This window comes from Python bivittatus, unplaced genomic scaffold (genome assembly GCF_059951505.1).
Source record: "Python bivittatus isolate LINGU-HERP-01145 unplaced genomic scaffold, Pbiv_v1 ctg000080_np1212, whole genome shotgun sequence".
Classification (NCBI taxonomy): Eukaryota; Metazoa; Chordata; class Lepidosauria; order Squamata; family Pythonidae; genus Python; species Python bivittatus.
In genome coordinates, this window is record NW_028277035.1 from 32,091,821 (window position 1) to 32,235,999 (window position 144,179).

The 144,179-nt window shown below is 38.6% G+C and overlaps 2 protein-coding genes and 2 long non-coding RNA genes across 4 annotated transcripts; 2 read left to right on the forward strand and 2 right to left on the reverse strand.

Annotated features, from left to right (window-relative positions):
- Window positions 1-14,984: 14,984 nt before the first annotated feature.
- LOC148216657 (uncharacterized) lies at window positions 14,985-79,421 on the forward strand. The gene is made up of 5 exons (XR_015794777.1): window positions 14,985-15,215; window positions 43,385-43,570; window positions 44,148-44,299; window positions 61,631-61,788; window positions 79,034-79,421. It is a non-coding gene; the product is annotated as an uncharacterized LOC148216657 (long non-coding RNA).
- Window positions 17,860-19,425, reverse strand: NEUROG1 (neurogenin 1). The gene has a single exon (XM_007423588.3). The coding sequence runs from the start codon at window positions 19,423-19,425 to the stop codon at window positions 18,742-18,744; it is 684 nt and encodes a 227-aa protein (XP_007423650.1). The 3' UTR covers window positions 17,860-18,741.
- On the reverse strand, window positions 67,052-83,851 carry CXCL14 (C-X-C motif chemokine ligand 14). Its single transcript, XM_007423585.4, has 4 exons — window positions 83,406-83,851; window positions 82,399-82,504; window positions 75,539-75,649; window positions 67,052-68,131 (listed from the first exon to the last, which is right to left on the reverse strand). The coding sequence occupies exons 1-4, from the start codon at window positions 83,467-83,469 to the stop codon at window positions 68,116-68,118; spliced, it is 297 nt and encodes a 98-aa protein (XP_007423647.1). The 5' UTR covers window positions 83,470-83,851; the 3' UTR covers window positions 67,052-68,115.
- Window positions 83,852-84,444: 593 nt separating this feature from the next.
- Window positions 84,445-97,798, forward strand: LOC148216658 (uncharacterized). Its single transcript, XR_015794778.1, has 4 exons — window positions 84,445-85,400; window positions 86,625-86,707; window positions 90,724-90,976; window positions 96,261-97,798. It is a non-coding gene; the product is annotated as an uncharacterized LOC148216658 (long non-coding RNA).
- The last annotated feature ends 46,381 nt before the right edge of the window (window positions 97,799-144,179 follow it).

Here is a 144,179-nt window from a genome sequence, read left to right on the forward strand (position 1 = left end):
GCAGGGTTGGCGCGTTCTGGGTTCCATTGATTAAACAATGCCACTTATTGGGACCCAGAAGTACGCCTTCTCTGTAGCAATCAATGCCTGCTATCTGGAATGAGGGTCCCTCCGAAATTTGAATGGCTCCCAACCTACTGGTATTTTGAAGGGCCCTGAAGATGTGGCTCTTCTCCCAGGCCTTTGACGAGGAGAGCCGATGCCCTTTTCTTCCTTTTCTTTGTTCCCCTCCAGGTTTGTTTTCTTTGCTATCGTTATTCTTTTGTCTTGTGCTGTTTTTGTGTTTTTGTATTGTTCTTTGTTTTTAAATGTTTTTAAATTTTTTAAATTTTTAGTTTTTTAAAATGTTTTAATTAACAATTATAAACTGCCCAGAGTCACTGGGAGTTGGGTAGCATATAAGTTGTAGTTGTTGGTATTAAAAAAGAATATATTTTGAATTGCTCAGAAACTAGTAGAAAAATAAGTACTGAACATAAATAAATAGGAACACCAGAAATAAGCAACTCACTGTGGAGATGGGTAAACTTTAAAAAGGAATAGAAAAAGAGAATGGAACTGCAGAGAAAGCAAATAAATTCTGTGTCCATCTTCTCTTTAGAAGGGAATCTGAGAGATTCAGATAGATCATGGTGGCAACTTCTAGTTATTAATATTTTTTAAAAATGCTCACGGAAAGCATGGAATTTTACAACTTATTGTATTATTGTGTGAAGTAGTGGAAGTACTCTCACGCACTCCCCGTGTCAAGGCTTGGAATTTTTTAAATTAACTGATGTTTCCAATTTGCTTTTTATACTTAAGCTAAAGTTGGATGTCATGGCAGAAGAGTCAACATCACAAACTCTTGGGAAGGTCTGAGAGCCTTGCAGAGAGTCTCAAGTGGATGAGCTTGGAGAAGACTGTTATCACAGCTTACATTAGCAGCTGAAGGGACTTTGTCTCTTGCCAGTGCCCTGGGCTGACCTTTCACCTCTGCATCTTCCCTCTGTAAAGATCTGAAGGCTGTGTGACCAGAGTCCTAAGAAATGGAGAGAGCTTTTGTGTGGGAAAGAAAGAAGAACACAAACATGGTGTGTTCTCAAAAGAATAAAAAAAGCAGGGAAAAAAAAAACAGGATCAGGGGTTGGAAATTGTGAAAACACATACACACACACACACACAATGTATTTATGTTTGTGCATGTGTGTGTACATGGTACATGCATAAAATATACACACACACTTATACCAGAAGGAAACCACATTCAGTGCAGAACTGCAGATCTGCCTTTGAGTTCAATTATAACATGAAATAACAAAAAGATCTAGTGTTATCCCTACCTTACTAAAGGCCACTGGGCCTTTTAGGCTAGGCCGTGTTTCTAAGCGAGGTAAAGAGAACATGCTTACAATCTATCACAAAATTAACTACTTGTTTAAACCCACGAGTTGAAACTGAAACCCAGTCACAGGCTTGTGTATAAATCTCAAGCTGGCAATACTTCATACAGTTGACATTTAGCAAATCTGGATATGATGGTGTTTTACTAGTGTTCGCTAATGAACTGACACTGCAGCAAAATTCGTTTAGAAGCCAATATGGATCCAGTGTGGTTGAATGGTTAAGATATTGGACTAGGACTGCAGAGTCCCAAGTCCAGGTTTACCCTCAATGGGTGATTCTGGGTCAGTCTGTCACAGATCTCCATTGTGGTTGTTGCACTGCTAGGTAAGCTGTCCTGATCAACCTGAAATAAAACAAGATATTAATCTAAAAAAAAACAACAACTTTTCGAAGACCTGGCTATCACAAAAAGTGTATGCATATTTTGGGTACATGGCTTAAAAATGTTTTTTGAATTATTATCAGAAATGTCAGAATAGTTAAAATCTCTGATGATTTCCCGTTAATATTTTGAGAATTCTCCCATGCAGCCAGAACTCATTTCTGAAAATGTAAAATATGAATTTCTTGTTTATTTTCCTCCCTTTGATCTGTAAAGTTCAACAATGATTTTATATTTTGCATTCCATTTGGTGATGGCTTGGACATCTGTATCTCAAAACATGAATTGCAGAGGCGTCTAGAGTTTTGTTTTTTTTTAATGAGTGCAGGACACTGTTTGACATAACTTTCTACCCCATCTCCAAATGAATGATTAATTCTTCTGAAGTAATCCATCTAAAGTTGTACGGTTATGAGCTCCTTTGATGGCCACACCACTTCAGCTGACTTTAAAACTATCTACCACCCATAGAAATGTATGAAAATAAAAATAAATTTACTAGTTTCTCATGAAAATGATGAAATAAATAAATAAATACATAAATAAATAAATAAATAAATAAATAAATAATCCCACCTACTTTCTTCCTCCCTCTTTCTGTTCCTCTTCTCCTCTTCTATTGTGACCTCTCTTTGTTTCAGTCACTACCTTTGAGCAAGGAGTTCTTGTAGGTCATTTTAGCAATTGTCTGAGATTATGCAGACAATCATTAGGATGCTTCAATACTACAAAGTCTGCTAAAACATAAAGTCTACTTTGATTTAAGATTAACATCTGGTGACTTCATGGATGCATCCATGCAGGTTTCTTTAGGAGTATGGAAGTGATTTGCTGTTGCCTTCTTTGGGATGTTTTGTCAACTTTCTATAGTCCTTGAATTTCCTGGCCATCCCCCATCCACACATAACCAGATGCATTCTGTTTGTCTTTTCAGATCAGATTCAGTCAGCACTGAATCTAGGAATGAAGAGTATACAAATCCAGTTCTTGGTTGCTACTTTAACTGAACTTGACTTATCTGCCCCTTTGGTAGGAGGTATTCCATGCAATACGAAATGTTTTGTGGACACACATGGCCTGGTTTCTCTTCGTTCTCTGCTGATCACCTCATTGAATCGAGAGTCAAATGGTAAAGCCATAAGCCTGTGAATAGAGAATTGGTGGTTTTAGCTCTTTGCTCTCCTTCTGCATGGATTTCACACTTTCTATCCTATAAGAGTTCCTACCCTTCACTCCAACACCGAGGAGGGCTCTTTTCATTTGGCCTTTTTGTGTCATCTGGATTTAATCTGGTTAGGAGATTTGATGCCCAAAACTGCCCCGTTAACTGTGATTATTGAATATTTTGACCAGTAAAGAATGCTTTAGAATTGTCGAGGGTCCCCCTTGCCCTTCCTTCTTCCCCCCACCCCCAAATGTGACTGCTGCTTCAGCTTCACATACCTAAACTCTGCTCCAGCTGCATAATTTTGGTTTAGGACCCAGGGCTTTTTTTTTAGGAGGGGGAGAGAGAGAGTTGAAGAGGGCGGGGGTGCCTTGAAAGCCTCCACGGTTGTCTTCAGAAGCACAAACAGATGCAAATGTCTCTGAAAACTGCAAACATCCCTCAATGAGATTGAGGGAGACGCGAGCCTTTCAGACGGTCTGAATAGGTCTTCAAAGCCAGCCTAATTAGAGATACGTAGAAGTAATAGGGCTCACTCGGTGTTTCCCATTCTGATCCCTCCACCCTCCCCTGAAAAGGCTGCAAGGACGAATGGGAGCTGCGGGTCCCAGGGGAGGAGGGAGTCAGAGCCAGGGGTGTGCTAGACTTGGTTCTTGTGAAGTCATTTGTACTTAGAGGAACTACTCTGGGGGGCGGGCTGGGGAGACGCGGAGAGGCTGTCTGTCTTCGCCCCGTCCCTCGTTATGGGAAGGCAGGTCCTGCCCGGGCGGGCGGGCGGCGGGGGGGGCAACTCGGAGTGCAGAGGGGAAAAGGGGAACGCTGGGCTCGTGTCACTTGGATCTTTGGAAAGTAAAAGAAAGAAAAGCAGAAGGTACGGGCTGAATACTTGGGGTAAATCAGTAATAGAGCTAAAGGGCATGTGCCCGTAGGGAATATGTTGGCATAAAGGAGCTTTGAGAGGGGCCATTCATTCTGACAAAGGGAGATTTGAATTGCTGGCTGCACAATAGCATGAAAGGATGAGCTCAGGGTGTTCTGAAACAAAGTGGAAATCATACTGCCCTGAACGGCTCTAATAAGCTTTTAACTATTTTACATTATGGCATTACCTCTCTCTCTCATTCTCTCTCTCTCTCTCAATCTCTCTCTCTCTGCCCCCCCACCCCCATTTAAAAAAAGTGGTGAACCAAGTGCCAGGCTCTCTTTAAAAATGTGATTTATATATTTTTTTTCTTCATGGTCACTTTGAAGAAAAATAGACATGAACTCAAAGGCAGTAATTCAGCTTTTTCAGAAGTGAGACAAATGGGTGGGTGAGTAAGGGGAGAGGGAATGCAGGCCTCGGTCCCTGAAAAGCAGACTTATGTGTGCTGCAATATCTTGATTTATAAGGCACTAACCACGTTACTGACATCATCCATGGCTCACTGTGCAAGCTGCATGGTGTCCGCTTGCCCAACTTGAGTTGAGTGGACTTGTTTATAATAGATTTTAAAAGGAAAAGTTGGGTCAACGGAGTGCATGAACTTGCATTTTTGCTCTTATTTTGGAGCTTATGTTCACACTGCCATGTTCAGGATCTTGGATGTTGTGCACAACGTCTCCTGTGAACGGTGTTGCAGGTTACAGAGTTCTGAGCTGTCCAAAACTTTGATGTTGAGACGTTTGGATTCTTCTTCTGTGAGCAACCTTACAGAAGTCTTAATCTTTGATGGAAATTGACTGAGATGGGGTCATAGTGCAGATGCCCAGAAGAATAACAAGGGGAATTTGGATTGTGTCATTTTTACTAGCAAGTGGATTGATCTGAGCTCAGAGGGTTCGAATTAGGGCATGAATAAGAGTCAAGCTAGTTTTCAAGTGGCAGCTTGTTTCTTCCAAGTGCTACAATGAAAATAAATTGTCCAGTTGTGTATATATTGCCCATGCCATTTTACCCTTTGCGCACAATTCCATTGTGAGAAATATATAAAATAAAAATATATTTTATTTTACAATAAATCTGATAAAATCGATCTAAAACATTAGATATGGTAAATCAATGGGGCTGGATATGGTAATTGAACTGTATCAATATGCAACGCTCTTGTTCCTATTATGAAGGCATTTGGTTTAAAAAACAAGAATAAGTTGTAGGGAAAATCATTCTTCAGTTACATTGTTTATACACAAGACAGTAAATGAATATATTAACTTAGACAATCTAATACATGAAAAGCCACTTGCATTCTGAACTAACAAAAACTTGGGCAAAAACCCAAAGTTCTGAAGTATGCACTTTGTTTTTTACATGCACAGATTGACTTGTTGTTGAATTTAGCAATATCACAGCTGATATCTCACCCCGTCAAGCCTTCTTTTCATCCTTAACAACATTAATGTGCTGTTCAAAGAAGGAAGAAAAATAATTTTAGAAAGAGAATTTTTCTTGAGATCCAAAAAGATATGTGCAGTCAGTGGACATGCCTTTTTCTCCTCTGTTTTCAGAGCTACTCTCTTCATTCCAAATGTGTTTTTAAACAACACCACCACCACCACAAGCCTTTAACATATTTAATATGAAGGATCTGGTACACTTAAATGCAAGTGTTCCTAGAAGTGATCTATTAATGCTGATAAAAGGTTATGTCCATCTGTTTCTAGTTTCTGGCAGGTATAGAGTTTCTTAAATATATACTTCACTCTTTCTCAAAATTCTTAAAACCCACTCTGCACATGTGTGTGCGTGCGCGCACATACGGACACAGACACACAGAATGTCTCTGTCGGCTCAGGCTGAATGAGAGCAGCTGCCACTGCCTAATTTTGATTGACAATTCTCTTTGCCAGGCTGATGCATCCGATACGCCACGGTGAGTCTCTAAGGGCCTGAACAATTGCTCCCCATTTAGTATGTGACACAGAGAGTGCCGCAGGTGACGATGTGCAGCCATTCAGGTAACATGGATCCTCCTTTGCTGCAGCCTCTCAGGGCTAATTAGCTGCCACTTGACTTATCAAGGGGCCATTGTAGCTCTGTGAGTAACATGATGTTTTTTGGGGAATGACCATCCAAGCCGAGTACAAACAAGAGGAAAGGAAATTATACTGTGCTACTAAAACGGAGCAAAAGATTTGTGAGTGTTTCCCTTCCACCTGCCAAAAGCTTCAGTGATCTGGATGAATGAATAGGCATCTTAGAAAGTGACAGGTAAATTAGAAAGTCAAATCATTCAGTGGAGATGTTGGGAGAACCCTATAGGCAGAAACACTGCACAGAGGATAATAGAATAAGCTGTCGGTTCATATAAACAAATACTATTTTCTAATTCCAATTGAACGGAAACTATTATTTAGGAAACGTATTACATTGTTCATTAAGATCCTAAGATTGCCATTAGCTAGTATGAAATACTTTTTTTTTAAAGGGGAAAATGTTATGTAACCTTCTCCTGGCATGCTAAGTATGTGATAAGCCAAGGGGAAAACAAAAGCAAAACACAACGAAGTGTTTGACAAGCTACCAAATCCTGCTTACAGAATATACCCAGCACTAGACCTGAGCACTCGTCAGATTAAGTGCATAACCATCTATGACAGCCTTGCAAGAACAGGGCTTTGAAAAACGTATCATCCCTTCCTTTCTCTTCCCACTGCCACCCAAATAAAGATTAAAATGCATTTTAAAACACTGGCTTTCTAAATACCCTGATGAATCCTAAAGAAATGGAAAGGATCGGAAAGCTCTCCTAAGTAACACTGAAAGGGATGGGGGAACTTGATGGGAGTTTTGGCCTCCTCTTTGAGCCAATCGTCTTCCCCATTGTAGAACTGTCTCCAATGAGATTTTGTGGGATGGGATAGAAATAACTACAGCTGGGAGAACACGGCATTATTCAGATACCTTGCATTATGTCTTGCATTGCAAGCTGCACGCCCTATATGCAACATTGTCATGCACATAGCAAAGGGCAGGGCAACGTTGCCACCACATTGCTCTCATAAGTCTGACCCCCATCCTGTGTCCCCACCCGCCCACGGCAAGCCAAAGGGTTGTAAAGATTTGTGCTGCCAACTGAACAGAAGCATTTTGAGCCTGCTGCACATTAAACATTTGCATAACTTTTAAAATTCAGCTTTGGCTGAGTCATACCAACTTGTTCCCAGAAACCAGTAGCAGGAAAGGGTTTTGACTGTGGCGTGCCAATCGCTGCGTAACAGCCTTTTGTGAAATTCTCTCTAGAGTATCTCTGTAATTAGTTACTCAAATTTTCAGGGGCCTTTGGAGAATATCTCACATAGATAGCATCATAAAAAAGGCACAACAATGTGAAAGAACAATCAACAATGCAGAAAAGTATTTTATAAGGGGAGAAAGGCCTAGTGCATAATCCAGGCCTGTGTCTCTGCTGTGGAAGAAGCTCCATTCCAGACAAGATTGTGATAATTCAGAGCAAATATTTTGTCACTCAAGGTGGAGTCAGTGGTCTACTTCTACCTGTTTCAGTCCAAGACCCCCCAAAAAGGGCTCTGTCAAAAAGAAATAAGAAAGTGTTACACACCACAGTGGGGTGGGAAGAACAAGTCTGTTTTTAAATTAAAGTAATCTTTGCCATCAGAACCTCACTGACCTCTTCAGTCAAACCTCTGCTGAAGTTGGAATGATCTGGGCAGATATAACCTTCATTTTATCATTAAATCCCTCTTGCTGCTACCCAGTCTTCTTTAGCAGTTGTGCTGTGACCTTTTAAAAACTTTTTAAACTAGCTGACTGGGAGAGTTAATGAGAAATGAGTTAATTTCTCATCCTTCTCCTCATCATCAGGCACTAATCATCAGCTTTACTATGGTTTGAAAGAGCCTGCACTATTCTTTCCCACTGCTCATTCCCTGTGAGCAACAACAGCAACCATCAGTTTGAAATTTGCCACAGGTATTTCTCAACATAGAAATGCCTTTTGCTGCAAATTTTATGACTGACTTTCCACAAAACAAAAAAGTTACGGAGCTTTTTTTTTAAAAGGAATGTAGCTCAAAATACTGTACTTGCTCCAATTTAATATGCTTCATCTCATAACACTCTGCTTTCCTGCAAAATTCAACCTGTTGCAATAAATCCCCAAAAGTTACAGACATTGTTAAAAAATCAAATTCTTAGAGGAAGTAGCCAAAAAACCTATGCAGTGATCTGGGAAGGCTACAGAACTACCTTTCCTGTGTTTCCATTCTAGTGAAAAGCAAAAAAATTATAGCTAGACAATGGAAGGACAAAGGGTTTTTTTTTTTTTTTTGGGTGACTGGGTAACAGGTCAGTTCAGACTAATCCTAGAATGCCCAGAGTGGATTCACTCCTCCGAGTGGATCTGGTCGGCTTCGCAAACCCTCAGATTACTGTAAATCTAACAGGTTGATGACACTATTGCTATATTTTTATTTGTTTATTTTATTTATTAAACTTGTCCCCACCTATCTCCCCCCCAGTGCGGGACTCTGGGAGGCTCACAACATATTAAAACAATAAATAAATATACTGTACAATTAAAATTTATAACATTATCTGTGTCATTCTACTCAACAGTGAAGAGATAAACTCCTGGCATTGTAAAGTTCAGTTCTCTTCACTAATCCCTTTCTTCAGATTTAGGCAATCAATTTAGCAGATTTAGCAGAGGTCTATCAGTCACTTAATGTAAGTGGGCTAAATTTGTTGTTATTATTGTTCAGTTGTTCCATTGCTTCTGACACTTCACGACCTGATGGACATATCACACCAAGATTTTATTTATGTATTATTTCAGTTTGTATGGCCACTCAGTTGCCATGTGACTCTGGGCAAGGACAGAGGGTTAAAATGTATTGACACTCAGTAACTGTTTCTTTGAATTCTTATAAATTCCTGCTTGTGTCCCTAGCGATAGTATCTAATCACTTTGCCTTCAGTTGGTCTCTTTTTTGAGTGCCTTCTATTTTTCCAAGCACTGGGGCTTCTGCAATGATTCTTGCCTTCTGATTATGTCTCCTAAATATTTAATCTTTGGCTTCATTATTAATGCTTCCAATAAGCAGTCTGGTTTTCCTTCATCTAGTGTTAAATTGTTCTTCTTGCAGACTATGGTATTCTCAGCCATTTTCGTCAGCATCACAATTCAAATACCCCCATTTTTCTTCATCCAGCTTTCACAGCCATATGTTACAAATGGAAGAATGATGACCTTGACACTAAGTTTCTGTACTTTTCTTAAATAAATTCCTTAACTGTTATTCTCAGTTACTTTGCAGTGCTCATTCAGAAATAACCTATTGATGCTTCTTGCTCTTCTCTGGAGCTCAGTTGGGCAATTTCCCCTCCTGTCTCTGTTGCCTTTTGTTTCCCACCTTTCTTCAGCTACTTTCAAAAGAGAGATGTTTCCCTTCTTTTGCTTTTTGCATTTCAGGATATTTTTAAAGATGCCATGAATTTCAGTCCGGAATTCTCCAAACACTCTTATGTATCACATCTAATTCATGAACTCTATGGATATTACTGAGGTTGTATCTTGCTGCTTTGATTATTTGATTTGTTTTCTTTAGCCTAATTTGTAATTCTGGAAAAAAAAAAGATTCATGATTTGAGCTTGATTTGCTGACTGAATTGAGGTTTTATATCTTTGCTTGCCAAGTATATAGTCCATTTGATTCCAGTATTGTCCATTAGCTGATGTCCATATATAGAGGCATCTTTTTTTAGATTGCTGCAAGAATGTATGTACTATAAACTTGACTTGGTAGAACTCCTGCTATCCTCTGTTCCTTTTTGTATACTAAGGCCACATGATCCTGTTGTTCCAAATGCTATTTGACCTCCATCTGTAGTGTTCCAGTATATAATAATCAGTATTATATCTTTTTTTTTGGTGCTAAAGGCGTTGCAAGTCATCATACAACTATTCAGGTTCCACTTCCTCTGCATGTGTGTTTGGAACATAGGCTTGTATCACTGAATACTGACTGAATTGCTTTGGACTGAGATTACGCTGTCATTTTCAGGGTTGTATCTGAGTATTCATTTTGACAGCGTTTGTTAATAATAATGGCTACTCCTTTTTTCTTTTATGATGTCCTTGTCCACAGTTGAAAATCCGAAGTGAACTGACCCATTTCAGTTGAATTCAGTTCATTGATTCCCAGAATGTCAATGCTGACAGTTTTGCTCTGACAACATCAAATTTGCCTCATTTCACAGTTCTGACATCCCATGTATCAATGGTTTACATTCCTTTCCAGCATCAAATGTTCTTTTGATCACATCAGCAGCTGGACATCTTTTCGGCTTTAATACAGCTATAACTATTTTATATTTATGGTTTAAATATATAGCTATAACTGTATTATATTTATAGTTTATATTATATATAATATTACAGTTAATAATATAGTTATTGCTGTATAATAACGAGAACAACATAAACACCATGACTTGCCCTCTTCTTTCCCCTCAGTAGCTCACTTGATACCTTCCAACTTCAGGGGAGGGGGGCTTCCAGTATCACACTGACGTCTTGGTTGTGAATGTTCATTTAGTTATCTTGGCAGAATACTGGAATGGGTTGCCAGTTCCTTCTCCAATGAATCATATTCAGTATCCCTCTTCTGTGACTAGCCCAGTGATATCAGCATGGAGACAAGGGGAGCAGACTAACACAAGCAGCACCCCAGCATCATCATACAAAACCTACCCCTTCTGAACATACCTTGTGATGTTGTGCACTTGTTCCAAGGGGTGGATCTTCTGTCCAATGCCACAATGCTGCTTTGGTCATTCTAATGAGAGCAGCGTGACCGTCTGGATACTGATGACCCTGCCCATCCTAGGTAACCCTTCTTTGAGTCTGTATTTCTGACAGTATATTTCCTGGGATGATTGGGATGGTCAGTTCTTTCATCACTTCAAGGTAAATTAAGTCATCCTTTTGTTGCATTTACCAATTACCATCCTTTCAGCCAGCCAGCCAACCATTCTCAGTATTGTACTAAACTGTATGATTCTAAAAAAGTCACCTCATTTTCAAGACCATTCATACAACATATATATCCTCCTTATTTTCTTTTGGTAGGTATTGGAAAGAGCCAAAAAAGATTAAGAAATAATAAGTAGAAGAAGTGAAAGGCAGGTGTTAAGAGAAAAGGAAATCTAATGCTAGTTTATACCAACACAATTCAGTATACTTTTCCATATCTTTCTATCTTTGCACATCATTCTTGGTCCAATTCTTACATTGCCTTTTCTTCTTTAATATTCCCAACTTAATGCTCTTTCTTAAAGAAAAAAATATGTTATTTTCTTAAAAAAAAATAACTGCCAAGCTGCCAGTTTCTAAAGAAGAATGGCAGTGTACAACAGTATTTTCACTTTCAAGAATGCCTCTATGCCCATATGCCCCCCACAGGAATTTTAGAAAATAGAAATTATGGATGCTCCTGTTGTTGTTTGTTGTTGTTGTTTTTGTACTGGGAAAAATGAAAGGAGTATTTTAGGAAGCTAGAAAGAGCATCATGAAGAATCTTTCTCAGTTTTCTTTCTAGTAAATGAATGCATCCCCACAGTAGCCATTTTGTGACAGACAATCCACAACATACTCTCAAAAATTCCAGATGTAGGTACTGGTCCAAAAATGTCAGGGACATCTGCTTTCAAGTTAGCTGGGAAGGACAAAGGGACAAAGGGCTTCCTTGACTTACCACTTCCCATCAGAAGCCATAGGTTTAAATGTAGGCTACTCAGCTTTGTCATTGCCTACCTTGGCAGAGGATTTGCTTCTCCTAACCAAAAGGGGAGAAGATTTTCCAATACATCTCTTGGCCAATCCTGTTTGGTCCAACTTACCTGCCCCTGCTCTAGGCTCATGGCAGCACTTGATTTGGCAGTCTGGAGAAAGCACTGCAGATTTTCTAAAGAAACATTTAACATGTTTGGTCTTATTTTCTTGCAGAGAGTTTGGGGGATTAGGGACTTGACTTTCCTTGGATTTTGGAGGTCTGTGTGAATCATCCCCCCTCCCCCATACTCCCCATTTCACACCAGGGGATTCTTGTCCTTTAATGCTGAATTTCAGTAGCCCAGTCTGGGGGAAGAGAGCCATCAGAAACCAGGGAAGTTGAACTGCAGGACTATGCGTGGGTGGTAGGCTGTGGATTTCCTACTCTACATTCACATATGCAAACTGAAAATACATCTGACATTTGGTTCATAGATATCCTTGAGAGACCTGTTAAAATGGAGCAACTTTATTTTGTGTCTTTACAGTTATTAACATATTGTTGTCTTTGGTTGCTTTTTTAATCCCCCAAATGATTTCTTTTGCATTTCGTATGCCACCAGTGAGAAAAGACTTCATACCAAACTTTGGATTCTCACCTGCTTCTACCTTTATAATCCCTAACCACTATACAAATCAATCTTAATGGGTCATTAGAGTGACTGAGATCTGTAATTATAGTATTACCTTTCATGTGCTCACAGGTACTAAGGGAGGCATTCAGAGAAAGTTGACAGTAAATCAAGTTTACAGCAGATTACGAGTCAAGAAGATCCCTCACAGAGATGGTCCTGCTAATTGTTGAAATTCAAGCATTGTTCAAGGTTTACACCAGCAATAAAGATGCTTTAGTTCTTCAACAAATAGCCTAGTTGGCAGCAGGGAAACTGCAAGCGATAGGAAGTATTGAATTTGGTGGCTAATAATGGGATCTAGTTGTAGGCTGGGGTCTGTCACAGATGTTCCTTTATACTGCAGTGCAGTATATGAACTATTCAATATGTGCATTGCTGCAGCATTGTAAATCTTACTTTCAACTACCTGTGGAAATGTTGATTTTGCATCTGATTTTCACCAGGTAGAAATAGTAATTATTAAGGGTGTGATCATATACCATTTCCCAGGAAAAATCCCAATATGATTAAGGGCTGCAAAGGATTATGCTGCCAGTTATTCTTCTCTTGTTGAAATTTCTCATTATTAAAATCCAAGATTAAATATTCAGATGAATGAAGTCAAGCAGCAAGCTTTAGCTGCCGAAAATCTGACCTCAAGTTTTACTTTTTTATTATTAAAGTAACGGCTGCAGCTGAATGCATTAGTTTATTCTAATAATAAGAGAGCCAATATGGTCAGTGGTGAAAGTGTTAGTCTAGGAGTGGGGAGACCCAGGTTCAAGCCCATCCTCAGTCACAGAAGCTCACTGGGTGACTGAGCCAGTCACTCTTTCTCAGCCCAGCCAACCTCACGGGGTTGTTCTTGTGAGGAAAAATAGAAAGAGAGAGCACTGTGTACATTTATGTATTAATTTATTTAGATTTTTACAGCTGCCCCTCTTCCCAAGCCACTCTGAGCAGCAAACAAAAGCACACCCTGAAAACATTAAAACATACAATTCATGACATATCATTCAAAAAAGAAATGGCAGTTGAGAGTTAAAAATATATATATATATATAATATCAACCCACCCAACCCTCATGCCTGGGCAAACCTCCAGATCCTCAGTCTTTCTGGAAGGCCAACAGGGTTGGGGCCAATCTGATCTCAGGTGATAAAGTGTTCCAGAGGACAGGTGCCGTAGCAGAAAAGGCACACTTCCTGGGCCCTGTAAGATTGCGTTCTTTAATTGATGGGATTGGATGCTCCTTCTGCCAGATCTAATAAGGCAGGTAGAAACCACTGGGGAGAGGTAATCCTTCAGCTATCCTGACCCATGCTAAGAAGGGGATTATAGGTAACAACAGTATCTTGAATTGTACCCAGAGGCCTACTGGGAGCCAGTACAACTCGCATAGCAAAGGTTTAATATGGCCATATCAAGAAATGCCCATAATTGCTTTCACCACTGTGTTGTGGACAATTGGACTTCTGAATGCTCTTCAAGGGCAGCCCCATGTACAGCACATTGCAGTGGTCTGTTCAGGAGGGTGCTGAAGCAAGAACACTCCTCATTGAAAGGCAAGATATAAATCAAATAAATAGATAAATATTTCAAGGCCTCTGCTTTTAAAGAAGCCTCACTTCTTGGCCACTGAACAAGGAATGAATTAGAACTACACAATGTTGGGCGGGTCACTGCATGGCTTTTTTTTAGAGTCATAGAGTTGGGAGGGGCCTTTAGACTGAGGGTCCATGTTCAAGGCAGGAATACAAATTAAAGCATCCAGACAGTGTCTGGCAGTCTGACACCCAGTTGAACATATCTAACGAAGAGAACCCCACCGTCTCTTTGGGTCATAGGTTTACTGTCAGACTCAGAGAAGGATAGTAGGATTTTTTTCCCCCACTAACATTTTATCAAAGTTTGTGTTTAGTCTTCCCAGCCAAAGGAGGGGGGAGGTTGTTATTTTTCTTCCCATTTCCTGCCCCTTTTCTCCCTCCAGAGCACTTTATCTTTTTTTAAATCACAGTGGCATGATTGGGGCTGGTGTCAGCATAGACGGGACACTTCTCTGCCCTGTTTCCGATCTTTTCCTCACTTTTGATGTGACCTTGGGAGGGCTGTGGGTGTGGACATTAGAATTAGCACACTTTGCAAAGCCTTTATTAGCCGACTGTGCCCACATGCCTAAAAATTACTTAGTTATTGCAGTAGTGGACTGAAAGTAGGCTTTCAGTCTTAGTGATAATCAAGATCTCTCTCTAGTTGAAAAGTATCACGGTAGTGTTTTTACCCTAGTTGTAAATTTTCTAAATTGTATGGATCACATCACTTTCTTTTCTGCATAAAATGGAATTATAGTTGATCAAGTCCATTTTGGGGTGGAGGGAGATGCTTATGTCAATGTTTGTATGTGGGGGGAGAGAAGGTTGCAGGTTTGGTGTCCTCATTGTTTTGAGCCAGATCATGGTACTTGAGTATCACATTCTTAGGCAAAGCTATCTCGGCATGCTTCCTTTCAGCGTTCCGTTATGTCCTCAGTGTTGCGGCCAGCTGCATGCTTAGAAAGCAACCGCGCTGTGCACTCTTCTTGAAACAGGATGTGAGTACGGCTTTGGGATGGGTTTCCTGGTGCGTCTCTTGAGGGCTTAAGGAAAAGAAAACCAGTGTTCTATCCGAGACACGTGCACCTACAGCAGGATTGGAGGGACCTCTTGCTGGAGTCCCAAATAGAGGATTTATCCTCCCCTATAGAAATGGAATAAGCTCTAAAGCAAAAGGCTGGACTGATTCACTTCTAGGAACCCTTCTGCATAATGGGAGCTGCAAATCCTGTCTTGCACACCCTATGCCAGCTATTAAAGAGAGAGAGTAGAACAATTCCAGTGGAGAAAACATGGAAGAGGTAAAGTAAAGATAATTTTCAAGTCCATAAGTTTATTTCTCCAGGTTTCAGAATAGGGGTTAATCCATCTTTATATCTTTTCCGAAAGACTAGCCATTCTTTTCTTTGTCTGATTGCTTCAGATCACAACCTGACAGTCTTTTCACCCACAATGTGACATACATACAAAGGCAAAGCAATTGAGCTTCTGCTCAGTGGGTGAACAATCTCCCAACCAAAACCAATCGTTCACAGCAGAAAGTATGTGCTGAGCAAGTGTGTTAACAGTGCTCACTGACACTGTTTTTCTTGGCTTTATTTATTTATTGGGCTTATCTGTCACTGCAATCCAGTGGGACTCTAACTGGCTGACATTCCTTTCCTACAGTAAAAGCATTAAAATACAACACACAAACGAGCACCCTAAAAAAAAACCCTGTTGTTGTAGTAATAACAAAAATGTATTCAGAGACAAACGAAGGCCACCCAGAATGAAGACATCTAAACACAACCCAGGCTAGAGCTTCTAATTTACATTAGATCCCCTCCCAAGCCTTTTTTTTAAAGGGTTTGACAGCACTCCTAAAACACAACGGGGGGGGGGGGGGGGAGAGAGGGCGAGCTAACCTGATCTCAAGTGGCAAACTATCCCAAAGAAGAGAGTGTGTGTCTGGGCACAACAGAGAAGGTTCACCTCCTTGGCTTGTTCATGATAATTCTTAAGGGAGGGACCTTTCCTTACTTTTTAGTAAATACAGTAAATACATATGGATGGCCAAAAATAGCACTTTCTCACACTCTCTTCTGAAATATGAATTTTTAACATAATCTTTGCACATTGATTGATTTGTTAATAGTCCCCTTCCCTGGGTAATCCAATGTACATGATGCACATTACGTACATCAGAAAACAGAGAAATCCCAGCAGTGGTATCTAGTGAAGGATTAGATCTGCTTCACATAGCAACCTGATCCCAACAGGTTTGAAACTTTATAAAATGAACTTTATAAAATGTCCATGTTGAAATACAGAAGGGATTATTTCCTTGAAAATAAGGTCTCAGTCCTGACTACAATACTTAGAATCCTACTGAATTTAAGAGTTCAGGCCAAGTACCTGCTAATTTTTTACATCACTCAACTTTTCAGCTTGATCCACAGATTAGTTTAATGTTAATTATTAATTATATTAAAAGTAATAATTTAATTTTAGATTAATCCAGTTTTAGGTTGCTTCTAACTATTGACATCACTAGGGCAAGCTAAGTAAATTCTGACTCAGGATTTAATGGTCTCCCAAGAGTTCCTTATTTTTTATAACTTGTACTGCTATGTCTACATCAAAATGCATTGTCAGATCTCTTCAACATTTGGGGCCCTCCGATTCAGTCTGCTAATTGGTCCCTGGACTTTACTCCAAAGATCTACTCTGGAGATGCCATCCCTTGGTGCTCATGAATTCACCTATTCCTACAGCTGGGTATATGTTCCAGCTCTGCCAGTTGGTATGCATGAAGGAATACAAGGACAGGACAAACATATTCTGCCCTGAGGAACTTAGCTACAAGCTGATTTTTGACAAAAAGAAGGTACAAAAGGAGACAAGGGAAAGGGCCTAAAGAGTGAGACATGACTAATAAAAGATCACAGTGAACGATCCCCCCCCACCACCCTCCCAGCTAATATGGCCCAGAAGGAACAGGTTTGGCTTAAGAAGACTTAGATTTATATTCCAGTTCATTCATAAATGTGGATGGCTGCTATTTCTGAGTTTAATGTTCCCTAAAGGGCTGTAATAAGGTTTTGATGCTTTTGGTGTACATTGCAAAATTATACAATGTCAACTGTTAAAATGTAAGAGTGTATGCACTAAAACTAGAAATATCTCTTTTAACACTTTTTATCAAGACCTTATAATAATAATAAAGAGGAAACGACAGGCTGAGAGCCATGTGAAATGGAAGGATATTTGGGGATGTTTGTTGTTTAACTATTCAAACTCAAGCCATTTTTTTTTAAATGTAGAAAGGATTAAAAGCTTGAAATCTTTAAGAAAGCTTTAGTGTCGCTTCCAAAAGGGCAAAAATATAAAGCCTTCAAACCCCAATGCTCTAGGCATCCACCTGTCACTTTCCTCTTTCTATATAATTGTCAGTTTTTATTGATCCTTTTAATCCCTTTTTCTTTGAAAATCTGTTGCCAGCTGATGTTTCGTTGCACCAAAGAACTCTCTCTTTCTCTTTTTAAAGTGTGCATCCCCACAGGTACTCTCATGCTGAGAGCTAAACTGTGGCTAACAATTTTAATTTGCTTTATTGTGAGCATTAATGGCTTCTACTTGGGTTTAAAGTTTAGGTGATGCAGGAGAATTCTGTGAAGTTAAAACTGATTCACAGGTAACTGCTTTTAAATTTATATTATGCCTTTAGGCCACTGCGCAATTTCCCAGTTCTTCAACAGAATGCATCTCCTCTTTTTCCAAACACAAACACATTTTAAGAAATTAGGACCCTGAGGGAGGGAGGAGAGAAAAAATAATAAAAAGCCACAGAAGTTACAAATGTTAAAGATGTTTATTTACATCCAACTTTTTTTTTAAAAAAAGTACAGCATCTGATTTTAAGATAATGTGTATCATAAGAATAAAGCTCTTTATTTACAAAAATACAATTTTCATATGAATGAAAGTTTTTGAATAAATTAAACTAGCATGGGAGCCCGTCAGTGAAAGCCCCATGTCTGGTCTTACTCAAGAACCAGACAGCAGTGGAAGTCAAGAGCCATAATACACGATCCTAGTTTCTAGTCTGCCCTCTTTTGGGACTATCATGGTCAGGGTTCAGAGCCCTGCCTGGGAGAAGCAAAGCTGCATCCTGAGCCTTATTGGGCATTTGGCACGCTAAATCCCTAGCAGGAGGCCCTTGCGCCCAGCTGAATCCGCCTTCTCGAGGCTCTTTCATTGCATTGTCAGGGCGTTCAAACCAAATTTTCATGCTCATTTTTCTTCATTAGAGTCCTACAAATTGTAAAATTGACTTTTCACCTTGCCTGTAGCAGCAAATCTGTCCTTTTTCCCCCTCCTTTTCTAAATCATATTGATGCCCCAAGAGCTCAGGCCTGGAAAGGAAAGAAACAAAGTGGGATTTGTGAAATGTAGAAAAGTGCAAAAAGGGGTAGAGTGGTAGAAGAAAATCCTTAAAAAGTGAGGGGAGTAAAATAAAGCTATTCTGTGGGCTAAATCCTGCTTCCATAGCAGCCAATGGAGGTTTGTTCAAAAGACTAGGTTACAGGCCAGCCTAAACACTGCTTTATCACAGCCTCCCTATCTTGATGTACAATATATGCACACACTTCCAGTGTTGTTCAGCTTTGACTTTTGGGATGGGAAAATACAAGACTTGGATATTTATCAAGGTACAGTTTTCCAGCCTGCTTTTTGTACCTAGAGAAAACCCAGCCAGACCAAGCCCCCAGGATAAGCACTGGCTATCTGGGGACTTTTGCCTGGGTGAGGTCAATACCCTTGGTCACTGTTGCCTTTAGCCTTCTAATGGTACTGCACAAAACAAGACGTATTCTGCAGCAGATCTTTGGGGAGGCTGTGGAAGGAGAAGAGACTGTCACCGGGCCCATAACAATAGTCTTCAGAGGTGGCTGGGCTGCTGGGGCTTGATGTGTAGGCAGAGAGAGAAGAGGTGGCTGGAGACGCTGTGGAAATCCAGGATCCCGCGTCACTGCCTGGGCTGGGTGGATCAGTGGAGCTCAAGAAACTGGGCAGCATCATCTCTTTGGGAGCTTTCTGAAGGCACTGGTCAGCCAGCCTCAGTGTTTCCGAAAGGGCCCAAATGTAGTTGTAGGCAAAGCGCAGGGTCTCAATCTTAGTCAACTTGGTGTCATCAGGAAAGGTGGGCAGGACGCTACGGAGCTCATCCAGGGCTGCGTTGAGGTTATGCATACGATTCCGTTCCCTGTCGTTTGCTTTGACCCGCCTGGTCTTTTTGATGGTGTGAAGGACAGCTTCGTTCTTGACCTTGGTACGGCCCCTGCGCCGCTTCCGTTCTTTCTCTTCCTCGCACCTCTGGGAGCCATGTTCTGGGGAGGCGACGTGTTTGGGGAAGGCCAGGGAAGGGATCTGTAGGCCACTGAGGCTCCCTTCATCATCAGTGATACAAAAGGAGACGTCACTGCTGTTGTCAAGGTCAGAGTAGCTGGTCTCCAAAGCAGAGGACATCCTGTGAGAAGAGGAAGAAAAAGATGGAGTGAGTGGCTGTAGGTTTCTAACACTCAGAACATGTGGTGGTGCAGCTTCCATCACCCAGAGCCAACAGGGACATGCAGATTTGGAGGCTACCAGACTGGTGAAAAAGGATGACTTCAGCTGAGCATGAAAGGGGAGGGAACTGAAAAACGAAGAGGAATGAAAAGGGGGAAATATTTTTAAAGAGAAAGAAAAATGCATAGTTTTTTGTTTTAATTCTAAGACAAGCAAATTGGGGAGCAGTTGATAAATCGTTCAAAAAATGAAGTCCAGAAATTAAACTTAGGGGCAATCATAGTTTTGCATTGGGGTCGCCCCCGCTCCAGGATGATTCGAAGTTCAAGTGTATCTTTTTTGTGCAAGGCAACCGGACTGCAGCCTCTGCTATCTAAGCGAGCTAATCTACGGAGGCAGCCAGCAATTTCTGCGTTTCTGGTTCATACTCACTTCAAGCGCGCTCAAGGCGGCAGTCCACGCATACGACGCCCGCCCGCCCAGGTTCCAAGCGTAACTTGGAGACCAGGAAACCTGGACTTTCTGCGGCAAGTTCCGGGCGAAAAAAGCGAGAGGAGAGGACACGCGACAGCCCTTGTCTGTGGAGGGATCTCTGCCGCTATCAAGTCGTGCGAGCAGCGAGTTTGGCACACGACTGGCCTCAGATATCTTATATACCCTGTAAAACAATAGATCTCTTCCCTCACCGCCCCCCCCGCCCCGCCGCCCCGCCGCCCTCTCCTCTCCTCTCCTCTCCTCTCCTCTCGTCTCCCTCCTTCGCGCGTTCCCCCCAGCGAGCTCCGGCGGAATGAATGAACCAAGGCATCAGGTCTGCCCCGTGCTGCACTTTCCTTCGTTTGCATAATTTATGTGCCGAGGATTCCGTTCTCTCCCGGGAGTGTGCCTATAATTACGGGGACCCAATGGCGAGCGAGCACGGCCGGCGAGCCACGTGAGCTATCACTAGGCTAAGCCTCCTTCTTTGAGCTTCATTAGTCTATTAAAAGGGGAGGGGGAGGGAGGAACAAAGTGATTAGCCTTCGGGCCGGAGGCACAAGCCCCCATCGGAGCCCTGGCGAGCCGTTCCCTCCCGCTCGGAAGAGAGCATTACCGGCCTTTCAGCTTTGCGCCAAACGGGAACTGGGGGCTGAGGGCGCCTGCTTGGCTTTTTCGTTTCTCCCTTTTTGTCTATTATTATTATTATTATTATTATTATTATTATTATTATTATTATTATTATTATTATTATTATTATTATTATATTTATTTATTTATTTATTTATTTATTTATTTTGGAGGGGTCTTTTCTGAGCCTCGGTGAATGAAGCACGACGTGATCAGGCTGAAGGCATCAGGGAGTACAAAGCAGCGTAACCGGCCAAGGGAACTCGACGCTGCCCTTTGAATAGAATGAGGAATAAATAATCGCGATCATAGTGGTGCAAAGGGTGCCTCCAGTTCCTGTCATTCTCCTCTACCTGCCGCGTTAGATACAGCGTAGGAGAGAGGATGGGGCGGGGGGAGGGGTTCTAATTAGCGGCGCGGCGCGTCCTAACCTCATTTGGCGAAAAATTCCCCTTGATTTGTCTTCGTAAAAGTTTAGGGGGTAGCCGTGAGGGCTCTTCGTTTTTGCACGAAAAAGAAGAAAATGATACCCATAACGCTTACTTCTGGTTGAAACCATGGCTCTTACGTTTTGCATAATTCCATTTTTCTCTTTGACATTACAGTTCCAAAACTCTAGAACAAATCAATCAAACAAACAAACAAACATTCTTTTCTATCCATTTCTCCTGAGGAGAAAAAGCAATCATGAGGTGGATTTATCCTCTTTTGGGATCCCACCCACTTTCTTCGCTTTGTTGTCTGCATATATGGTTGCGGGAGGGTGTTTTTGCATTATCCGGTAAAAGGTGCTTGGGATTAAAACACGGTGAAGCACTGGTTTTAAGATTTAAGTCAATTTAGAGGTTAAAAAGTGTTTTGTCCAAGTCAGTTTGGGACAGTAATCATTTCACACCCTGCCAAGTCCTAAATGTGTTTGAAAAGCAGGCAATATAACTTTGTCTGATTAAATGTAGGCAACAGTACAATTATTTTATTTTATGAAAGTATTTCTTTTGCATGGTGTTGCGTCTCACCATTCCTAGTAAGTTATGGAATAAAGGAAACAGCACACTTGACTCCCAGTGACTCAGTTGATGTTTATTTTATTATTTATTTAGTTGTGGGATTTCTATCTCACCAGTCTTGCAGCTCTCACTGGTTTACTGGGATATGCAGTCATATGATAAAATTAACAACCGACACAGAGTGTAACTATGAAAATAACAAAGAATAGAAAGAAGAAAAGTAGAAGGTGGCGCAGTAGAAAAGCATCACTAAAATGCTCTCAGGGAAAGCTCAGTTTTTAACAGCCCTCTTAAAGCCATCAAAGAATCCTTGTAGGTTTGGCTTTCTTTTGTTTGACAACAGTACAGAACTGACGTGCTATTGCCTTCTGAATTTTTTCAGCTTCCTAGATTGGCTTACAGCCCTGGGATTTCCTTAAAGTGTCCCATCCAAGTACTAATCAGGTTTGTTCCTTTTAGTTGTTTTGAGGTCAGACAGGGCCAGCTAGGTGCCGCTGTCTGAGCTGTCTGAGTTTTGGAACAATCAAAACGAAATGATGAAGGATATCAATGTCAATACAGTTACACAGATGTAGAATACACCTCTGAGTGATGTGTTCAGTTAGGTGGAATGCACTCCTGCCCTGGACACGGGTGTAAATTCTAGCAGGTTGACTCTTCCTTAACCAAAGTCCTTTGCTCTGCAATGCTGCATCCTAAAAATAAAAACCCTTTTGGATTCAATTAGATTTATCCCCAAGGAGCTAGATGGCAGCACTAAGCCAACCTGGAAGTAGAGTAGACTGGGAGATTAAAATAAAATCCAAAACAAGCATTTTGGAAGAAGGCAGAGGCAAACCACTTCCCTACTGTTGCCAGGATACAACATGGACATGTTCATGGAATCATCAGAAGTCGAGCTGACTCAAAGGAGATTTTACCTTTACCTTAGGTCTGCAGAAGACTGGTGTTACATGCAATCCTATTTGTTTACTCAACAGTAAATCCTCCTCAATTTAATACTCTTAAGTACGTGCGCAAATTGGGGCCAATTGCCAATGTTGCATTCTTTCAGGATGCCAGTCAGGTGGGCTTTATTCCAGGGTTCTCCATTACATTTCCTCCTTCTCCCCGCTTCCATTGTTCATACTCTCTGTCAGCAAGTAGCTTCCCATACTCTTTCAACACACTTTGACCTCCTTTGTCTTCTTTTTCTTTTCATGTGGAACCATAAGTGAAGAAATAAAATATGAAAATGTTTTAAATACTTTTGGTGGCTACTTATGGTTTTATAATTCTTCCAATTTGTAATTATGGTTTTGTCTTATGAAGAAATAATGTAAATAAGAATGTAACAGTAGTAAGTACAACCTTTTGTCTTTTTCCTTGATACGTTGGACATGGACCAAGGAAATCCAGATTCAAGTTTTCATTTGACCATGGAACCGGCTGGCATTTTCAGGCTTACTATCTCAGCCCAAACTGCCTCCCAAGATTGGTGTGGAAATAAAATTAGGAGGGGTCTTCCTATGTGCCAGATTGAGTTGCTTCAGAAATGTTGTGAGAAACGTAATCAATCAGTCAGTCAGTCAGTCAGTCAGTCAGTCAGTCAGTCAGTCAGTCAGTCAGTCAATCTTATATGAGGAGACCACTATTTTCATTTTATAGATGGGGGAACCCCATAGTGTTGCAAGTTTCTGGACTCCCACTTACAGCTTTATGTCCACTTATCCCTCCCCATTAGAAATGGGAACTCTCACATTTTTATTACATTTGAAGTAGAAAGCAACATTAATCCTTTCACAGCTTTTACAGTAGGCCATCTGGTTCAAAATGATTCCAAGGAGCGTATATTTTTTGTAATCAGATTGAACCTGTAGTTTACATTTTGGACATTTATTTAAATAGATTTTTGTTTTCATCCAGTCAGGTCTGAAATAGAAAAATAAAAAGTATGTACTTATTGACTAGTAATAAGCACACCATCTTCAGATTTTTTTTTTTTTTTGCCAAAGCATCCCTTGTCTGCAATATGTTTGAAGCATCTATTTAGTGAATCCTTATGAATTGTCCATGCACTGAAAGAATGAAGATGGATTCATTACCAAACATAAAGAAGTGCTAAATTTCTTGGATAATTTATTCCCAATGAATAATTCAGTTGGGCTCAATAACAGGCAGTCTACTAATTTTGTGAATAAATTGTTTAGCCAGCAAAGATCATACCACTTATGCTTTTTGGACTTCCTTCAATGGAAGTCAACTGCAGAAAATTCATTGACTTTTCAAAAATCAAGGCTAGACATTTGACTGGAAAATATGTTAAAGACAATGGCTTCATGGCTCAGATCTCTGTTTCTCTGAACAAAATTTTGAACGAGTCATTTCCATTACAACAAAACTATTTTTATTTATTTGCCAGTTTTGATAAGTGGGTATTAGTACAAATAATATACAAATAATAGTGGCCTAGACTGACTTATTTAAAGTAAGCTTTGTTAAAAAGTAAGTTTTAACTAGTTATTTTCATTTTTTTTTTTTAATTTAAGTTCTGATGCCCAGGTATTTTGGTAACATTCTGACCGCTCAGAAAAAGATAATTGCCAAACTCTAGGAGCTTTTTTGTGTGAAACAACTACAGGCAGCCCTCATTTAGCTACTGCCTCATTTAGCAACCATTTGAAGTTACGACGGTGATGAAAAAGTAACTTGATGACCAATCCTTGCATTTACAATCTTCACAGGTCTGTAAAGCAAAGGAAAGCTGAAGTAAGATCATAAGCACAGTCACAGTTTCACTTAGCAACTGCTTCACTTAATGACTACATTGTTGGTCCCAATTGTGGTTGCTAAATGAGGACTAGCTGTCTTGAAGTTGTTTCTGTTTCTTGGCAGAACAGTTTAATGTACACTCAGTTCTGTTATTTAACTGTATTGCAGAAAATACAGTGGTATATTTTTAAAGTGCCCTTCAAAAAGTATGCTCATAAATCTATTACATTAATAATGTTCATTGTTTTTTTCCCCTACTTTCCCTTGGTATTTACTATGAGGACCTAATAAAATTTTAAGATTCTCTGTTGAGAATTTGAATAAATGGCTGTCATATGCTTGTCCATTTCACAACATATGTATAATACTTAATACAATATATTAACATTCCCTGCTTCACAGTGCTCGGGATTGATATATTTGATGTAAAACTGCCCAGAACCTTCCCCACAAAACTGATGTAGAAACGTGCTCTTATGCCACATAATGAATATTTAGTCAGAAGTAAGTTTTACTTTTGGGGGGGAGATTAACTTTTAATTTTTAACTATTACTCTTAAAAAGGAACTAATAAGAGACGTTAAAGCAGATACTCTTTTAGGTGCTTTCCACTTCTGTGATTTTGTTTTATATTTTGTGTGAGGATTGGTGTTTACTTTAGGATGAGGAATATTTTCTTAAGAATCTTATGCATCCATAATTCATAATTAAGTGCAGGATGCATAATACCTTCCTCCTTTTTTTCAGTCATCTGTCCAGGCTCGTATCTCAGACAACTCTGACAGCCAGGCCTTTTCAATCCATGCATTTCTTGACTGTTCTGTATTCCCATTCCAACCTTCACAAATTTTGGAAGTGATTCCAGAACATGCCCATTAGCAACTTCAGCGAGTCCTTCTATGCATTATAGGGTGGAATTCATCCCAGAATAATTAACAGCCAAACTAATTTGGGGAAGAATCTGGTTTTAAATACTGGAAAGCCACCATATCACTTGGAATTTGGAAGCAGCATCCATTCATCAACTCTACCCCTTCCCCCCAAAAGGTACTATTATTGGTAGCTTTAAAACTGTTATCTGTCTGCTATGAAAAGAAGCAGACATAATCAGTTCAGAATGAATGTTCATTCTGAGATCTGGCCCATTTCTTACCTAGAGAGGAAAATATCCAAAATTATAGAAGGAAAGAAAATCTTCAATCTTCTTAAACTGGTGAAATTTGAGGCAACAGTTTGTGAACATATAACATGGAGCCATAATGGCTGAGCTCACATATCATGCTAGGCCAAAAGCAAACAAACCACATGGCAAAAAGCAAAATAAAAATTCTGATGCTGCCAATAACATCCACATTTACAAGAAAGCTTAAGGTAAATACTCCTTCAAGTTGAACTTGACTCCAAATGATTTCATGGCCTAGTTATGTCCAGGTAGTTTTCTTGGCAGCAGTACAAAAATGCCACATGCATATTTATAAGTAAAAAGGCTGAAAAGTGTACATATAGACATTTTCTATATACCCATTTATAATCAGTATTTTTGGAATTATGAAAAATTTGGTTTTACAATTCTGTTACTTTGGAATCCAAGAAAAGCCCTATATTGACTGAACAACTGTTGTGGTTGTTCTTATCATCCATTTTTGTGCAGGTAACTGTATACACTGACTGATTGGATTAGACATCCATTTGGAGGAATCTTTTATTAAATGTAAATGCCTACAAATATGGAAATGGTGACTGCAATATTTACAGTATATCATGTAATTTCTTGTTTTAGAGTTGAGAGTAAGTGAAGAAACAATCGAATGTGTATCAGACTGTTAAACAAAGATGTTGCTCGAGAGATTATTTTATAACAGCTTTAACCTTTATTTGCTCCTTGATAGTGTGCTTTAAGAAGCTGCTCCTTCATACTGCTGGATATCTAGTATACTGTTGTCCAAGTCCATTGAGAATTGTCCAAGTGAACAAGAAACCTCAGGGGCTTTTCCTAGGAAACACATCAGAATCACTTTACAGTTCAATGGTTACATGACCACATAAAGAAATAGAGACTCTTGTGTTTGTTGACACACTGTTAATGGGTAGGATCGTTCAGAGAGCTAAACGTTGTTTGATGCAGTTCACCCATCTTCTCTTTTCCAAAGCATCATGTGGCTAAATTCACTCAAAAAGGCATCTTCTTGAAAACCAAGCTGCACATAATAAATGATACTACTCATGAAGAACTGATCACTCTTTGAATCCTTTCCTTGCTGCCTGAATTTGCCGTTCAGTTTGTATTCTATCTTCTACCATGATTTGAGCGGACTGGTGAAATGCGCACATTAACATAAGCAGTTATAAGTAAATGAGTGGCCACAATTCCAACAGTTTTGTACCTGCTACATGAACAATCAGTTCTTATTCTTTTGTTGCCATAGTAGACTTGAAACTTTTCCATTACAATCTAATAATATCTCTAAATGGGTTGTTTTCTTTGCATTCAAACAGTGCCATCCTCTAAGAAAGATGCTCATATGATACCTTTATCCAGATATTATACACTGGCATGAAACTGGCCCACAGACAACCACCACCCATGAAGCAGGCCAGAATTCCTATTTTCCATATTCAAGGATGAGCACAGAAATGATTTCTCAAATTAATTTTCAAAGTAGATGACAGAAATGTAAATTCAAAGTCCATTTTACGAAAGGAACCTTTCATTTCAGATAATACACAGTATTTAAGTGCACTTGAAATGTTATGCAAGCCTCTGGAACTAGTTCTTAAAATAGTCTTAACCTTTCCTTCTCTCAGTCACTCATATGTTATATCTGAGATGATCATTCAAGCCAAGAGGCAAATTTACCAAATTTACAGCAAAACCATCATTTAATCTCTTGCGTTTTGTCTTCTTAACCCCATGAAGAAATCAGAAAGCGGTAACAATAGCTCAGTATTTCCTTCATCTTATTTTATACACATTTTTTAGAACTTAACTAAATTATGGTTGCCTATGAACACAATGTATTTTTCTTGCAGCAATTAAAATGTTTTAATGAGACAACCATAAAATCAACCATTAATTATTTTGTTTCAAACACTTCTGTGTCCTTTTGAGGAAGGTCTATTTAGAAATAGTTTAGAGAGTAGCCTGCAGTTTTATTCTTTCGCTGGTATTATATACAAGAGTGGAGAAGTCATTTATAAATAATTACACAATGTTTTGGGTCTTTGGGCTTGTATAATATATCAAAGCGATTAGTACATGCATTGTTCCATTGTAAATGGGGTTTTCCCCCCTTTGCTTCCTTTCAGTTTCACTTGTCTTGTATTCTGACCAAACCTTTTCCTTTAAATCCTTTGTCTGTCATTCTTTTGGTGTGTTACAGTGCTGGGGCATTCTTCTTCTTATTCAAACACTCACAGCATGCGTAAAGAAAGCCACTGCTGTCGCATCTTAAGTTTTTAACATAAGATCTTGATGATTTTTCTCCTGATTTTTCCAAGCTATTTTTTGGGGGCCGGGGGAGGGAATAAAGAATAATTATAATACCTCCCCATTGTTGCTGCTTTGATATATCTCGTAGACTTAGAGAGAAAGTTAGAATGTTCAAAGTCTCGTTTCCTTGGTGGTGTCTTTTGTTTTGAAGAACAGAAAAGTAGAGGACTCTGCAGCAAGTGATAACCATTGGCTGGGTTTTGTCTCCTTTAACAATATTCCCATTCCACCGTGGATTTTATGGTTATCAAAGTGTGTGTTAGAAGAGGGGGAAGTTGAGGGGGGATAGCAGGGCATTTAACATATTTCTTTTATGAGAGGCCTAAACAATACATTTTCAACCCAAACAATATCTGAGCCAGAGTAGCAGTTTCAATGTCAGTCATGCTCTCAGCAGTCGAAAATAAATGATCTTAACACAGGACAGTGTAAAAGTATCTCACCCCCACCCCCTATTCTCAACTGACAGATGAGGCCATTTTAAAAGAGACTTTAAAGATTGAATGAGTGGCATTTGTAGATTCGGCTGTATTTTAGTCACTGCAAAAACTGTCAAAATACGACGTCTAGAAATTTGAAAACAGTAGAATCCACAAAATGGAAAAAAAAGAAGCGCGTGGGTGCGCATGCGCGTGCACACACACACACACACACACACACACACAGTGCTGAAGAAGTCCCCTGTCCAGGGATGAAAAGAACTAGCCAAAGGATCCTCCAAGGAGAATGTCTGATGGGATTAGGCCTGCACGAGATAGGATTGCAATTCAATGCCAGGCCACGTGAGAGAGGGGAAGAAAAAAGAACTACTTTGTTTTGTTTTTTTAAAGTTTCAACAACACTAATCCATGTTATCCAAGAGAGGACAGAATCAGGCCAGGGAAAACTGTGGGGAAGAAGGAAGAGAAAGAGAATATAAACGTGGTAAAGTGGATAGACATTTATTGATAATTTGCCTATTTCTTTTTCTATCACTTGTAGAGTTTTAAGAAGGACCAAGTTTCAATATTTGTTTACTTGATGCAAATAGTTATGAAACAAGAAAAAATAAGAAAGAGGAGAGAGGGAGGGAGGGAGGAAGGAAAGATCACTATAAAATAAGGTCAAAATAGGGTTGTTTCAAAAGAAAGCAAGAGAGGGGAGGGGGGAAAGAAAAGGAAACATGGTACTAAGCAAGTTTACTTTTCATATGGCAAGATGACTGATAAGCACTCTTAGATCTTCTCAAATGTTTTTTTTTTTCCCCCAAGCCTTCCTTTCGGAGAGAATGTATTCAGCTGAAACTTTTAAAGGAGAATTTATGCCATAATAAGACTGTCAAGCGGACATTGAAGGGGGAGCAGGGTGATTGGGGATCTGCATAACTTTACTTCAGGCTAATATCAGAATTTTCCTGGGTAGCATTTCGATCTGTCAAGGCCTCAAGCCTGTTTACATATGAACAGCCTGTGAACCCGAATGTCCCTGCTGATGAATACACCCTGCTTCCTTGCTCCCCTCTTCCTCTTGGCTCTCCCCCCACTTCCCTCAGAAGGGAAGGATTTGCTTCCATTTGCATAGCAGGTGCTTGATTCTTCATTCTTCATTAAAGAAGTTTTAATATGGGATAAATTGGCAGGAATTAGGGGAGTCTGGAAACAAGGCAAGGGACCATAGAGGCTTCACTCAGCCAGTCTGAAAGAAAACAAAGTTTGGAACAGATAACTGAAGTAAGAATAATTGTTGAAAAAATACTCTGCACTTTCTGTTGGCATGGATTAAAAGCAACCTAACTTTCTTCTTCTGGCCTATAAAATTCAAGTTTGTCCAAAAGGTCTCTGAGTCAGAAACATTGGTTGGAGAGTTTAAAATGTTAATCTCTGGTATAATCCCTTCATTTGGCATTGTAGAAGTAGTGCAGTCACAAGGGATCGCCTTATTTATTTATTTTCTCCCTGCCCCGCCTTTAAAGAAAAAAAGAGGAAAGAGAATCTTGTGATGCAGAGGAGAGGAGAGGAGAGGAAGAAAGGAAAAAAAGGAAAAAAAGATTTAAAATTAGAACAAATGCTTTATTTCAGGGCTGTTATAGCTTATAAGCAGTGTTGTCCAAAGAGGGCAGTAGGAAAAGTTAAGATGGCAGCCATGACTGCAGATCAAAGTAGTGCCCCTTTTTTATCTGCAACACACATTGCATGGGATGTGGCTTCAATCATGCAGTCATAGTTTTTGGACTCTTTCTCCCCCCCGCCCCCGCATCCTTCCCCCATGTCCCTACTTGCAAGTCTGCCCTGGGATAATTGTCCTCCATCTTGATAGGAGAATATACTAGGAGGAAATGCCGAGAAAGGCATGGTAGTGGAGTGGGGGCAGAAACCTCAAATCTTATATGTTTCTGTAGCAGTTGTGAGAATCGATTCCTTGATAGCTGGGCTTTGATTCTCCAAGTCTGCTTTTTATAGCCCTTTTTTAGGCAAAATTGGGAAGTTCTAAAAGAGCTCCACCCAGAGCTGATGACTCTGTTGATGGCTCGCTATGAACTGAAAAAGGAATATAAAGCAAAAGAGGGCAGGGATAACAAAGCTGCAGTTATATGAGCGCCTCCTTTCTAAGACATCTGTATAAGGTTGTACTCTTAATCCTCCCAAGATTTTGGCCATTTTAATTTTTGTTCCTAATTTTAATTTTCATAGAATCAGAGATTTGGTCATTGATACCACTATGAATTGTTAGGTAATTTTCCCCAAAATTCAACTGGGGTCTGCTTCATATAACTTAAATTCATTATTTCATGTTCTGTATAGAGAACAAGTTTCATATGAGTAAAATCCTTTCAGCTGCTTGAAGAGGGCAATCATATTCCCATCTAAATACCTCCTCATGACTTCTTTGAGCCTGTTCCAGATTCTCTGAATCTTTTTAAATATGTGGTGCCCCAAACTGGACACAACATTCAATATGATGTCTGATTTACTGGAGTATACTGGGCTTAGTTTCCATGATTTGGATGTGGTATTTCTGTTGACGTAGTCTAACATTTATAAGTATTACTGCCAAACCAAATATTTACCCATACTATAGCTGTGAATGATGTCTACTTCCTAAGTAATGAACTTTGCATCTGTTTCTGTCAAATTTCATTCTATTATTTCCAAGCTGTTTATCTAACCTAGCAAGATCATTTGGAATTTTATTTCTGTCTTTTAAGGTTTCAGCTATCGTGCCCAATTATATGTCACCTGCAAATTTGATAAAGCATTCCCTCCACTTTTTCACCCATGTGTTGATAAGCATTGAACTCAGGATTGAATACTGTACTTGTCCCCCAACCCCACTTCATGGTCCCCACTGTAGTGTGAGTGTGAATTCTGGCAGTACATGGCCATCACATCCCAAAGTTTCTGCTACTTCTTCTTTACTGCTCAGTATCAAATGAAAGACGGCTTATCTTTTTGAGCTTCCACCATCTTCTGCAGGAGAAAGTTTTCAGAAAAACAGGTCAGGCATTTCCTGGAAGAACTATGTTTGTTAAAGTTTATGTCTCTACAGATTTCTCTCCCCCGCTCCGCCTCACATTTTACTATTAAATATTACTATTTAAAAGTCCTGCAATGTGCTTTTGGTAAATATCTTCACATTGGTTGGCTAGTCAGTAGTAGATACAAACAACAGAATTGCCTTCATTTTTTCTTTCATTAATTTTAATTCAGATGCTCTCAAAAAAACCCACCAAATTCATTCTCTTGGATGTTTGTGCAGTTGTGGATATTTTTAAACATACAATGCACCCCACTTTCTATTGCTTCAGTTCCTCTGAACAAGTTGTATCAGTGAACTGCTATCAGGTCTCACTGGCAAGGTCCCTCTTTTATAAAGGGTGCCAAGTTTGTTCTTGCAACTGTCAACATGTATCTTAGGAAATGGTGATGTTTTTCATTTATAATATATTTTCTGGAATTATACCTAATATGTGTGATTTTATTTCAAATTTTATTTTTAGGATTTTCTGAATATTTCAATATATTTCTTTCCAGTACTTTTGAATTTTTTACGTAACCACCACATGTAAGCCACTTCCAGTACACTTGCAAATCACCAGACTATCTTATGTCCAAACTACAGGGTGGGAATATTTGACCTAAGGAACATCATAGTTTACTGGGGCTTTGTCCTTGTGTATTTCCAGTCCTTATCCAACTGTCTACAATATTGCCTTCTTGAATATAAGGCTTGTGTGCTGACTCCACAAAGGTCCTGCCAGAACTTTATTTCATTTTGAACCAACTAAGATTTCTGAAACCTTTATAATATCAGCTCTTATAAAGGGCATTGTAATGGTCCAATCTGGATACGATCAATGAGTTATTAAACACACATCACGAAGGGGAAGGAGGAGGCAAGATGTAATCTTGAGGCAGATATTCTACATGCCAAAGTCAGCCTTTTGGATCTGTCCCAACTGTCTGAACAAGTTTCTGCAGTTTTCTGGGCAAGATTTCGGAAGTGGTTTGCCATTGCCCCCTTCCTAGGGCTGAGTCAGAGAGACTGGCCCAAAGTCACCCAGCTGGCTTTGTGCCTAAAGTCAGATTAAAACTCACCGTCTCCTGCTTTCTAGCCTGGTGTCTTAGCCACTACACCAAACTGGCTCATCAGAAGCATTATTACATAGTGATTATTTTGGCAAGCCAAGCCAAAAGATATTACGGTCAATGATACTGCAAGCTGTGAAAGGATTCAGAAAGGTAAACAGGATCACCCAAGCTTATCAAAAACCGTTTGCATTCCAAGCTATAATTAGAGGGAAAATAGGCATAAAATGTTTTACAGATGGTATATAACTCCATCAATAATTACCAAGATAATAAACAAATCATATAACAAGTACAGGAAATGCCATAACAAAGAAAGAACATTTTGCTACATGTGGTGGTTAGGTAAAAAATTCAAAAGTACTGGAAATAAATATATTGAATTATTCAGAAAATCCTAAAAATAAAATCTGAAATAAAATCACACATTATTAGGTATAATTCCAGAAAATATACTATAAATGAAAAACATCACCATTTCCTAAGATACATGTTGACAGTTGCAAGAACAAACTTGGGACCCTTTATAAGCCTTTATTTATTATTTATTTATTTATTATTTATTGGCCTTGCCAATGATACCAAACTGAGAGGCCAAAACTGGAGAATATGCAGCAATGGCAAAACTGACAGTATATCTCCATAATAGGAGTTAAACCAAATTTAAGCAGTAATGGCTCCCTTGCATTTGACAGATTACACAGCAGGGCAAATTTAGACACTGAGGATATGGTTTCTAGAAAAATAAATTATGAGACCAATTAAAAATAATAGATGAAAGTACTTCAACAGAAACTGGCAGCAATTCTTAATCTCCAATGTAAAGCATAAATATCTAAATTGCAGTTAGCGGTTGGGGACACAAATGGAAGGAAGGGGAGGATGTGTCACTAGAAAGTTGTCCCACAATGCTTGTTTGTTCCTACTTTGTAGCTGTTTTGTTTTGTTTTGTTCTCTTTTTTCTTTTCTTTTTTCTTTTCTACCTTTGGTATTTCATTATCTTAATAATAATTTTATTTTAAAAAAAAGAATTGGACCCTATAGCCAGGCTTAAATCAGGACTAAAAGGCATATAAAAATTAAATATAAAACTGCCTGAATGGCTGAGATAAATGCATTTTCATAGTGCACATAATTTTTCATTGGATAAGTCCAAATAAAGAACTGCCCAAATAAAAACTTTTATGTTTGAGGTCTTTAATCCTGGTCTCCCAGTATCCTTCCCTTCCAGTAGTCCTTGGACATGAGCTGGAGAATGTGCTGCTTTCCAAATGTTGTTGGACTTAATTCCAATCAGTTGGTGCAAATACAACTGCAGACAGAAACCAAAATTTACATGTTGTCTTCTATGCCTGGAAACATCTCAAAATCTTCTTTACTCTGATAGTGAAAGGGTCTTATTTTGATTGGCATGGATCTGCAAATCTATTTGTCCAAAGGTGGCATGTATAGATGGAAACTCAGTAGACCACAGGGAGAAGAAGAAGACTTCTCCATCTGTATACATCTACTGTACATGTATATGACTTCAGTAAAATAATGAGCTTCAACAAACACAATTATTATCATCTGATCCAAAGGTATAGATGAGGCTGGGGAAGAAACCTGGTTTTTGAGCAGAAGGACTGAGCCACACTTCAAAATATAGATGGAGCCAAGACAAAAAATTGGGGCCAGGACAAAATTTGATTTAATAATTAAAGTTGGATTAAATTAATTTGTAACCCATGTATTTGATAATTTATCCTTTCTGTCATTTGAAAAATTACAATTAATACCATTAGCAAAAGTTTTTGAAGTTCTTAAAGCTATAGTTAATTTTTATTTATAGTGGAAAAGTTGATGTAAGGTAGATATGCAGGTCATAAGAAACCTTTTGGTAGGTAGGAAGTTAAACTGAACATTTGGGGTGAACTAAGGACCCTAACAGGTGGGTGACAATTCAAAAGGGGGGGAATAGGATTTTTTTGTTTGCTTGTTTGGAAGGGGGAGGTCATCATTACCTACTATAGCTTAAATCAAACATCCAAGGGCAAGCCTTCATCAAACTTTACATCAGGGCAGACTGGGCTCCTCTGATCCCCTGCCCCAAAAATCCCTCCATGCAAGAAATGTACAAAGGAGATAACTGGCAAGTAGAATACTATAATTTCTGTACACAGTGTAGCTTGAAAAGTGCCTAAACTATATAGCATGGCTTTGATTTAACAGTTATTCAGTACCTGATTGCTGAATATTGAAATACTCCACTCTTTCTCTTTTGGATGCTTGAACGGGGCTCAACTTATAATAAGGTGTTATATAATATATAACTTAGGTACAACTACAACTCTTAATATACAGTTTATAAAACATACAATAATGTGCTGGTTCTTACATGGCATATATAGCATAGGGCTCGGTTATTTCAGGGACTGCCTGTTTCCCATAACATTGGCCTGGCCAATTGGATCCTGCAAGGTTGGAACACTCTGGTTCCTTCAATTAAATAATGTCATCTAAAGACCCCGGAAGCATGACTTCTCTGTAGTAGCACCTGCCTTCTGGAATGAGGTTCCCCCTGAGATCCAGATGGCCCCCACTCTGTTGTTATTCAGAAGAGCTGTGAAGACCTGGCTCTTCACTCAAGCCTTCAGCAAGGAAGAGTGAGACCCCTCACTTCATCACACTTACCATCTTTTATCTTTAAGTTTTGTTGATTTTATGTGATTTCTTTGATTGTTGTGAGCCACCCAGAATGAGTCAGGAGGCATACAAGTTTAATGAATAAGAGTAAGAATAAGAATAAGAAAAGAAGCTGAAGAACACAAAGACCAAAGAATACCTGATCAAGAAATATCACCTAGAAACAAGGAAGATCAAGGAAGCAGTGGAAATAATAAAGCAGCAAATAACAGCCATAACCAAAGAGATCAGCAGATACAAAGCTTGAATTGGACACTACAGACAGAATCTCCAATTTCAGTTGAATCAGAAATGTTTCTACCAATCCATCAATGGAGAGGCTGCAATGGACCAGTCAACATCTGGCAAAGAAGAAACAGTGCAGTTCTGGGTGCAGCTATGGGACAACCAAAGAAATACAACAAGAATGCAGCTTGGATAAAGGAGGTGGATAAGAATAAAAAAGAAACTGAAATGAAAGAATGTGTAATAACAGCAGAAATGGTGGAGAAAAGGGCAAGAAAGATCAAGAATTGGTCAGCACCAGGTGAAGATGAACAGCATGTTTTTTGGTTAAAACATCTGACTGCTTAGCACCCATTCATTGCCAAGCAATTTGACAACATACTGTAAGGAGGTGAAATTGATTAACATCTGTCAAAACCTACCTTATAATAAAAGATCCAGCAAAAGGGGTAGTACCAGGCAACTACAGGCCAATTACCTGCTTGCCAACAACTTTCAAATTGCTAACTGGTGTGGTAGTTGATGCAGTCCAACAGCATCTAGTTGAAAACAAGCTCTCTCCATCTGAGTAAAAAGAAACCGCCCAAACAGCAGAGGGACAAAAGATCAGCTCCTAACTGACAAGATGATTTTGGAAAACTGTAAGAGAAGGAAGACCAACTTGAATGTAGCTTGGATTGATTACAAGAAGGCATTTGACTCCCTGCCACATGACTGGATAATCAAGTGCCTAGAAATAATAGGAGTCAGTAGAAACATCAGAAGCTTTGTGCAAAGATCAATGGCACAATGGAAGACACAGTTCCTGGTCAATGGTGATAGACTGGGAGAGGTTAACATCAAGAGAGGAATCTTTCAAGGAGACTCACTATCACCACTACTGTTTGTCATTACATTGATTCCTCTGTCAACAATACTGACAAGTCAGGCCATGGCTATCAAACATCAAAAACATCTGCCAGGCTATCCCACCTCCTTTACATGGATGATCTGAAGCTGGATGGAACAACACCATCTGAAATGGAATCACTGCTCAACACAGTCCAAATATACAGCCAAGATATTGCAATGGAGTTTGGACTGGACAAATGTGCCACCCTTACTATCAACAGGGGAAAAATAGTGAAGACTGAAGGAATCAAGATGCCCAATGGAAATAACATCATGTGTTTGGACAAAGAAGATCACTACAAATACCTGGGCATCCTTCAGGCTGACAACATCAAGCACACTGAAGTCAAGAAGAAGGTTAGTAATGAATACATCAGAAGAGTGAAGAAGATCTAGTAACTGATTCCAGATGGAATAATGGACTGGACTCAAGCAGAACTAGATGCCCTGGATAGGAAGACCAGAAGATAATGACAATGAATCATGCCCTTCATCCACACAATGATGTTGACAGACTCTACTTATCAAGGAGCATAGGTGGGCGTGGAATGTTACAAGTACACCAGACAGTTGAAGAAGAAAAAGGGCATTGGAAGAATACCTGAAGGACAGTGAAGATGATGCACTGAAGCTAGTACACTATGAAGGCTTACTGAATACCAAAGAAACCAAACTGGCCTATAAGAAAGACCAAATGAAGAATAGAAAAGAGACATGGCAAGACAAAGTATTACATGGCCAGTACACAAAAAAACTAGCAAGCAAAGCAGATAACAACAAGACCTGGCAATTGCTAACACCAGGAAAGTTGAAGAAAGAGACAGAGGGGCTAATTCTGGCTGCACAAGATCAAGCCTTAAGAACAAAAGCATACAAAGCCAGAATTGAGAAGACAGCAACAGACAGCAGTGCTGCTTCTGCAAAGAAGCTGAAGAAACAGTGGACCACCTAGTTAGCTGCTGCAAGAAGATCCCACAGACTGAATGCAAACAACAGCATGACAAAGTAGCAACAATGGTGCATTGGAATATCTGCAAGAAATATCATTTGCCTGCAAACAAAAACTGGTGGAACCACAAAACAGACAAAGTAATAGAAAATGAAAAAGGTAAAATGCTGTGGAACTTCAGAATTCAAATAGACAAGCGCCTGCCACACAACACCCCAGACTTAACAATTGTTGATAGGAAAGACAGAAAAGTCTGGACATTGCAATACCTGGAGACAGCAGAATAGAAGAGAAAGAACTGGAAAAAATCACAAAATATAAAGACCTGCAAATAGAAGTAGAACAACTATGGCAAAAGAAAGCAAAGATAGTACCAATAGTAATAGGCACCTTAGGTGCAATCCCAAAACATCTGAAGCACCACCTGAACACCATCAGCATTGACAAAATTATCATCAGTCAATTGCAAAAGGCAGCTTTACTTGGAACAGCTTATATCCTGCAATGATACCTTTAACACCATCAAACAACAACATCTGCCTATCCCAGGTCCTTGGGAAGGATTTGATAGGTGGATAAAAATGCCAATCCAGTCTAAACATCTGGCTGACTGTGTAACCAACCATAATAATAATAATATGTAAATCAGTTGAAGGGCTAGATTTTTCTATCCATCCCCACAGGAATTTCAACTAATCTAGAGCTTGTGCATTGACACTGAAGTGAGCAAGTCTGTAAGTAGATGTTCAAACTATTTATTCCAGAAATGTAAATAAACATTGGACAAGTATGAATGAGTAGGAGCTCTCTCTCTCTGTATATACTGCAGTCAGAAGTATTAATAATTATTGTGAGGATGTTCCTTTAGAGTTCGTGTGTGTGTGTGTGTCTTCCCTATAAAATCCCTATTCAGTCCTGGATACTTTAAAGCCCAATTAATTCATGAGATAGGCTAATTCACAGCTGTGCCACAGACCAATGCTTCCAATAAGATGTGAATTAAATTCCCATTAAACTAAGACTAGTGCATAGCAAGGCAACAGGATCAATGTTGAAATCCTTTTTTAAGGTATGTTATTATGAATTTGGCTGTCTGGATAGACTTTGAAATGGCTGGTGTCTGGACTCTTAAATGATCAGGAATTTAAGTGTACAATGAATTCTGGAAAAGCCTTTCCATTCTTCAGAGTTTGGAAGATGACACTTTGTAGGCACAGAAATTGTAAAAATATTTTTTGTGGTTTGAAGTTGAGAGGTGGAGGAAAAGAACAGAGTTTAATTGGAAGTAGCTCAGACTAGGTGTAGTCTTAATATTGGCTGAAATATTCACTTAGTGGGAAATTGTTGCAGGATCAGCGGTTCTGCTACCTGTTTTTATGAATGTGCTGTTAAACGTGACTCTATAGCTGCATACCTGTGCAGTGTCCTCTCGTCAAAAGAAAATTAAAATTGAAAGAGATGTCATCAGATTTTGTACTGCTTTGTGGTGGTAACAGCTCATAAAAGCAAGGTCTGTTTGATTTAGCTTTCTAAAACTGCACTTTCAAGATTGCTTTGTGGGTCGCAAGATGGGAACTCCAGTTGCACTGCTTAAAATCATTTCATCCAAAAGTTGCCTGTCACAACACCTAGAGATTTAAACTGAAGATTTTAGTATGAAGCGGGCAATTAAATCTTACTGAAATTAATGGCAGCGTCTTCTTCATTCTGCCAGATGGCAACATTGCTCATTCTTGTTCCTCAACAATGCAAAACATGGATTTTGTATAGAATAAACATCAGAATGGATGATTAACAAATATATTTGTCCTGATGAATTCTGGCATGGATGTAAAGCAAGGTGGGCAAGTTTTTCGTAGTTATTCTATTGTAATATTGGCAGGGGTTGATATGTTTACAGCAATAGACAGTTCCAGACAAAAGGAGCCCTCAGTTTCTCTGTATTAAATGACACCAGATCTGTGCAGTAACAGCGTGTTTGCAGACCCAAATTGTGTGTGAGGTTTGGAAAATTCCCAATTCAGGCAGCGTGGATCTTTTCCTCTATACTTATTTTTTTTTAATCTTCAGCTGAACCATATGGTATGGAGAGCAAGAACCAGGAATGGACAAACAATAGGGAAATTGAGAAGGAGAGGTCAGCAGTGCTGAGCGGGTGGGGCTTCAAGCCCCCTTCCAGTCTAATGAAGCTGTTGTTTGGGGGTAATGAGGCACACGCCTCAAACCCTCTGCTTGGTGCGAGAGTCTCTCTCCCCAGGACGTGATTTGTCATACAATCCGAAACTTTGCGAGGAAGGGACCCGCCTTCTCAAGACAGAGATGAGCCATATGTCCATTTGCTTTGCATTTGAGAAGGTGGGGGTGGGGGGTGGGGAGAGAGAGACAGAAAGAGATTCTTGAAAAGGTTCAGTTTCTGGCAAAGCTTCAGGCATTATCTCCATTATCTACTCCAATTTCACGTATACCTTATTGGTGTTAAATATCAACTCTTACAGAAAAACATTTTGTATCTTTATAGACCTAATTTGTATGATCTTTCATATTGGCATGTGAATTTTTATTTAATAGTCACAGATTGTGTTCTTTGACATCAAGGCTGTCGGAATACCATCAGAGACAAGCCTATTCTGATGTGATTTAAAAGTAGATTAAATCTCTGTGTTGGAAGCATTCTGTTATGAAGAAATAATTGCAATTAAGTCCCACGGATTTCAGTGTGTCTGCTCTAAATATGATCAAGACTGAATGCACTCCCATATATTAATGCATTTTCCTGAACATTTTGTATCTGAATGACCTATACTGGAACACAAGCCAGTAGCATGGTTAGTGTGCTGTAGCTAAATGAATAAATATCCTAGTACTGAAATACAAGTGCTAAAAAAGATCCATCCGTTCATCTGATTTGGAAAAGAAATCATGGCAGAGAAAAAAGAGAATACTAAAAATGAATAAACCACATTTTGGTAACCCTACACTGACCACTGGTAGAAGCATCCATTATGGAAGTTATGCAGAAAAATGAAGTGCAACAAATACATAATTAGAAGCAAAACTACCACCTCTTCCTATATCTGTATCTTTGCTTGCATTCAGCTGGACAAATGTGTCATAAACAATCCTTCTATTGCCTCTAGGCTATTTAAAGAGAAGAAGGCTCCATTAGATCTAGGTGAATAATAGCAAGCTGTTGTTTGTATGTCTCCTACTCAAAGAAAGCATTCCATATCCTTTGTTGGCAAGGAAAAAGAGGGTGGTCTGCTTTCACCTTTCTCATAAAGAAGCTCTCCTCTAGGGCTCCTGCTGCTGTCCAGTGTCTAATGCTGAAGTCTCACTTACTGAGCTCCTCTGACATATGACCATCCTTAAAGAAAAGAACTGAACATGATAGTACCTTCAAGCACTTTTTCCAAACAGCTCAAACTTTTGTGGACCACTTGACCAAGGGCTGAAATAAGCTAAGAAGCAGCAAGTGTCTGTATGATGTAGCATTAGGTTTTATAAAGCTGTTAGGGAGATGTTCACCTTCAGGTGATACCTTCATTTTTAAAGTATCACCTTGATCATAAATGAGATAGAAATCAAAGTACCCACTAAGGGTTGATTCACACCACTGCATTTCTGAATCAGCTCTTTCCTCTGTTTTTTCCCCATCCCATTTGTCTGTTCAGATAGATTTGTTTGTGAAAAAATCTGCTTTGTGGTCCTTGATGGAATGGCAAGGAAAGTTTAAGTGTTCAGTCATATGTTTTTGGAAGATCATTTATGATATTTTTTCTAAAATAGTGACTATTCAGCCCAGAATAGACTGTCATGTACCTATTTCTTTGTTTAAGCTTATATGTTAGTTCACTCTCAAACAACTCTAAATAGGTTACACTTCCAAAGAGACAAAACAATAAACTTAACAGAACATCACAATAATATTCTCTTACCCTACCACACCAAAAAAATTCCATAAATCAGCATAATCAATAACCTTGCTGAAAGTGGGAATCCAGTTTAGGTCTTTCCTGAACTCCAGTGTATCAGTCTAATGTTGTTCCAAAATAAGGTGGGCAATAATGAAAAATGCCACCCTTGTGGTTTCTGATAGCAATGCCACCCCCAAGTAGGGTCCCAAAGGAAGCCAGTCCTCCCTTACAGATCTTAAGTTGTTTCTTGGATATTCGTGAAATTGCTAAATCCTTCTGACCTGTGTTTGGGTGCTGTATTTCCAGTTGTCTGTGCAAAACTGGTACATCCGAGCTACTAATTCTGGAAAGTTAATTGTACATTATACATTTTCTATGAAAAGATGCATGAAGCAGTAATGAAGGTGGAGAGGTTCCTTCCCATCCCCTCAATCTCTGCAGCAAATTCTGAGAGGTCCTGTAATGCAGTGTTAAGCCATTTTTAATTTCCCTTCTACAGTGAAGGCCTTTCCCCATCCTCTCCTTTGCTAAGTTCATCTCTGGGAGATGCTTAAATAGAGAGAACTGTGGCTTCAAACAGAAGAAATAAAACAGGAGGATTTGAGGTGGTGGAGGAGGAAGTCTTAGAATGTAAAAACAAAATTAACAAATCCACTATTATATTCCCTGTTACTGTGGAGGGGCTTCTTTGTCAGGTTGTAGAAGTAGGAAGAAAAGCTTGCATATTTCATTACTATTCTTTAAAATATAGTGCAAATTTTCTTATCCAGATGCTGTTATTTTCCCCAGCAGACTTATTTTTTAATTGTAGCATTTAGCCAGCTTTGGTTGATCTCAAACCTAGATGGTGCCGGAAAAACTTAAGGCTAAAGGTTAGACTAGGAAATTGCGGGGGGTGGGGGGGTGGGGAATCTCTGAAAATGTTGGTATGGTGGTACTGGTATGGCCTCCAAAGCATCTAATACTTGGATCCCTTGCAAAGAGGCCTGAAGAGATGGAATTCACTTTTTCTTTCCAAAAGAATGCCTCCCATGTAATTCTATTTATGCAAAGGCAGAACTGGGGAAAACCAGATTGTGCTTTTATTATTCCTCCCAAGGTCATAAGGATGGAAGATGTAATCCTTTGATAATTTTTGATTAATGGGCTAGACCCAGTACATAGTAGATGGAACATTGTCTTTCATTAGCCAAAGTGACTATTGGCCTCCCTAAAGAGGCTGGATCTCTCTTATCTTCCTGCTTTCGGTAAGATTGGAAATTGTGCTCAGGAGACAAGAACAAGGAAAAGGGGGAGGAGGGTGAAGAACCAAAACAAGAAGGGCCTGCCTATGAACAGCCAAACACAAGGCCCAAAAGAACTCCAGCCATGCTCTCTGCAGTGAACAAGTGCTGAAACCGAAAGCCTTATTCAAGGCGGCAATAATAAGTTTCACTAGGCTGAATGCATTAATTTTATTTGGAATTCTGTGCACATGAGACCATTGTTTCCCCAATATTTCTCTTTTCCCAATAGCCTCCTTTTTACATCTGTAGATTTGGGTTCATCAATTTTATAAGGGAAGTGCTCCCTAAACCTTCCCTACATGCAAGGTTGGATAACGATGTAGCTACTCCTCATGTATCACAATAGGCACAAGATTGTTAAGTCCTGCATTTCCAGGCACTGGATGGAAGAAACCTCCCTTTCTTTCCCCACAGAACTGGACTCAAGGGAGAAGTCCTGGGTGGAAGGGCTAAGACTCCTCATCTGGGCAAACATGCTGCTGTCAGGAGATTCTGCCAGACTGGTAGCTACCTACTGTAATGATCTTTTATTTTTATTGAGGGAACCCTTGGAAGGAGGGACCTGCCAGGGTGGTTTTTGAATTATCTCCCTTCCCTGTTTGTAACAACATCCCAGAGGAGACAATGGCTAGTCACTTTTGTATTGTTTGCAAGACAACGACATGGGCATCCCCCACTCACAGCCAGGAGTTGAGCTTGACTTAAGGAAGGAAGGCTGACTTTTATCCACAGTGATTCCAAGATCTTAGTCACCATCCGTTCAGACCAAATCTCTGTACAAATGAAGCTAGGTATCTTATGATTGTTAAGTTTATGTTCAACTTCATAATAAACAACCATATATGCAATCACAAAATGGCTGCTAGAGCAGAGCTTATTATAACTTGATTAAATTGTGGGGTGTGCCTAGTCACAAAGCACCCATTACACAAGAAAGCTCACTGATGTGATAAAGGCCAGGTGACTTGTCCACAAAACAGAATACAAGGGAGAGGAATAGCCTCAAGTTCAAAACAGAAACCTACTTCTTTGATTCTCTCTCTCTTTCAGAGAGCCCCTCAATTCCCTCTCACATCCCACACTCCCATCTGGGGGAGATTCAGGGGGAACAACTGTTCTTCAGGTTTGCTTTCTAAGAATGTCCCTGGACTCACCTGTGGTCCAGAAATACTCTGTGGAATACTGATGGAAGGCATCTGGAATGCAGCACTTCACTTCGAAATACTGAAAAAAAAGGTAAGGAGAAAAGAAAATGCAGAGATCAGCAGGGCTAGGGAAAGGTCTTTGTGGGTCCTTTGGCCATCTCAGGATTTTAAAACTACAATGTTTTCTGGGTATTACAAATTACATCCCTAAGAAAAGAACTCCAGTGATTTGGCATGAGACCTTACATCGCTTTTGACTTGCAAAGGTTTCTCCATCTAGCTACTTTCAGGTTCTTAAGGTTCAAAGCCATGTGTGATCAAGCCATGCCCAGTTGGGTGCATAACCTTAAAAGAGCCTTCCCCATTAGACATAATTCATATTGCCAACAGCACAGCCAATGCAGTTAAGGGAGTTGTAATCCAACGCATTGGAGGACATCAGGCTGGGGAAGTCTGGCATAAGACAAAGTCATTTTATCAGAATTACTACTGAAGGAGAAGAATTTGAGCAGCTTTACTCCTAACATGCTCTCCAGTGAATAGAGACGTTAGGTCTATGCTACAGCAGAACCAGCACATTCTTTTGCAATCTTAAGCTAACACATTTATTATGGCATAAATAAGAGACCATATCAACAGATACATACATTTTAATTTTCATTTGATAGGTAATTGTCACCACCTAGCAAACACACAAATACCTTGTGTCGGCCGAAGATGTCATCTCTTTTCCCACTTCTGTGCAGACAACAGACCTCACCTTGCTCATGTCCCAATGTGATTTGTGCAGAGACTAGAAAATCTAGTCCCTCTAAATCAGGTAGGTGGGTACAATGAACTGGGCAGATCCACAGAGATAATCCGCTCTCCCCCAAACTGGCATGTTTATATGCTTTCTCCTTTGCCAGTTGGAAACAATAGATGGAGACCCTTCCAATTGGACAATGGCTTCTCCAAAAGGGAAACATTAATGGGTGCTTGTTTTGATCTGTTAATTAATTCATATTGCTCTTTTGTCAGCATTTCTGTATAGTCAAAGATTGTGTAGCTACTCTGGTCAAGCTACAGCTCTCACTGCTATGGAATTATTGATGATGAAAATTGCAGTAAATTGCTTCATCCAGACACCTGTTAGATCCAGTACGCTGCTATTTCAAAGCAGTTTCACATGCTGTAATTGTAGTGATAGGAGCACAGTTCGGCTTCTCCATTTCTCCTCTTGGCAGAAGACAGTGCCATCTGTTGGTCTGACAATAGCTTGCATTTAATAATAAAACGTCCAACTAAATTAAGTTTGGCATTTGGAACTTGCAGAAACCCTGTGAGAATTATGTCTTTGACATTTTAAACTCATTTTCTTTCATGTTCTTTAACTAAATGACCAATGCAAACATTTTAATCCAACATTTTAAAAATGTTAATTTGGAAAAAAAATGTTCTGTAGGGCCACTCAAAGATTTTTTGAGTGGGTGAATTTTGCCCCCATTTTCAAAGAAATAAGTACATAGGTTCTGAAGAAAATTTCTGTTAAATTATTATTTTTTGTTTATTTTTAAATGATACCATCTCTAACTATATTTTGGTGAGGGAATTCTGGGAAACTTGGCATTCAGACAAATCGGCCATCAATAGACACGTAGAGATAAACCACATCTTACATACTATTCAAAAGAGGCAATTAAAAAAGGCTAAGAAGGAAACAAAAAGACCACAACACATTCTCTCCAGCAACCAACACCTAGATAAACAGAGATTAACACCAGATAAACAATCAAGCAGAAAACAATATACTAATCAAGGAACTACCAAGGAGAAAACCACATCCCCACCAACACTGGCAGAGCAAGCTACTGTATATAAACAGGGAGCAAACTCCACACTCACCAGCACTGATGATATTACTTAGTCGGGTAATGAGATGTCTGCAAGCAAACAACCAAGCTTAGAGAGCACCAACGATTCCACAATAATAACTCTAGGGACCCCACAAATAGGAGATCTCCTCTCCCATTGTTGCTCCAGTTCACCTACTATGTAGAGACGAACAGTCCTCAAAACTAGTATTCATTGATAACATTGTTTTCTAGAATTGTCTAGTCTCCTTTGATAAATGATCAAAAATAGTGCGAGTAAAAAGCAGTCTAGTCCAATTGTGGGAGCTCTTCTACAATCTTTCTGCCTTAATAATTTCCAGCATCTAGCAATGTTAATTGCTAATTGCTATACACCGCCTTGTGTGAGATGAGTGGGTATATAAATATGATAAATAAATAACCTCACTATCTGTGGCATAGACCCTGCTGGGTCTCGGGGGGACCTCATTCCAGAGGTCAGGAGCTGCTACTGAGAAGGTGCACTTCCTGGGTCCCAAAGATGACACTGTTTAATTGAGGGTACCTGGAGTGTGCCTACCCTCCTGGACTGTACTGGCAGGCAGAAACCATAGGAGACCGGTCCCTCAAATAACAGGGCCCTAAGTCATGTAGGGCTTTATAGGTAATAACCAGCACCTTGAATCACATCCAGAAGCACATGGACAACTAACGCACCTTGCAAAGCAGAGGTGTCACATGAGCATGTCGCAGCCAGTCCATCACTGTTTGCGCTGCTGCATTCTGGATTAATTGAAGCTTCTGAATGGTCTTCAAGGGTAACACAATTCAATGCAATTCAATTAATAAATAGTACAAATACAACAGGCCCCACATACATCACATCACATCACATCACATTACATTAACAAACACATTAACCTCATGCCTGGGACAGAGTCAGGTCTTTAGGGCTTTTCAGAACCCAGGAGAGTGGGCACCATCCGTATCTCTGGGGGATGCTGTTCCAGATGGCAGGGGCAGCAACAAAGGAGGCATCCTTCCTCGGTCCCACAAGATGGCAATATTTAATTGAAGGGACCTGGAGCATACCAATTCTGTCTGAACATATCAGGCAGGCAGAATCAATTGGAGATAAGTGGTCTCTTAGATAACCTATTCCATGAAGGGTTTTATAGGTAATGGCCAGCACCTTGAATTGTACCTGGAAACCTACTGGCAACCAATTCAGCAATGATACATGGGTGTAATGTGAAGTGCCCATTACTGCTTGTGCCACTGCATTTTGTACCAGCTGCACCTTCCAGGTGGACTTCAAGGGGAGCCCCATGTAGCGTACATCTCAATAGTCCAATAGTGAGGTAACCAGTGCTCTGGTCAAGGAAAGGGTGCAACTAGTGCACAAAATAAATCTGTGCAAAGGCCCCACTGGCCACAGCTGCCGCCAGTCTTGAGTGAGGAAGTAGAACCCCAGTCAAGACTGATAGCTAAACAGCTAAACAGCTATAGCCACTCAGTCTTGTCAGGATTGAGGCGAAGTCTGTTCCTCCCCATACAGACACAAACAACCTCCAGACACCAGGTCAGTACATTGACAGCTTCACTTGTGCAGTGCAGGGTTGAGATGTAAAGCTGGATATCATCAGTGTACTGACAAATGACCTTACCCTGTTAAACACAAAGGAGAAGGGAGAGCATCAAAGCCTGAGGCACCCCACAAGTGAGGGGCCATGGGTACAATCTCTCCCCTCCCATCAACATCATCTGGAACCAACTACTGAAGAAGAGGGTGAACCATTACAGCACAGTCCTTCCCACTGCCAACCTCTGCAGGCAGTCCAGAAGGTCGATGGTATTGAAAGCCACTGAGAGAATTAGGAAGACAAGGATGGATATACCAACACTATCCCGGCTTTGTCAAAGGTCATCAACAGGCATGGCCAGAGCTATCTCGAGACTATACTCAGCCTGAAACCTGAATGAAACAGGTCTAAGATAATCCATTTCCTCCAAGATCCTCTGCAACAGCCACCCAACCATCTTCTCCACAACCTTCCCCAAAAAGGGAAGATTGGAAACTGGACAATAATTGTCCAGAATAGAGGGGTCCAATAGAGGGGTCTATATAGAGCGCATTACAATAGTTAAGCCATGAGGTGACAAGGGGGTGAGTAACTGTCTGGAAGGCTGACCAGTGCAGGGAAGGGCACAACTAATGCACCAGATGGAGCAGTGAAAGGACCTCTTGGCCACAGCTGCTGCCTGCTCTTTGCAGCTGCCATCTGCAACTGAAGTTTGGAAGGTCAGGAAGGCTGCAGTTTAATATGTAGTAAAGCTAAACAAAATTGGTCTGAAATACATATATTAATCCAGAAGATTTTGAAGGTTAATATACAGTCAAAACCAGAGACTTTCCTTTTGGGACTCATGGATAAACAATTGGAAAAAGCTCACGGACCTTTGTTTTTATATATGATAACTGCAGCTAGACTTTTATATGCTCAAAGGTGGAAAGACTCGACATTACCTACAATGGAAGAATGGATGGTGAAGTTGACGGAGCTAGCCGAGATGGTGAAATTGACAGCTTTCCTTAGAGAAAAAAGCATTGATTAACTTTAATGCCAATTGGAATCCCCTTTTGGACTTTTTGCAGGAAACAGAAAAAATGACATTATGATATATGGATTTGATAATTAGTTAAATTAATAGATTATACAAAATATGTATGTCAAGATGTAGTTTTGGAGGTCATTATATGATTCATTTATATCTGCTGAATAAGAAGTCGGAAGTTATTCTTTTTGTATTTTTTTTCTTTTCTTTTCTTTTCCTCTACTTCTCACCACTTTTGTTTTCTTTCTTTACTTCTAACTTTCTTGCTTTCTATTTTTCTTCTTGATTATTAGTTCTTGTTAGCTTTTACCCTTTTGCTTTTTAAAACTTAATAAAATTCATAAAAAAAAGGAAGGCTGCAGTTTAGTGGAGATATGACTGTACAATGAAAACATGACATCACACACACCCCTTAGCTACCTTAGAAGTAAAGAAATACAAGAATGCCATTAATTTTGCTTCAAAATTCCTTTCTTCTTCGAAATAATTTCTAAAACATATTCTCCTCATCAATTGAATGAAAAGTAATAAGAAAAATATGCTGATTTTCTCTGCCTAGCACTGACTGTACAAAGAAATCTTCCCAAAGCTTGAATGCCGACTTCTCCCCAAAACACACCTCATTATTTGATTGGCAATATTTATAAAACAACAAATATTGTAGAGTGATCCCCTGATAATAAATCTGTCAAATTATACAAATATACATGCAAGGTTTTAGAGCTTTACTCCTAACAGTCTCCCCCTTCCCATCTTCCAATTATGGCATTTATGGGAAAAGAAATGCATTTTTTCCAGACATCCCCTTGGTCTTTTTTGCTGTGTTCAGAAGTGCTGAACTGTCCATGGAGGGTCTTGATGGCACCAATTCAGTTTTAAGTCAGTTCAGATGTAGGGACCCTGGTTTGCCTTGTGAAGTCACAGAAGACCCAGTCCAGAACAGCCTGATTAATGTCATGATTTGACTGAATCCATTGCATAACTGCCTCCCCCCCAAGCCCACCAAATAGAGTCTGACTGATAGTTTCATTCTGTGCATTCTTAGACACAATAAAATAAATGTGTTGATAGGAAAAAGAGAAACATTCTTGGCTACCCCTCCCAGCATAAACCTTATAACATTCTATTTTTGTTGCTTTAATGCCAACAATCAAGTTATTTGCCACCATAAAAGGCCAGTGGCAAAATTAATTCCCTGTAAATTCTGCACCCACTTTAATGGACTGGATAGATCACAGTGAAAGGAAGTAATCACTGACAGATCTCAATATGATATCAAGCAGAAAGCCACCAGACCTACTGGGATGATCAATCTGGAGACAGACTGAATTATTTTCTAAAATGACATGGGAAGTTGATAAAACATGAAGCTCTCTCTCTCTCTCTCAGGCTCTGACAACAGCTGTTCAACAGATACCTAGTGGCTTAGTAAGATTTGAAAATATAAATCTTCAAATGACTTGGGATCTTACTCTTATAGGAGTTGCATGTAATAACCTAAGGTATGCCATGTCCTCATCTATGCTCTGTGGAGGAAGAGACAATTGAAGCCAAAATCTATTCTCTAATTTCCAGAAAGTTTTTTTCTCCTGGAAAAGAGGCTTCGGGTTTTTTTTTATCTCATTCTTATAATGCTCTAGAATATTTGGGAGGAGGGATTTATTTCTTTGTTGTGAGATGGCCACACACTTCTTTTCAATATATATGTCTTCGCTGCTCTGCAGCCTCTCTGGCTGACCACTCTTGGTCTGAGAAAGAAGAAGAAGTCTCCTATGATGCCTTTTCACAGGAGCTAACTGAACTATGGAAAACCAGGGAGGCTGCAGACCAGTGAAGAGGTAGGCACAAGGAAGTTCTTTGTCCATCTCGTTACTACAGTAAATACAATTACAGTAATTCCATATTCCACCAAATAAAATTCACAGAATTTCTTTGGAAAATTTGAAAATTTGAAAAATTTATTTTCCATCGAGTTGATGGAAAACAGCAAACAAAATGAGGACTTTTTTTTGGCATTGTACTACCTTTGTTTGCAGAAGAATGCTCACTATTACAGCCTTACTGAACTTAATGGGGTTTTCTTCCGAGGCAACGTGTACTACTAGGCTAGGTTCCTAATTATGGAACACCTGAAATGTTAACCAAGAATGACAATGAGATCACAGTTAGAATGAAATTTAACCTATTACCTGTTTACATCTTTTTAAAACTTACTAGTAGATTGGAGATAACCTTGTTTTAGAGCAGTAAGATTATAGTTCCAAAGAGTTGGAAAGGTTTTGACGGAGTGAATCTGTTGTTGCATTAATAACTTAATGATTCTTTTTTAAACTTTGCTGTGTTCCTTTTAAACTGGCAAAATTCCTGGCTGTAGCTGCTTCTCAGCTTATTCTAAACTTGGTCTGTGTGGGCTACACAAGAAAGTGGCAAATGAAAAGCCACTGTTGTCTAAACTATTTATTTTTTCATCACTAAATGAAGCGTTATTGACACAATTTCTTTCCCCAGACAAGTAATTTTGCCCCTAGAACCTTTGATGACAGCAGCTGCCACATTTTGATATTTGTTCTATCCATATGATTACAGATTTTGAGATAAGAGCTTGTTATACCCTTTGTTGTTATAAGATTGCCCTTAAAAATCAATCAGAAACCTGATCTGGTCCATAAAGCTGCTGCCAAATTCTTGATTAGGAATATGTAACCTCCGCTGCTACTCCATTTCTAAATACAAGTCAAGGTGGATATTTTTAAAGCTGTAAATGTTTTGGAACACCTGTGACTCCTTAAAAAGTAATTCATTGCTTTTTAGCACTTTAAAGATGAATACCTTTGTTATGATAAAATTATAATACAGTGTACTGTCTATTTAATTAGAGGTTGCACAAGTTAGTCACTAGATGGCAATCTTGACTACCGTACTTATGTGCAAACCATTTTTGCCCTTTTTGCTTTCAGAATTGGCAAGCGATCTCTTGCCTCTGCAAAAAGCCATTGGATTTATTAAGTTGTTACCCATTAACCTGATGCTTATGTTGATATTCTACATATACTCTGGCCGCAGAAAGTCTCCCTGAACAGAGAGATTCATTTCTGAGTAAGCATGTGTGGTCTTGTGCTATAAAGCAGCTATGGGATTGGGCCTGCATCCTGTTAAGTCTGCACCAACCTACAAGACCACAACATCACACCATTATTGTAGCCGTTCCCTTTAGTTGGTAGCTACCAATAAGTTTCCAAGTAGAAATGAAGATTATAACCATCGCTTATAAATCCCTGCATGGCTCAGATCCTGGGTTCTCTTTAAGATCATCTATCCCACATAAACTCGGCTTATCTAATCTGACGACAGAGGGAGGCCTATTGAAGATCTCCAGCCATCAAGAATGCGAGGGGAGAGGGCCCACATTGGGCACTCCCTATGGGGGCTCCCCTTCTCTGTACCAGCTTGTTCCCTGAGGTAAGGGTAGCTCCCACTCCCCTGGGATTCCAGAAGTTCATAAAGATTTGGGTGTTCCAGAAAGCCTTGGGGACTTGAGTTTGGTAGCATTCCCAGTGCCAGGAATATAATATTAATCATAATTTTTGCCACAATTTTATGTTGTATTTCTGTTATTGCATATTACTGTTATTGCATTGGCTGCAAATGTTTGTACACCTCATTTTGTACACCTCATAGAGTAGCCTTGATTAAAGTGGTTCATAAAGTTATAAAGAAAAATAATTAGGTGTTTCTGATATCAGTGCTCAATATTACAGCGAGAAAGAAAAAAAAAAATCCAAATATATGTGTGCCTGTAGAATCCGAAAAGGGGTACAGGACTGCATGAAGCTGCTTTATATTGAGGAAGATCACAGAAACATTTATCTCTTTAATGTATATTATTTATTTATTATTAAACCAATTTATATAGCCGCCCATCTCACCACAGGCGACTCTGGGTGCCATACAACAAAGCTAAAAACAATAAATAAATACATTAAAAATATAAAAAATGAAGAAAATAGAGAATAAAAGGATGTTAAAAATAAGGGAGCCACCTCAAAAGTGCAGCCCTTATCCTGCCAACAGTTGAGCACCCTTGCTTTACATTATGAATATATGACAATATCCTCTGTTGAGTCAGAATCAGACCATTGTTCAACTAGTGTAATATGGCAGCATTTAAAAGTTTAGGAAGAGATCATTCACTGAGAAAAAGTCTACAGAGACCCTACTCTTCTATATCATGCTTTGGTAAAAAAGAGTATCCCAAAGAGAAAATAAACTAACTTTATATTGGCAGGGTTCTTCACTCTTCTTCCACTGAAGAAACAAATAAGAACTAGTTTTATTTTGAGTCAACTCAGTGTAGAAATTGGATCCACCTTCCAGACTTGGAATAGTTACTAGACTGTTAAAACAACATTGTAATAGCCATATGTATTCAAAAGGAAGTACTTCAGTGGTAGTTATTTTCAGGTATGTGACTACAGAATTTCAGCCCTCTAATGAAGGAATTGAATGTAATTACTAGTGAGTAGACCGGCTCTTTGAACTTCTCGACAAAGAAAGGATGGGAGATCGCCCACAAGTGTTCCAGACAGTTGCTCCTTGCAAAGAGACTGCAAGAGAGTGGTCTCTGGCTGGTTTTGAACACTGGGAGTCAAGGGAATAGCCATCTTACTCAAACTGCAGTTGGAGCTTTTAAAGGGACACTAAGTTGACATACTTCCTTTTCTAGTAACATTCAAAAATTGCTTGTTAACTACTTTTCAGCTATTAGAGACCTTTGGAAAGACAAGTTGGAAAATACTGGCTGAGTCTGCCTTCAATCCTTAACGAAAGAAAATTTAACTACAAGCTTAAGAACTTAAAAAAAAATGAAATGAACAGCAAAAAGCTAATTAAGACTTTGATTTTAGAAAGTTATGAATGGATTAAGGGTCCAGATAAATTTGAAATAAGATTTTGAAATTAATTATAAAGAATCCTTCCTGTGGGAAGTGGACTTGTTTTGAATTTTTTCTAAGACATAATAGAGATAAGCAATTTTAAAACTTGGACTCTAGAGGGAACTAAAGATTTTAATTAAAGGAGAAGAATACATAAACCCCAGTAACACTTACAGAATGATGCAAAATATTATAACATTGGTAATACTGACGGACACTTTTGAAAAATGGGATCAGAAGGTAATATCAACAATGACAATAGAGATATTTGCTTCTATGGATAAATTGTGTCCAAAAAATGTTATGGAAGAAATGGCAGAAGAGGAACAAGTTTTATCTGACAAGACAGAGACAGAATTGACACTGAAAGTGGATCTACAAATGACAGGCTACAAGAATGACATGGAAAAAGATATCTCATTTGACATACAAAAGAAATTGGTTGATGCTTTAAAAATCAAAAGGGAATTACAAATAATAAAGCAAGAGAGTGATGTGAATAATTCTTTAACATTGGATTTACAAAACAGGTTTGTTAAAGCTTGGATGAATCTTGTGAGAAGGGGCCAAAAATAAATGAAAAGAAATCAAGTTCTACAGCATTACTTGAATGGACTAAAGATTAAGATTGTTAGAAGTAAAAGGAAGGAATATAAAGTTGGTCTATTTGATCAAGGTTAAAATAGATATGTTGTTATTTCTGGCAACCCTTAATGGACTTTTGCTGACATCAGGACTGAAATGACGATGCTTTATGGATTTGTTTATAGATAAGAGATGGGACATGGGATGAAGAGATCTTTGGTTGTAAATTAAGAGGAGGTGAAAAGTTACTAAAACTGTTTATACTTTTTGTGATGAAGTTTGGAAGTCACTTCTTTATATATTTCTTTTCCTTTACTATATTCTTCCTTTTATTTCTTTTCTTTAAAATTTTAATTTGGATACTATTTACGGACTGTAATCACGTGCATAGACTTCTGCCATATCTGAAGTTCAAGTTTCTTTTAAGATAAGGTTTTATCTTAAATCATAAATGTAAGGATGGGCTGTTTTGGATTAGTTACAAATTCCTGTTAATTCTTAGTCTTTTGACTGAAAATTCTTATCATTTTGGCTTTGTCAATTTCTGTTTTGACTTTAATACTAGTTCTTAACATGCAAAATTGTATATGATTATCTTTATATCTATTCCAATTTAATACTATTTGTAAGAATAATGGTGGAAGTGTTTTCCTTTTTCTTTCAACATTACATGATTTCCTATGTAGTTTTATATTTTGTAAATCTTTAATGTAATCTCTTTCTTTTCTTTTCTCTTCTTTATATTTTTACTTTTCTCCCTTTTCGTTCTGTAAGAAACTTTAAAAATAAGAAAGCAAGCTTAACATGCAAATGCTTATGAAACCACTAGATGTCCTTCTAAACTTCTGATCCTGCTGGAAAAGTTTAGACATGGCACTTATTCGATGCTGCTTACTTCTGTCTATGACAGATAGGAAAGGCAGTTTCTGTCTCATATAGGGCTAGCAAAGAATTGGAATTTTCTCTATCTTTTTGCTTTGTCTAGTTTATCCAGAGTTTTGCAGCCCAGATCTGATAGCCCTAATATTATGCCAAAGAGAAATGAGCTGAGATGCTTTATTTGTCTAGAAGAGTGTCATCAAATTCTGTGTGTGTGTGCGTGTGCCTTTGAGTCAGTGTTGACTCCTGATGACTGCCTAGACATGTCCCTGCAGTTTTCTTGGCCAGGTATTTTGGAAGTGGTTTGCCATTGCTTGCTTCCTAGGGCTGAGAGGGAGTGACTGGCTCAGGGTCACCCAGCTGGCTTTGTGCCTAAGGCAGGACTAGAACTCAGGATCTCCCGGTTTCCAGCCTCTTGCCTTAACCACTACACCAAATTGACTTTTAGACCACTAATTCAGAAGATTCAGGAACTGCCCCATTAAACAGCACATTTCTGCATTTTTATCTTTAAGAGCATGGACATTCATGTATTTCATTGAATGAGATTAATGTACTTGTGTGCCTTTCTGCACTAAAATCTACACAAAAATTTAATCCAGAATTAAGGATTTACTTTTCACTTGAAGTAGTTTATGTGCCCAATGGCATAATAGCATTGTCTCTTAGCACAGACTGGTAAATCTATGTCTGCCTCTATTGCTCTTTTATATTCTTCCCAACAAGTAAAACCCATGAAGCTGCTTGGTTGTCAGTCAGAACCAGCACAAGCCAGTGGAGTTGGGATTCTGGGCTGGGTTAAGAGTGATTCAAAGTAGCTGTGAAACTGACTGGAAGATGATAGGCCAGTTGCTATCTCACCACCTGTCCTTTTTCACAAGGTTGTTAGGATGCTAGAGTTCTTTTGGGTAGGTTAAAAATGTAACAAAGAAGGAATGAGATGGCATGTTTGCTTTATTTATTTAGGAGAAAAATGTATAAGCCCCTTCCTCTTATAAGAGAAATGCCCATGTAGGCAAATCTGTGACCCTCCATACAATAAGAGATGCCAGGAGTAGCCCTGAGGGTCATAGAGTCTTTATCCCTGATTTAGAGCTGGTTTGTTTGTTTTTGAGGGGCAATTATCCTCAATGTAGTGTTTACTTTTTTACATTACTCAATAGTAACATACTGCTTATATATGGCTATGTTAAATAAGTTTTTCCATAGTCCAGTTTTCTGGATTATAACATCACTCTGAACCAGAAACTAATCCCAGATACAACATGATGACGACGACGACGATGATGATCCATCAAGTCAGTGTCAGCTCTTTTCAGCCACACAGAAAGATTTCCTCCAGGGCAACATACTAAACTAGACTAAATTGTGGTTGCTTTGTTTGTGGTTCAGTATACTGTGTGAACAGTAAATGCATTCAGTCAGGTGCATAAACATTCTGTAAGCAAGGGAAATAAACCTTCATTAACCAGGAACTCTTGGTTCCTCTGCTTTATTTTGTTGTTTGCAAGCATATAATTTAATCAAGGTTATGTTTATTTCTTCTGTCTTTTACAATGAATCTTAGTTGTCCTTCAGGGGACTCAGGGTACAGCAAATGATTCTCTTCCCAAGTTTATCTTCACAATGATAACACTGCAAAGAATGAGTCTGGTGCAGTTGTTAAAGGCACCAGGCTAGAAACCAAAAGACTGTGAGCTCTAGTTCTACCTTAGGCACGAAGCCAGCTGGGTGACTTGGGGCCAGTAAGGAAGCTGTCAAGCTATAAGAAAGTCTTCAGTTCCTCCATGCATGATCCCATGAAGGAGATTTCCTGTCCCCACCCTTCCATGTACTGAAAAAAGAAACCTGACATATGGATTGGAACTAAGACACTGCTACAAGTGAAGTGTCAATGAAGAGAGGGCCTCTCCATACAGTCATATCCTTCTGTTCTATACTCAGCCCTAACACAATGTAAGGGAGACCCTCATCTACTTCCTACTCCTTCTGTTTCTAGTTCCGTAATGCCTAAGAGACTCGGTTGGAGGCTGCTGATACATTTCCTTCCATCTTTTTGCCTGTTCTCTGTAACTCATCCATCCTTCTTTTTGTTTTCCTTGGTTGCCGCGGAAGGCAAACAGACATTTATAAAGTGCTTAATCTAACCCTCAGATGGAATTGTCTGCCTGAATTGTGGCTATGTCTTAAAGCAATCATCTTCACTAGCTGGAATTGACAGAAAGTCCTAATTTTTCAGGAAAGGAGATGAACCTTTTCTACCTTAACTCTTCACATTGAACTAAATTTCCAATGATAGTGTGCAACTAAGAGAAGTAGCATAGTTGAGTCTGAAATCTCCTAAGGACAAATCATATTATGATTATAGATGGTAATTTGAGTAACCATCTTCCTTCCTTCCAAGTCTCCCTTCTGATGACCTGAAATGGGAAGTAGAAGCTGAAACACTGGCTGGTTCACAAATAAGCTGTAATTTGATTTTGGGTTAGTGTGGTGTGTAAATCCACACTTAGTGGTTTATAAACCATGGGTTATGTTTCATGCATTGACTATATCTGTCCACTTGTCCTTCATTAAACAAAGTATGGCTTAGTATAATATGGACATACACTCACTGAATGTATTAACCCATATTAACAAAATCGATTGATATAGAAAATAAATCCTGAAATAGTAACTTCTAAAACAATGTAAAGTCTCTTCAGTTTGACAAATAACCATAAACCACATACATCCTTTTACTTTGGAAAAACTACAGAGCTGTATTTATGGGAGAAGAGACTGGATCAGCTGCAAACTACCATATTTTTCCATCAATAAGACACCCCCATGTATAAGACGACCCCCACTTTTCCAACCCAAAATTAAGAAATCAATATTTTAAAGATAGCGCAGAACACATTTTTATTTAGTGATTAGGTAACATTTATCTGATACACTCGGTGGGAGTAGTTCCAGACTGTCTCTCTGCAGCTCTATTTCCACGCTCTTTTGCATAACTGGTTACATTCAATCACGAGTGAAACTGCTGATAGCTTGTCTCTGCAAACAAACTTCCTCCAATTGGTTTGTTCAGCATCAGCTGACGTCACATAAGGCTCGTGATTGGAGGAAGCCTGTTTGCAGAGACAAAGTATGGGCAGTTTTGCAACCGCGTGGTTCCTTGGCTTACTTCCCTGGATAAGACGCCCTTCAATTTTTAGTCTAATGATTTTAGAAAAAAGTATCGTCTTATAGACGGAAAAATACGGTATGTTGTTACTAATGAAACTGATCATCTGTGCAGAGGAATAAATTATCAGAGTGCCCTATTCTTCACTCTGTCCTGTTCCCTACTCAGTTTTTAGAAAACTTGTGATCTGGCCTATGGGCCATAGAATTATGACTAAGTCTTCCATATCTAGGCTGCAAACCAGACAACCACTAGATGGCAGCAAAGATATACACAATCGTAACTGTTTGAAAGCTATACAGAATTGTAACTCTTTGCTGACATCTAATGGTTGTCCAGTTATTTGCAGCTCAGATATGGTAGTCCTATTTATTTATTTATTTATTTGACTTGGACACCACCCAACTTCAATCTACTCTGGGTGGCTCACAGAGTAAAAACAAATGACAATATAAAATTCAGATAAAGAACAATGAACAAAATGGTGAATCTGGCCAACAGAAACATACAAACCCCATACAGGGGGCTACAACCACCTGAGTCTAATGCCTGGGAGAAGAATGCCATCAGGGTGGGAGCCATCTGGACCTCATGGGGAACCTCATTCCAGAGGGCAGGTGCCACAACAGTAAAGGCACACTTCTGCACTCCAGATAAAAATGGCACTGCCTGGGAAGGGTCATTGGAGAGACCTGGAGGGGCCTGAAGCTCACCAACCCTATCCGATTGAACTAGTCAGGCTGATATTATAGACACAGGTGGTTTCTCAAATAACCAGGCCCTCTGCCATGTAGGGCTTTATAAGTCATAGCCAGTATCTTGAATCACACCTGGAAGCAACAAGTGCAACTCATGAAGCCGGGGTATCACATGGGCATACTGAGGCATGCCTGTCACTACTTGCACTGCTGCATTCTGGATCAGTTGAAGCTTCCGGGTAGTCTTCAAGGGCAGCCCCACGTAGAACATTGTTTCAGTAGTCGAGCTATGGGATAACTAGGGTGTAAGTGACTATCTGAAGGGCCTCCCAATTTAGGAAAGGATGCAATGGGCACACTAAATGTGCAAAGACCTCTTGGCCAATTTCTGGCTAATTGAGCAGGAGCTGTGAGTCCAGGAAAACCTTCAGATTGCATACTACTCTTGAATGGGGAATTGTTATCTCATCCAAGGTCAGAGATGGAATATCCCTTGATCTAGGTGGCCCTAACATTTATAGTCACTCAGTTTTGGTAAGATTGAGTCAAAAACAGTTTCTCCCCATCCAAACCTTCACAGCCTCCAGGTACTGGGACACAACCTTGACAGCTTCACATGGCCAGCCCAAGATTGAAAGATAACTGGCTGTACTTTTGATACCGAACCCCAGACTGGGGGATGACCTTACCAAGCAGCTTCACGTAGATGTCGGAGAAAAGGGGAGAAAGATTGAGCCCTGTGGCACCCCACAAAGGAGGAGCCTAGGGAGAAACCTCTCCCCCACAACAACAACTGAAACCAGCCCCAGAGGAAGGAAGATAATCACAGTAGCCCCCGTTCCCAAACACCCAAAGCTGGCCCAGAGTACATATTTTTGTTACGGTCACCGACCAGAATTGCAAACAAAAACACATTAAAAATAAAAATAGAATAAAAACAAAACAAGATATTACAATTGGTGATGAGTTTATCAGTGGATAATAAAATCTGCCTAATTTTACAGGCAGTATAACAAAATTTAGCTATGTTCAAGGAGACTGAATCATATCATGATCTGATAACAACAACTGTACATAAAAAAGATCAGAATTTCCTGGGTGTTTTACCAGGTAAGGAGTTATAAGGTGGGTCCTTGAGTCCTTATAGAGGGTACAGTGTACAGTAGCAGGACAGGGGCTGTAGTTTGAACAGTCCCTTGTCCATAGGGGCACAGTCTCAGGTCATGGGGTATTTTTTTTGTATCGTCCTGCCAAAACTGCTGTAGGGAGAGCATTGGAGCGTACTGAAGTTAGTGCTCTTCGGAATTTGGAAACACTTATGTGGTGTAAGTATCTCACTGGTTTGTAAACTACTTGGGCTTGATTATTGAGAAAAACATTCTTAGGTAGAGCTGTTTGGTCCTGTTGGGCTTCCAGGTCTTTGGTATGGTATTTAAATATGCTGAGTGTACGCTCATAACACTTCGTTAGGAATGCCTCTTTGGAAAAGCCAAGATATTGAAGTTTTTGTGAAATTGTCCTGAACTATATTGATTTGTAATTGTCCTCAATAAGGAAAGAACTCAAACCTGTGGGAAAGAAGAGTAAATTCAACCAATGTGCTATGGTACAGGTCCATGTTTCATAGTTCCAAGGTCTGTCCTTAAGTCGAATTTGTATGTAAGCTGGAACAGTATTATTGTATAATGCTGTGTAAGTAGTACTGTGTAATGAACTCCAACCATTGTGTATTTAACTTGAATTTTGTTACAATAGGCTCCGTTCTTAACCATGGATCATCCTTAAACTGGGCATTCTTAACACGGGGACTACCTGTAGCCCTGCCTCCCTCCTTGGCCCAGAAGAATACCATGGTCAACAGTACTGAAAGCCACAGGGAGATCAAGGCTGTTTCCATACTAAATCCTAGCTTGAAACCTGACTGAAATGGATCTAGATAATCTACTTGCTCCAGAGTTGTCTGCAGCTGCAGGCCAACCACCTTCTCAGCTGCCTTCCTGAAGAAAAGAAGGTTGGAGACAGGACAATAATTATATAAAACCTAATTATGACTGTTAGAAGGAGACTTTATTACTGCTGACACTTACACTGGTATTTCCTACATGCAATTGGCCTATATTCTAAAAGTTGCTTATATTTTAGAAGCTTGATTTCCCTCCCCCCACAACTAAGCTTCCTTTCCGTAACTTTTTTGGCTCCCCTGAATGGCTCTGTGGAAAATGCTAAAAGGCTAATGTGAACTACTTTGCTTAATGTAACATTCTTTAAGAAAAAGCAGCTTAATGAAATCAAATAAAGCCTCCATAGTATTTAAATATTACATCTTAAGCAAGGTTCTTAGATTATTATCCAAATGGTGAGTAATGAACGAATGATGTTTGCAAAATAAATAAATAAAATTGAGAAGCAGAACCCTGCTGTATTTTCTTCCATGTTCTGCTACTGCAGTTTGATTTAATGACTTTTTTTCTAGTTTTGCTTTTTTTTGCTAATATAAGTACTTGGAAGGGGAAAAAAAGAACTGGGAGAATGTGCTCCACTAAATATTAATCCAAGCAGTGGAGGCTCATTAGGGATCCAGGAATGTATTGGGGTGGGGGGAGATTTCATGGGGAGGGGCTGTTGTGGGTTTTAATTAAGCCAGAAGTTCAGTACAACAAAATTGCCATAGAAGAAAAGTGAGCCAGAAGTCCAAAGAAGCTTTGAGTTGTGGTGAAAAAAAGCAATGGTATTTTGAAATGAGATGGATTTATGTCGAAGAATTGATCATATCATTACTGTGTAGGCATTTTTGGTCCCTTATTTTTTCACTCTGTTCATATAGTATGGGAATGAAATTAAAAAGGGAGCTAACACATGGGAGAAGGTTGATTTTTTTTTTAAAGGTCTCAGTAGGTGACGGCAGGAAAGGTTGCTTTTAAATGCAAGATGTGGCTAAGGGAGTTGTCTGTCTGTCTGTCTGTCAGGCCTAGCCCAAAGAACTCCTGGAGACCATGCAGGTTCAATCAGCAAGGTTTATTTGCCAGCACCTGTTTACAGAAATCTTCTCAGACTGACCAGCAGTTCCCAGGCACAAGTCTCTACTATCTTCTGGAATGTTTCGGGATGTGCCCGCTTTCTCCGCTTATCTCCAGAGCGTTGCTCTGGAGACGAGAGCACCGTTTTCACCCCCCTTCCTCCATTCCAGTCCATCACACTGTCCTCCTTTTACTTCACTTTTTTTAGACATGCCCCATGCAAGTTACAATGCTTTAAACATGTCCCACACTCAGTTGATCAAAGCTGTTTGGGCTCCCCTCCTTCTTACACATGCAGATACTGCCTGTTGAGATGACTATCTCTGGCATTTTAAAACAAAAGAAATAAAAAGAAAGACAAACAGACCCCCATGTATTAGAGCCTGCATATAATAAATTTAAACAATCTTTCTCCTAGATTCCTACTGAGTGATGAAGCCCAGATATGACACAGGCACATTTTAGCCCCTGTCCAAGCCACAGAGATAGAGGTGAACCTCTTGGTGAATGGTAGAGAAGTTGACTGATACTGAAATCATCTTTGAAGATCCTCATTTGAAAAGTGGCTGCATTGAGGTAACAAAATGTTGTGCCCATTTATTCTATTGCACATCAGAGCAGGTGGTGATACCCAGCCAATACTAGCTGATCTTGAAAAACCAAAGCATGGTTGAACCTGGTTAATACTGAAAGGGAGCTACAGACTGGATTGCAAAGATAGCAAGCAAACAAGCAAACATCCTAAAAGAAGGGAATGGTAACGATGCCCATACTGCTGCCCAAACCCCAACATCTACAGGTCCATGAGGCCACCAGCAGCTAAGTTCAAGTTGTGAGACTCTACTGTTCTTTTGCACAGATGGTCCTGATCGTCTAGTGTTTAATTCAGTAGAGCATCAAATGATAGCCTATATCATCTTAGAAGATAAGCCATTAAGAATATTGCCAAAGTAGATATGAAGACAGAATTAGTATTTGTCTCTGGGACAGGGGTTTCTTCCACTATCAGTTTCATAGTCTGTTTTAACTGGTAAATGAAGTTTTTTTGTATGAGTTGATATTCTGGTAAAGAATGAAGGGACAGGTCTGTTGACTATTTGATTTGATTTTTGTTTTTTGCTTAGAAGGCCATTAGGAAATGGTGATGGGAAGTAGACAAGAATGAATTGCATTTACAGTTTTCCCCCCAAGGAAAAAAAATTCCAGAATCACCCAATTCACATCTTGATTAATTAGTAGATAAGTTCTAAAACAATTTTATGCATGCCAGCTGAATTTACAGTACAATACTATACACTCAAATTCTGTTGCATATCTTTGGCAATACTTAATCTCTAGTAAGGGTGCACAGAATACTGTAGCCTTTTTCAAGTATAATTTGACAAAATGACTGTGTTTTGTAGGTATGGTTGAAGTTTGGTTTTTCCTCAAGTTAATGGTAATTAGACTTGCTATTCTGGTCTTTGTTATGTCTGCCTTTTGTTGACTCTATAAATGAGATTTAGATTAGGTTTTTATTTATAGAGTTTTGAGAAAAAGCAAAGCAGTCTACATTCCTATCTTATGCTACACATGGAAACTGTCTGTAATTTCAGATTTAAAAGATGCTAATACTACAGCTTCACCTGAGAATGTTTTCAAGGCAAATGTTATGCTTTGAAAGAGTGTGTGCAATTGTTCCTTGGGGGACGCTTCGCTGAACCCAGACTTACATAAAGGATGCTAATTGAGGATGCATGTATTAAGTATCCTTGTGTCCTGAAAGCTAATTAAATTATGTTAAAGTGAGGGCAGTGTCCTCATCACAGCTCCCTGGATGATTCTAACCATCAAGGGTGCTTTGCCTCTTTACAAATGCAACTGTAGCTTGCAAAAGGGGAACAGAAGAAGAGAGGGAAAACGTCTACAACTTGCTTGGTATACAGGGTACTCATATGCTGGTTTAGATCTGGTTAAGTGTTGCTTAGATTTGTTATTCTTGTTTCAATACTTATGAAGGAATGCTCCCAAATTCACTAATACCCATATTATTATTTTGTATGATCACTTGTAAAATTGCTATCAGAGCATTCAAGCTTTTGTCTGGGGGAAAGATATTCTGCTGGTGTTTAAACCACCTTACAAGGGGTTTGCATTGTTTTGCTTTATTTTTGGTAAGAGACATGTTGACTCCACACCAGGACTCTTGGTTTAATAGTCAACTCACATGTATACTATTGCTGTTCTCTAGGTGTGACTTTTTTTTTTTTTTTACAAATGCAATTCTATTCTAAACTATGCTTTTGTATATGTTAAAAAAAGAGAGGAGATTCAGAAGCATCTGCAGAAACAATATTTAATATTGCCAGCCAGTGAGAATATACTGTATATTGGGATAGGCAACCTGTGCCCAATTGATGATTTTGTGCAGTCCCATAGGGAAGGCCCTCCTGGCTTATGACTACATGTTGATAACACGGACTTTTGCTGAAACTTGATTATTGTCAAATCTTACATAGTTGGTGAGACCAAGGAAGAAAGAATAATTTAGACTTCAGTAAGGACTCTTTTATATGAGTCCCTGGTAAATACAGAATATTGAAAACTATAACAGGAACTTCTCATTATATGAGTTAATTAAGGAGTCTCTTTGAAATACTTTTTCCTATCTCTTGCAGCACCTGGAGTGAGTTTTTTCTCAGTTTCTCACACTTCGGGGTTATGCAAACAAGAGCAAGTAATGTCAACTAATGCCAGTATGATCATTCCTCTCCTGAGTACAGAATATTGCTTCCATCTTGTAAGAAAGTATATTGCCCTATTTGTTTTGCATCAAGCCACTTCTCCCCATCCCTGTGTGCATTTCAGATTGCCTACCTCTTCATGTATCTGAATGAAAAAAACAGGCAAATAGTTGTGGTAAAGTTACAGCAAAAGTGCTCTAGAAAAGAGCTTAGGCACTACGGATAGTATGCACATATGAATGATTTGATTTGATTACAAATGATTGAACTGTAGCAGTTCCAGTCAGCTTGGCCAATGGAATGGGAAGTTGGAAACACCTGGAAAGCCACAAGTCTCTCATTAGCTGGGAAATTTTTGTTGTAAGTATGCTATAGACATTATCTCAGTTTAACATTAATTGATCTGATTCTGAACACTTGAAGGATTCCTTTTCTATTTTCCTTTCCACAAAGGTGCACAGATGCAAGACTGGGAATTCAAATCATTACCTAAAGTGGCAAGATAGCAATTTTTTCTGTATCCATATTGGCTTTTTGGATAAACCAGGAAATTATTCAGTTGATACGAGTTTTGTATAACCCTATTGGACTATGAAAAGTTAGTAACTGCTGTGATGGTTGTTCATGCAGTGCTGCTTAATGAATTTGTAATCTCATGCACTTCAAACTTGGTCCCAGTGACTTCCCAGTATGTTGATATCTGGATAGTATGTTGATATCTGGATAGTAAGAATGAAACTTGGATCATTAATGCAGATCACTAGACAACTGTTAACAAAAGTTGGGTCACTTCTGTCCTAGACCACATAAGAACAAGTTACGTGTGAGTGGTGACAAGTTCTGTATCCCATTACTAATTCCACATAGTACTTGATGTTGACAAAAGGCAAGGAAATGTTTCTTTTTTCTTCTCTTTTTGTCTTAGCACTGGAGTGTGCTTTTAGTACCTCTGCATTCTAGCACTCTTATTAAAATGGAAACTGGTTTAGCCTAAGTCCAGAAGATATGTAATGTTAAAATTTACAAACAGGAGAAGGGAAGTGAGACTAATTTAGCAAATGAAGGAAGGGAGGGCTGAGGAAATGCACCATGCTCTCCCACTTCTGTCAATCAGGAATAACCATTTCATCAACGTATGATATATACCCTTCAATGTAAGCAATCACTGGCCTTTCATTGGTCCAGAGCAGGGATCATAAAACAGTGGGCCATCAGATACAGTTGTTGCAGTACAATTCCAGGCAGTTTCATCCACCGTGATCTATAGTGGATGAAGCAGGAATTAGAAAACCATCCCCTATCTGAACTGATTTTTCCTTTACTATATTTGCCACAACAGGAGTCTATTGTGGGGTGTTCAGACCTTAGCTTACCTCTCAATTCTTTCCCCTTTATTTCTGGCATTTCCAGCTTTTTCCTCAGCCAGATGTCAAACAAAAATAGCCAGGGGGCATCTGGCTGGGCATCACCTGTTTAGGGATGAGAGAGGATTCTTTTAGGTTTGATTACTGGGTGTGGTTCTTAGGGACTAGCGCTTAGTGACCAGTTTCCGTGACATTTTATAATACAATTTTAATGTTTTCTCTGCCAGATCTGGCCTGTTTTCAAGCTCTTTCTTTTGCCAGCTTCTCCCTCCACATCAAATTTGGTCCCGTGCTGTTCAGTTTTCACAGCGTTAGCATGCTGATGGGCAGATGGCCAGAGTCCCCTATCCCTGTACATAGCTTCTTTCCAACATTATGTCAGGTCAGTAAGAATAAAAACTCTTGAATCTTATTACAGTCAACCAACTTTGCTTCTTGTTATTTGCTTCTGCATGAGTGGTATAATAAACTCAGCAGGCCAGAGGCAAAAGGAATTGGTTGAGGGACCTGAGAAAACACAGTGATGATTATACTGTAATATTACTGCTTAATACTATTACAAGATCTTGGCTGCAAAACTCCAGAAAGCAACTATATAGCAGCAGAGTTCCGGGATCTTTCTGCTGCCGTCTAGTGGTTGCCTGGATTTTTGAAACCCAGATCTGTCAGCCTTATCTTGTGCCAAGCAGACCTGCCATTGGTTATTCATCAGCCAATTGTCTCCCTCAGAATACCGTTCATTCTTCCTACCAGTGACAATACATTTCTTTAGCAGCCTGTATTGGGTCTGTACTGCGCTGCACTATCTTGGCAAGACATTATCTCAATACAGCAGTCACTGAATGCCAGTAAGGATCCCTAGGGAGGAGAGGCTGTTGGTGAAGAAAATGAGCAGACCTACATTCATTGATAGGATAGCAGAGCCTATCAGCTCTCTGATCAAGCCAGGAGGCCTCTGCCAGTCCTTATCCTGCTTCCAAACTTTCTTGACAGTAAGGAGATGTTATGTCACAAACTCCTGCAGGCCACTGGGCACTCCAACACCATTTTTATCTCCTTAGTTCCTCACTCTGCTTTCTTCCCAATTGCTTTTACTCTGTTAGGCTTCTCCCTTTTCCCTTAATTTATAAGCATTTGTGTATGTTGCAAAGCAAAGCTGATACCCCCCATTAGGTTTATTTCTGCCCAAATGCCTTAGGGTAGAGAGGGGAGGACAGAACAGGTCTCCTGTTGAATAGTGTGACACTGAACATCTGGGCCCTTGGGGCTACGAGAGTGTGTACTTTTGCCTCACAGTGTGGCCCTACTTGCACTATTGGAGAGGAAACTCCAAATGGATCCTACATTATACTCCTGATGTTGTGAAATACAATATTTGCAATATCTGGAATCCAAAGGAGAGGATTTTATTAAGTTCCCTTGTGCTGCTAGATAAACTTTGCAAAAGGCAAAGGCAAAGGCAAAACATCAACAGGGGAACAAGGGAATGAAATAGTAATAACAATTTTAAAAAATCTGAATCCCATCTTCGGGATTGATGACACTGACTTTTTTTAATGTCTGAACAGTTTTTTGAAAAATATGGATGAGTGCACTTAAATGCAAGATACTTCCCTGTGAATCTGGAGATTTCTCCTAATTCCAGTGGCATTAATGGCAGGAGATTGGCCTTTAAAGTTCATGCCAGCATAATCCAGAAATTGTTATTACAGAGTCCCAAATGTTTAATCCAATGAAAGTTAGCCACCAGCCTTTAAAATGTATTTTATTCCTTAAGTTCCATTTGTCATAGAAAGAAATATGAAATCTGCATGCAACTCCCTAAATATTCCAAACATTTAAATAGTATATGATAATTTAGCAGTACAATACATTATACAGAAAGATAATATAGGGAAATCTCCTATAGTATATTTACAATTGAAAAGGTAGTTTTGTTATTTATATTTTTATAAAGAGGAATGTACTGCTTACCAGTGAAACTATTACATTCGAAATAATAGATTGTTGTTTTGTGACTAAAACTTATATGTCCATTCCCCTATCAGACACTTCATCCCTCCCCCAGTAAGAAGGTATATTTTTGGACAGTTTTAAACTAAAAATCTAAGGAATCATATGTAATATACCTGAAGATATCAAAACACAAAATTGCAAACTTCAGAAGAACCTCAGGTAAGAAAAAGTGTCTTTTCCATATTAAACTGCTTTAGAAATATTTTTATCCACCCCAGAGAGAGAGAGTAGTATATTTTATATTACCCCATCTGCAGGGATTAAAAGATGAACAGCTTATATCAATTTTGTAATGAGAAACCTTATTTCCAAACTGTACAGCAGTAGATGTCATTGTGGAGCACAATCCCTAGTTTAGCCTCTCTCATTCCATAGAAAAGGACACTCCTAGAAACGTTTATTATGGAGCAGAAAGTTGTCCCTCCATGCCAAAAAAGAGTGACTGTTTTAGATTTTGTTTTTAACAAGATTCATTTTATGAGCTTATAAAGCCCAATATCCAGTCATAGGGACAGAACAGTTATCAAATTAAGATTATACAAATACATTTTAAATGAAGATTATGTTTCAAGAGATTTCTCACTACAAAGGAGGCATGTATAGGATCTAATGTATAAAGACACTTATGAAATCTGGTGGCTTTTTTTTAGCTATAAAATGTAAAAAGTGATCCTTGGTAACAAGAAAAGTGCTTTATAACATAGATGTTGAGCTGTGTCTCGTGAGAAGTCATCTTTGTTGCCATTTTTCTTACGCCCATCAATCAATCAATCTCACTTCTTCTACCAGACATCACTCTCTTACTCTTCATAAACTCTGGAAAAATAAAAGTAAAGTAATTAGTCTGATCAAACAGTGAAACAACCCCATCGCTTTTCAAGAAACTAAATTTCAAAGCACTCATCTGCCAGCCTTCTTGGGCCAGATGCATGTCTTACAATTTTTTCCTGAGTCTTATGCTATTTAAACAACTTACCGGAGGTGTTTAAACATAAGTTGTATGGCCATTTGTCAGGGATGCTGGTAGTAGTAAATTTGTGCATTGGGAAGAGGATTGGACTAAATGGTGAAAAGTGATATATGATGATTCTGTGAACAGCATTATCAGCTGATTCCTCTCTCCCACTGCTACTGGTCAGTAGTTGGTACTATTCAGTGGCATGCTGCCTCTTAAGGTGGTGGTGAATAAAATTAGCCTTCCACATACAGTCAGGTCCAGAAATATTGGGACATCGACACAATTCTAACATCTTTGGCTCTATATACCACCACAATGGATTTGGAATGAAACAAACACAATGTGCGTTAACTGCAGACTGTCAGCTTTAATTTGAGGGTATGTACATCCAACTCAGGTGAACGGTGTAGGAATTACAACAGTTTGCATATGTGCCTCCCACTTGTTAAGGGACCAAAAGTAATGGGACAGAATAATAATCATACATCAAACTTTCCCTTTTTAATACTTGGTTGCAAATCCATTGCAGTCAATCACAGCCTGAAGTCTGGAACGCATAGACATCACCAGACGCTGGGTTTCATCCCTGGTGATGCTCTGCCAGGCCTCTACTGCAACTGTCTTCAGTTCCTGCTTGTTCTTGGGGCATCTTCCCTTCAGTTTTGTCTTCAGCAAGTGAAATGCATGCTCAATGGGATTCAGGTCAGGTGATTGACTTGGCCATTGCATAACATTCCACTTCTGTCCCTTCAAAAACTCTTTGGTTGCTTTTGCAGTATGCTTTGGGTCATTGTCCATCTGTACTGTGAAGCGCCGTCCAATGAGTTCTGCGGCATTTGGCTGAATGTGAGCAGATAATATTGCCTGAAACACTGCAGAATTCATCCTGCTGCTTTTGTCAGCAGTCACATCATTAATAAATACAAGAGAACCAGTTCCATTGGCAGCCATACATCCCCACACCATGACACTACCACCACCATGCTTCACTGATGAGGTGGTATGCTCAGGATCATGAGCAGTTCCTTTCCTTCTCCATACTCTTCTCTTCCCATCACTCTGGTACAAGTTGATCTTGGTCTCATCTGTCCATAGGATGTTGTTCCAGAACTGTGAAGGCTTTTTTAGATGTTGTTTGGCAAACTCTAATCTGGCCTTCCTGTTTTTGAGGCTCACCAATGGTTTACATCTTGTGGTGAACCCTCTGTATTCACTCTGGTGAAGTCTTCTTTTGATTGTTGACTTTGACACACATACACCTACCTCCTGGAGAGTGTTCTTGATCTGGCCAACTGTTGTGAAGGGTGTTTTCTTCACCAGGGAATGAATTCTTCGGTCATCCACCACAGTTGTTTTCTGTTGTCTCCTGGGTCTTTTGGTGTTGCTGAGCTCACCGGTGCGTTCCTTCTTTTGAGAATGTTCCAAACAGTTGTTTTGGCCACGCCTAATGTTCTTGCTATCTCTCTGATGGGTTTGTTTTGTTTCTTCAGCCTAATGATGGCTTGCTTCACTGATAGTGACAGCTCTTTGGATCTCATCTTGAGAGTTGACAGCAACAGATTCCAAATGCAAATAGCACACTTGAAATGAACTCTGGGCCTTTTATCTGCACATTGTAATTGGGATACTGAGGGGATATCACACACCTGGCCATGGAACAGCTGAGAAGCCAATTGGCCCATTACTTTTGGTCCCTTAACAAGTGGGAGGCACATATGGAAACTGTTGTAATTCCTACACCGTTCACCTGAGTTGGATGTACATACCCTCAAATTAAAGCTGACAGTCTGCAGTTAACACACATTGTGTTTGTTTCATTCCAAATCCATTGTGGTGGTGTATAGAGCCAAAGATGTTAGAATTGTGTCGATGTCCCAATATTTCTGGACCTGACTGTATGTTTAAGGCAACGTTAATATTTTATGTTATTTAAATATTAGGTTAATTATTTGGGTTTTGTGATGTTGCTGCAGTTTGTTGTTGCATACCTAGGCTGTTTTGCAAGATATGATATGTAAGCAATTGGACAACAATATCTAAGGAAATACAGAATGGGGAGATTTAATATAGGAAGAGATTCAGAAGCTGTTTTGTGAACATCTTCAAGAAGCTTTGACATGAGTTTACAAATAAAGCTGCCAAAAAACTCTTCAGGTACAATAGCAGTTGATTAAGCATAGAACCCTGGTTGTTTATATGCAACTATTGTAATTTATAGCTTTTATCCCAAGACCAGAAACCTGTAAATACTGACATTATGCTGGGCAAAAGAAGTGTTTGAGGAAAAAAAAGTTCTAAATATTTTATAAGGTATAGCTCTGAACCTGAGTTCAATTTTTGGACTGAGGACTCCTTTCTATATTATAGTATTAACTCATGGCAAAATAAATCTTGGACTGGTTTGCTCTGCTCCCACCACATCCTTAGCCCAGTCAGTCACTAGCCCAGTCAAATATCCTGGCAGTTTTGGTAGCACACAGTTCTATATTGGGAATGCCAAATCCCCACTCTCTTTCTCCAAGAAGTGTCTGGAGAGTATTGGTGAAGCTTGATATTATCACCAGTCCTTCCCCATTTGTCATGTAGGCAGCAATAGGCATGGTTGAGCCAGAGGCATCTGCAAGATTAGATATTTTTGTCCAAATGACAAAAGCAGCGCAGCACAATTATGATGCAAGCTCTGCTCCTTTTGTATGCATCTGTGACATCACAACACCATAAAAAAGTGGCAAAGCTTGTGTTGCGATTGGCATAATGCTCTTTAGTCAGCCGTCCCTCCCTGCAGACAGTTCTGGGCTTGGCCACTGCAGATAATCAGTGTTTGGGAGAAGTATTCTGTATTGTCACTGGGTACATTTAGAATTGACTTTGTCCCCCAGAGAGTGAATTGACCAAGTCAACCATTCCTATTCAGTGTTCCCACAACACATGTTGTAGAAACAGGGCCACTATGTTCTACGACCCATTTCAAGTAAACCATCAGGAACAGCACACCTTTATTCCTGCAGGCAAGTGATTATATGCTTCTCTTACCCATGGAAAATGTATATCTTTCCCAATGAATTGTAGAGCCTATTAAATACAATTCAGAATAATTTGATCCCCCCCCCCCCGGCCTGCAAGGGTGGCACAGATATCAGTAATCTGTGACATACCTGACAGAATCCAGCACTGACTATGGAACCACTGGTTTGGGTCCAGAAAGACGTGGCAAAAACATTATTAAGAAGCCAGAATTTTGCTATTCATTAAATAGTTACAAAGGTGAAGTAATGAATGTTAGCTTATTTAACTTATCAGTGGGGCTGAATTGTAACAAGAAGCAAATTTGTTATAATGCTGTTCAACTTTTACTTGGCAAAATCTTTTTAACCTCCGGATGTTGTATTTATCCATTTACAAAAAGAGCAAAATCATAATTAAGATCAGCAATTATTTCTAGAAAGGACACCTGGAGACCGTCACCGCCTTATCTTCAAAAGCGTCTAATATCCAATTTAAACATTAATTGGTGGGCTCTGCCCAACTTCTGCTGACAAAATCCCTCCTGATCTCTTTGGGAGCAGGATTGCATTCTCCAGATAGTACCTTCAGTGTTTTGCTTGCATTTTAAGCTTTCATCAAAGGGGAACTTTGTAGGCAATCAAGCTCTTTGTTCTTTGAAGTTCATCTGCTTCTGCTGTTTCACCCCAGGACAGGTGTGCCAAAGCTCGGTGAACCAGAATGCTGAAGGGAATAGCTGTTTACCCAAGTCGCTATTCATCCCTGTTATATAAAGAAGCAATATTCTGGCCTTTTCACCTGGGAAATAGGCATTTATTTTGTTCTCTAACCACCAGGGTTTTTGTTGTGTGATTCTGGGTATGTCACATAGGAGGAGATTTTTGAAGGATACTTATGTTACACTGGTTAGCTGGACAAAGATTTATCATACCAGTGCACAATTGCTAAGCCAGAGACACAGTAGATAGATGGCAGTGTAATATTAGAAATTATGGCATGGTTCTAGATGCAACATAAAGCAGACTTTGGATTTTCAAAAACCTGAAGTCTAATATTAAAAGACTGTACTTGCAGTTACCATGACTGGCCCTGCAGTAGCTGAATGGAAGGGCAGATCCTTACAGAGTTCATCATGCGTACTGTAGCACAGGTCTTCTTCACATGTTCAGGGACACAGTTGCAATTGGTTTTTTTTTCAATTATTATTTGAGGCATGTAGGTAAATTCTTGTAGACTGAGCATCCCAAACATCTTATCCTTTGCCAAAACTGAACCCCTTAACAAATCTTGGTCTTTGATGTCAGGTACAAATAAAACTTATTTACTGTCGGTAAGGTCTGGCCAAAACAGGTCATATCTGCAGGAACTACCCAAACAGTGCATCAGTTATATCCCATCAAGTATTATAATTCACCCAGTATGAATATCCATATCAGTCAGATCTTCCTATTTACTTTGGGCAAATGGTGTTATGCTTTTTTAAAAATCAATCTGTTCCAATTCTGTGACTTTTCAAGATATTAATTATAACGACCAGATCATTCATTTTAAGAGCACACAATAAAGTTCTGCACCTATGCTTTTAATTAGAATGGCAAACTTTAATGGATAAATTAAACAAATTAGAGAACATCCCTTTTTAATTTCCATTGCTCCACTATCCTCTACTTGGCCATAACTAAAAAAGATAATTTCAGACCTCCTTCTGAATATTCAGGCTGATAGTGTTTCACATGCCCCAATACTCCCCTCTCCCCCAGGTTAAAGACAATTATCTTTGTTGCTGAAACTCCTTTCAAGGGGGCATTTATAAAATCACATAATCTGTGAGACTATGAACGCCTATTAATACCGACTTTGTTACCCTAACAAAATGACTTCTCTCAGAATTCCAAACGTGATTCAGGGGTGTGTGGTGATTTTAACTGTATTAACTCTAGCACAATCCGTGCAAACTAGTCCAAAGGGCTCTTGGTGAAGTCGGCAGAGCATCCCCCCATACCTGCTGCTTGGAGCACTGAAGTGATTCGTTTTGTAATTGAATTGTAAAATTCAGATGGACCCAGAAGAAGTTTAAACTCTCTCTTCCATGATATCCTTAGATATTATCACACTGCCATGCCAAAACCAATGCCCGTCAGATGTGTCTGGCCAAGTACATCTGGGAAGAAATGGCTGGCAACTTTGGGAACAACAGTCCCAGCACATCTGAAATTACTAGGTTACGGAAAGACTTTAACACATTTGATTAGGTGAAATGCCAGAAACCTGAAGAGGTTTGATTCACAGATTCCTAAAAATAAGAACTTAATCCCCTAAAGCATTACACTTCAGAATGCTTTACGCTTCCAACAGCTTTGTTTATAGGTGAAGAAATTCCAAATGTTGGTGGGCCTTCCTGAAGCATGCTGCTTAACTTGAATTCAGTCTGGGCTTTGTTCATAGCTTAATCTGTAAGCAAAATACTTAAGTCAAAACTGGTCTTAATGCTAGGCTAATTCAGGGTTGTAGTTCAAATGTGGAACTTCACAAAGTTATTATTATTCTTTATTAAAGGATTTCAGCAAAGCATAAGCAGAGGATCTTCTTCAATCCACTACGCAAACATAAGAAGAAAGATACTTTAGAGCAGTGTTGTCCAAACTTGGCCACTTTAAGATGAGTGGACTTCAACTCCCAGAATTCCATGCTGGCTGGGGAATTCTGGGAGTTGAAGTCCACTCATCTTAAAGTGGCCAAGTTTGGACAACACTGCTTTAGAGGATAAGACGTCTGTTTCCCAGCAGGCTTTTTTTTTTTTTTTTTTAATTTCTCCCTAGGGCTGTATTCTCCTGGGGGGGAGGAAGGGACTGTATTTGGGTAGTGGGTGGGACAAAAGCTAAAAGGGAGTGGAGCTAAGCTGTTTTGACACATTCTCTCTTACTCTTATTTTTCTCTCACCTTCTTTAATCACTGGTTTATTCCCCCTGCAGCACCCATCTCATTTGTAAGAGAATAATAAGACTGCAGCCTTGTTAAACAGAATTAAGCATCACAAGTAGAATCAGGTAGCACTGCGTTTGCAACAGCTTCTGAAAAATAATAAAATTGCTTCATATTCACTCCCCCACCCCACTTTGACTATTTATAATATATATACAAAATATTAGCAGGAAAAAACATGGACAGGTAATCCTTGTTTAATGGCCATTCATTTAACAATGGTTTGAAAATATGGTGGCCTTGAAAAAGTCCTTTATGACCTGTATCTGAACTTACGACCACCGCAAACTGTCGCACCACACCATGCAGTCACATGATCATTTGCTACCTTTTTTATGACAGTCATTAACCGAATCACTGTGGTCACTAAGCGAATCACATGGCCATTAAGCGAATTCTGGCAAAAAAGTCTATCATGGAAGCTGGATTTGCTTAATGACCACATGCTTCACTTAACGACCATTGTAAAAATGGTTGTAAAGTTGGATCTGGTCATGTAGTGACTTGCTTAATGACCACCAGCTTAATGACCAATTCTCCTGTCCCTATTGTGGTCATTAAGCGAGGACTACCTGTATAATTTATGGTTCATATTGCATGCATCAAAACATGCCCAAAATATTAGTGATAATCCTTATATTAATACTTTGTCAAAAACTGCTTGTTGGATTTGATTGTTTGATACTTAAAATCTGGAGTGGCACGGTTAGTCAGTAAGTAAATAGGTAGGTAGACAATGCTTAACACACTGACTCCAGGCTTAAGCACAACCTTTTGTGTGTATGTGTGTGTGCTTTTCAGTCAAGTGTTGACTCCTGGTGATTACCTGGACTAGTCCCTGCAGTTTTCTTGACAAGGTTTTTCAGAAGTGGTTTGCCATTTCCTTCTTCCTAGAGCTGAGGGAGAAAGACTGGCCCAAGGTCACCCAGCTGGCTTTGTGCCTAAGGCAGGGCTAGAACTCCCGGTCTCCTGGTTTCTAACCTGATGCCTTTAACCACTACACCAGACTGGCTCTCTAAACAGAGCCTACTTCAGCAGAAATAGAGATACACTAATCTGTCATCTGGAGTATTAGACTTTTCAAAGAGATCAGATTATAACACAACACTTTCTCTTTCAAGTTACACTGAGTCCACATCTACCAAGCGCCACCTAACATGCATGTCAAACCTGTGTCAGAGACATCTTTTTCTAAATGAACAAATTCAGTTAACAAGAAAGCCCTCTTGTTATAACAAAGCCAGATGGCTGTCCTCACCTGCATAAAGTAAAGTACCCACCTGTCTTTTTCTTTCCATATTGTATACCACTTAAGTAATCTTTTTGTACTTGGGAGTTTGGGATGTAAGCAGTACTGATGGCCACCTCGGAATCGTGATTTCATTGTGATTCTGAAATAAAAACCAATGTGTCAGTATGGAGTGGCTGTTACAATTTTAACAAACAAGATTTGTTAACTTCATAAATAGTTAAGCGTCTCTTTCTAGTACAGGCTTTGGGCAAACTCTGTCTTTCCAGGTGTTGCTAATCTACAGTTTTCAAAACATCCTTTATTACTGGTCAGGTTGGCTAGGGCTGCTGGGATGTGGAGTATAGGGACATCTGGAAGTCACAGTAGATCATTGCTGTCCTCAGAGCTATTTTGTGCAATGGTCCTACATGTTCTGCTTTTCTTTCAGCACCTGAAGCCTGTATTGCATTGTTGCACATGATTCTGGTGTTTCTGATAGTATTTAGGCAGGACCTTCTACTTGAAGAAAGTTACAGTTCACGCACTGATAAACAGGCTGCACTGTCACCAGCATACTGTTGAATATACTTAAAATCCTGCTGGAGAATTGGAGTTGGGGGAATAGAAAATCTGGATGTGCTTGTTCCATCTTTCTGGCAATCATGCTCTGAATTAGACCAATTATTTGATGGTAGAGAAGTGAGCAAACTTCTGAAGCAGGATGGATCACCACAGGCAAGACTCAGATGCTAGGTAGATCTATTTTTATACCCCACATTCAATTCATCTTTGGTGGGTTTAGGTAACAGTTTCCATATTCTACACAGTTCGTAGGACTAGAAATGGAAATCTTTATGTATATACCTTGGTGCTCCCTGCAATGAACCTTCTCAAGAACCAGAAGATTTTTCAATAATCTGCTGCCCTCAGACCCACACATTGAGCCCATCCACTTCATTTAACTAGATAAAGAGATAAACGCTTCTGTAGCATTTCTGATCTTTGCCTTCGCAACAGCCTCGACTATGTTGTTGAGCTCCAGTTCTTGTGTTTTTTTCTGATTTTCTATCATACCCATATGCCTATTTATTCTCTCATGGATTTCTTTGGTGCACTATGGCCTCATTTCTCCTGGCCTCCTTTCTTCTCTAAGCCTGTATAAAATTTGGCATTAGAACACAGCCTTACCCAATAATCATTTTGTTAGAAATCTTTCATGTTCCCCATTGTGTGACTCTTTATATTTGAATGTGTATATATACACATATATACACACAGACAGAATGTTTCAGCTGTGCTTTGTAAAAAAAAAAAAAAAAGATGGACTGTTGAACTTCTTATCCATGAGCTACAGTGAAGTGGTTCATATATCGTATTACACCATCATGTATCTTGTTTAGTTAGGCTTAGTGTGCAGTATTATCTCAGTCTTTGTGGTTTATAAACCATGGTTTATAGATTAGTATGTTGCCTGAAATTCATAATTATGGTTTATTCAATGACCCATAATTAATCAATCTGCAGATTGCTTGGATTCACATATCACAGTAATGTCTTTAGGACAGACGTATCTTAATTTAAAGAGTCAGAGTCAATTTTCTCCCTGTGATTTAAATTGCTTTCTGGATTCTGGTTTTCTTTTCACTCCACAGTTGTTACAGGAAACTTACTATTTTATTACCAAATCCCATTTCTTTTTCAAATGAAAATTCAAGGCAAAATTGGGGAGGGGGGGGGAGAGAAAGAAATGAAAAGCATTGCCAAGCTCTAAGACATCATTAATATATAGTGTGGTTTCTTCATTTAAACATTTTCCTGAAGTATTATAAAGAAATTTACAAATTAAATTCATAAATTAAGTTAAAATGTATAATCTATATAATGAAATGGAGTGAACACATAAAAGCATTACTAGTGCAATCCTAAAATTTTCAATTCAGAAGTCCCATTGAATTTAGTCTGAGGTTGCTACCTTATACATCCTACTGAAAACAATTCTTTTTAGACAAGCGTAGGTTTACATTGCAACACACAGAAAGAAAAAGAACTAGAAACAGAAAGAAGGGGAAAATGTACCAATAGGCAACTAACTTTTAGGATGATCTAAACATTAAAAAAATCAAATGTTTTTGTTTTCTGAAAAAGAAAAAGTAGAGGGGATCCCAGGACCGCATACTCAGGGGCTTAATCGTGAGAGTTTTCTTGCTGATTTTAACAGAGAATGAAAAGGTTCCCTAATGGGCATTTCAGTTATCTTTGTACCTCAGAACTTCTGTCTTTTCCCTTTGACTGCCAGATCTGGCTGAGCTTCTAAAAGTCTGGCATTCACGGCTCCCTCAGGCCCATCCTAAAAGAGCTCGTGATTGTTTTTTTGCTGGCCTTTCAGCATCGCACTTCTGCTGGCATTTTGTTTGTGAGAGCACACTGCTGTTTGGTTTTCCCATCAGGCAGGCAAACTGGAAAGCCCAGATGCGAGTCCTTGGCAGCCGGTGCTGGGGCAGGAAAGCCTCGCGCTGCTTTTGTTATGCTGATGCACGTTTCTGAACCCTTTGTCAGCTTCAGGTCACTGATGTCATGGAGACATAACCGTGCATGCGAGTGGACCGAGAAAGGGCTACCTCCACACCTTCTGGAAGTTTGAACATTTCTCAGGACCTGTCAGAAAAAGGAGGTCACTGGCACACTAGACCACAGAAGCAGTTGGAACAGGCCTTTCCTGATTTTCACATGAAAGCTGATATTTGGGGGCTGAGGAGCAGGGAGCAAGAGAGGAGGACAGCCCCTTTCCGTGGCCATGGAGCTATCTTCTGAGTTTCTGTTCTCATAAAAGGTAGCAGGAAAATCTGCTCCCCCCATCCCGGATGGCTGAGCCATGCCTTTTCTGATCCAAAATGTCACACTAAGCACTTGACGATTCCATACTAACAATGCCAATGAATCGCTGTTCTGGGTGAGCCAGTTTTTCATTCTGCGAATTTCTAAAGACAATTTTCTCTTGTTGGACAGAAGATCACATTGCCCATGTGAAGCAGACTTGGTAGGACGTGCATTTTTGTACTGTCCCTATTTTATCAAAATCCCTGCTAGGACGAATTTTATATAGCTGCTTCTATAAGATCACGATTCTGCTCTTTCTGAGTAAGTGCCAAATTTTGTGTGAATGCTGTTGCTGTGTATCAGCAACTGACTAACTCAACTTAGTTCTGTAGCAGATACTGCATTTGCATATTCCCTTGGAGTTATAGCAATACATGCACTAGATGGATGTATTACATTTCTGCGGCTGGTCTTCAGTCATAATATGTCATTTATCATATATTTAATCTCATGTTATACAGATGTCTGGATCACTGATTCTCAATTCTCTAGTCCATAAAGGCTGGGTATACCACCTCATGGCAAGGAAGTTCTGAAATTCTGCTTTCCTCCTTTCCCCCATCTCATGACCAACACCCATTAACTTTCAGTTTATTGTTACTGCTGTATTGCAAGTTTGAAGAGTTATGCATGGAGATATCCCTGTTTTTGTTTTTTGTCTCAACAGGCACAGAATACTTAATACACAGAAGCTCTCCCCAAGCTGGTGCTCTTCAGATGGTTGCAACTGGTGGTTGGGAATTCAAGAAAGGAAAATCTCAACACTTCTGGGGTGGGACAGGTTAGGGAAAGGCTATATATAAGGTCAAGTTCAAAGAGCGTATACCCTGAATTCCAGAACTTTGGTAAAAATAATTGTGGAATAACATGCTAGATTCAATGGGATTTAATCTATGGATTGGACTAAGGTTCTAGTGTTAATATTCCTCCCAGAAGCCCACGCCACTGATTTAATTTCATCTGTATGCAAAGACATTTTCTGTTCAGAAAGGAATTTCTGGCCACATAACCACTTGTTTTCTTTACCTCTGCTGCTGCCATAAAACTGATTTTCATTTCTGCTTTGATATTCAATTAGGTGAATATTAGCTTTAGAGCTGCCTATTTATGCCCCAACTGCATTTTGTATTGTTGTGTTTTATGGATGCAATGAATTATTTATTACATAGCTTCAACTACAACTTTGGGCAGACGTTGTGTATTATTTTAAGCAAATAATGTTCCAGAAAACCTTGAATCCTGTCTTCTTCAATCCGTCTCCAAATTTACTCAGAAGAAATCCGTAATGAATTGAAGGAGATTACTTCCGAATGACTGAATGTATAATTTTATCATTATGAACTACCTTGTATATTTATGATAAACGTATTTAACTGCTAAGTACCAGACAGAGCTAGAGAGCTGTGGAGGAAATGTTAGTGATTCAGAACAGAGTGGAAGACATTGTTTAGGCAAAGCGCACTCTTCCTAGCTATAAAAGTTTCTTTATGGTGTTGTAAATAATGTGATGCTGCTTGCAGAGAAGAAACAGTGCATTAGCAATCCACTGCAATTCTATTTTTAATTTCTTAATTTTGCTTAAATCTCTGTAGGTATGCATTATCCTAAGATCTGAAGATTTCAGGTTCTGCCTCCTCTCATTACGGTTAGCAGTGCATATTCATTATAATGGGCACAAAAATAAAGGGGTTTGATGCATAGTGCATGAATAATCCATAAAACACCCACCTCCAAACTTTGAACTGTGACAAAGTGTATGTCTGTATATGGCAGTTCCGAAATTAATTTTAGAAATTATCCAAATAGATTATAACAAAGCAGAGTGCAGAGCCAATCCATTAAAATAAATAAATAAATGAGCATCTGTTAATCCCTATTTCTGTCATGGTAAGAGTGGGTAGGCATGTTATAGAAAGTGCATGTGAAATGAACAACAATGGAGACAAGCTAAATAAGATGTCAGAAATACCTAGGGCATCAAAAACCTCCATTTTTTCATAACTTGTATGGACACAGCTCAGTTTATTTCAATTGGAGCCTGCTATAGGAGTCAGTAAGTAAGAGGACAACAAATTACTGTATTCCTTTGAATGTTTACATATTGCATGTCTTATGAACTGTTTAATTATTACTGTAGGTTAGTTGTATCAGTGTTGAATTCACCAGTTTTTTCAGCTCTCACCAGCTTAGAAAATATTGGTATATCTAACCAGTGAAGGAGGGGCATTCAGAAAAGAAAAGTTCTGAGAAAAAGTCTTAACATGGCTCTTTTTTGTATTTGTCTTTCTTCAGACCTCAGTATTTGCATTATCTTTTTAAAAAATCTTAGAGTAATAAATTTGGAACAACCTGTGATGCATAGCTCTGCCTGAGAAAAAACTGGAATTACCAATCTGAAAAAACTGGAATTACCAGCACATAAATCAAGCAAAGAAACTCAACTGGTTCTGAAGACAAACCAAAGGGAGAATCAGAGAGAGTTAACTGGAGTTTTCAAACAGTAGCAATGAAAAAGAAAATTCCTCTCTGCTTAAAGAACATTGCTCTTAACGGATGATTCCTGGGGCAAACGTGTTCTCTCCCTGCGACAGCATAAAAATCAATGTGATTTTTTAAAAAAATGACATGGTGTTGAAAAAAAAAATCCTTAAGAAGTCGAATACTGTTTGATTTTGCTATCATTCCAACACAAGCAGGAAGTATGAGGCAAGTTGTGCCTTCAGGTTCACGGATCACTCCCCATTTCAATGTGGAGTCACAATATGGTGATAAAAATGAGCAGGGAATGACTGTTTCTGATATATACTATAGATACCATTTTAATAGTGTCCAGTAGGGTAAAACATATCATTATGGCCACTGGCTTGCCTTACAGCGAGATGGTGCAGGTGAATCTCAGCTCGGCCAGAGAGACTGTTTTTCCAACTCCTGCTGAATTTTTCTGAACTATTATGTGTGGCGTCCTGAGCTGTATCATTGTGATGCATGTCTAAAGTAAAATAAGTCAGAGGCTATTTGGCATTATATACTTTAGCCAGTAAACATTTTTCTGGACTCTTTCAGTAGTAACACACCACAGGAAAGATGTTATGGGAAAGTGGCTATTCCTCTATTGCCTCCACCTCCCATATTCAATTTACCACTTGGAAGAAAAGGTTCTGCAAGGCAATATTGCTAAAAGAGGTCTAATGCCCACATAGAAGGGCCCTGTTTCTTGCATCAGCTGACACAAAGAACAGTGAGCCCTGATGTACTACAACTGCCCTTTTTCTTTTTAAGTAGAACCAGTTCATTACAGTTGTTACTTAATGGGTTTCCAAACCCATTTGAAAAGGAATTCTACATGTTTGATTTAGTAAGATTTATTTGGCATGTTTTTGATAGGGCAGTCAAAGGGGTGAGGAGTGAGTTTTCTATAAAGTTGGCATGGTTAACAATGACTTGCCAGATAATGCTATTTAACACAAATCCTCAAAGAGGGGGTGATTTTGAATACTGAAATTAGTGGCTCTGCCCAGCTAAGACGGGTTCCTTATATATAGTCCAAATATTTTATAGCAGTACATCCCACTGAACTTAATGGGATTTACTCACAAATAAATGTAGTTGATACTGCGCTACAGTTAAATGGCTTTAATGCCACTGAAGAGAATGGGATTGGAGCAGTTGCACTACATTGCAGCATTTTATAATAAATATTTTGGATTATCTGCTTCCATGGAGATAAGATTCAGGATATGGAAACTCTAATGCACACCCATAAACAAATAAGTGCAAGTAATAAACAACTGAAAACAATGATTGTGTTTCTAATTTTTAATTCTCTACATAAACCTCATATTACTTTTTCAGTTTACACTTAACAAATGAAGTATATTTGCTGTATGTAAGACAGACAAAACAAGTTCCTAACTATTTTGCTACATGATAGGATTCTGTAATAAACAGTTTATCATTTTTATCATTTTTACATTTGCAGAAAAGCAGACTTGATTAGATATAAATGTAACACTTTTTTAAAAAAAGACTTACATGATCATTCGTTCCTTGCAATATGGATATTTTGGCCGCTCTTCAAGTTTTTGAATATCAGAGAATCTTATTTTGGGACCCTTTCTTAAGCATTTGCATTTTGATCCTATAAGAAAAAAGTAGGTATACATTTGTGTATGGACTAGTTTCAAACATTATTTTAACGTCTACCGAAATATCTGATCTGCTTATAGTTTACCTCTAAAGAGCAAGTGCTATATTTGCAGTCTTTAGTGAAAAAGATACCAAGGCTTCAATCCTACATATGGGTAAGCAATTTACATTCACTTGAAGTAGGCAGAAGATGTGTAAATGTCTCCATTTATATGCAGAAATGAGACCCATTAGATCTAGTAGGGCTAACTCCCAAGCAGATACACTGGATTGCAGCCTTTGTGTATACCAAGCCATGTGACAACCCCATCTTATTAATGCTGCACCTGCTGTCTTGAAATTTAATCACAAATAAAAGCTTAAGACAAATAAGACCAATGACTTTCATAGGTGTTAATTTCTTCCCCTTTGATAAATATTAAAAGAGTGTGTCAAAAGCATTCCAAATTCATTATTTTACACTCTACAAACTGCAAAAAATAATACAGTACCAAGCTGGGCCAAAAGGAGTTTTAACAACAAACAATGACACATTCAAACCTTCCAACAAATCCTAAATAACTGCACCGGTTTGAGTTCTGCTCACCTTTTCCATTGTGCAAAACCATGAATGAGTTCACCATTCAAATCTGGTCATTCCTAAGTCTAAATGCTCTGAGAAGTACACTTTGGCTGACAAATTGAATGCCACCTAGGGCTACCGATGGCTTTTCATGTGTGCTTTCCTGGTAGGTTTGCAAAAATTAGAACTATCTTCTAAACAGATACACGGTCTATTGTTGATTTTCCTTTTCTAAGTTCTTCCAAGGACCACAATCATATTTCAGTCTACTACTTCAATAAGGGATGGAAGTGAAAAGAGGAAGAGTGAGAGTGAGAAACCTGTAACTTACCTTCTATGCTTGTAAAGCAGATGACAAGGACCAGTATGAGGAAAACTGCGGTCAACAGCTTCATAGTAAGACCTGAAGAGCCTAGAAATGGGTTCACTTAGGTCTGACTGAGTTAACCTGCTTTCTCTTTTCCCCCGGAACTGTTCAGATGGTGGGGTCAGATGGCGTTTGAAGGGTGCCAGGCCAGGGGACGGATCGTGACGCTTCAGGCTCTGCTCGCCTGGTTTCTGTTGTGTCTGCTCCTGCACGTCCCGCCAGTTTCAGCTCCTCTCTGCCTGAGCACGGAGGCTTTCCTCCTCTTTTAAAACAGCTCCTGGAGCCCTTTTCCTCTGACTCATTAATATGCAGATAGACTCAGTTACTTTCAACAATTTCGCAATCCCCCCCAAAGGGAGGGGCTTACAGCGAGCAAAAATAGCCGATTCTGCTTAAGGCAGCAAAGTATCTTCAGGGATCACACACTGTAGGGAAAGACTGTGAGGTGAGAAAGAGGGGGTGAAAAGAAGGAAGTCTGCTTCTCTTTCCCACCCGCGCTCCCTCCCCAAACACAGGATAGTGACCTGGGTTGAAACCTGCTACAGTCATAAACCCCCCTCTAGCTGACTGGGGAAGTCACTGTCTCTTAGGTCAATGCACCTCACAAGGTTCCTGTTGTGGATAAAATTGGTGGAAGGGATAGTATGAACCTCACCCAGCGTTGGAGAGAATGCAGGGTACAAATCATCCTAACAGGATAGGATTTCAATGTAAGTTGAAGTCCCCAGAACTGAAGGACTCTCTTTTACTTCAGAATAACATTTATTCTTTGATTGTTAGGGAAGATTCACCCCACACCATGAGTTCCTTTGCTTTAAACTTTGGAGGTAAAAAAACCATTGAATTCCTACTGAGAATATACATGGTTTGAATCATATTTTGTAGACGTATCTTCTTCCTTTCAGAGAGGACACAGATGTAACATAGTCTCTGAATTAGTTGGCATTTTCTCTTTTCAGGAGTGCAGCTCTGGGCCTTGCATTTCTGCTACACACTAAAATCTAAGCATACTGTGTTGCATATTGTGTTATACATTATCACTGTATAATGGCTGCCACTGTAGCTGGGGGCAGCTACAGCACCTAGAAGACTTGGCTGAACTCAAAAGAGCCGAACAATCTCACCTGCTTTGGGACTTGTATGGGAGATCACCAGAAAAACTGGGAAGTTGAAAAAACATTCTAGAGAGAAGGCAATGGAAAAGCCATTTCCATCTTGTGCCAAGAATCAACTCTTCAGCAATCAAGCTTGATTTGAAGGAGTCATGTTGAACTAGGTGGATAAGTGGATTTGGGGCAGGACATCTTTATGTTTTCTTTATGCTAACATGAGACCAATTTCAGTGGTTACTAGAAATGGAATTTGACCAGCAAACCATCCCTACGAAACATCTCCCTGTGCAGTTATAAACACTTTATCACATCATTGGAAAAAAAATGAAATCATATGTTTCTCTAGCCTTTGACATCTCAGATGATGTCATTTTTCTAGGGAGCAGATTCAAGATAATTTAATGTCTACTGCTTAGAATTGGGCCAAACCATGTGACTGCATGAAGGGGGCAAGAACGTCTGCCAACCTCCAATCAGGGGCCGCCTCACATTGAGAGTCAAGAATCTATTACTGATGATCACTAATGTTTTTTGCCAAGATGTTTCAAACTGCTCTGTAAGAGCTTGATGGGGTTCCACAAGAATTTGATGGGGTTCCCTGAGAGACTCAGGGGAAAATAATTAAAAGAAAAGAGTTCATGCAGATAATTTTCTGTCACTAGAGATTTGTCTCTTGATCAGGGATTCCATGATTTATTTTTTTTTTAACTAACAGGTTCTGCAGCCTGAAAAAGTTTAAAAATCATGCTCTATGCTGAAAGTGCAACTTACCAGTTCTAGCTATGGCTTCTTGAAGTAAAATCTGCTTCAATTCCAGAGGGATATCAGAATCTGGCTGATTCTGGAGGTAGCTGCCATTTGCAATCTTACAAATCTAATGTCTTGTTGTGATGGGTTTAAAATTGTGTCTTTCTGCTATATATTAGTCCCTATTGTAGGGGAGATGGGTGGGAGAGAAATCCAATAAATAAATAAACAAAATAAATAAATACATTCTGGTGCTCCAGTAGAACAGGAACCCACTTTCAGAGTAAAATGGAGGAGAAAAATACAGGTGCTCGAATAAGTGACAGTAGCACAAAATGGCTCCATCTTTATTCTTTGTATTTGGCTGGTTGTTTTATTTTATGCTTTTAACTTTTTGTGGCATTAATAGGATATTTTAATGGCATGATTGTAACCCACTGAGAATCTCTGGATTGCCACAGGTAAAAAAATAAAATAAACAAACATTTGGGCTTGTTTTCCAACCCTCATAAAGGTGGAGGGGTCAGTTAGGCCACTTAGTCCAACCTCTTCATCATGTAGAAATACAAATTAAAGCAGTTTAGCCCCCACTTAAACATATCTAGTGAAAGGGAGGCCACCATTTCTCTGAGTAATTGGTTCCACTGTCAAACAATTTTTACTGTTTGGAAGTTTCTCTAGCTTTCCGTTGGAATCTGCCTGAATTAAGCCAACTATATCTCGTATTCTTTAATGAGAGAAAACAGGTCTTGAGCTTCTTCTGTGTGACGTTCTTTCACATATCTGAAGTACGCTATCATACTGTATTCCCTATTAGTCATATTTTCTAAATATACCCAACTTCTTCAATCTGTTGTCTTAGACTGATGTTGTAACTTGCTGATCGTCCTTCTTGTTGCCTTCTCCAAACCTCTTCCCATTTCTCCGAACTGTTCTGAAAGTGTAACACCCAAAACTGGACACAGGTGGTATATGACCAAAGTTGAATAAAGTGGAATGATTACTTTCTGTGATTTGGAAATTGTGCATCTGTTGATGCAACCCACAATTGCATTTGAAGACTTGGCTCTGCCATATGGCCTGGGGTGGGGAGGAGGTTGTCAGAAATGGGGTTGGCTAGCCCCTTAGTGGCCTGGTGTGGCCTCCATTGGCCTCTTGGATTTTTTATCTTTTTTCTATCTGTGTAAGTGTGGCTCTGTTTTTATAACTTTTAATTATGTATTTATGGTTTTAATTTGATGTAAACTGCCCAGAGTCCCCCATTGTGGGGAGATGGGCAGGGATAAGTCTACTAAATAAATAAATAAATTTGCCTTTTTTGCAGGCAGAACACACTACTGGCTCAAATTCAAGCTGCAATCAATAACTATCCCAAGATCTTTGTCACAAATATCATTACCAAGCCAGGTATCCCCAATTTTTTACATGTGTATTTGATTATTGTTTCCTGAGGGAAGAACTTCACATCTATCTCAGTTAAATTTTATTGAGTTACTTTCAGCCCCTCTAAAATTACTTCTGTTTTCTCCCCTAGCCAATTGTCTGCTATCTGCAAAGCTGGCAAACATTCCCTCAATCTTCGTATTCAAGTCAATAAAAATATCCAAGAGTAGGAAACCCAAGACTGAACTTTTGAGACATACCACGTGATATTTCTATCCTGTTTGATAAGGAATCTTTGATGAGCACTCTTTGAGTATAGTTAGGTATCTACTTCATCATCGTTCCATTCAATCCACACTTAACTAGCGTATTAATCAGAATGTCGTGGTGGAATGGTCATCTAGCAACACTCTGTAATGGAAGGATCACGTCTGATACTAATGATCCTTTTTTTACCATTTCAACTGTCAGGGGTGGTGCAGAGTTAGAGTTTGTATGGTATAGAATGGTTAAGTGGTGTCTTTTTATACTTATATAAACCATGCCTGTATGTGAACTCAATTTTCTGTTCTTTGTAGTGAATGTGGGCACGGAGCATAGAAAAAGAGAGATTTTGATAAGTCAATATTCACTAACTAATTATTCAGCAAAAGCAAACCAGAAAAATGGACTGTCCTCCTTAATTAATTACATGAATATGAGAGCTTTCCTTTCAGAATTCAATATTGTTTTCAATGTCTGAAGCTGGCAGTTTAAGCAGTACATGCATACCACACGCACAAAGAATATACTGAATGATGTATCCATTTTTCCCCCCAGCATGTTTCCCACTCATGTGAGACGTGCTGCTGACATGCTTGGAACATCTTGAATATCCTTGAGGCTTATTAATGCAAATCTGTGTGTTTCCTTCTTTCCCAAGACGTGCTTCTTCTGTACCTTTGAGTGCTTGTGTCTCTATCAGTATGCATGTGTGTGTGTGTGTGTGTGTGTGCTTCACACAGAAAACAAACACTCGCAAGTCAAAGGTCATGGCAGTAAGCATGCAAATGAAATGACAAAGCTCACCTAGTTAACATTACTTTATTCCCTTGTTTTTTTATGGTGTTGCTAGTATATATTTTAGAGGAAAGAAACAAAAAACAAACTAAGGACATGAAAAACTCAGGCTAAGTTTGGAAGATTCCAAAGCAGTGGCTGGGTTGGAAAGAAATAAGGAAACGATCATGTTTGATTTCTCAAACTTAGGATATGAATTTAGAATGTGAGGTTACAGCAGGCAAATCTGCTTATTTATTTTCTTGCTTTTCATTGGAATTAAGGTGTTTGCTACAAGTCATCACCATTATTTATTCAATCTGACCTATGTTATGTAGAAACAGAATAGATGAGCCATCATGTTCCCTTGCTGGCCCCATCCTGAAATGGCCAATGTGCGAAGGGCAGGCAGAACCTAAGCAGAAGCTACCAAAGATGTAAAAGGCCAAGGAGTCTGCAAATTTCCATAGCCATTAAGTTCATGGGATGACAGATCACTATCTCTCTGCTTAGCCTGTCTCAAAAAACTGACAAGATCCAGACAGTTCCCACCTTGATGGCATTTGGGAAGGCTGTTCTCCCAGGCCTTGGAGTAGGGTGCATGCAAGTCCCCTTGCCAGAGGGAATTGATGTTTTTTTTGTGGAGTTGATGTTGTTATCCAGACTGCCATTGTGTTATTTCTCTTATTGTATTTTTAAAAAATTATGTCATTGCATCTATACTCTGTTTTATATTGGGAGTAGCCCAGAGTTGTGCTGGAATTGGGCAGCAACCAAACTGAAATAAATAAATAAATAAATAAAACTGATATAAGAATAAAATGGAGAAGATCCAACAAGTATGACTTCCTGAATTACTGGGAGGAAAATGTATTAAAATAAAACTTTGTAATAGTTTTATTACAGAAATAAGTTTCAACTAAATGAACCTTTGTAAAATAAATATTAGAATAGGAGCAGGTGCACTTTATAGTGATTCAAATATAACAGAAGTCAGAATTAATATCCAAACCAATTTTGACAGGTTGGTATACTGGGTCAAAATCCAGACAAGGACATTCATCAGAGATAAAGTAAGAAGAAAAAGACCTATACACAAGTGAAAAAGAAAAAATCTACAAGCTATAAAAGGGGAAACTTGGTTGGGAAGTATATATGAAAAAATAATATAGATGAGTGGACTTCAACTCCCAGAATTTTGAGAGTTGAAGTCCACACATTTTAAAGTTGTCAAGGTTGAGAAACACTGCTTTAGATGAATGAGGACTTAACACAAACTACCAGTCCAGTGCAGTTGCTGAAGAAGAGATGAAATGTTAGGTTTCATTAATAGGATTGTGGCATCCAGTCCAGATTCTATGAAGCAGTAAGCCTTCTTAGGTATTCTACCTAGAGACTGAACACAAACATAGAGAGGGGAAAATGAGGAGGCTTGCTTGACATCTGGAACCCTAACAATACTCAACTCATTTATGTCCAGTTTGATTATTGGGATTCAGACACATGGCTCCTTGCATATTCACATAATGGATATGGGTTCTGTGAATACTTGGCATGTGTGTGAAGGTATTATGTTTGCACCCTCACATATGCACACAGGGCTCTTTTATCAAAAGGGGAAAATCAGTATCAATGGACAGACAGAATATGGCATTCATTGTGGCTCTGGATGAGGTGAAAGCAGTGCATCCTTTACATGCCTCAAGGAGGTCATCCAACCCTCTCCCTCCTTGTACTATTTCTCAATGACAGGATTTGCAGCAGTCTTGGGTCATTGCTGTCACTGGCTGGGTTGTAAACCAAATAGCTAGACAACAGGAAACAGGCTCTTTTACAATGGGTGGGTAAAGTAAAGGTACTGATTTGGGGGAAGAGATAGGAAGATTTCCTGTGAGACATGTCCTACTTTAATTAGCACTAAAGGTTATAGTTTAATTAGCCCTAAAGGTCAGGTAATGGGAGAGGAGACAGAATGGAGGAAAAGAAGCTAGTTTGGGTGGGAACAGAAAGACAGTAAGCTAGCGCAGCAGTATATATGGGACTCCAACTTGGGATGTGGTAAGGAGGCAGGGGGAGACAAGGCATCAGAGAAAGAAGGAAGAGATTGGGAACTAGCAGAGAATCCTCCTGGCATAAGCATAAATACTACTTGTGGGCGAGAACTGAAGAAGGGAAGGCAAAGAGACTTTGTACAAGGAATGCTGGAGAAGCAACTGACAGCTGAGGCACTGGGGTTTGAAGAGCTGGAAGTTCACTGCTGTGGAGAAGCTGAGAAATGGTTAGGCGATATGACATAAGACAAGAAAGATGCTCCAACCAGAGGGAGAGAGGAAGAAAAACCATGTTGAAGACCCATAGCAACAAGCAGGTAGAGAAGATATTGGCAGAGCCTAAGTTGGAAGGGAGGTGGGAGAAGAGTTCTAGTTATTTGACTATTCATTTAATAGCATAGTATGAAGTTCCTATTGTAGCCATGGGTAAACTGCTTATGGGCCTATATGTTGTTTCCTAAAGATATTAGGAGAAGTTGTAAAAAGTTCAGTTAGATGTAGGATATTCTTTTTCTTACTGAATGATAGGAGGAGAGAAGTCATCCCTTAAAGCTCTCCCTACTGGTAGAAGGTGGACAGCAGTCTTGATGAGAATAAACTCTAGGGGAGCTGGAAGAGATTTTGCTTGGCAAATCTCTGGGGGATTTAGCTCTTGAATCCAGGACCAGTTCTACTTTCACAGCTGAAACTGTACATAGTTTAACAGTATATGAATCTAGTCATTGAATAATTGGGGGGCAAAGTGGCAAGTGGCATTCAAAGATATCACAAAGCATGGTTTAACTGCTTTCCAAGCTGGGGAACCTCACAATTTCCCAACATGTCCTGCTTTGCAGACATCTGTAATATAATGCAATCATGGGAAAGTCTTTAGGCTGGAATGAGTAGGGTCCAGGGCAGAAAGTAACAGGCCAAACTAAGTTCCCACTTTTTCTCATTTTATACCCACAGTGAACTGTTAAAGTATGCCAGGCTGAGATTGGAGCCAGCTACTACTAATAGAAGCAGCTGTAGACATCAACTTTGGGAGAGTGAAGAGGGCGCATGTAATAACTGGATCATCATCATGGATTCTGCTGTGATTGTCCTGGAGGCAAAATGTTGCATCCGATTGTGTTTTGGTCTGATCCAATAAGACCAATCCACACTGTTTTTCCATAATCCTTTCATATAAATTTATAACACAACTGTTTTTTATAGTAAGGTACTTGGCTTCATTTCTTTTAATTAGGAGAACACTGTTCTTTTCATTTATAAGGAACGCAACTCAAAAACTGGTTGATTCTTATCATGAGGCAAAGTTTGTGTTCAGTGTAAACTTTGATTTTCCGGCACCTGTTTTGGATATTCTCCATAAATTACTATGGACACCTAAATGCTATGTGACTTCTCCCCACAGATAGAAACAGTGTTGTATTCCTGTTGTTAATATAATACTGTTTTCACTTGGTGGATGTTGACAGCTGTTGGCCCCATTCACTTTTGTTTTCAACATTGTTGCAGTGATACTAGATGGCAATCAAGCCAAAGACTGTGTTGCTTACCCATAACTACCACTTAACGTTTTTCTTCTGGAAAGAAAAGCACAATGAAAAACATACCCATTCAGTGTCTCCCTCACTGAAATGGATAACAAGCCAAACATTTATTCCCACTGAATTTTCCTTTCAGCTAATCTTTTCATGAATTTGTCCTTGGGATATAGTTTCTCAACCACAGTGCCCAATGGTGAAAATTAAACCATGAACATACTAGAACAAGCATAACAAATAAATGGATGCTTGGTTGTTTGCAAAACAGATGTCTTTGCTAACAAAATGTCTGGTTTATCAGTCCTCTTCCTAACTCATACAAGATAACGTCAATAATTAATAATTGTGATAGCAGTGTATTACTCTAGAATTAGAAGCCCCGTGCCTTGCAGAGTCAGTTGCTGGGGAACATAGGCAGATAGGTGTTATTCAGCTCAGGGTTTGGGTTTATTGAAGAGCAGATGCTGAGCTAGATAGACTTTTGGTCTGATCCAGCAGTTTTCTTTATGTTCTGTGACACTGGTTTGAGGAAATGCAGCATTCCATCATTTCTGCTCCTGATATTTTTACAACTGAAATACAGTTTCACTAAGTATTTTGCCATGGGAGGAATATTTAATAATTGAATTTCTGTCATCAAGGCCTGCTTTCAATAATTCACTTAACACGAGGGGAGAGGGATTGACAACTGTTGCCATTCATTGCTGGCAGGGTTAGAGTATCTCAGGGTAATAAGGCTTTTCTTTGCTTTACTGAATTATGTATTGCTAAATAATTTCAGAAAGCCACATTGGAAATAATTGACTTTCCCCAGATGTGTTTCGTATTGTTTTCCTCTCCACATGTGTGCAATCAGGCCATCATAAATTCATGTAGCAAACTAGATTCTTTTTTGTGCTTGTCCTTATCTAGCTATATCAGTATAGGACAAGTGAATCAAGGTTCTTTAGAGAACACTGTGTTTTTTAAAAGAGCAACAACATCTAAAGAAATACCACCACCTGTCCATGACTCAGAAATCCCCAAAAGTTATGAATAAGCTAAGTCAGCACAGAAGGGTAACTTGCTCAGTTTTGGAACAACAAAAACTGGGACCTGTCTGGGACCTTATTGCAAGACCCAATATAGTATTGGTCTGCCTCCTCTCAGAGTTTCTTCATCTGAAGGAAAGCAGGAAGTGGAAAATCAAGTCCAGGGGAAATCTGTATGTTCATAACTTCCAGGTGGAGAGGAAGCTAAACTAAGCAGTGCTGTGAAAAATGCAACAGCTGATTCAGGTGAACTAGTTGAGCCTAAGGAGAAAAGGTTCTGGCTTGGAACATGCAGGCTATGAGGAGCAATGCCCATGTGACACTGTCAGAGATCTTGTAGGATCAGGAGCTTTCTTTTTTAGGAACATATGTTATAAACACCTGTGTTCAAGTCTCACCATTGAAGTTTGTTACTCTTAACTTCTGGAGACAATCAGTGTCTTTGTTTTGTTGCCATGCTCCTGCTTTACTGTGAATCCTGTAAATTAATTCTTTGGAATTGCTCAGGTTGAGCTCTTATACTCTTCATGGCTATTAGTTGCAAAACCAGTTGGCCTGAAGACTGGACCTGACTTCTTTCTAAATTTCTAACCCTTGATTTTGAATATTGGCTTACGAATTGGTTGCCTTTAAGATCCTGAACTGTTTATTGACTACAAAAGTAGCTTGCCTCAAACATTTACTGCTGGTTTTGCAGATATACATTTATTTATTTATTTATTTATTTATTTATTTATTTATTTAATTTGTATGCCACCCATCGCCCCTGGAGGGTGACTCTGGGCAGCTCACAATTAAAGTAAAACCCAAAAACAGTTAAAAATATAAATATCCACATTAATTAGTTAAAAAGTCAGAGTATATAAAAAGATCCTATACATAAAAAGACTAAAAACATTCAAGATGCTGGGGGGGGAGGGGTAGAATCAATTACCCCACCAGCCAGTTTCACTGGTGCAAGGCCCCATCTGGCCTCCAGGCCATCTGGCATAGCCAAGATTTCATGCTCCTCCTGAAGGCCATGAGAGTGGGGGCACACCACACCTCGGGTGGTGTTCCACAGAGCAGGGGCCATAGCAGAAAAGGCCCTCTTCCTAGACCTCCGCAGTTGAAATTCCTTGACCAGTGGAGTCCACAACATGCCCCTTCTGCTGGACCAAATGGGGCAGGCTGATGTAACTTTTTCTCATAATACAGGTAGTCCTCGACTTTTGACCACAATAGGGGACCAGAAAATTCATCATTAAGCTGTGCAGTCATTAAGTGAGGCATCACTTGACCACACCCCTTTTACAACCTTTTTTTGCTGCAGTTGTTAAGTGAATCATGTGGTTCCCCATTGACTTTGCTTTTGGAAGCCAGCTGGGAAGGTTGCAAATGGTATTCACATGACCTCAGGACACTGCAACTGTTGTAAATACATGCCAGTTGCTGAGCGCCTGAATTTTGATCATGTGATCATGGAGATGCTGCAACGATCATATGTGCAAGGACTGGTTGTAAGTCACTTTTTTCAGCACTGTCATAACTTCAAACAGTTGCTAAATGAATGGTTGTAAACTGAGGACTAGCTGTAAAGCCTTATTCTGACTAGCAAGTACTGCATAATTGGCCACTAAAGTGTATTCACGGCTTAGAAACCCAAAGCAAAAATCACAAATACTGTGGACCATATTCTGACATGGGTAATTGGATTGTTTAAAGCAGATTGTCCTTGATGCATGCTCATTTTTAGTTTAAGTCCAAGTGCCACTGTGTTACTGTTACACTTAAGGAGTCATCCCATTTCCCTAATCCCAGAACTAGTAGCTTTCAACTAAAACACAGAAAGCCAAATGCATGTAAAGAGCCATCGTAATGTATTCATTGGTAGACAGTAGAGACAAAGTAGGAATTTTTATAGAAAACAAACTTTATTGAGAGAGTCTAGCAAATTAGCAACTAAATGAATAGCTGGAAGCCTTCTTATGAAGAAAGAGAAAGAGGAAGGAAAAAGGAAAGTTATGAGTGTAATGGTAGAAGTTCTTCAAAGGATGAAAGGGATTTTGAGAAAATGCCTGATTATGTGGCAATGCTTTAGTGGCCTTCACTAATCCTAAGAGTAAGGAGAGCCAGCCATGATCAGTACTTGACTGAAGGACTCCCTGAATTCCAGGGCTTTTGACTGGGAAGTTGAAAAAATATCTTAGAAAAAGGCAATGGAACCTCCATAAAAAAAGCATTATGGCACCTCCATAATGCTGCCAAAAAAAAAAAATCATATTTGCAGTCACCTTGAGCCTAACTCGACTCAAGGTCATCTTTATCTTTATCTTTTTTTTTTTAGAACATATAAAAATGGGGGATAATTACCAGCATTGACACTCCTTATTGCACTGTCAAGAGAGGAGAGGACAGTGAATCAAGGACTCAGGGTGGACACCAAATTGAATCATGGGCTTAGGGAAAGCTCAAGGCTGAAACAATTCAGGGACAAGAAGAACAGTCCCATTAAAAAAAAAAAACACTAATGAATTGGAAACCATAATAAACTTAGTCATTAATCCTGATACTATAAAAAAGGGAGTGGTCAGAAGGAGCAGCATATCGCTATTACTAACTTAAACAAATACAGTAGATTGCATGCTGGTAGTAATGTTTACAGTAGTACACTTTAGCCAGGCTAGTACAGTGAAGACTGTTTAATTTAGGATAGGACATAATTTGGGCGTTTATAACTTCAACTGGTCCCACACACTTGCTGAGTTATAGGTAGGGCAATGCCCTTATCCATGTCAGTGGAAAGGCCTCTTATCTATGTATGTATGTATATAATAGTAGATAAAAGAATAAAAGGTGAAGATTAGAAATTAAAAAAGATTTCGGGGGGGGTTAAATATGTAGCTGCTCACCCATTGCCATCTCGGTGCCTCTCAAAAGGCATCTTTGACTATACTTAGATTTGACTTATTCAGCCTAGACTTGGCTTGGCTGATATTTCCTGGGAAAAGCAAGACCTCAGTACCACAGTGCTGAGAAATACATAAAATGGTGACATTATTCTGAACGTCTAGCAATATAATCCATTCTAATTTTTTGTGTGTGGCAGAATGGAACTTAAACTATCACTATAATATAACTGCTTGACTCTTGTGAGGGAATGTAAACTCTGGATGTAAAGGTTGATATGCTCCTGCCTTACATGGGTGGGTAGCTTCATATTCACAGGTGTGGTTTTTAAAGACATTATCTTGATAATCTAAGTATTTATACTTGTCTGGTAACCATGGAATTTTGCCACACACATAACAAAATGTTAGGGCAGTTCTGTTACTATAACTTAGTGTAAAGAAGCATGACTAAAAGATCTCACACAACATAAGCAGATGTATGCAGGACAAAACAAAGGTCACATCAGAACATTCATTGCATTTACCAAGCTGGATACACATCCTCTCACTCAGAAACACCTTTTTTTAAAAATGCAAATCATATGCATTTTCTTTTTAGATTTTTTAAGATTGCTTGCCATAGGAAGCAAGGGATTGCTGTTAAAATCAATGTTATTATTTGGGGCATAAAGTTACATGCTCTGTTTTTAGATTATTGTATGCTGTAGCACATACAATGCATGAAACTGTAGTCTTTGAGGAAAAATGGTTTCTCTTACAGATACTTTTGTAATCATCACTTAATTCCCAAAGTTCTGGTCTGCTTTGATTCTTTCCTCATGCTTTATATATAACTTTGAAAAAGCTAGAAAATAGAAATGGTTATATCCTTCCCCCACCCTAAACATTACAAGATACAGTCCCATAGTTTGCAGATTACATGCCAGCTGAATGTGGCTTTCATGCTAAAGTGTATTAATGTGTTCATTATTTGGAGAAAAAATATCTTGGATATTATTATAACTGATTACCTGACATGCAACCTTATTTTGTAGAGCAAACAGCTCCAAAAACCCTCTGAGGAGGAAGAAGAAAGAGACGTGGAGGAAAGGTGAGATGGACCAATGTGATACAAGATTTCAAGCCTATCAAGAAGAGCTTTTATAACCTGGAAGGATAGATTTCAGGGCCTCACTGTGGATTATAATTCTGTCCCTGGTGAAGGACAGCCACCACAAGCTTCAGGGACTGAGGAAGAGGACCATAAAACTCTGCAAAAGGGAGCACCTCTGTCTCCATAAAGAAAAAGTGATGTGGCTAAGTGAAACAGCAATTTATTGGGTGGGCTACCTATCAAGAGAAGTGTGCTGCCTTCCGGGACATAAACTCAGAATGTGACAGAAAACCCTCAAGAGTCCTTAAGTCCACTGGCAAGTATCCCTTCCTATAGATTCACACAACAACGAATTACACAGCCAGAGAAGACACAGCAAATTACGCAGCCTTGAAGACACAGCAAAGGACAATGAAGCACTAGGGTGAAAGTGATACTTTCCTCACTATTTTGTGTCAAAAGATGTGTCCAGGAAAGGAGAGATGAATACTGGAATTATTGGCTATGGCAATATTAGCTGTGCAGATAAAGATACAGTAGTAATTGGAGACTTTAATTACCCTGGCATCTGTTGGAAGACCAACTTGGCCAAGATTGTGAGGTCCCCCAAATTCCTTAGTGATCCTGCTGTGTGTTTAGTTTTCCAGAAGACTGAAGAAGAGACAAGGCTCTCCTAGATCTGCTCCTCATCAATAGAGGATTGCTGGTTGAAGATGTAAAAGCAGTAGGTACTTTTCAAGGAATTGACCACATCATCTTTGGGTGTAGGATATCTTTCAACCTTTACATTCTGTGATTCTATCCTTGTAAGAATCTGAAACTCCATCAACAAAACTGAAGGGCTGTCTTTGCCTTTGCATTAGAAAAGAATTGCATTTATTTCTTAAATGCTACTTTTTAAATGTTTTACATTCCTTCATTTATTTTCTCAGTTTTCTATGTCCATTTGCCAGGATCAATTGTGAAAGCACAGTTGCCAGTTACTACACTGTTGTTATTGTTGCGATTTTAAACAGGATTCTTTGAAATAATTCCCATTGCACTGCAGTACATCCTAGTTTCAACACATATTAATGAGCCTAATGTGAAACATTTGTTACTTTAATACGTTTCTCAACCACAGGAACTTTAAGATGGGAGGACTTCAACTCCCAGAATTCCCCAGACAGCATGCTGGCTGGGCAATTCTGGGAGTTGAAGTCCACCCATCTTAAAGTTCCTGAGGTTGAGAAACACTGCTCTAATATCTTCATTGACCTGGATGGGCTAAAATCATTTTCCAAAGTACATATCCATGGTAGAACATAAACAAAAGGTATTGTATGCGAACATCTTTTAGGGCATTATTATTATACAGTTGTAAAGAGATTTACCAATTTTCAGGAATTTTTAGGATTAATTTAGGTTTTTTTTCTGTAACCAAAATGTACCTTGAGCACTGTCACTGAATGTTTGTAAGCAATGTTACAACTTTCAGGAATGTACAAATTAGTTTTCGTTTTGGTAAACAGAATGCATCTTGAATAAATTAAATAAATAAATGGGTCCCATTTTGTTGCTTATTTGTTAATTGATTTTTGGTTTGGGATGTTTATCCTCTTTTCATAAGTGCAAAACAGGTTACCAAATATTTCATGAAGTACCCAGGAAAATGAGCTAAAAGCAATGCCATCTAATAAACACTACAGAAGTTTCCATACTGGGGGAAGGGAATTCGAAGAGAGATTGACTGGAAAACATATTCATGTTTTTTAAAAATTAACAGGACTAAACTCATTCTCAAGAGAGCTTCGCTGCCCACCTTACCTAGAAATACTACAGAATCCTAGTGCTACCTATGCTTTTTATGTACCGCTATTTTCCCTAGCAAGCAGCACTTTGTGATAGAGGAAACTGTGTGAACAGGAGAAAAAAGGGGAAGAACCTGTGCCCATCCAAACAGCCTCTAATCCATGTTCCTTAAAATAACCACCAGGCTTTGGGCCATAGCTCCTTGCTTCCAACAAGGAAGTGGGGGTGTCAGGTGGGGTGGAGGGTCAGAGGAGGAGGGAAGCCAACACTTTGAGCTAAATTACCATTCTAGTAGCATGAAAGTATCCTTATGCTACTTGTATATAGTTTAACATAACTGGTTTTCTCCCAATGAAAAATAAGGGAGGAACGGTTAAGGAAGCTGACTGTGGAACATTAAATAAACAGAAGTTCCTAGCAGGAACATCTGCTTTTAGTTATAATGATAAAGATCTTATCAGGAGGTGTATCTGCTAAACTCTTGGCAGCTGCAATCATGTTCTAATTCTGCATATGTAAACATGATTCAGCACCCCTTCTTCCTAAATGTTGCTTCACTTCATATGGTGATGGAAGCATGTTGCCCAAAAACTATAATGAACATATACGTAGCTCACCAGCTGAAATATTCCTTAAGCAGATTTAAAGGTGCTAAATATGTATTTAAATTATGGCAAAAAGATGTGTCTCATCATCACAGTGCTGTGCAGTTTGGTTCTGTCAAACAGGATCTACATTTTTTGGTATTTCTGAGCAAAAGAGGAAAGGAGTACCCCCCCCCCCAACCAGCTGTGATCATTGTGGTTCCTGGGTTACACTATGATTGTCCCTCTCCAGGTTGCTCTGCTCAGCTTTCTGAGCTGATATTTTGTAAACCATTCAAAATTAAAACTATTCCAGGAAACCTATCACCATTATTTTATTTCTCTGAATAGAACAAGTCCATTTCTCCAGGAGAAATTCAGCTGCCACTGAAAGTCAAATTAAAATCAGCCTTTGGGGACAAACTACAAATACACTTTTCCAGGGTTTTCTGCCTGGAAACCTAATCTGAGATGGAACAATTGAGAATAAAGAAGGAGCAGGCAAGCAGGAACATCCACTGGGGAAGTAAAAAAAAGTGAAGATGGTGGCTTCAATCATATTGCATTAGCCTTCCTCTATCCACCATTTGGTTGCTCTGAACTATACGGGTTTTTTTTCTCAGTCTACTCTAAGTATCATCTTGTCCTCTTCCTTGTTTTAAACAATTTAATTTTAAGTCTTCAAGTATGACGATTTAAAAGCTGTTTTGTACAGTGTCCAGAGCAATCCAATCACTTCACCACATCCTCTGGTTACTTGGTTCTTGCTATAGTGCAAAAGGAGAAGGGGAAGGACGGTTGTCATTTTTCAGCCTTTATTCACATCTCTGCTTTCCCTCCCATTGACCTCAATAATTTATGCTTTTCGACTTCATGGACAAACACAGTGGTGATTTTTTCCCATCACTGCTCAGAAGCAGTCTGCAAGGATGGACTTTCCTCACCTGCAGATCATCCTCTCTGTGAACAAAGAGAGAGTTCTAGTTTATCCTCCACTCCAGGGAGGAGCTCTTGTCTAGGATGACGTCCCAGAGACCATTCAGTGGCTCCTATTATTATTGAACTATTGAACTATTGTAATTTAAATATGCATTGAATATACAGTTAGCTGTTTTGGTAGTCGTGCACATGATTACCATGGAAACGCTGATGTCATCCTGTGTGTACATTCATCTTTAAGTATCTCCATACATGCAGCCAAGATAGACTTCTGTTGGAAATGCAAATGACAGCTTCAGAAAGAAGATTCTTTTGTCAAAACAAGGGCAAGAAACAAGAGTTAAACATTTCTACCCCTGCCTTCATAGTCCTGGGGCTTCTCAAGTTTCTTCTGGAATGATATTTACATAACAGAGAAAAAAGACATTCGAACAATGAATGTCTCATCTAATTTGCTTCTGAGAAATTAAGAAACCAGGGAAGCAGGATTAATACTTTAGACAACCTGCATAAGTCTTGCCATGATGGTAGAAAAGCTTGTGCATGGCAGTTTCTTTTATAACATTTCTTCCTTTTATTTTAACCCTAACTGATTGGGAGAGGCATCCATCTGGGAATAGGATTGGTTTATTACTGTTATTTTTAAAAAAACTTTAAACTCTTATCTTAACCCACCAAGAGTCTTGATTAGGTCAGGCTATAAACTCTGTAAGTAAATAAACACACCTTAGTTTCTGATTATTTTCTAGTAGCCTTGCTAAAGTTGTTAAATAATGGAAAAAAGAAACAGATTGATGGAATCCAATTTTAGTTGAAACAGAATCTCTGTCTTTGTAATGTTGCAGGTTCATAGACTGTCTTCCCACCTGCAGGGATTTCTATCACAATTGACAGTCCCACTGCTTTTTCCTCTTGGGCAGAGAAGAGGCAATGTCACCTCCCACACTATGTGACTGTGTAATTCATTTAGACTAAGTTGCTAAGAGGCACATCCTGTTTGTGTGCAGCAAAGGAGAGAAGATTTCCTTCAGTTTTAAAGTTCAAGCGCCAAACCATTTTTTTATTGATTCAATTTATATATTTGTCTGTACAAATCCATTCAGGAATGAAAGCAAGATAAGACAAGCAGGTCTTTAACATTCCTTATTATTGAGTTTCAGGCTGCTAGGAGTTTCTTTAAAGACTGAGAGAGAAAGTTATTTGCCCACATTTCTTCTATACTTCCAGACCCAAAACGTGTGCTAAAGCAATTCACCATTTATCTGTGTTAAAATGAGAAAACAGGGCAAAGGATTCACATGATGTAAAGCACTGTCTGCTTCAATATCCTTATTATGAATACAAAGTTCTTTTAAATTTGGAAATGGTAGAATGGCAAGAATGCAGGGTGTACCAAAAGTCAGGTCCCATAGATAATTTGTTATATAAATTATATTAAACGATCAAATTGTTTTAAACACTTCCTTACTCATTTAATGCATGACCTTTGAGCATTCCTAAGAACAGTAACATTTTCTCTGAAAAAATATGAATTAATAATGCATATTATGGTTGACTTATGGAGCCTGACTTTTGACACACTCTTGATGGATGGATGGATGGATGGATAGATAGATAATCTATTCCTTCCTTCCTTCCTTCCTTCCTTCCTTCCTTCCTTCCTTCCTTCCTTCCTTCCTTCCTTCCTTCCTTCCTTCCTTCCTTCCTTCCTATCATCTTTCTCTCTCTCTCTCTCTCTCAGTGAAAGATGGATACTCATGATTCATCCCAGCATATGCTGAGAAAAATCATAAAAATTTCACAAATGTGGCTGGCTCCAGATGATCATGTGATAATGGGGAAAAGATGTATGTTAATGTAAAAATCTAATCTTCATTTTTATTTTTAGAACAATTTTAAGAGTGGGATATTACAAATAGAGAAAGCAGATGGAGGTGCTTAGCTCATTTTCTTATCACTGTTTTCTCCCTCTGTATTTCATATCCTATGAGTGGCAAAATGGAATTGAAAACCATCAAAGAAAAGCTGTTGGTCTTTGCATGTGTGCTGTTCTAGGTATGTCATTTGGAGAAAAACCAAGTGTCTCTTTCCCTGCTTCTTTTCCACTCTAAACTGTCTCCTCCTGTAACACCTTTTCTACTCATCATCATCATCATCATCATCATCATCATCATCATCATCATCCTGGAGCTTGTCCTTCTGTAAACATTTCAAATTGTTCAGGTTTTTTTCCCTGGAAAGTGTGGATGGATCTGAACACAGAAGCATGCAAGAAAAGACACGCTTGAACCTCTGGTCCAGTCAGGAAACTGGGTATCTTCTACCGAAGATCTTATCACCATCATTGATCAATCTACTTGAGCCAAAAATGCCACTAGAAGTGAAACTATAACAATGACTCACTTCAACAACATTTTCAAATCATTCCTGTTCTTTCAAAGAACCTCATAGTGTCATAATTCCCCATAAAGTAGAGCTTTATCATACTTTCTCTAGTGGAATCCAGATAAACTAAGTAAAAACAATTATTTTGCACATGCACATATATGTTACTCATAAAATTTATGAAAATGGGTGAATTGCTAGTTGTTCTCCTTAAAACTTTCTAGGGGTTAGTAAGCATTCAATTTAATATCCTCAGGGGAAATCTCTTCTGGATTGTTTAGTTTCTCACGTTAGGACTTGTGTGTCTGGGTGGAGTACTCCATTTATTTTTGAAGTGGTCTAAACTAATGGCAAGTGTCAGCAACCTTAAATACTGCAATAAATTAGGTACTGCTTGAGCAAACACACAATTATATGAGGGCTGAAGTATGTAAACTGAAGTAGGGAGGAAATAAGACAATGAAATATTGCTTATGGACTGTGCATGCTATGTATTATATATTGGAGTGGATTTATTAGAGGTCGCATTTTATTGTTTTAGTTGTGTCCATTCCTTGCAAAGATGTTTTTAAGAAGTGAATGTGTTTATTTTCTCTTTCCATGGTTTATTCAAACCCTGGCCATAGATCATTTTTGTATAATTAAGACCTATTATCTGGAACAGCATACACAATGGCAAATTTGTATTAATATATCTTCAATTTTTCCTGGACAAGAGATATACTGCTGTGGACTAAGTTTAGAGGCAGATTGCAGAGAAATGGTGTCCAGTAGAAATTAATGGGGAAATGTATCAAGAGATGCCAATAATATGTTGTTAATAACAGCAATTACAGAAGGCTGTGGTAGTATTTGATGGCTTAACATTTTATGACATATTCAGGTGACTGTCATAATATACTGCTGGAGTGGGGAGTGTAGGCCTGGCCTGCTGAATTCACTATCCTATGAAAGAATTTTGGAAAAGCTAAAAGAAAATAAGTATATATGTATAGTATATCAATTATATTATGTTATGTTATGTTATGTTATGTTATGTTATGTTATGTTATGTTATGTTATGTTATGTTATATTTGCAGGCAGGTTTGGAAACTTCATTAAGAACTTCTGCATTTGGTGCCAAATCTCCAAAGCAGTTATGGCCCAACTTGGCATTTGGGATCCATCCCTTAAATCCTACAAATGCTGTTCTGACTTGTGCTCTTGACAAGCCTGGGGCGTAGTTTGCCCCAGAATTCTATGTAATCAGGTACTAACATGGGTTAATGGACACCTGGGCAGAGGCAGGAGGTGTGTGGTCAAATACCACATGGGATAGATGACGTGAGACAGGATGAGTCAAATTAAGGCAGGGCAGAGGTGAGGCAAGAGTGTCTTGTACCTGATGGGACAAGTTTCTCAGACTTCCAGATCTGCTGAATGTGAATGAAAACTTACTGTTTCTCCATTGGGCAGCAGGCTTTAGAGACTGCATTCTGACTGGAATGTACAAGTCCATTCTCTTTTCAGCTTAGATGTCTTCTACTAAACAATTCATTAGACTACACCTGTAAGAAAATATTTAAAATTGTGGGTTAAAGGGTCAACTGGAAACATGTTGCTGCCTGATCAAAGATCCAGAACATTGATAACATGGAAGAAAAAGCATAGAAAGCTGGCTGATGGAGGCTCCACTTTGATTCCCTAATCCAAATCTTCTTTGGCCTCCTTCATATCTGATAGTGTAGGTAGATTTGTGCAGCCATATTCTATATTCTTGAAACTTTAAAGCAGGGGTTTCCAAACTGGAGGGAGGGAGGCAGAGACCACTAAAGGATGTGAACATTTTAGTAAGAATATCAGTGTAAAATAATAACAATTTTCTAAGAAGTTTTATTGGACTGGAAAGTTCAGTGGGAGAGGGTAGGCTGATGGGGGGAGCGCAAAGTCCAAAAATGGAAGTGTGACCACAAAGATCAATGGTTGAGTGATGAGAAGATTGATGTATGTGCAGCAGGAAGTTGGGAAGATTGATGACAAACTCCTGGGCAGATGTGAGGTGGAACACTTTTATGCATACACAAAATGGTGGATGAATTTAACAGACATTCAAGAAGAGAGGCATGGAAGTTTTTAGAAAATCAAGAAGGGGATATGATGCTGAAAAGTTTGGAAATCCTTGTTTTAAAGCATCTTTTGACACCCTGGTGCCCTCAAAATGCAGCATCCTTTGGCCATATTGTCTAGGAATCCTGGGTGTTGCAGTCCCAATGAATCTACAAAATATCAAGATGGAGAGGGCTGATTTAAAGCAATGAAGTGCAGTTTTCAGAGATCTTGTAGTCAATAAAATTTGTTGCTTAGTATATTACAAAGTTTAAGCTAAACAAATTCTCTGTTATTTATGTCCCTATCATGATCTTTATATTCAAAATCAAAGGAAAGAACTTGGATTTACCACTAAAATATTACACATTTTTATTCATCTCTTTTCAGGACACCCACACAACACTAGAGGCTTCAGCTGGTTTAGTTTTTTTTTAATATAATTTTATTAAGAATTTTAATTACAATAGTAAAAACTTATACAAACTAAACCTAGAAAAAGAAAATAGAATTGAAAGAAAGAATAAAAAATGCAGGAAAAAAGAAAAAGAAAGAAAGAAGAAAAAGAAAAGAAAGAATATAATAAAAAAAGAAAAGGAATATATAAAGAAGTGACTTCCAACCTTCATCACAAGTATAAACAAACTTAATAACTCTTCACCCCCTATAAGGGTGTTTATAAGGTTAAACAGATATCTCTTCTTCCCATCCCTTATCTATAAAGAAATCCATGAAACATCAACTTTTCAATCCTGGTGTCAGCAAAAAGTCCATAAAGACTTGCCAGAACAATGCAAAAAAAGTCTTATTTTAACCTTGGTCAAATAAACCAACTTTATATTCCTTCTTTTTACTTCTAACAGTTTTAATCTTTAAATCAGTCAAATATTGTTGTAGGATTTGATTTCTCTTCAATTTTTATTTATCCCAATGCACAGATTTCTTCAAGGCTTTAATAAGCCTCTTTTGTAGATCCAATAAGAAAACATTTTCCTGGTCATTCTCTTGGTTTATCATTTGTATTTCCCTTTTAATTTTTAAAACTTCAGCCAGTTTCTTTTGTATATCCAGTAAAGCATCCTTTTCCAAAACATTCTCTTGGCCTGTCATTTAAGTCTTTGGCCACTTTCAGTACTTTCTCTATCTTGTCAGGTAGAGATAAAAGGTAAAATAGGTAAAAGAAAGAAACTGTATTGTGTGTCTGTGAAGCTACAGAAAGGAGAAAGATCTGATAGATCTGAATGAGGATAATCTGATCTTGTTGAGTGGAACAATTTGTTGAATGTTGAATATATGCAGGGAAGTGAAGGTGTAGATTTAATTGTGAATGCATAGAGTATGTCAGATGTATGTCAGAAAGATGTCAGAATGTATAAATTGGTGTCATCTAGGCTGTTATAAGGGCATATGAAAGTAGTTGATAGCTGCCTGTTGAACTCCAGTGAATGGTGATAATGGAAGAACCAAGAGTGAGTTTTGGAGAAAATTGTGCAGTATTCTGAATGAAGATAACATGAATGAAGAAGAAGAAGGGGATGAGAGAGTAAGGAAAATGTGATTTTGTGATTTGGAGAGAATGAATAACAATGGTGATTGAGTCTCTGCTTGGAGTAAGGTTTGTGTCAAATGTATGATTTAAGCATAAGCCTATTCATATCTGTACACAGAAAAGAACAAAAATGTAAATCTAAAAGCACAGTTGATTTGATTGTTTATGTTGAAAGATTGAAAGAATTGGGGGAAAAAATCACCTCATGATGAGAGGTTCTGAATACCAGATGATAATTTTTGGTAATGTTAATTGGGGAAAAACAGGCATGGAAGAGAAAGGAAGAAGTGAAGAAACAAGATGAAAGTAGGATGGCCACAGGAAGACAAAGTATGAGTCCTATATGAAAAAAGTATTAGAAAACAGGTTACTCTCCCAAAAGAATGAATAGAAAGTGAGTGTAAGGAAATAGGATGTGAAAGCTGCTTGAAAGAGTGAAAATTATGTTACAGAGGGCTACAGAAATATGTGGAGTTAAGCTAAGGTGAAGTATGAAAAAGGATACTTAATGGAATGATGAAGAGCTGTATAAGAATAAATTTCATATAAGACATGATTGCTGCAAAAAATAAGGTTGAGAGAAAGGTATTATATAATGTGTATAGAGAGGTGGTATTTACAAAGAATGGTTAAGAGGCACACCAATTTTAATGGAAATGGTTAACGTTTTGGAAATGGATGAAAAAGACTTAACAAGGAGCCTCCAGCAGAGTAACTGGAATTAAAAATAAAAGTCATGAAGTGATTTGGAATGAGCCTGAAAAGAGTGAATACTGGAAAAAGTATTTTAGAGATTTGTATGCAAATTATAGTGGAATTGAAGAGTGGAATTGAAACAAATGATGATAATGATGATGACCAAGAAAAGATGATGAAAAGGAAACAATAAATGCTGTGAGAATGTTGGAAATGGGTAAGGCTGCAGGTATAGATCTGGTTTTGTTGGGAGGTGATAAAGGTATGCCTGCATGTAAATGACTGTAGAAAGAGCAATGGAAAAATACATGAGGTAGAATCTCACATTCATTTAGACTACAAGGACAGCATATCTGGGTGAACTGAATCCTGCTGTTCCTCTCATTTAATACTGCAGAAGCAAAAGCAATGGAACAAGCCAAAGAAAGGGCTGTACAGGGTGCTGGTGAAATGAGACTGAATAAACAGTTTGTGAGCATGAAGAGTTTCCAACACGCAGATCCATCTACTGTGCAGTGCCAAAGACTCTTGGTGGATTTTGTCTTTAGCTCTCTCTAAAACTTGAGCAGTACAGAGTTAGTAGCACAATACAGGATATATAGTATATACAGTGTAGTAGTATAAGTTTCAGTAGCACAGGTGAGCTAGAACTTTTACTTTCCGCCTTGAGGAAAAGTCATCAAGAAGTATTAGCGGGGCAGTGAAACATTGGAAAACGGTGCTGTCTTAAGTCAGTGAGAGACTCAGCAAACACAACTCTTGCCTCCAATAGGATCATACTAGTTTTTATGTAGATTAAAGTATTTGAGACACAACATGGGACCAATATCACCACAAACATTTCTTAAATGTTTATCAGTAAATGAATTAAACATCACTCCTCATTGCATTATTCCCTGCTCATGCAAGATTTACTTCCATCGTATACCACTCTTATCACCTTCAGAAACCAACCTTCAGCTTTACAGCTGTGCAAAACATTCCATAATTCAAGCTTATTCATTTTATCATACACTTTCTTGAAATTAACAAATATACAATAAAGATTCTTTCCTACATGCAATAAACAAACAATGAAGTATGCATACATTTATTTTGGGAGAGGCAATTCACTTCTACTGTCAGAGCAGAACCTTTTCATCACCAGCATATGTTCTTATCTGCAACCATTTCCATAAGAAGGCACAAGATGTTCTAATCTTGGAGTGATAACATTAGGAAACACTTCATTTCATTCTTTATCTTATAAAATCCTTTTTGCTTTTAAGCTTTAACCTTTTAGGTTCTATATGGCTAATTAGGAACGAGATAACAGTAAACTACTTCCAAAAAACCTTGCCAAAAAAACTGCAGGGCCTTGTCCAGGCAGTCACCAGGAGTCAACATGGACTCAAAGGCACCCCCCCACACCCCCCCCCCCAAAAAGACTGATAACGCTGTTTTTATTGTACTTGGTGAATGCTTCTGTATTTTTATCTTGCTGGTCATGCACCATGATTAAATAAAAAAGATTTCCTTGTGATGACAGTAGAGGTGTGTTGCTAGGGGACATAAATGGATATGTACTTTTATATGCAAATGACACTGAGTTATTTGGCTGAGAATCCAAATGATATGCAAAGATTGTTAGATTGATTTATGATGCAGTGAGCAGTGTGGATCTGAATATTAGTGTATCGAAGACTAAAGAAGTTGTGTTTGGCAGGAAAATGGAGTGATTGATTGCAGGATATACAGAAATGGTGAAGAAGTAGAGCAGGTCAATGTAGTTTGTACCTTGATAGAATCTTATTCTAAAATTAAAAATGGGAAAATGGATGGAGAAATTTTACAAAGTTCAAATGCTGGCAGAAAGATAATGGGTAGTATATGATCTGTTATGGTGAACAAATGTTGAAAGAAAAATCTAGTTTGTAAAGTATGCTTTGTCCCACTTTGCTATAGTTTTTGTTGCTGCCTGGTTGTGCCATCTTTGCTTCCCCGTTTATTGTTGGATTATTTTTATTGTTTTACGGTTTTGTTTTCTTGTGAACCACCCAGAGTTGTTGGAAGTCAGGCAGTGTACAAATTGAATTAAATAAGTAAATAAATAAAATGGAAGTGAGAGTTTAGTATGCTTGGACAAACATAAAAATAAGCTAAATATGGTGGGAATGAAGTACTGGAGAAATGTGGGCCAGTTAAGGCATCAGGCTAGAAACTGGGAGACCAGGAGTTTTAGTCCCGTCTTAGGCACAAAGCCAGCTGGGTGACCTTGGGCCAGTCACTCTCTTTCAGTCCTAGGAAGGAGGCAATGGCAGACCACTTCTGGGGGGGGGGGGCGGAAACTTGCCAAGAAAACTGCAGAGACTTGTCCAGGCAGTTGCCAGGAGTCAGCACTGGCTCAATTGCATGGACAACAACAAGAAGAAGATATAGTGTTAAGAATTAATGGGTAACTAATAACATAGACTGAACACTAAAGCGAATGATCAGTAGGACAGAAATACATTGGAAGGGGCTGGTCATAAAGAGAAAATGAATGGGAATCAAATCAGAAAAGAAATATACCAAAGAGTGAATGAATGAAGAGAAAAGGCAAGCTTGAGAATGTCATGGTTGGATGGAAAAAATCTTGAAAAAGAGAGATGTGAGACATTTAAAAAGCAGATTGCAAAGTTTTAAGATGTGCATGGGCATGGTGGAAGCAAGGATAGTTTGCAAAAAGAGGAAGGTATGCTGAGGTATAGTGAATAAGGTTGGTATAGACAATTTTAGCTATGCTTCATTTTCTTTTTTTAATTTCAAGCCTTTAATTTATTTGGCTTACTATTTCTTACTCAGTAGAACAGCATAATGATGGATATGTCCTGTATCTATGGGAACCCACATTTAGTCACACAACATGGCCAGTCATGGACCTTGCTGGATTTTTGTTGCAGGAATAAAATTGGATCATGTAGTATTCAAACTCCTGGAAGGAAGGTGGTATATTAATTTAATAAATAATATATGAGCAATTAGCACTAAGAAGGGGTGGAGAGCCAGTTTGGTCTAACTGTTAATTCTCTAGGCTAGAAACCAGGAGACTGTGAGTTCTAGTCCTGCCTTAGGCATGAAAGCCAGCTGGGTGACTTTGGGCCAGTCACTCTCTCTCAGCCCACAATCTCAGGCCCAGGTGACAATCTGGTTGGTCAATTCCTGTCACAACTAATGGATCAACATTAGGTTGATCTGGAAAAAAAAAAGAGCAGACCCTGAACATGCAGAAAAAACACTAGGATGAAAAAAAATTAGCACTAAGAAGGTAAGCAAATTTGCCCTACTGTATTTCCCTTGGTATATGAGCCATGTCAAGCAAAATCACTGTTTTCTAAATAAGAACTTTGTCCTCAAGCAGACAATTGTACCAGGGTCAGTTTTCATATTAGATTCTACTATTTTTCTCTAGCAGAAAAGGAGACAAGATCATTGAATGAGTCTCTTTCATATTTTGGAAAGTGTCCTGTGGCAGGTGCTAGGGCAGCCTGGCTTCAAGGAATCCTAAGGGCTGGATGGCATCCAAAAGTTTGAAACCCCTTCAAAGCTTCTCTGAGCTCCTGGATAATGCAGAAATGGAGAGGAAGTCCAAGTTGCCTAACTGCCTTACTGTCCATGGCTCTCTTTTGGCCACAGTGCATTAACCCTGTGCCAAATCTCTCTTCCAATTTCCCAAAGTTTATGTGAAAATGACTAGTTTTTCAGTGCTTTGGAATTTCTTTCAGTTTTCATTTGATGCAGGTTTCAAGCTTAGTTTATTAGTATGTGGTGTTTTAAAACAAACCTTACACATTTTTCCATTCCACTGCTGTCTTTCTGGTTAATTAAACTTCCTGATCTGAATAAGCCTCATGGAAGGACTTCCTGCATTATATTTTCCCTTTGCATTTTACTGGCAAGCTGGAAACCAAAGAGGCGGTAGGGCACAGGAGAAAGAACTGTGTAAAGAAAGATAGGATATGTCCCTTGTGTACCCCTTGACTATGATAAATGTAAAAAGCTTGCACTTCAGCCATGAGAATTGCACCCCAACATTCTCCTTTCAGGTGGAAAAACATTTAAAAGAATATTTCCATAAAAGCAGCTGAAAACAATTGGAGAGAGTTATGCAACACTATTGGGTCCTCTGATAAAGCAGATGAGAGTCGGAAGCCATACTGTTTGTACTATTGCTGTCCATTTGTTGGCTATAGTCTATACAGTGGTGCTTAAAAGTTTGTGAATCCATTTGAGTGTTCAATATTTCTGCATAAATATGACCTAAAACATGATCTGTTCTCCACACAAGTCCTGAAACGATAAAGACAACCCAGTTAAATAAGTCAAAAACATTATACTTGTTCATTTATTTATTGAGGAAAGATGAGGACCTGCTAGAAAAAGAAATAGCAAATGTAATTCAACACCATAAGCATAGTTGAAGTCCTGGGGTTTCACATAGACTTCTGAAAGGTAAACAGTCCAAGCCTGAATGAATGCATCTATTAGTTTTGGAAACTCGGACACTTTTCATCTTGAACAGGAATAAATTGTCATTTTTTTGTAATTTCTGATTAAAAAATAAAACAAAATACACCAAGTAAAATTCTCATCCATCTCTAATCTTGAGTTATACCTGTGACTATTGGGCATCGAGACTGAAGCTAGGGTTTAGTGACACTTGCACATTTAAAAAGAAGAAATATATTAATTACCACAGAGGTACGTGAGGAATGAAAAGACTGGTGCTTTGGCAGAATGGATAGTTTCACCTGCTCCCATTTTATGGATTTTAGTGGGGGCAAAGAGGTGTTGTATGCCATGTTTGAAGAGAAAAGAGATTCTAGAGGACTGCCTTGGAATGCAGGAGTATTAAATCATCTGGTTGCTTCCATGGGAATTTTCTGCCAGTGTCAATGTATATATTGCCTGGGTATCAAAATGTACTCATAAAAGGGTTCCTTCACTGTACAGAAAAAGTCACTTGGTCCACAAGAGAAGTTGGGACAGGTGAGTTTTCAAAGAAAGCAGTTCCATATGCCATCCAGACCATCTTTGGTTTGGTTCTAAGAAGTGTATGTAGACAAAGTTAATAGGATACATAAAAAGTGAGTACATTCAGGTTTGTTAGATAATTGTTGGACAATGATCATTTAGTGAACCATTACTTTGCACAACTGACATTCCTTAAAGCTCAGCATATTAAATAATCCCCTGTTTTGCAAAGAAAAAGAGGAGAGGAAAGAGAGAGGAGGCAATCTGTGAAAAAAAAAAGTTTAAAGCATTACTCGGATCTATAGAGATGGAGCAGAGAATTCTTGCCAGACTGAAAATAAGACCAAGTCTTGGATTGTTGCTTCCCAAAATAAACCCAGCATTTCACTCCTCCCTCTTATATGTTCATTCATACAGATTTGAAATAAAAAGAGGTGTGAACGAAACCAAAATGAGGAAAATCTCAAAACAATTTTTCATGCAGGCAGTATAGGGTTGCCCTTATACTTTATTATATCCATGAAGTGGCTGAGAGATTCTTCCCTTTCTCTTATTTTAACCTGTAAATTGCCCTACTTGCAGATAATAGCCTGGGAATCTTTACAGAGACATTTCTCACTCTGTAGTACTTTCTGGGATGGCCATGTGTCCAGGCAGCATGAGTTGGCAACCTTTGCAGAAATGAAGAAAATGGTCATACCAAAAATGGGCTCCCTATTTTGAACTTCACTATATGCCTGCCTGCCTGCCTGCCTTCCCAGGGCAATAGCACACCAGATCATAAGAATTCATTGCATTTTACTAGGAGTAAAAAGGAGAAGGAAAGATGAATAATTCTTACACATGCATATACTGCTGAAGCTTGAATCCATAGCTGGATTAAATTGAAATATTTACCATGCAAGCAAAAGCCGCAGAGATCTAACCCCTTTTACTATGTGCTAGTCTGGACTTTTAAGCCCAGGTAAATAAAACCCTGACCTGGTTCTCTGTGAATATTACTGCATGTGGTATCTTCCTCTGTACATTCCAATGCTCCAAAGCATTGACTGAACACAGTCAGATTCATAATAAATAATAGCTCTTTATAATTTTTTCCCACTTGACATGCCACCATTAATATGTAGAGGACACTTTGAGATTGACTGAGGAAAAGCCATGACAATGTAAGAGCTATGTGATTTCTCTGTGTGCAAAATTTCTCAAGCCATGCAGATGTGTGCACCTGACTCAAGTGTTTTGCTTTTTTATTCCTAATTACATCACCCACCTGCTCTCCCAGTCCTTCTTATAGCCAGCTCAAGGAGCCCTTAAGCCAGCACAGGTGCACTCAAGACTTCCTGCCATCCTGTTCACCCTCTGCTTCTGGATTTAGTGCCAGTATTACACTCTAGGTCAGATGCAAGGAAAGTCTGACTTCCAAAATTGTGGGCTTTTCTTCAGCTAGTGCCAGACGTCCTGAAAATGGGGTTGATTCCCTTGCATGTGAAGTACCTGATTCTGACCACTTGGCACGAGATCCATTCCCTAGAGAGAAATTGCTTCGATCAGATAAACTGCATGAAACTCATCCATAGTTTAGTGCATCAGACAGATGAATGCACACGTTTATTTTGCCAAGTGTAGAGATGGGAGAAACCAAATCTGGCAATGATATCCCATTGAATGTATCCATGAAGTGGCAAAATACATCTGTACATTCCTATCACCTGCAGATACGTCTCTTGTCAGAAGATAGGTTCCCATGAAAAAAATCTGGCTGTAAACTATATCTGATTTGTTCAGATTCCTTAAAATAAAGAATTTGAATACAGTGTGATCATTTTCAAATATGTAGATTTTATATAAACCAGTTAGCTACCAAGAGATGAATTCTCGTGCATGATTCTCAGTGCATGATTCCCTTTTATGAGTAATTGTGCTAACTGGTCTTATGCAATGTTTAATTTTAAAAAATGGCTTTATGTAGCATATGAATATGTTGTAATGATCTGAATCAACTCTTAACCTGTGTGTATCTGTCTGATAGTCAATAGGTGTGTTCAGAGTAAAAACTACAATTTAAATTCTGGTTCACTGACTCAAAGATCATCACAAAGTTTTGTATGGAAGCAAAACAAATTGCAGAAGTGTCATGGGAACATAGTGCTAATTGATGTGCTCCCGAGCTATGTTTCTACAAAATATTATTGCCACAGCAACCTCAAAAACACATAGGAAGAAGCTTACAGTCCCTGACCTCTCTATGTTGAACAAATATGACTGTAGAAAGCATCGTTCAAATTTGCTTGAATGCAAGTAGATTACTTCACCTAGTGCTGAGGAGAAGCAGGGTGCTGAGTCAAATGGGTCAAGGGAACATGAGCATAAACCCTCCTGGACGTCCGCCCTCAATAATAGAAGCTCAGTGGGTGACTTTGGGTCAGTCATCATCTCCCAACCCAGCTTATCCTTATTCCCAAATTGTGGGAAGCATTGGAGGAAGGAATGCAGCTCACCCAGGGATCTTCTTTCATTTCCTTCCCCACATTAATGTTCCTGTGAGAAGAATGTGGCAGATCCAAAGTCCCCCTGTGAGTTTCCTTGGCTGAGAATGGACTTACAACAGGGTTTACCTGGTGTTTGAGTAACAACTTAATTGGATCACTCTGTTAGTGCTTAACCTTTCAGCTTCTGGAGGGAAGAAGATCTAAATCTAGCAAATAATAACTAGAGGCAGGGCTCCAACAAGTAGCCCATCCTTCTTCTTTCTGCTATTTTTAACCTGTTGAGATATAATGCCAGAAGTGGCACAAGTCCCTGCCTCCACAAAACCAGCTCCCTTTTCAAGCATTTGCATAGTCCAGTCCCATGATTGTATACTTGGAACAAGGTCCCATTGGGTTCTCTTTGGCATGCCAGCCTTGGTTACTTTTCAGATGGACATCAGGTTGATAAGAAATGGAAAAACCCTGAAGTCAGCTGACAGAGCCTAAAGAGCCTGAAGTGGAATTTCAGCTGCATGCAATTATCTTGGGTTGCTAGGAGTATGGAGTTTGGCCCAGAGGTGAAAGCTTGGAGAAAGCAGGCATTAGCAGTGCAGGTGCAACAGGCATTAGCAGTGGTTTTATTTATTTATTTTTCATAAGTCCCAGGTTGTAATTTCAGCAGCAAAGCCCTTGATCACTGATAGAGGGTTTCAGGGATTCATTGAAATGTTTCCCCTGATATACAGACAGACAACAGATTTATGAGTTTTAATATCTGTTGCAGTGGAAATGTTATTTTCCATAAGTTATAGACTGACACACACACTTGTGACATGCTTTGGACTGTACACAAATGCCTGCTAGGTTTCTCCCTCACCTGGATAAATATGTTTTAAGTATTGATCCACTGCTGTAAATAAAGCTTATTAAATGCAATGATTCATCCTAGCCTGTCATAAGTAATACAGAGCAGCAAGATGGAATAAACATAACATGCAAAATATGATGTTAAATAATTATACACATTACAAAAATATTTGGATTACAATCCTTCAAAAGGAGAGCTTGAAAGGAAAAAGAGCAAAGAGTTTTGAAATTTGGGGCTGACCATGCCTGAGCTCCAAAGCTTAGCAAGGTAGGCCTGGTCTGAACACTGGAATGGACATCCAGGACTGTTGCTAGATTTGAAAATCATGGAAGAGCTCCATAGAAGGCAATGACAAGCTCCCTTCTATACTGTTGCCAAGAAAACTGCATGGCCATGAGTTTACCTGGGATTAAGCTTACTTCAAAGCTTTTCCTTCCCGATACTGTTTTAAAAACCCTCTGCAGAACCACCTGCAGAAAACTTCATTTTTCCAAGCACTTTAGAAGTTGGAAGCAGGTTCTCAATTGCCTATTAACTATAAATGTTTGATTTAATTGTATTTACATTTCTCCTCAAATACACACTCCTAATTCTGTGCTGGCATCTTCCTTACTTAAACGTAAACATCCCCGCAAGGCCAAAAAAACCCAACCCAACTCAACCCCCTCTTAAAGCTGTTGAGCTTTGCTAGTTCCTGTCCAACTGTTCTAAAAAAATCCAGTTGTTGCATGGCTTCTTAGATGACACAGCTGCATGTCTGGGTGCCTTTTAAGGGTATCTGGGGTATTTTTAAAGGGCATGATGCTGTTGAATTTGTAAAGAGATCAGAACACCTTCTTGGTTTTGACGGTCAGGTAACTCTTGAAACTTCCGTGTCTGGGAAGTAAGTGCTCTCTCACCTGCTTGGCTAGTTGCAGAGGTTCACCTGGCATTTCAAATAAAGGTACAAGTCCCAGCTCACCTTACTTGATATGGAGTAACACAATATTACTCCAGCAGGAGATGTTAATATAGCAGGAACTTATGGGATGGGAGTACTGCTTTCAGACAGGATTTCAGACATGCTTTTTTAAAATAAAATATGAAGACATTTAAAGAAATAAAATGGAACTTGCTGCTATTTGCACCAAAAACAGTTATTTAGGAAACACTTTATCACTGATGGTTTTCTTGGAATTATTCCTTAGTTGTTGAAGGGCAAATTTAAGCTAAAATGGTATATTTCGATGAGTCATGAGAATATACCTTTATAGATTTGAATAAAGTGGGAATGTTTTTGGAATGCTGAACCAAAAAAGATAATTGGAAATATTACTTTTACTGCAAGCACACTATATTAATTAGATAGCATGACCAAGATGTATTAATATATACTAATATAATGATTGCATTAATATAAACATGTTAATAATTCATACTTATTTATAAATTATTAATTAACATTAATCAATTATAATTAACATTAATCAAATTAATAAAGATATTTAAATCATTGAGTTGAGCCAGTGGTTTTCTTGGGCACTGGGGGTGGGGTTGTTGTTTTACTCTTGTAAGCCACCCAGAGTCACTTTTGTGAGATGGGTGGCTATACAAATTATATAAATCAGTCAATCTTAACCCTAACCGTAACCCTAATTTAAAAAAAAAAGAAAAAGAAAACAGGATGCAGTATTACATAGAAGGGGAAAGATTGTATGAAACAGCCCTTATATTTTGAATTTGGAACTACTAAAGAAAAAAAAGTATAGCTTTTTTGACACCATAAATCGCAGAAGACTGATAGTTAAGGTTCAATGCTCATTGCTGCATATTTTTGGGTCTATGAAAAAAAAAAAAGGATCCCATCAAACAAAATTAGTTTTTCCCTCAAGATAAGGGAATTAAAAAAATACAAAAAGAAAAACCTAATTTCATTTGACAGATGTTAGTAACATTGTAGTAATAATAAAAAGTAAGGAGATGGGATGGTTAGAAAGTTAGTAGCCACACTGTCGTTCAAGTAATTCCTGAAAAGAATACTTGGGTGTTTCTACTGGGATGACTGTTCAGAGCACCAAATCTAATCATCGCAATAATGCTTATGTCAGCCTTACAAGACAGGTAGGCTTTTCCACGTATTGTCTGTCCGTTGTGGACTTAAGAAGTTTCACCCCTAGTTGCTTTGGTAACAGATCTTGCTCATTTCTATGAAGATCATCTTCTTTACTCTCTACATCAGGTGGGAAAGGAGGAAAAGGAAACATAAAGGGGTGTCATAACAATTTTCCTCATATGCTTTTACTACAGCCTTGTGTTATACCTTGATCAGAGGCAGAAAGGTATCCCTTTGTTTTTTCTTTGCTTTTCTTTTTTGGAACCAAGGTGGAGGCTACTGTGTATTTTTGGTGGAAACGGGCTTTTTGAATAAGCAGCATTTGGCAGCAAGAGACATGGAGCACGTGAAGATGTGCATGTGCCCATTTACCAGAAAGATCATTTTATTAAACACATTTGTACTTTTGGGGGTGGAGAAAGAACGCCACTGAAATTAAAGTCAGCTGAAGCAAAAATCAGGAACAGTTGCTCAAGCCTTGGAAAGAGCATTTGCACAGAAGGGGATGTGAAATGTTTTGAAAACAAGAGTGTTGAGCAGATCGATTTCTATTTGTGTAGTGTGTGTGCGCGTAGGGCTGAATCCAGAAAACAATCACTAAGGGTGACTTCAAGAGAGCGTTGCCACCTTTTTTCCCCAGCAGGGCTCATGTGCCATAGCAGCTACAGAGCAGGCAAGAAATGCAGAAAATGATGCCACCTGCAGAGTTTTGCATCCCAGATCTGTTTTCCCTAACTTGCGTTGTCCTTGAAATGCTGAGAATGGCAGAGAAGACCTTTAGCAAATCAGTGCTCCATCTCGATGATCTAGAGGAGGAATTCAGGCAATGCTGTGTTCTCTGAGCAGATCCCAGAATAACAAAAAGATCCCCTTGTCCTCATGTGTAATGGTATGTGGGAAAGACCTTGGAAGATGGGGCAAAGAGATACTGCCTAGGGAATGGTCAGATAATAGAGGACATAGCCTGCAGCTGGATAGTGGGTGAAGCAAGAGACTCAGAAGGGACCCTCTCTAGCTTCTTGGGCTGTAAAGGAGACAGGAGGAGAATTGTACTTTCAGACTTGCAAGTTTCTGTTAATGTAGCCTTACAATAAAGTAGAATTAGCTGTGTGTCCTGTCTGGTCTACATGGGAAGGCTGACATCAATCTTTAAGGGGTTTCTTTCTTTCTTTTTTAAAGATTTCATACATTTCATTGTTATTATTGAAATGGTTGCATTTCTTATTTAGGTTATTTTATTTCAATGACTGAAATAAAGATATGCATGCATTGGTATTTTTTGTAGTCAGGTGCTTTTCACAATAACTTCTACAATGTTTACACTGCAATGATGGGAATGAGGGAGTGCCATGTGGGATTGATCAAAGCTACTTTCCCCATTTCATATCAACTAATTCTTCCCAGGCACACAGTAAACCAGGCAAAGCATGCTGGGGTGAAATTGGCAAATTTCTATCTGTTTTTCCTTCACGTTGGTTCAAAGTCCAAGCTGCTATTGGAACTTTTTTTCTGGAGGACTGCCTTGAAATGGAAGCCCTTGAATGATATGCACTCTAAACTGAATCTCTCTTTGGGGCATGTGTGTGTGTGTTTAAAAATAATTGTCCTGAGTTTAGGAGACAAGGGGTGGGATGAGCAAAGTGGTCCTGCTTATAGGAAAAGTAGACTGTTTATAACTCAGCATTTCAAGATGTTGTAAAAGAAAATGTTAGTAGCATTGTAGTTTCAAATACACTGAGCTGAGCTGAAAATAAATCATATTTATCAAAATAAATCTCTTGAAGAGAGACAATGTTGTGGGTTCACAGAAGTCTGGAGGTAGTTTTCAACCCTTTGCTCCACCTCTCCACACCCATTCACTTCATACCATGTAATGCATGTTGTACAGATTTGGGTACAAAATTTAACAAAAGTTACATTTCTAAAAATATGGTACTCTAACAACTAATGACAGGGCACCATAAGTGCTGAAAGCATTGCCAATCAGTTGAACAACATTCTAACCCTCCCCCCTCAACTCTACAAGTATTTCGGCTAAATTATTGCCATATTATTTTCTTGACATTTTCCCTCTGAATTATGACAGACTCCTTTCAACTTCCCCACAATTTATAGCCCAGAAATTAAAATAGGGCCTCCATTTCAGCAGTCAGGCCCCGTACAAGTCAAACCTCTTCCATAAATTTCATTTCTGTGGCAAGGCCTGATTTCCCAGTGTTGGCCCGCCATCTGAGAGATGGAGTTTGTATTTTTGGTTTTTATTACAGGAACTTGTTTCAATATAATAAGATAGCCATAAGGTACTTTGAACAACTAAACAACACTGCCTAAGTGTTTGTGCTGCAGATTGTAAGCACATAGATATACACTCCTACGCTCCCATTTATGAACAGAAAAATAACAAGAACATTCCTATTTCAAGGTTTTTAGACTTTCAACTATATTGGTCACCCTGATATGAACTGGAGCAAATGTTTGCATTGGATTCTCAAATAAGGGAGACCTGAGCATGAGCTGAATGTAGCCATTGATGGGAACCATTATTTTCAGGAGAAAAGTGACTAGGATCCAACTGTGATGTATGTAATATCTTTCTTTTCATTTGGGTAAAATCCAGGTCTGACAGGAAAGAGTTAAAAACCAGAAGGCACCTAAACATTAAGACAAGCAGAGTCTATGCATGCATCATGCATTTATTCCAATTATGTAGGCAGGCTGTTCTGTAAGAGCTCCTGCTTTCACCCCTGTAAGGAGTAAAGACTTTGTAATTTGTTTTTAAGCAGCAGAAGATGAGGGGTCTTGCATGTGTTGTCCCCATCCTCCAGGGAGTTGTAATGTATATTGTGGGTTCCTGATCACCTATTATCTGTAGCTTTTTAAATTGTATTTGCATTTTTGTTTTTACTTACTGATGTATGACCCCCACCCTAGAGGCACATTTGCTTGAGTTGGGTGGTCATATATATTTAATAAATAAATGAACAAAGAAACAAATAGATAAATAGTATTTCTGGCTAGCTCTTTCATTATATTCTGATTTGAAAAAGCAAATCTATGGAGCAAGAGCACTTGACTGAGTTAACAAAACACCAAAGGTTCTATCAATTTTAATAAGGAGTGAAACCAGACCTAAATTGTTGAATGCATAATAAATTATGGTTCCTAGTCAGTGTATGTCAATCAGCAGTTCAGTGGAATGTAATCAGATGATTTCATAGACTTGGGTTTTGAGAAAAGGAGAGTGTGTTTTCTCTACCTTTCATATTCTTTAAAATGAGTTTTTTTTCATGTTGCCTCTTTGCTTTCAGGGTGCAACTTCAGTGTTTGCTCTTTCCCCTGTTCCAGATTCCAAAGTCCTGTTCCAGATAACAATACAGGGCCAAGCCTCTCAGAGTGTCACCAACAGTGTAAAATGTTCTCTAAGAAAATCTCCATATCTTGCATTCTTTTTCATTCTGCCCAAACTTCGTTTTTAAAACAGGATTTTGGAGAAAGCTGATGATTTCCCTTTCAATTTGATTAGAGCTGATTTTTCCAATATATTCTACTGATTATATTTTTTACTCTGATTTTACTCTCCCATGCACAGATGATGTTACCTAGCCTGGTAACAAAGCATCTGCAGAAACACAATCAAGCTCAGAGATCACCAAGTACCCAACAGTTCAAGAATCAGCTACATATATTCTCTAACATTAATTTTATTTACAGTATTTATTTGATTTTTTAAAAAAACCTATTTAAGAAAGAAAAGCATAGGGCTGAGTTCTTTCAATTTCAGTGGATTGAGTTCAACTTGAATCTTTCTTGAATCTGACCTTCCCTCATTCCTTTTCCCTGTTAAAACAAACTTCCAAAGCAAAACACTAAGATTTCCTGGCTTCTATCATTTTTGTTTGAAGTTCTTTTGTAGAAAGAGAGAGAGACAGAGAGAGAGACAGAGAGAGAAAGATGGGGACAGAGAGTAACTCTTCTATGTCTTGAGCAAACCAGGCCACTCAATCCTATGCAAGCTTTCTCCAAACCAAATCCTACTGATGAGGCTCCTGACCATAAGAAACTGCATACAGGATTGCAAGCTTTTCAGTGATTTCAGTACTGCTTATTTTTGAGAAGAAAAGAGAAATTTTCTAGTCTCTCCAACAGCTACATGGCCACAGAGACACAGAGCCCAGCAGCCAGAGAGCAGGAAACAATCCCACAGCAGTCCTGCGGGGCCAACTGGAGCCCAGAGATCAGCAGCCTCTGGAGATTCCTCCATATACTGTGAGTTCTCCAGATGAGAGGTCTTCTGCCATGATGGTGAGCAAAACACTACTTTCATTCCAGATAACCTTGGCCTGGCTTCAGCTTACTTCAGCAGTATAGCACCTAATGGTTGGAGGCTCTGTTATGAGAAGATGTCTTCACCAAAAATTAGAAGGGTATCTTCATAATGTGACAAGCAGGCTGCAAGGATGAGCCAAGGGTCCAAAGGGGTAATTGAAGGAAGTTTTTCACTCCATCTGGGGCTTTAGAAAGCTAATAAACACATCATGGCATCCTGATAAAAGGCTTTGGAACAAAATCCACAAATCTTGCTGTATTATCTGCAATTTCACAAAAACACTGAAAACAAGGAGGTACTATGTTGTCATGGATAGCAAACATAATGTTGCTAAATGTGTTGGAGAAAATGAAAGCAGGACACTAACCAAAGAAAAATCTAAAGTTCACAATGGTATTAATTCCCCCAGAATGAATGAATGAATGAATGAATGAATGAATGAATGAATGAATGAATGAATGAATAAGTAAATAAATGGAAACTTAGGAACAATTCGATCAAAGGTATTACTACAGGAGGGAGATTTTTTCTTTCTTTCCCTCTACTGAAGCATGAGATCATAGGAAACCTAGCTGGCAAGACATGATGGCATTATGTTCCTGGAGTTATCTATAGCTCAGACTTCCAAACATAATAAATAGACCCAAAGGAACAGTAACAGAAATGTTATATTTGGAGAAAAGTTTAGTCCTGATGAAACTGCTTTCATCCTGGAGCTATACCAAGGTTAATCTGCCATAATTGCTCCTATCTCCAGATTGTTTTTTCTTTTTCAATCAAGAAAGCAAGCAGCCCTGGAGTTGTTGATAAAAATCTTACAGGAATATGATTGTATCCAATATCGTTCTTTCTGGATTAACCAACAGTTTACTGAATTACTCCATCACTGTTACTGGGTTTTACAATAAAGTTGCAAGTCAGAGATTTGACTTCTGGGGCCATTTCCAATCATTATGCCTTACTGTGAAACTGATATAAATTTACACACAGGGATCACAAACTATATAAAAACTTTCATACTGTACAGTGGAATAAGACCAGACAAACTAAAGCCTAGTGAGATTAACTGTGATTTTTTTAAAAAAAAATTGGAATGACTGTAAGCGTGCCTTGATGTGAAATAGTGTTGGAAGTAGGAGAGTCAGTTGATGTGAGTTGCGGGAGGGACTTGACTATTTTCAGTCCCCAGAAATCAAACGCTAGAATGAGCTGAAATACAATCAGTTAGAATCTAACTGCATTTTTGTGAGAGACTGGGTTTTTTTTTAGGAGGAAAGGGATAAACAACAGTCAAATCCACTAGTAAAATATTGAAAGATTAGTAGACTCTAATTTACCTTCTAGACACTCCTGATATGAAGCATTCAAGACATTTCTGCAGGGACAAAGAATAAGAAATTGTGGGCACAGGAAGCTTACACAGCCCAGGTCATCTATTAACTATTTCTGTATGCTGTTATATGGTCCCACTTCAATGATAAGCTCAAAAATTGAATTAATTTTATATAAATATTTTTATTTACCTTATGGAACTTTCTTTTTGTTATTTTTTGTTATGTTTAGTTACTTTAATTACTATAAAACATTTATGTTTTCCCACTGCATTAGCACTATTCAGGGTAGACCTTTTTCTTTTATATTTCACTATTTTAACAATGAAAATGGTGAAACAAAATTGACTATATATGTGTGTATTGATGAGACTTTATACCACCTCAATTAGAGCGCAGTTCACAATCCCACAATATACAAAGTAGGCATTGTAAGAAGAAATTTTGTATTTGTATTGTTTTATTAAAACAGTAATATTGATTTATTTTATTTATTAAATTGACTTATATGGCCGCCCATCTCTCAGATCCAACTCTGGGTGGCTAACAACACATTAGAAACAATAGAAAAAGCAATATCAACAAAAGGGTAATATTAAGACTGATATAAAATACCCCTTATAATGTTCACTTGTGGTGCTGCATCTCTTTCAACTCTGAGGTCCCCAACAATCTTTTAGAATGATCAGGTTTTAAGGAATCTCTTCAGTGCCCTAACTTTTGACTCCAAAGGCAAGGTGGCCCCAGGAAAATGCCTGCTGCTGCATACAATTATGAATTCAGCTCAATCATTCCCCCCCCCCATCATCATCATCACCCACATAAAAGGTATGCATTTTTGTGCACATTTAGAGTAATGCACATATTTTTGTCTGCACTTTCCTTATTATGTACACTCGTTGGCAAACATTATTGTGCCTTAATTCATATTTATTTGTGGGTACTTTTATCTCAAGTGGGGAATATTTTCTTTTAATTCTAACCCAAGTCACAAAACTCTCAGGAGTGCAGTTATTTGTGCAAACACAGATTCTAGTTTGGCGATGAATGTGGGAAGTGCAAATGGGATACATTTGTTTAACATTTGGCTCCAAGCCTGAAGACACCAGGGTGTGAGCCAAAATGGATTAGTGTCACAGTTGGGGAGCTAATGGTACCTCTGGCTACACTGCCAAGTCTGACTACATTTTCCTCTAATTAAAGACTGAATCCTGGATTTGACAACCTAACTCTTAATGGAACAGCAATAGACAGATATATACGTATAAACAGGAAATCCTTATATTGCTTTAATAGTGGAGATTAATATACCTATGTTTCTCTATGACTGAAGGGTTATTGTTTTGTTTGTTAGTTTTAAATTTTATTGCTGAGGTAAATAACACAAGTAAATAAATAATTCTCTCAAACTGAGCTTGATGCCTATGTAATTTTCATGGCAACAATATAAATATGGTTTGCCATTGCCTTCTAGAATGTTCTAGAATGTTTTTTCAACTTCTCAGACCAGCCTACAGCTCTGTTTTTTCCTGATAGCTTCCATCCAATTATCAGTCAGCTCTTACTACACGTGCCTTAGTCACCTGAAGCAGAGCATGATTTGAGGGAGTCTTTAACTTACATTTTAATTTGTTATGGACTCTCAGCATACTTGCATTATACACTAGCTAAGTCAAGTCAGGAAACTTCTAATGGATTAGCCAGACCCATACTCATTTTCAGGAAAAATATTCTATACCTCAAATATTTAGTCTTACAGAGGCTGCCTGGAAAATCCACCTCATCCCTAGCTTTAGAACTGTTGAAATCTGGAATGACTTTAGCCCATTGTTATCAATAATTCATCATATTTTCAGTGGATTTTTGATAGATTATTCTCTTGCTATACTTTTCCATCAGTCTAATTCTTCTTTGAAATGTATTTAATATTTGCTTTCTTCTCTCTTCTCTGCCTGTATAATTGTGCCACCAAATAGTATGTATTATTTTGTTATTAGTGATAACAAAATTCTCTATGCAATTTAACAACTGCATCATGAGACAGTGCAGAAGCCTTAATACCAGGAAATTTGTCATTTTCACAGTTCAAATCATCAGTCATAGAACACTTATGTTATTATGGATTCTGTACATGTTTCAGCATATTTTTTTCATAATATAAATCCACAGTTTTTGTATGTACATTGATTTTATGACCAGAGTAATATCTCTCTATATATCTGAACACTGGGTTAACGTTCTTTGTTAAATGTTAAAGTTTTTTTTTTAATCATTCCTTGACACAATCTATCAGAGTGCTGTACATGTTTTTCATGAATGATGTCTGTACCATCTCCACAAACTTTTGGCCTCAGATTAATGGCCTATAAAATGTTCCTAGTGTCGGAGGGGTGGGAGGAGGGAGGGAGAGAGAGAGGGACAGAGAAAGAGAGAGAGAGAGAAAGAGAGAAAGGGAGAGTAAACAATATTTCAGTTTTTGTCTTTTACAAAGAATTTGAGGATTAGGTTTTTTGTGGGGGCATGTTTTTCTTTGATCAAAGGCAGGTAATGCAAAAAATAAACTGCTGGAAATTATTTGGTTCTGCAGTTCTAAACTTACTTATTTGTAAACTAGTCCCATTAAATCCAAAGCTTTTTGTGCAAGAGAGAGTATATGTGTGTGTATGTGTGTATATGTGTGTGTGTATACATATATACTGTCTACTCTACATACATACGTATATACATGCAACACACATACAGTAAGTGCTGTCTATTTTCAAATTAGAAAAGTATTTTTAGTGGGTGTTCAGGACTTCTCTGTAAGTGTTATTTATTCTCAAATTAGGAAAAGGTTTGATAGCACAGATGTATGTAATTCATTTTGTGCAGATATCTATCAAAGAAATGTCTGTTCTGTTGACAACTATTGATCTATGATGACTCAAAAACACACACACACTCACTCACACACACACACACAATTTCCTTGAGCAGCTGCAAAGATTTCCAGAAAAGAAAATAAGAAAACAATAGCACTCTGAAATTTGGAAAATCAAGGAAACGCTTTAGTCTCTGATGACCTTCGCTACACCAGGGGCTTCAGACTTACAGGCCCTGGGTGGGTGCAGCCCTGCAGACATTTTGTGCATCCTATGTCCCTCACTGAGGCACTGTCACAGTTCAGTCTGGGCCTGCTAACTTGCTGCCAGCATGGTTGGCAGAGGCTGTCCCAGGAATGCCTCTTGTTCCTTCCTGGCCAAGTTTCTCTGGGTTTGCTGAGAGATGCTGCACTGCTGCTGTTTCCAGCCTCTGCCTTCCTTTATGTCCTAAGTGCTGCCTAGCACCAGGAGGCCTGGAGGTGACAGTGGCCTCACCTTGTCTGCCCTGCTATCCTCCTCTCTCTGGCTGAGGCAGGCACAGTGAAACCACTGGGAAAGAGCTTAAGGGCTCTCTCCCACTTGACCCTCCAATCACAGGTGGGCAAAGTTTCAGCAGCCTCACTGAGAGGACCCTCATCTTGCCCTTTTCCCCATGAAGAGACAGGCTGTGATCATGCTGGACTTCAAAGCTGGGCTTTAATTTGATCTAGGAAATATCTGGACTCATAATGATCACTATACAGAGCTACTGTCATACTCCATCACCTCTGGTGTTTGATCACTGCCCTCCACAGCCATTTTGGGAATGTCTGCATCAGAAGAGAAGAACATGCCCCTGTAATGGTGGAAAACCACTGGATTTTTTTTGACTCCCACTTGTGGGTCAGTGAAATGCTATTTTTTTTTTCCAGCCACAGGCAGACCAGTGACACCATGGGCCCTTCTTTTCTTTTTTCTTTTTTTTTTAATATGGTGAAATTGACAAGAGTTCTGTTAGTTTCCTCACCCCAAGTAACAGAAGAAAAGTGAAACTGTGGCCTTTGCTTTTACTTTTCTGCCAGTCACCAATGGACATGCCAGGTGGATGAACAAGTTCAAAGGCAACAATTATTGGGAAGTCATTGGAGGAGGACTCATGCAAAACATCTATCTATGGAAACCATATGTCTTCAAAGACCCATCCCTGGAAAGGAAAGAGATGGCCCTTGCTTTCCTGGCACAGGTGGGAGGGGTACAGAATCCCCTAATCAGGAGCTGTGACCACCTCTTTCTGGACACAAAGCCTGGCCAACCTTGATATCAAGCTGGAGAACAGATGAAAATCTGGATATTAATGTCTTAAACCAGCTTGATCTTCACCCACTTTCAGCATGTGAGACAAGCAGCATAAGGTAAGTCAGTGATGCAGAAAAGCCCGAAAATCAGCAGGTGACAGACAAGAGTTGATATCCACTCCCACCATGCCCTGGTTTGCTCTGCTCCTCCTGCACTCCTCACTACCAAGTTTCCTCCCTAAAGAACTAAGGAGTAATTATAGAAATTTGTGAGGATTTGTAAGATTTTCTGATATTTAGCTTTAAAATTACAAATGGAATAGATGAACTAGAAGGTTGAGGAGGCTGTTCATATGTTTCATTCTCCTGTTACTACAATCTTAATCTTTATCAAATGCATGTTAGAAATGAAGATAAAGTCATTTGGAAAATGGAACAAATATTTACAAGTCTTCCAAAAAAAAAAAAAATTCAAGCTGATAATCCCTTTTGTAGAATGTTAATTCAGGAAAAGATATCTTTACTATCCTGAATATAGTTAGAAAATTCACATTTCTTTGAAAAGCCAGATAATCCTAATGTAAAATAATCTATGTCCATATTCAATGACTTTGAAATGAACTAATTAAGCAGACAAACTGGACAGTTGCCCTTTAATTTTCTAGGTACAGAGCAGCTGAAATTAGTATAATATGAACCAGCCTCTGAAAACAGGAAGGCTGATTCATTGCAGATGAGAAATTGTGTGGGGTATTTAAGATGGGAAACCATAAGCAGTTTTAATATCTTCCACATTCTTTAGTAGCAATGAATTAACTACAGATGTGTGGTTTTACCAATCTTCAAAAGTAAGAACACTGAATTCTGCTATTGTTTAATGCCAGTATCATGCCTGTTACACTTGAAAAATTCCATACATGGTTATGATTTTCATACAGAAAGCAATGTGTGCAAATTGTAATGTGCATATGTGCCATTACATGGAGGAAACAGGTAGATTTCTGCTCCATCAACTACACATGATGGGAACACCAATCAAATATCATTAATTGTTAAGGTACTGAAGTTGTTTGGCACAGTATCTTATTTTTCCTGGTAAATTATAGGCATGTTGAGTAGTAGGGGGATGTGGGAAAATCCTTAACAGTGCTAATGAGTCAATTTTTTAATCATTGTTTTAAGTTTGGGAGGAGAGATAATTTTGGTTCCAATCACATTAGGAAAGATAAGCAGCCTCTTTCACTCATTTGCTAAGTTTCTGATAAACATTACCCAGAATGAAGAACAAGACCAAGATGCTATGAATTATGAGAGTGTCTAGTTTGCCCTCTAATCTCTCAGGATTACATTGAGATACCAATTGTAAAATCTAATACCAAATTCAGATTTCTCATGTATGGCATTTTGGTTACAGGATGTTTCTTTCTTTGTGGCCTGGTTCTAGAAGATTTGAGGGCCCTTCAGAACCACAAGAGAAATGGCGCCAGGAGCGATGGGGAAAGGAAAGGATTGTGAAATTAATCACACGCACACACATCTTCCAGAAGAGAATCTTTCCCTTGGGTTCTTCTAGAAACCAAACAAAACTTAAAATGTCTTAAGCCTATCTCCTAAAATTTAAAAAACAACAGCAACCCAGTCAAAAAGATTTCTTTAGTTATTTTTAGGAAATGTTCATGTTTGAACAATAGGAAACCCTCCGAGGGAGAAAAAGCTTCCCTTGTTCTAATCTGGCTCACAGATGCTGGTAGGCAAAACAGATGTGAAAGACAAATGTATGTAATGGAGCCCCAGCAGTGTTTTGATCATGCTAAAAAGCTAATCAACACTGGAAAGCAGTTTCCTCCAAGGCTGCTTATATCATCCAGTATTTGTTTGTATTTCGCCACTCGGGAGCTTTCAAAAAAATGAAAAAGAAAAAAATTCTGATATAGATTATTCTCTGAGCAGGGATTATTTTCATGAAAACTAAGGACATTACAATATTAGTAAAGCTAATGATATATAAACATGTATTTAAACAAATATTAAATGCTAATTATTTGCAAATAATGTTGAGTTTAATTCATTGCAATGTGTGCATTGCTGGCAGCTAATAATTAAGAGATGATAAAGCTGAAAAAGTTAAACATCAGCTTCATGCATTATATATATTTTAGTTGTATGCCTCACCTTAAACTGGAAAAATATTTCACAAACTACAAGAACATTACTATTTAATACAGTATTAACCAATAAGAGCTGTAACAGGATATTAAATCTGAATGAAGAGTATTTGAACTAAGATTCTTTTCATTTCTATGGAATGCTATTTTGGAATGAATATAAAATTTAAGAAAAAATGGCCTCATTTAAACTTCATCTCGGACATCAGTGTTCAGATAGATAAAGAAACTTTATTATTTATTCCTAGGAATATTCCTTTGATCAATATGTTTAATTGTTACATGACGTTTTATAGAATATATTTTCTAGTTACTCTGACTCATCTGAGCATGTCAATCTTTGAAGCCTGATTTTGTAACAAGAAAAGTACTTTTTCTGGAGATGTGAATAAGAATAGTATATGGAATCACATAGTTTCAAGCAAATGCCATGTTCTGAGTTTCTTTGTTGACGATGCAATTTTTTTTAAAGTACTACAGCTGTAGCTAACCAGTGAGATCTGATATTAGCTCTATGTTTGGGATCAAAAGACTATATGATCCTGGCACACATGCTTCAGTAGGAAAGAAGCCTTAAGGAAAGAAAGGGATAAAAGCACATACGAAACACTAAGAGAAAATTGTATGAGTTCAGAGCACCAGTGCTTATGGAATGGGAAGATGCCAGATCACAGTGAAGTTTGTGGGTTGTTCTGCAGCATCACCAGACTGTTTCCAGTTTACCTCCTCGCTCCTTTCCCAAAGCTACAACATATCTAGCTGGGGTTTAATCAACACAGGTAGTAGAGAAAGCTTGCAAAAAATCACACTTTTTCCAGATTGCTAGCTCTTCGCAATGAAGTCACCTAAGATTGTTTGCACACTCTATTGTCCATGGGATATCATGTTCCTGTCTGCAGGATATTCTAGGATTAGTAGCTTGGCATTCCAAAATATGAATGGATGAGCAGTATAAAAAAATAACATTACCTAAAGTCAGCAGTACACACTGAGTTTCCTTGATGCAGAGGAAGAAGCTGTCTTTAAGAAGTGGATTTTGGTTTAAGTCTGAAAATAATACTATTTTTATTCCTCCAACTTCATAAGCAAGAAGTAGTTTTTAAACAATGGACCCTTCCTAGATCCTTCCATGAATGGTTGAGAATACAATAGCAGTGTAAGAGCAACCATAGGGTCACAGGATAATTACTACATATGCCAATAACCCAAAGTCAACAAATCAATTAAAAAAAAAAAGAAATTAAATACCGTTCTGATAGATATATGCAAGAAAGATTACTATTCATATTCTGTTTGTAGTCATTTAATCCAAATATATTTCATAACTCCTTGGTACCCTAAATGTGCTCTTTGTAAATCAATGCTGCAATCTTTTGGCAAAATTTAAATCCCAGTAACAAAATGGGCTCCTACTGACCTTGATGTTTGGGTATCACAACAGATACGGTTAGAAGCAAATATATTACATGAAAAACTAACAGGACGGCTTTAAATGATTCAGTCATGAAAGGTCATGATAGATAACTAACTGGGACTTGTGATTTGCTACTTCCATGTTCTCTAAAGTCCCTAATCAGTCAGACTCCATGCCCCAGGACATCACTATTCTGGGGAAATAAAGCTTCAAATGTCTGTCTGCTTCCGATATTACTCATTAGAAGCAAAAATGTGGTATGTACACAAAGCCTTTGTGAGTTTCTTTCTTTTCCCCTGGAAAGTCTAAGATAATAGTAATATTAAAAAGAGAAGGATTATGGTTTGCTTTGAAAATAATACATTGAACTGATCTTGCATTTGACATTGATATCATTCATGAACTGTATTTGGTTATTCATTTCTTATTGGGTCTTTGTGGTGGCATAAATGATTTGCGGCTTTTTCTATATTAAAGCCCATCAGTTGGGCAGCAGGACTGGAAAATGCTGCGTATTATTTGGTTTTCTTTCTATTTTTCCTGTGGTGGCTGACAAAAGAACATTTCCATGAATATCAAAAAGGCTTCTGTTTTTAACTCCAGATTTTTTTTAAAAAATTAAGAAATTAGTTAAGCACAATCAATTATTTTATTGCTGGGAGCATAAACGTAGCTACTCATAATATGAAAGCTCACTTGATACTCCATGTATTAAGGGAAAAACAAAAAACATATAAAGGGGCTACAGCTGTCTCTCCCCCAGTCCCTGCTCCAGCCCCTGCTCCATTGGCAACCATGGCCATTGTACATTCAATTTATGTTGGGATTTTAGCTGTGTTTTGATGTTATCAAAATGCATTTTGTAGCATGTTTCTTGTTCTCATTTCATAATTTAAATAATAAAGATATAGGCTTAATACTCTTTTTTTAAAAACCATTTTTACAAGAGTAGACAAACAAACAAAAACCTTATTCATGCTGGTGACATCACTATGTAATCCTCACAATCATCAATGGAAACAAATGCTGTAAATTTTGGCCTATTATATTATCAAAGGAGGCTCCTCACATTTGAAAATGATCTGTAGGATGTTACTGAATAGATAAAATACCAGAGAAATAATATATCTCCCCTTACATTATGATCACAGAATAAGACTGAAGATGAATACTTATGTATTCAGTTTGCATTATAATCATTGGCCTTATAATGTCTTTGCCTTCAGCTCCTCAGGAGACCAATAATGGATATAGCTTTGTTATTAAATGAGAATGTTTGAGTGTGATTGCACTGATGGCCTTGGTCATTCACTTATTTGAAGCAGAGGGTAGGACTTTGGTAAACCATCAGCTACACTTGAAGGAAAGTTTCCAAGAGGCTTAAGAAACCTTTCTGAATTCATCAGCTTCCATGCTGAACCATCCAATTCAATCGATAAAGATAACTTGAAGCTGAAGGTCAAATGTGTTCAGATACTGATTTGCCTTATGCCAATATAACTACTGTCAGTACATTCTTCCACCCATAAATTATTTTCCCCTAAAGGCATACAGAAAATGAGAACCAAAATATATTCTGCCGTTTATGACAGGCTAAATATCAACAGAGATTGACCCAAAGTTGATGTGGCAGCCATGAAAGCTTGACTTGGCATATATATATTAAAGTCCTCCAAATTCATTAGCACGGTGATGGGGAGCATTCAATACACGCTCAAGTCACCCTTATCAACTCATGCAAACAGGCTTTTAGAAGTAGCTTGGGAGTACACTGAAAAGATCAATATCCTATCTTTGATTCTCAAAACCAAGAGTAGACATTTGAAGCTTCTTGACTGCTGAACAACATATTTTATCAGAAAGAGGAATTCCTATAGACCCAGGATCTCCTCCCCCTTAATTTTATAGAAAAATTATATTGGAGCCTTAGCTAACTTAATCATAGTATATATGCATGGTTGTTTCTGAGTGGATACCCTGAAAAGCAGTTTAATTGGAGTGCTATGAAAGGAAACCCCAAAGATTTGTAAAATATGGAAAAGTAAGTGTGAGACTAATAGATGGAATATTAAGTAGTTTAGCTGGTATATTTACATATTTGAACCGGTGATGGCACTATGTTTTTAAAGCGGGATCATATTTTTTCTAATTTAAGGAGATGAGAAAGAATTAGCAAATTATTTGAAGTCTGACTGCATTCTAACTTCAGCTGTTCATTTTATTTTTATTTTTTTCCTAACTGGAATAGGAAAATTCAGAGTACAGCTGCAGGACTAACTAGGTAGAAATGGGAATCTAATTACAAAGTTTGTATTGGAAGCTCAAAATATGAATCTATTAGAGGATCAACTTCTAATGCATCCAAGAGGTCCCTGCTCATTTTTTCATGGATTTGCGATTTAGATAATTGCTCATGTGAAACTTATCATCCAATACCATTCTTGTTTCAATAAACTTATTGTGATATAGTAAAACTTTCAAGTGTTGAGATAAAGAATCCAAAATTTCACATTGCTGCAAGCCTGACATTTTGGACAATTGGCAATGTTCCATTGCTGCCTTCATGAAGTTCACATTGTTGTGGCCAAGTAAAGTATCAGTAAAGCAATATTGTGTTGCTGTTTTCTGGGTCTATGATTAAGGAACCAGAAGGATAAAGCTGTGATACTTTAGTGAATAATTGGTCATGGTGCAGACTTTCAGATGTATTCTCATATGAAGGAAATGGAGTGGAAAGGTACTTATGTTTCTGTCTCAGTCACTTTTAAAAATGGATGGAGGGGCAATTTTGAAATCCCACAACATATTATCTTCATGCAGGCAAACGAAGAGATCAACAGCTCTGTGAAGAACACAACTTTTTCCATGCAGAAAGTTCCAGGTTCAATCTCTGGCATTTTCAATGATGACTGATTTTTCTCATGAGAGTCACAGTAAACTGCTAGACTTATAGAGAGATGGAAAACCACCTAATATTCTAAATATAATTATCTTGCATTATCTTAATGATACAACTTGTTTCCTAATTAAGAATTTCTGGTTCCTGGATTTCTCTTGCAGTATATAAAGTTAAAAAAACACAAAACCCAATACTGGTCTTGTGACCATCACCTATATCATCTATATCTACTGTATCTAATTATATCTGTATCTTTGTAATAGTTTTTCCTGATTTTTCTATAAGCAATAAGGATATTTTGATTTAGATTTGTTCTTTGTTTCCTAAAAAGAGCACACAGGATTTTGGAGTAATTTTGTGAAACATTATTGATAGCTTCGGAGAAGCAGTATTCCACACAGTTATGCAGCTCACACAGTCAAATCGTTAGTTGCTCTAGAGTCGGCAGATCTCTTATGTTGCTTAACTCTTTTTATAAGTTTTTATCAGTAGGAGTTTTTACATTTCCTTTCAAGTCTAGTGGGAGTATTTATGATCTGTTCAAAGAAATGCAGAGAAAATATATGAAAACTGTAACACTATAGTTAAACTAGACATAGCTGAGCATAATAATATAACAGGGAATCTGAAAAATCTAGTCTACTAGCCTGCATCAACCAAATCTGTGTAAATCTCCCCTGACATGGTATTCTCCCAGCATGTTGAAATGACGAAAATAACTATGCTATCTGGAAACTCTGTGAATTAGAATTTCAGGATACTTGGAGGGGCCCAGCTGGGGAAGGCTGATTTGGTGTGGTCCCTGAAAAAAGAAACAAAAGAGTGAGATGAAGATGCCTGTTATATGCTGAGGGCCCTTTCATATCACCTCCATAACTTGTATGTTGCTTTTGGCACTGGATTTAAAAGCTAAGAGCTCCCCGCATTCTTAATTTTTACTTTGAAAGAAACTAGGCAGAATCTTTATGCTAAGGTCCCCATTTATTGTTCTGTGTTCACAAATGGATGCATAGTATACTGTATCCTCATCACAGCCCATCCTCAATCAAAAAATGTGAAATTCTGTAACTTCACATTTATAATGAATTAATTTCTCTTCCATCCCTAGCATACTGATATACTATAGGAAAGGTGGCTGCCAAAAGATCATTTGTGACTCCAAGGAAGAAAGTATCAATGCATTGGCTGACCTGTGGTTACAAATATAACCAGACTAATTTATATGTAATTGCTGTGATGTATTAATGTAATTCTATGGTGTTTTTCTAAGTGAGCTGGTACCAGATATTGGTCTTTGTAATTAACTTGATATAGGCTGACTGATGAATTTACATGAGTCAACAATTACCAAGTGCTTGACTGGAATGCGTTTACTTGAAGTAAATTCTGAAAAGTCTTCCCTATAAACAACCGAAAACTTTTAGCAAACTTTCATCTCTGTAAGAAGATTAAGGATGTTTCCATTGTGATGAAAGCGATCCTGGTGGATCAAAGAGTAACCTTATTTCTAAGCCAGTTAATTTTTAGCTCTCCAGATGAATGCAAGCAGTGTCATTATCCTCCTATCGTAAAGTATAAAAATCAGGCATGGAAAATAAGGCAGCAGACTTCACCAAAGACAGTATTGGCCATCTGTATTTTGGATCTTGCTCAACTGGAGCTATCCTGCTGTGGCCAGATGACTGAACAGGTGCACTGAATGGAGGAAGAGATTTCTGGCAAAGGGTCCCCATGGTAAGCCAGCAAAGTAGTGTGTAAGTCTTTTCTTTGACCTCTCTTAAGACACCGTGTCCTTTTCTTTCTGGGAATAAATAAATGTTGTTATGCCTTCATAGTCTGGATGTGAACTTCAAGGCTAATTGCCTGGTTTTGCTCTGCAAGCTCTGCAAAAGAGAGGAAAGATTTATATTTTGGACTTGGAGTGGTGTGTTAGAAAAATGATCATGTTATGAACTAAGGATATTTTCTTTTTCACATCAAATAGTTAGGGTGCTCATACTTTCCCAGTAAAGGAAAGTCCTATAAGTAAACTGACATGTGCTATCCTCAGTAGACAAAAGATATTGGTATTTTGTACTTGGGAAAAAATATAAAATACCTACAAAGATATAGTATCTAGAAGCAAAATACGATGTCCAATTTGGTCCTACTGGTCCTCACTCTCAGAAAAGATATAGCAGGATTTTTTTTAAAAAAGCCTATGTGAATCAGGCTACACATGTGTATCTTTTGGGTTGGATGTCAAAGATTCTACACTGTTTTGGCCCTGGCCATTTCTTGTTTCCCAATAGAAGAGAATATCTGTAGCCCAGGATTGAACTGTGGAGTCGTTGGTGCCCTCTGAACTTGGCTGTTTGCTTGCAGATGTTTCATTACTCAACTAGGTAACATCATCAGTGCTAGTGAGTGTGGGGTTTGTTCCCTGTAGTACAGTAGTACAGTAATATAGTACTTGCCCTGCCAGTGTTGATGGGGTGTGGTTCATTCCAGGAAATTCATGGAATTCCTGGAAGCTTGCCATTCAGACAAATCAGCCATCAATAGATGCACAGAGCTAAACCACATTTACACACCATTCAAAAGAGACAATGAAAAAGCCAAGAAGGAGACAAAAAGACCAGAACATATCCTGTCCAGCAGCCTGCGCCCAGATAAGCAGACATTAACACCAGACAAACCACCAAGCAGAAAACAATACCCTAATCAAGGAACTACCAAGGAGAAAACCACACTCCCACCAACACTGGCAGGGCAATTTTTAGACTGAAGAAGCTGCTTGGACAAGTAGCGAAATGTCTCTAACCAAAAAGACAAGAAGTCCAGTTGCCATGACTCAACCTCCAGACTGGCAGAGCAAGCTACTGTACATAAACAGGGAGCAAACCCCACACTCAGTAGCACCGATGATGTTACCTAGTTGTGTGATGAAACGTCCACAAGCAAACAACCAAGCTCAGAGAGCACCAAGGACTCCACATTTCTTGTTTTGTTACCTGCATCCCCAGTTTCAAGGAAATGCATACTCTGTGGAGAAAGAGGTGCCTGCCAAGTGTGTATGTAAAGCATCTCCACCTTTAGAAAAAGGTGATGTTCAATAAATGTTGACTACTCTACTCAGTCTAAGTTAAGCCTTAAGCAAATCTCTTGTAGTGATTAATGGAGGTAAGGAATCCAGACAATTAATGGATGGGCCTGTGGCTGCTTAAGTTGGTATTTAACATGATGAATCTCTGTTATATCTGAGGCACTATCTTTATAAGGCTTCTAGACTGTTAACTGCATTTTAATACCATTTTATAATTGTTAGTATTGTCTACCATGGATGTTTGAATTTATTACTGCATGGCTATGTTATAATTATTTTTAATTGCCAGGAGTTCTTGGAGATTATGGCAGAATACAAATATAATAAAGAAACAAACTTGATTTATGCAGTGTGTATAGAAAGAATAGCTGAGTATTTGATTGGAGAAATAGTACAGCTCAAAGCATGTTTGCAATTAAGAATTTTACATTCCTCTAGTTAAACTATCCATGGATTTGCTTAAAGTAATGGAGCATTTTTCTGTTTGTTGAAAGCATTTTGGCAACTGTTAACAGTTAAAGATGGCTTTTGGAAGGATGAATCTACTGCAAGACCTGTTTGCTGGTTTGTATGCTGAATTTTACTGAAATTGGAATTTTAATGGGAGGACAGTATTTTTTTCTGATTGTGATGGCTGTTCCAAAACTTTCTGTCCCAGGAGCTCAGCTGAGACTCAGTTTTTGAAGATAAGCCCAAGATCTGCATTTCTGATTCTATGTGCCAGGAATGAATTTCCTGCAGAAGAATAGTGGTAAGGTGACCTTCAAGATCAGTGCTTAATTGCAAATTCTGTGGTGAGGTTAAAAGAAATAATGATATGCAAAACCTAAGTCTGAAGATTTTAAACGTTTTCTTTTTCACCCATGTTATTGGTGAGAATTACCCTTGAACATCTCTTTCACTTTGCACAAGAAAAATTAGGTGAACGTTCAAATTTATATATAAGGACTGGATATTAGGACTCAAAGCATGGTATTGGAGGTTACTTGAGTTGGGAAGTGAGAAGACGGGGATTTGAGAGGTGTGGGTGAATGGATGGGTGTGAAGGAAGCTCTGAATCCTAGTCCTACGGAAGCCTCTATCTGTCAGAGTGACAGGTATATGAACAGATATTTTGTCCCAGAGAAGTCAAGTATTGGTAATCTATTAATACATTATAACATTAAGGGAACCTGTTTATTTAATAAACATTAATTAGATTCTTTGTTTAAATATTACAAGGTGACTGTGCTGTTCTGTATTTCCTCTCCCCCCCCCTTCTATTTAGTTACATTACCTCTTATATATAAAGAAACAAAAGAGAAAAACAAAAGGATTTCCACATTAGGAAGGAGTTTGGAGGTGGCAGCCAAACCAACAGATCCCCAAGAGTTCTCTGTTTTACTGGGATTATGCTTTAATTTCGAAAAATTGTAGAGGGTGCAATATGCCAGCATAAAATTAAGATTTGTAGTAATTGCCCATTTTAAAATACCCAAGTGAAATGAACTTTCTGTGTATGCCCTGGCCATATGGAAATGCCTGGAAACAGCTTTCAAAGCAAAGAGGTAGCTCATTCACGTTCCTTTAAGTCCTGAGGAATTTCATAATTTTTCATGAGGCAATTCTGAGTGAGACTGAAAGATCTGACAGAACAAAACTTGGGAAGATTACAGAGAGTGAATATAGAGCAACATCTGCTACTGAATATTACAGAAGAGAGAAAGAACCCACTAGCCTACACAGGGTTCATTAAACAGCAGGTATGAGGGCAGAGAGAAAATATGCATTTCCTTCTAGTCCAAAGCTGCGTAGGGGCAGAAAGGTCTGAGAGAAAAGATCTTCCAATAAAAGAGAATATGTGTAGCTCAGGGTTGAACTGTGAGTCCTTGGTGCTCTCTGAGCTTGGTTGTTTGCTTGCTTGCAGACATTTTATTACCTGACTAGGTAACATCACTAACACTGATGATGTTACCTAGTTGGGTAATGAAATGTCTGCAAGCAAACAACCAAGCTCAGAGAGCACCAAGGACTCCACAGGAAAGATCTTCCCCACTACATATATTTTTTATTGGTCACCCCTGTCTTCAAACTTTGGTTTTGTTTTTGAGACTTTAACTGTTGTAAGAGATATCTTGTTTATTGGTCACCATTCCCTCCACTTTTTGGTATATTCTGCAGTCTTGACTTATATATTATTTACATTATTCCTACTGTTTTCTTTTCTTCCTCCCATTATTAAATGCATTGCTGGCAGGATTTTTTTGCCCAATCTTAGTGGTTTTAAAATCACTGTTTTTATTAGCTTGAATTAAGTAACCCATGTTCTAAGTGTCCAGGAAAATAAAACTTATTTCTGGATGAAACAGCAGTGATATTTTGGCTTGAATTAAGTAACCCATATACTCAAAACTAGTCAAGAAACTTGATGTCACATCTTCCAGGTGATGAAATTGTCTTTAAAAATAATTACTGTCAAACAGACATCTCTGAATAAACACACGCAGATTCCATTATATGTGAATCATTCTATACAGATTAACAAAGTATGGTGAATATAGCAAAGTATGTATTGCTTTGTATGGTGAACATAGATTATACAAATATGGACACATATATTATGTGAATAACTGAATGTACAATCAACATTCTGAGTTCCCACAGTAACATCTCCTCACACCACAGTGCACTTTTGGCAAAGGCAAGTGAACTGACAGTGATTACAGTGACCAGGAAAAGGGTATAGTTAAGAGACTTACCCCCTCCTACAGTCTGGAGTAAGTACGGCATCAAAGGTTATTTAGATACAATAAAAAAAATACAGCTTTTATGATGCTAAGAAAATACTTATGAGAATGGCATCAAAGTTGAGGAAGGTTGTTTCAGATTTTAAATACTTTTCTTTAGCTTTTTGCTGATCATATTCTTACACTTTTCTCATATTTTTCTCTTGGCATCTCTCTCTTGATAGGGTCTTCTTCCAGTAGAATGGAGAGGAACGTGATTTTCAGCAATCCGTCCACTTTTTGCAGGTCCTTATGGCTTTCTTAATCTGCTCCAGATTTGAAAGACCCTTCAGAAGACCATGGGAATTCATTAATGGAAGCTTCTCTTATTGCTCTGAAATTGATTTCTATGATAGCAGCAGCTTTGATTCACAGCCATTCCTTTTTCCTCCAAGTACATCTTGGACTCTGCACCATACTACTAATTTCCAGAAAGGTAGCACTGCTGCTTGACACTAGGATCTGTTGAGCCCAGATTCCTCCAGGAAGTAAGGCACTTAGAAGTTTATCAAATTAGATCCAAATTCCTCTCAACATTGTCCCCTGGAAGAAGATAGTAATTTTTCTTATTGGTGAAACTACCAGGTGAAACACTTGAGGATGTGGAAATCACAAATATGCTATGACTGATGTGATTTATTTTTAAGTGGGCAGTCTTGGTCTTGGTCTTGCTTGCAGCAGTTAATGAAAATTAGAGTTTAATATCTTTTGGAACTTTCCACATGCATGTCCCTAACTTAAATCCAAGATGGCTAGCCAGTGTTCTAGTCCTAAGTCAAGTACTTAAGTATTTTAATGTCCTCCAACATATTGGATGACAACTCCAATAGACACTTGCCATCAGTCAGGTATACACCTCCTTTGGGTCAATGTCTGTAGTACTGTCCAAGGTACTGAACCTGCTTTGCTCCAGTTTTGTGTCAGGGATGGCTATAATCTATCACCTGACTATTCACAACAGAAAAACAACCCTGTAAGAAACATCACTGTCTTTTGGTATGAGCCACTTTGGGATTTGTTTTGAGAAACAAAACATGGTGTATGGGCATGCTTTGAAAATGACTGGGAAAAAGTTATTTGGACCTTGCACCCAGCACAGCACCTCTCAACTATTCATTAAAACCACCACATTTCCCCCCACAAAAGCCTCTGCTTTAACAAATCCACTCATTAAAATCAATGTGATTCCTAAAGCAGTGGCACCATTTCTTTTCCCAATTCGTACTGAACAGGGAAAAAGTGGGGCCATTCTAAAGAATTGTAAGGAGAGGTTTTGCTTGCACTTGTATGATGTCATGTCTTCCCAATTCTTTTCCCAGGGTACCCAGCTCTAATAAATAATGCCATAAATAATTTAAAACATATAGTAATGTTTTTAACCTCTTGTCTATTAAAATAAGCATTTTTTAAAAAAACTTTGGACTTTTCTGATCATGCTGGCTTGCTTGTTCTACAAGTTCCTGTCTTGTGATGTGATGCACTCCAGCAAGTAATTAGGTGGAACAAATAATTTAAGAACAGGTGCTCTTCAGCTGTGCAGACATATCAAGTTCAAAAAGGAAACAATGCCTGCCTCTCACTAATGAGGAGATTAATTCCCCTTCCATATATCCCAAATTGTTGCTGAGACACTGATGACTTTGAGAAGACAACAGTTTAGTGTGTCTTTGTTAAATAATTGAGAATGTGATAGACTTCTCCTTTTCCCAGCTGTCTAAATTTCAATCTGTCTGATATACATTCATAGATTATTGATGCTTCATAAATCTCACTATTGTCTTTTCAGGTTTGTTATATCCTTACACAAATTGACAGATCAGTGAATCACAAGTGACTATATTTTTCTATCTATGTAAGTTGGCTTATGGAAGATACCAACATTTTAATTTTCCCCTTTGTCTTATGTGAAGGGAACAAATCCAAAGATGATCAATTCAAGAGAAATAGGGCAGGAAGATAGGTCTTAAATTAGAGCAGATGTTGCAGCAATTGATTATTTAAATGCAAACATATATCAGCAAATTAAACAAAAGCCAAAAACCTAATTATGCATTCCTGAGGCTTTTGATGTCTAATAGAATGTGACCATAGTCAAGGTTGGTCTCTCCTTCTAATCCTGTCATGTCCCATTGTCTGGAATATGTTCAGCATTTCTCTGCTACCATGGTTGAATAAGAAAAGTCAAGAAATGCATGTCTCATTTGCATTTTCTTAAAGAAATAGCAGGCATTGAGGGTGGGGAGGATCAGGACTGGGGCAGTAGCATGTCCTAATGGTCCTAATTGACCTCCCTTCCTCCCTCAATTAAAGGCAACTTTTGGAATGAATAGCAGTTTTAAGGTTGCACTTTTCTTAGGCTCATGGTACATTTCATTACCATTTTCTAAACCTTGATCAGACTCTGTGATATAATACAGGGTATACCAAAAGTTAGGCCCCATAGACAATTTTTTATATAATTTACATTAAATGTAAATTGGTAAAATGGTTTAAATTGGTTACCATTTTCTTCTAAACATTTCCTGACTTGTTTAACACATGACCTTTGAACATTCCTAAGTACAGTAACATTTTCTCTGGAAAAACATATTGTGATTGACCCATGGGGCCTGGCTTTTGGTGCATGCTGTGAATGTTCATGTCTGATATATGTATGTATGTATATGTATATATGTGTATGTGTGTGTGTATGTATGTATATATATATCTAAACTGTTCCCAACAAAGGAAGTAGGAGAATGGACTAAGTTAACTTGGAATAAGTTAACTGATTAAGTTAACTTGGAATAAGTTAAGCAAATAAATAAGAAAAAAGTAGGAGAAAGTAACATTGGACATGAAAATTAATTTAAGAACATGAAGGGGAGTAAGTCTTACCTAGCAATGCTGCCTGGATGGGAACATCACTTCTTACTGATGTAATAATTGGAACAAAAGAGACAATTACTGTATAACAAATTGCAAGGTATTAAAAGGCTAAATGGGAACTCCTTTGATTGGTAATTTTTATAAATCAGTCCATGCAATCCAGAGGAAATGAGAAAAGAAAAAGGGAGGAGGAAATCTTGGCTTTTGCTTAAGCAAAAACATACATGGTTGGTTTAGAAATAGAGAAAGAAGGAATCCAGCCACAAGACAAGATGTTGTCTCATTATATGTGTCTATATGTTCAAATAAGGCAACCTATGGGAATTTCAAGCCCAGGAGCAAGAATACTGTGGAGTCAGCATTTGTGATGTAATTTGGAACACAAAGGAGCACATACTGTAGCACCTGTTTGCATATGGTTTAAACAAAGAGCATCTTTTCCCAGGAGTATGTCCTGGCAGCAGAGGGCAGCTAGACAAGCCCAGGAAAGCACGTGGCCGCTTTGTAGCATTCCAAACAGATGCTTTGTGCATAATGACACGGGCCTTAATCACATATTGCCCGGGTGGCAACCCCCGGCTGACTCTGAATGATCTTGAAAAATCTAAGAGGATTGGACTTGGTAAATGTTTAGATAGGAGATGACCTAGAAATCACAAGACAGTAGATTAGGCTGGGAAGTTCAAAAAAAAAAAAAAACCCTAGAAGAAAGCAGTGCTGCCAAGAAAACAACGTGGACATGTCCATGTGGTCATCAGGAGTTGCCAGGAGTCAAACAAGCCTTCTCTATAATTCAGATTTGCAAATAATAATTTCAGATAAATACCCTACATTTAGTGTAATCATATGACCTATTACTGTACTAATTTTTCAAGTAACATTGAGCAGCTATCATTTAGAATAAATCCCCTCTGCTTTAAGTATGTGGTCCTATTATCTATTACAAACTGACCATGGCTCTTTGATTCGAAAGCTTCTACTGTTAATAGTATCTGACTAATTAAATGGCTTTTCTTATATCAGAATAGCCATTTCCTTGGTCTACACCCCATTGCTCCCACTGGTTGCATAGAGTTATACATGATAGGTTCTCTGTGGGCATTCATAGTTATTTACCTGTTAGTGAAGTAATGTAAAGCCTTCATTTGATGCAAAAATGAATCACTCCAATTCATGGTAAAAACATGGACACACAGATAGTCTTTCCAGAAGAACCAGAGATATGTACCTGAATGTACATCTTAAGCCTGATAGTTGCATATTTTAACACCAATTGGGAGAAATGCTGACTTTTCTTGAGGGCTCTAGCTGCTGCACCTAATTATTTTTCAATGGCTAGAGGTGGATCAGAGCCTGGGCCTGAATATGCATGCAATGTCCCAAATATTGTCATAATTCTGTTTCAAAACACAGTACATCATGAAATAAAGGTCAACCATTATTTACCAAGTTCTTCAAATTGATAAAATATGTTTCCCAGTGTGTGGGGCAGTGTAAAATTTCACAATGGGTTCACCACAATAATGCTAAATGGTGATCTCCAGCTCTCCACTAAATATGCCACCAGAATTTTTAATGGTAGAGTTGACTGGACAGTTGCTTGGGGTATAAAAATTGCCTAAAAGTAACATCTGTTTAAACAAGTTCAGGCAAATTCAGGAGGGAGACCTTTTAGATGTTATTGCAATATAGGTAATGACGTGCACAAAACATTCAGCCTTTGGAGGACAAGATGATCCAGTGGAGAGGTTCATCATGTGCAAAGAAAGTTCATAAAACACCTTGGGGGTGTCACTATTACCTACATGTTTAAACGGAATTTGCTCATATTGTCACAACATGTTATTTGAAGATTTTGCGGTTAAAAATTGTTTGGAAGGTGCATGTATTTGCAAAATTGGTGGGTTGTGTCTGTTGGAAACAGAGTTTCCATTCTTTAGCAGTACTGGTACTGTTTGCCTGTAAAATCTAGTTATGGAACATTATATTAGGAAACTGCAGGATAACTTGCTTAGAACATGTCTCAGAAATTAAACTTGAAATAGTAGCTGTATACCTATAAATTCCTTTTAAAATATATGCAACTCCAGTTGAATAACATTGGATTAACTGTCCCACAAAACCTGGTGCTCCTCATTTAAACTACTATAGATAGTCACCTACTACATGATAGGAGGATTAACTGAAGGAAGGAGGGGAAAAAATGATTTCCACCATTTTTCTGTAAGTTTCTGTACATATGTGTGTGTCTGAAAGAGAGGGTGTGAGGATGATGTGATATACAGATTAAGAAACGCCAGTGGTCCAATCCAATAGGCATTGCCTTGGCTGTGGCTCCCCTAAATCCTCTGCATATTAATGTGTTTGTTTCAGGTGTCCCCATTACCAATCCCATTTGAAAGACCAGAGCAGCTTGTCAGA

Bases quoted from the DNA above. Each gene is read 5' to 3' on its own strand.
- NEUROG1 (XM_007423588.3), bottom strand. From the start codon at position 19,425: ATGTCCTCTGCTTTGGAGACCAGCTACTCTGACCTTGACAACAGCAGT.
- CXCL14 (XM_007423585.4), bottom strand. From the start codon at position 83,469: ATGAAGCTGTTGACCGCAGTTTTCCTCATACTGGTCCTTGTCATCTGC. The intron at 82,505-83,405 runs GTAAGTTACAGG...TTTTTCTTATAG, and splicing joins CTGCTTTACAAGCATAGAAG to GATCAAAATGCAAATGCTTA. The intron at 75,650-82,398 runs GTAAGTCTTTTT...TTTTTATTTCAG, and splicing joins TGCAAGGAACGAATGATCAT to AATCACAATGAAATCACGAT.